Source organism: Vipera berus (assembly GCF_964194415.1).
Source record: "Vipera berus genome assembly, chromosome: 1".
Taxonomy (NCBI): Eukaryota; Metazoa; Chordata; class Lepidosauria; order Squamata; family Viperidae; genus Vipera; species Vipera berus.
In genome coordinates, this window is record NC_138202.1 from 118,741,343 (window position 1) to 118,885,521 (window position 144,179).

At 40.0% G+C, this 144,179-nt stretch overlaps 13 protein-coding genes across 13 annotated transcripts in view; 1 reads left to right on the top strand and 12 right to left on the bottom strand.

Moving 5' to 3' along the window:
• Positions 1-1,633: 1,633 nt before the first annotated feature.
• LOC308671772 (olfactory receptor 5J3-like) lies at positions 1,634-2,572 on the bottom strand (the record flags this gene model as incomplete). Its single annotated transcript, XM_081334207.1, has 1 exon — positions 1,634-2,572. One exon carries the CDS (start codon positions 2,570-2,572, stop codon positions 1,634-1,636), a length of 939 nt encoding a protein of 312 aa, XP_081190333.1.
• A 9,161-nt stretch (positions 2,573-11,733) lies between these two features.
• LOC308671849 (olfactory receptor 5F1-like) lies at positions 11,734-12,672 on the bottom strand (the record flags this gene model as incomplete). Its single annotated transcript, XM_081334332.1, has 1 exon — positions 11,734-12,672. One exon carries the CDS (start codon positions 12,670-12,672, stop codon positions 11,734-11,736), a length of 939 nt encoding a protein of 312 aa, XP_081190458.1.
• Positions 12,673-25,525: 12,853 nt separating this feature from the next.
• Positions 25,526-26,464, bottom strand: LOC308671944 (olfactory receptor 5J3-like; the record flags this gene model as incomplete). The annotated part of the gene is made up of 1 exon (XM_081334449.1): positions 25,526-26,464. The coding sequence occupies one exon, from the start codon at positions 26,462-26,464 to the stop codon at positions 25,526-25,528; it is 939 nt and encodes a 312-aa protein (XP_081190575.1).
• A 14,546-nt stretch (positions 26,465-41,010) lies between these two features.
• Positions 41,011-41,952, bottom strand: LOC308672026 (olfactory receptor 5F1-like; the record flags this gene model as incomplete). The annotated part of the gene is made up of 1 exon (XM_081334560.1): positions 41,011-41,952. One exon carries the CDS (start codon positions 41,950-41,952, stop codon positions 41,011-41,013), a length of 942 nt encoding a protein of 313 aa, XP_081190686.1.
• Positions 41,953-54,039: 12,087 nt separating this feature from the next.
• On the bottom strand, positions 54,040-54,978 carry LOC308672084 (olfactory receptor 5J3-like; the record flags this gene model as incomplete). Its single annotated transcript, XM_081334695.1, has 1 exon — positions 54,040-54,978. The coding sequence occupies one exon, from the start codon at positions 54,976-54,978 to the stop codon at positions 54,040-54,042; it is 939 nt and encodes a 312-aa protein (XP_081190821.1).
• Positions 54,979-60,478: 5,500 nt separating this feature from the next.
• Positions 60,479-61,420, bottom strand: LOC308672146 (olfactory receptor 5J3-like; the record flags this gene model as incomplete). Its single annotated transcript, XM_081334827.1, has 1 exon — positions 60,479-61,420. One exon carries the CDS (start codon positions 61,418-61,420, stop codon positions 60,479-60,481), a length of 942 nt encoding a protein of 313 aa, XP_081190953.1.
• Positions 61,421-68,075: 6,655 nt separating this feature from the next.
• Positions 68,076-69,024, bottom strand: LOC308672221 (olfactory receptor 5J3-like; the record flags this gene model as incomplete). The annotated part of the gene is given in 2 exon segments (XM_081334943.1): positions 68,076-68,939; positions 68,941-69,024. Coding segments are annotated over 2 exon segments (948 nt in total).
• An 8,028-nt stretch (positions 69,025-77,052) lies between these two features.
• Positions 77,053-78,580, bottom strand: LOC308660259 (olfactory receptor 9G19-like). Its single transcript, XM_081314516.1, has one exon. The coding sequence runs from the start codon at positions 78,490-78,492 to the stop codon at positions 77,557-77,559; it is 936 nt and encodes a 311-aa protein (XP_081170642.1). The 5' UTR covers positions 78,493-78,580; the 3' UTR covers positions 77,053-77,556.
• Positions 78,581-85,414: 6,834 nt separating this feature from the next.
• Positions 85,415-86,356, bottom strand: LOC308672288 (olfactory receptor 5AR1-like; the record flags this gene model as incomplete). Its single annotated transcript, XM_081335074.1, has 1 exon — positions 85,415-86,356. One exon carries the CDS (start codon positions 86,354-86,356, stop codon positions 85,415-85,417), a length of 942 nt encoding a protein of 313 aa, XP_081191200.1.
• Positions 86,357-103,383: 17,027 nt separating this feature from the next.
• LOC308660260 (olfactory receptor 9G19-like) lies at positions 103,384-105,142 on the bottom strand (the record flags this gene model as incomplete). The annotated part of the gene is made up of 1 exon (XM_081314517.1): positions 103,384-105,142. One exon carries the CDS (start codon positions 105,140-105,142, stop codon positions 104,207-104,209), a length of 936 nt encoding a protein of 311 aa, XP_081170643.1. The 3' UTR covers positions 103,384-104,206.
• Positions 105,143-112,506: 7,364 nt separating this feature from the next.
• Positions 112,507-113,596, bottom strand: LOC308672355 (olfactory receptor 5AR1; the record flags this gene model as incomplete). Its single annotated transcript, XM_081335195.1, has 1 exon — positions 112,507-113,596. The coding sequence occupies exon 1, from the start codon at positions 113,446-113,448 to the stop codon at positions 112,507-112,509; it is 942 nt and encodes a 313-aa protein (XP_081191321.1). The 5' UTR covers positions 113,449-113,596.
• Positions 113,597-132,389: 18,793 nt separating this feature from the next.
• Positions 132,390-133,334, bottom strand: LOC308672406 (olfactory receptor 8U3-like; the record flags this gene model as incomplete). Its single annotated transcript, XM_081335328.1, has 1 exon — positions 132,390-133,334. One exon carries the CDS (start codon positions 133,332-133,334, stop codon positions 132,390-132,392), a length of 945 nt encoding a protein of 314 aa, XP_081191454.1.
• Positions 133,335-139,193: 5,859 nt separating this feature from the next.
• LOC308672482 (olfactory receptor 5T18-like) overlaps positions 139,194-144,179 on the top strand; it is a gene marked incomplete at both ends in the record, with an annotated part of 6,336 nt that continues 1,350 nt past the window's right edge. Inside the window, 2 exons of the mRNA XM_081335450.1 lie at positions 139,194-140,132; positions 142,422-142,442. Coding sequence (XP_081191576.1) covers positions 139,194-140,132; positions 142,422-142,442 — 960 coding nt within the window. The remainder of the gene's footprint in view (positions 140,133-142,421; positions 142,443-144,179) is intronic.

The window sequence follows — 144,179 nt, forward strand, 5'->3', positions numbered from 1 at the left end:
CAGACAGCTGGTCATTTGCATTCTTTTAGAGGGTTGTTGGGGTCATCTGGAGGTAATGGTGCAGGAATATGAACAGATTTTCAGAAAACATTGTAGACTACAGGAAGAGGGCAAAACACCCTGCAGCCAAAAGGTTCACACACATTTGCACTACTGTAGTCAGGTGACTCTGAGGACACAGATAATCCTCCAGATGACCCCAACAACTCTCTAAAAGAATGCAAATGATGAAAAGCGAAATGTCTTCAAAGAAAAACAAGAAAGTCCAGTTGCCTCCTGAAAAAGCACCCTTGGAATATTTTCTATTTATTGCTAAATATAACATTCTGATAAGGCAATCCTTTAGATCACGGGTGTCAAACTCACTGTGTCATGAGATGTGTCACAAATACTACATGTTCGCATTGCAAGAGCTGGGGTGGGCACAGCCTCTGCATGATGCAACTGGCCTGAGGGCCAGCAGTTTGATACCCCTGCTTTAGATCATCTTCTCCAGTATGTGACAAAGAACTCTGATATCTAGGAGACCATTTTTTTCATGTGAGCTTGTTTCTCACCTCCCCCACAATTATTTTTCCAGCAACCCAGAAAGCTCTGTGAGAAAAATGGCAAGGAATCCTGCTATTGTAGAAACCAGTTTATCTAACATTTGTAAGCTATTGGATCAGGCTATCCTGAAATAATTGCAAGATTTTCAGTTAAAAAAGTTGGAGACAAAACAATGAATGAAGAAGGGAAATATTTCTTATTTTAATTCCATTTCATCCTTTAAATAGAAACATATTAAATTGATTGCTAGAAATTTTGTAAATACTGTTCCTAAATAAGTAAGGAGTAATTGGGATGTTGGGTGATATTTTGATGGACTTTTTGATTTGTAATAATATAAAGGATAATGATGATATTTGAATGGGAGAATACTAGAAAACCTCAAATAGAAATTAGTCTAGGAAGGTGAAAAGCATCCCAGGAAAAAATCAGGGTAAACCAACAATTTCTATATCACAGCTGATGGTGGAAGACTTTACCTGAATCTTCTACTTTATTAAGATTATTGGCTTAATATAATTCATTAAGACAATGAAGAGAAATGTGGTACCAAAGGGCTGTTTTTCAGATAGCTCTCTGGAATTAATCATATTTTTATTATGAAGAATATAGCAAGCTATGGAATATCCTAGATGACACATCACATCCTTTAAATCCATTGTTGCAGCATTTGATAATGATACTAACAAAAAAATAGAACACATATCATTTTGAAACTTATGGAACCATAAGGTAAAATTATAGCTCTCTGCTACCTAAACTTGAAGAAATACAACTATGGACATATGATAGAAAAGAAGTAGTAAAAAGAAAATGGTTAATTCATAAGTATTGCTTTCAAAAACTAACTTGTCAATATAATTTTATGTAAATATTTCCAAGTGGAATGAAATCCAGTTAGAATTCTATATGCACACAACAGAGAAGAAGCCAAAATGAACTCATGGATTTTTTTTTTCTCAGTAGGCATGCAGACTATTGTGTTTCAAGAAAATATACACCTATATAAATATATTCTTTTCCAGTGTGTAGTTTTTGAAAGACAACGATATTTCATGTAAATGTTCTTTGTTAACAGTCTCGTTTAAAAATAAAGGGACACAGCTTTTTTTTGTAGGGCTTTTCTGATGGCAGTTCTGACCTCCTGGTTCCTCAGGCTGTAAATCAAGGGGTTCAGCATGGGGGTCACCACTACATAAAATAGGGAAGCCATTTGGTCTACATGGTGAGACTGTCTAGAGCTTGGTCGTGCATACATAAAGCTAAGACATCCATAGAAAATGACGATGACCATGAGGTGAGATGTACAAGTGGAGAGGGCTTTCCGATGACTCTTGGAAGAGCGGTCCTTTAAAATGGTGACTAGGATGTAAGTGTAAGAGGTAAGAATGGTCAGTATAGTTGTTATTACATTGAACCCAACAAGTATAAACATCAACAGTTCATTAAGGCTAATGTTGGAACAGGCAAGTTCTAATATAGAAGGAACTTCACAATGAAAATTCTTAATGATATTTGAGCCAGAATAGGGTAATAAGGATGCAGCAGCTGTGTGTACTAAAGAATTGATAATCCCAGCAATATAAGAAAATGCTATAAATTGGACACGTTTTTTGAGGGACATGTTGATAAAGTAGAATAGAGGATTGCAGATGGCTACATAGCGATCATAGGCCATCACTGCTAGGAGGTAGCATTCTGTGGTGCCAAATAGACCATAAAAGTAAAGCTGAGTAAAGCAACCTGCAAAAGAAATAGCTTTATTCTCTTTTAAAAGATTGGATAGGAACTTTGGGGTGACAGATGATGAATAGCAGATATCCAAGAATGATAGGTTGATGAGAAAAAAGTACATTGGTGTGTGCAGTGGAGGACTGGTCCAGATTAGAACAATCATGCCCATATTTCCCACCAGGGTGATGGCATAAACAGCAAAAAATATCACAAAGAGGATGAGCTGCAACTGTGGATCATCAGTTAACACAGTGAGTATGAATTCTGTCACCTGTGTGCTGTTCCCCATTACAATAACACTGTGGAAATTGAAAGAATGCAGTAATTAATATTACATGTTGTCTTAAACATTTTGAGTGCACATCAAGTGACAATACTTAAAAAAAGCACTGAATCCTACATATACAATGCCAAGGTCCTGTGTCTGAATATTGGATTATTGGAACTGGAATATTCTTCATTGGCCAAGTGTGATTCGACACACAGGGAATTTGTCTCTGGTGCATAAACTTTTAGTGTACATACAAACAACAAAATTATCTAAATTAAGGGACCCAGAGGGGTGTCTTAACTCGTATCATGAAATATCAATATTATTCCAACCTATTGTCATTCCTTCATTATTATTAGTGAAGGACACAACTAGATATAAAGTACTACAAGGTAGGCAGTGAAAGGGATGAACCCATGTGATGTAAATTAAGGGATCAAGAGGGGTGTCTTAAAGAAAACAGCATCCCATTTATTGTAGAACACAAGATCTGGCATAATTGTTTGTCCACAGCTATTAGAATAATATGCATAAATACAGAATTTACTTACCAAACTATACTAAGCTCAACTACATCTTCCACAGTTTAAAGCATATTCTTCCTGCAGTTTACTTTTGGTTGTGGATGAATAACTTCCATGTGAAACCAACTGCCACATTCAGGAAGCAATTCAGATACATTTCAGCTTCAGCTAGTTTTATATGTTCTTATTAATATGGTAAGCAATTTTTCCCTGCTGTCTTTGGGACTATGCAGGAGGACTTAATTCTACAGAGAAATCCTTGGTATTCCCTAAGTAGTTCAGATCTCAGGCACAATACCGTACATAACATTTATTCTAATACCGTAATTACAAAGGGAACTACATCAAAGCTAAATTATAATGTTTTGACTATATGACAGAACAAATCACTTATAGTCCATTTCAAAGTACAGATTTCTCTGCAAAATGTCACCTTGATCTGACAGGCTGTTTGTCCCACTTCGTTCTGAAATTCCCTGCTGTGTCTTCTTGCCTTATGAACCCATGAATACCACGGAAATGCCAAAAATATTCTTGCAGCAATAAATTTAAACTGACAAACTCCAACTTTCAGTATTCTTTTTTCCCCCAGCTCATCCAGTCCCAATGGAGTGAAATTTAAGGAAAACTGAATATATGGCGTAAGTCCAAGTTATCTATGGGGCTTCCTTTCCTTGAGGACATCTAGCTGTCCTTCCAATTTACATAGTTCCTCATCCCTTTTCTTAAACATTGCCACCTTAAGGAAGCTAAGAAGAGTGCTTTTCTGTGGCAGCCCTTGCCCTATACCACACTGTTCCCCCCAGCTTTCTGAAAGCACTGAAGACCTGATTTTTTTCCCCCCATGTGTTGAGATAAGGATGAGGTGATCACATGTCAGAAGTTTTAACTTGGTCTCGGATTTTTGTTTCTAATGTTTAAGGTTTGAATAGTTTTAATGCAATTTTTATGTTATTTTATTATTACATTGTTTTAATTTTGGGGAGCTGCCCAGAGTTTGATATAAGATGAGTGACCGTATAATGCTTTAAATAAATGCAAGTATAATATTATTTTTTCACTGGAAGAATTATTTTGGAATGTTACCAAGAAAATATCTATAAATAAGTATAACTATTTTTTTCTCATCAGCTTTTTGCTTTTCCTGCCATCTATTTATTTCATTCTTCCTGGAAACCAAATGATTATAGCAAAGCCATCATAGACATCTTTGGTAAACTTCTGATTTCAACTTTGTGAAATTGCTTCCCATGATATACTGCTATTTAAATTTCATAAAGTTCCTTGTGCCATTTTCATCTATATTTTGAAAAGTCTGTAGTTTGGGGGCTACATGAAGACAAACAGCAGTCTTTTTTTCAACAGAATGAGAAATAGTTGCTACTGCAAAGTTGACATCAAGCAGTCTCTTAGTCATTTTGGTTCAAACATTCAGTAGTAGATGAACTTTCATCTTGTCTTTCAAATGTTGCAACATTATGTTTCAAAGGTATGGGAAAAATATCCCAAGAGTAGTCTATTGGTGAAACCATTGATATAAATGATAAACTCCATTTTTTCATTTAGATTCCTGAAAGAGTTGAATAATTGTTGAAAACAAACAAAAAAACAAAGAAAACCCAAGGAAAAAGTAATGGGCAATTAAAAAGCTGAATGGGGAAGTATATTGGAGGACATGAGGATTCTAAGCCAGGGCTTTTCAACCTTTTCACCCATTGTACCACTTTTAGGATATGGCAACATCAGAGTACCAGGTCACCTAGCCAGTTGTAAAAAACCTGATGACACCCCCCCCAAAGGAAAAAAAAGATGAAGTACAGGTAGTCCTCAACTTACAACAGTTCGCTTAGTGACTGTTTGAAGTTAAAAAAAAGTGCCCCCCCAAGCAACAGCCGAGCAAGACACCAAGCAAGGTTTTCATTGTTGTGAGCATTTCTGTTGAGGATTGGCAGCGGGGTGTGGGGTGGGGGAGGTGTTTGATTTTTATTTCCCCCGTCTGCTGGGTGGTTGCAGCAGGTTTTGGTCACTTCACATGACCCTGGGACACTGTGACCGTCATAAACATGAATCAGTTGCCAAGCATCTGAATATAAATCACAAGATCCTGGAGATGCTGCAACATTCCAGCTGATTGGCACTTCTTCTGGGCTCAGCAGAAGCACCAGGATCAGCGCTGAGCTCCAGCTGGAGCCTGGTGCTGATCCTGGCACTTCCACTAAGCCCTGACAGCCCTGCAGCTCCAGCCATCTCTCACTCAGTCTTGTGTGGTGCTGCTATTCCCCTCCCCCGCTACCACTTTTCTAGGATGGTCGCATACCACCTGCCAGGTGCCAATGTACCACAAGTGGTACCCGTACCACTGGTTGAAAATCCCTGTTCTAAGCCATCCTTCATATGATTACACTTTCTTCTGCCAGCATACCTAATCTTGATCACATAAAATTGCAGTTCATCCCACTCTCCATCATAAATACGTTAGGAAAACCTGGTCATTCTTCCAGTCAGACTGAGGCTATCACCAAGTTATTAACATTTGTTACCATACTGTTCTTTGGACTAAATATATTAACTGCCTTGGAAACCTTTATAGATTTGATTTTTTTTAATCCCATTTATATCCCGCCCTTCTCCAAACACTCAGGGCGGCTTACAATCTAAAGCACAAATCAATGTGCTTAGCAATAGCCTTCATTCTATGTATATGCCTGCTTTCACACACACCCCAGCGGCATTATTACAAAGTCAGCTTATTGCCCCCAACAATCTGGGTCCTCATTTTACCTACCTCGGAAGGATGGAAGGCTGAGTCAACCTTGAGCCTGGTGGGACTCGAACCTGCACTAATTGCAGGCAGCTGGTGTTACTTAAGGAGGCATTAGCCCACTGCTCCACCAAGGCTCTTGCCCCAGACAACAGGCTTTTAGAGACTGAACAATCCCATTTTATCCACAATTTAAAAAAAAAAGAAATTTGGAAAAGAGAACTGAATTTTCCTATACCATAAAATCATTGGTCTCAACTTTTAAAAAACATTAACTACATTTATTAAGGATAGCATTTACAAATATAAAACAAGAGCAGCAGGTAAAAAAATATCTTCCTTGGGTTTATTGGACTCAGTGGAAATTTTGCTCTAATCTTACATTGGAGATGTAATACATGCATATGTAAATCAGTAAACATCCTTTGCTCTTATTCTTGAGAGCTCCTTATTGATTAAACAGTCTTCTTGTGGTTCTAATATGAGGAAATTAAAATGCAAATGTCTCATTGTTCTTGTAATTAGGTTGTTGTTTAATATTTTTAAAATATTTTATTATTTTTATTTTTCATTGCTGTTATAGAATTATTGTTATTAAAGATGCACATGGCCTGAATTGTACACTTTTTTGCATAGCTGTATAAATTAGCTAAATAAATAAAATCTGAAATTTGTAACTGTAACTTAACTGTAATAATATGTGGGAATGTCAATGGGAGATGGTGGGGAGAGAGATGCTGCCTAGGGAATGATCAGATAAGAGAGGACATAGCCCTCAGATGCATAATGGGGGGAAAAAAGAAACTCAGAAGGAACCTTGCTTACTTTGCAGTCTATAAAAAAGACAGTGAGAGATTTATACTGTCAAACTTAAAAGATTCTGTTAATGTAGCCTTACAATGAAGTAGAATTATCTCATGAGGTCAAACTTCCTGGCTGGTCTAATTGGGAAGGCTGACATCAATTCTGCAAATTTCATACCAAAGAAGTAAATTCAGGAATAGTCTCTGATGGATGTTTATATGTGCTTCTTCTCCTAAGGGAGGAAGTATTACAGATGTGCCATGACAACAAATAGCAGAGCCCTATGTGAGTTTAGGTAGCTCTATATCTGCATTAAGAATTATGTGTCCTCTTGTCATCTCTTTCGTAGAGCAAAATCAATTTCTGGTAATCCAACTGGATTATTGTAACCACTTAAGATCCTGTTGCAGCCCTGGGATATGCTTTCTCTACATTTCATCACAGATGTTCCTCCAGTGAGAGGGTATATTACACACTGATAGTAGTGGATTTATAAAATTGGTCCATTTTGTTATCCAACAGTCCAAGAAACAGTTCATCTTTTTTGGGGATCACGCCTTAAGATATAATAGATTGGTCAACTATATGATCACAAAATTGAGGAAGTCAGTTTATTTCCAAATTTTCAAACTTCCTCTTGCACTTATTAAATATTAAAATTCATTTCTCTTTGCACCATCCACATGTGAACAGAGAAATTGGGAAGTTATCCAACTACTGCAACAAGATTTAAGGTGCTATATTTCTTACCAGCAAGACAACTGGACTTATGCCATACCTCTTTGCTGAATTTGCTTATGACAATATGCTATACCCCTGTATTGATATGTCCCTGTTCCAGGCAAATTTTGTATTCTAGCTATGGATTCATCAAAAACCAGACAAAAAAAGCAATGTTCCTTGTGCCACAGATTTTCTGCATGAGAGGCAAGGAGGCCAAAGCCACTTAAAGGAACAGTTTAAACTAGCAAAGGCCACATGCAAGAAAGTAGCAGAAGCCAGTAGACAAGGGAGAACAGAGGACTATTTGATGTGTCTTTCTATAAGATTTCTCACTTCTTCAAGGCCTTCCAAGGAGCTAGACTAAAATTTATTGGCCCTTTCCCAGGGAGTAAGCATATCAAATGAAAATGATTGGTGTCTTCAAAGAAGCCTTAATTTTATAAGGTTTCTTTTTAATATACTGTACATATGTACTGTTAGTTATGCATGTATTATATTAATGTGGTCTGTATTTTTAAAATTCTGTGATTTGTTCTTAGATGGTAAATAAGCAAGTCAGTTAAATAAACAAATATATAAATAGAAGCAAGTGCAGATTTAAAACTTCAGTTATTCATTCAGTGATCTAAAGGTCCTGCTCATTCACATACCCATGCATATCTGCCCACTCAAAGCCAGGCTTCCACAAATACTGAGGTGGGGTGCCCAATGTGTACATTACCAGACAGTTTTTCTTTATTGTGATGATTCCAAAGTGTTACTATACATTTTACACTTTCCAACAAGATTTGACCATTCCAATATTGGTGCTTTTCTTACAACCCTGTTTTTTTCTTCCATTTTCCATTTTATGTGCCATATTGACTGGCAGATAATCAAAAAAATAGTATGGTGCAGAATGTCATTGGCCTTATTAAATGTTGATATTAATGGCTTGGCCAGTCCCTAATTTTCTTCCATCAGAATGCCATTGCCCTCCAGCTCACATGGAGTTTTATCCTCTGCACTCAGTTGCAACTTTATATCAGATGGTCATTTTTACAAGTATTGAGAAAATATCCAATGGTGGGATTCGAATATGTGAACAACCGGTTGTCTGTGTGGATGCTGCTTATAGAAGTCCATTCTGGACCTGGGCAACAAAAAATTAGCTTACTGGTTCTGCCGAAGTGGTGCGAACCAGCTGAATCCCACCACTGAAAATGTCCCAATAACAGTCTACTGATGAAACCATTAACATGAATGATAAGCTCCATTTTTTCATGACTCATGACATTAGGAACTATGGTGGTGCAGTGGTGAGAATGCAGTATTGCAGGCTAATTCTGCCGACTACCAGCAATTTGATCCTGACCGGCTCAAGGTTGACTCAGCCTTCCATTCTTCTGAGGTCAGTAAAATTAGAATGCAGATTGTTGGGGGCAATATGCTGATGTTGTAAACCTCTCAGAGAGCGCTGTAAAGCACTAGGGAATGGCATATAAGATTAAGTGATATTGCTATGACTCCTAGCCTAAATAGAGTACTGGATTACCCATCACTATGAATGACCATCAGTCACTGACTATCCTAAGGAGCAGATAGCCTTTGTTGTAGTCAATGGACCATAAAAAATAACTCTGAATAAGACAACTAATGAAAGGAATTATTTATTCTTTCAAATGACACTTTGGGAACACTACTGTGTCAGCAGAGTAATTGTTGTTCAATAAAATAAGGGAAAAGTATGCTGATGTATTATGAGGAAGGTGAGACACAGTTAATGCAGAATCAGGTCCAGAAAGATATTCTTGGATTAAAAAGTATTTTTGCAAGGTTTTTAAATCCCGTGCCAGTTTTGAATGTTTGGCAATCAAACTGAATAATGCAAATAAACAAGCAATGAAATATTTGAGCTTAGTTATAGTTACTATATATTTTATAACAATTAACCAGGACAAATTAGTTACTTCCACATCTTTTAAATCACAGTACCTTTCCAGTAGATTGCTGAATTGACCCATAAATTCTTGAGTTAGTTCAAATGAGGCTTTTATTATATAACCACACTTACTAATAAAATATTATTTTGAATATTATTTTGAATGATAGGTACTCCATGAGTTACTCTCCCATCTTCCTGTTACTTCTGTATTTTATTTTATGTTATATTTTTGAAAACAAAACAAAACAACAGGAGGAGATAATGTTGGGGATCATGCATTAGGAAATACCCTCTGAATGCTAGGATGTTACTGTCACATGCAGTAGTTTTATACCCAAGGAAATTCAATACAAAATGATGTAATAATAGTTATTATATATCATCATCATCATCATCATCATCATCATCATCATCATCATCATCATCATCTGATGTGCCTGACTCCCAGTGGACTCTGATGCATTCTTACACTAGTGTAGATTCTGATCTCCTGAGTGTTGATAGAGTATAATAAAACCTGAAATAGCAATACTATTCTTCTCCATTCTGATATATATGTATATATGTTGTACTTTGACAATAAAGGTTCATTCATTCATTAAACTATTTTATTCTTTTTTAATGGACCACTGCCATTTGAAACTTCTGAGTGTAACAACAGAATTTTGCAAAATATAAAAAAATATGAACACATCTGTTCCTACAGATCCTTGTATCTTGTACTTCGTGATATTTTTATAGAGTAACACAAAACATTCCACTGAATTGGAATCTGAACTGAAATTTGCAACCTGTAATTTGCACCAGAACGCACCAGTTTTTGATGGATTTTCCAGAGTTGCCTTGAACAAAATCCTAGTCTTTTATATACACTAAAATTGAAGGGTTTTTTTTAACTACAAAGGTAAACCTTGTAGGCAAGGCGGATTGTATGATGTGAATTCTGGCACCTTTCTTCTTCTTCTTCAAAAAAAGCATTGAATAAATGTATGGCTACTTTTTATTGGGACTGATTTATTACATAAGGTTTGTGTTATAGCTAGTCTGACAACAGAAATTGATTGCCCAGGATCATAGATAAAATAATTTTGATTACAACTATGACACAAATATTGCTGAAGGTATTATTACCAATAATTTGTCTTTTAAATGCTGGCTTTGTGAAGCTTCTGATAATATCAAATGGTAGATCGATTAAATAGTACATTCTGAAAAACATATAATGGACATCGTGGCCTTATTAGATATAGGAAAAGCCCTTGTTACAGTACAAATTAGATCTGTGGAACATGTTAAAAAATGGATTTAACTTATTTTTGGAGGATGCCTTTCTATTTTTTGTTGTTTTAAAGGGTTATTTTATATTGGTTTAATTACTGTATATTTACTTTTCTAGTGCTATATCAAAATTATAAAAAACCAAAAACCTACACATCCTTCCTTCTAGAAGAGTATATTCTACTGTGAACAGGCAGGACAAGAGACAAAGTCCAGAAGTATTCTTTGGGGGACATGCAAAATCTCAGCTTTGTCCTTTCTCCAATTCACATTAATTGTCTTTCCCTTCCCTTCCCTTGTCCACAAGAATTTGCTAAATGCCTTCATCAGTTTGGAATCCCTAAATTTTGTCATACTTAATAAAATGGGACTCCTTTGTGTTGTCTTGCTTTATTGCTGTTGATCTTAATTCAACAAAGGTTCTTTTGGTAGCAGATGTTGCCTACACAAAAGGCACAAAGATTTGATTTCCCTTCTAATTTTCACATGTTCCCATGGTCAGTTACTTATAAACATATTCATAAATTCCCAGTGCCACTGTTTATCACAGCATGTTTTGATCTGAGTTTACAGATTATTTCCCCTTGGAATAGATAACCTCTCCTTTAAAAGTAGATTTCAGGAAGCTTGTTAAAACAAGCTGAAATAACATATGTACCATCTAATATTTATCCTTACCAAATAGAAGCACATTTGGCTCCAACTGGCATTTGCTGTGGTACTGAGGTAAAAAGAGCAATAGGTGTGTCTGATCTGCTTGAAGACTGCTATCCAGCTATGAACACTGAAAAGGGAAGATGGGCCTGGATTAAGCCAGATATAAATGCCAGCTTTGTTCTAACTTGAAGAACTTATTCTCTCTATTCTTTTTCCTCCTGTTTTCCTCCCGTCTGTGCTGTGTTCCTTGCTTTGTAAACAGCAAAGAGCAGTCTGTTATTTCTGTTATTTATTGATAACAATAAATCAGGCATGATAGCTAACCCAAAGTAGGATATGTTTTCTTTAGATTTCAAATTTCATTTTTTGAACTCAAAAATAAATATACAGTTACTATCAGAGCCCTAAGGAAACTGAACAGCATAGTGGTATATAATTTAATGATAAAACCATTTGCTAATAGAACAGACTTTATGTAAAACTAAATTTTGCCCAAAAGCAATGACTCTTAAAAGTGTTCAACATGAAATTTCTTTTCTAGCATATTTCTGAAAGCACGCCTTACCTCCTGGTTCCTCATGCTGTAAATTAATGGGTTGAGCATGGGGGTCACCACTACATAGAACAGTGAGGCCACTTGGTCTAGGTTATAATTCTGTCTAGAACTTGGCCGTACATACATAAAGCTGAGACATCCGTAGAAAATGGTGATGACCATGAGGTGAGATGTACAAGTAGAGAAGGCTTTCCTACGGCTTGTGGCAGAGTGGATCTTTAAAATGGTGACTAGGATGTAAGTGTAGGAGGTGAGAACAGTCAGGCTTGTTGTTATTAAATTGAAGCCAACAAGTATAAAAACCAACAGATAATTAAGACTGATATCTGAGCAGGAAAGAGCTAAAAGGGGAGGACCCTCACAATAAAAACTCTCAATGATGTTTGGGCCACAGAAGGATAGTCTAGTTACAGCCATTGTGTGAATGGAAGCATTAATGATCCCAGCAATGTAGGCAACCGCTATCAGCTGAACACACTTTCTTTGGGACATTATCATCAAATAGAGTAGTGGATTGCAGATTGCCACATAGCGATCATAGGCCATCATAGCTAGGAGGTAGCACTCTGTGGTGGCAAATAGGGCATAAAAATAAAGCTGAGTAAAGCAACTTGCAAAGGAAATTGACTTCTTCTCTTTTAAAAGATTGGATAGGAACTTTGGGGTCACGGTTGTTGAATAACAGGTATCCAGGAAAGATAAGCTGGTAAGGAAAAAGTACATTGGTGTGTGAAGTTGAGGACTGATTCTGATTAAGACAATCATGCCCACATTTCCCATCAAGGTGATGGCATAAACAGCAAAAAATATCACAAAAAGGATCAGCTGCAAGTGTGGATCCTCTGTCAACCCAGTGAGTATGAATTCTGTCACCCATGTGCTATTTCCCATTAACACTGTGAAAATAAAAGAAATACAGTACTCAATATTACATGTTCTCTAAATATATCACCTACATAAGAATCCATTTTTGTGATCTGAAATAGGATGTTGGAAGGATTAAAAAATAGATTCTAAGAAGATAAAAAAACTGGATATGCTACTGTCAGTATTCTGATAATATATTAAAAATTATGGTTTATTCATGATTATTACTGAAGAACAATCAAATCAAATGCTGTAAATGATAGGAAGCTATTTTGGGTGATCCAAAATAAGCACTTAGAAGGCAGACTTGGAATTATATGTATAAAGAATAACTATTTCATCATTAATACAGAACAATTTTGAGATTCTTACACTATCCTGATAAACCCCAAAGCCCCCAAACATCCTCAACTTACCGAATTACTCTGAACTCAACCACATCTACAATAGTTTAATGCATTCCTTCTTTTCTGGTTGTGGATGGATTGCTTCTGTTAAATAGCGGGTTCTTTGGTGCAGGAATGAAGACGAGGTAGCTGAGTACAGGGAAATTCATATTTTATTTCGTGCAGAATTTGTACTGGCAAATGGCTGCAACTAGCCGCAATATATAGTCTGGATAGGTTTGAAGCAACCATTGCCGCCTAGGGATAGCCAATTATAGCGCTGGAGACTTGTAGTCTGGGTTGCTGGAGAGCTGTTAGCTGCTCCAGCAACCCACGTGGTATTACTCATGAGCCCAGTACATAACACCCCTCCCCTCTTAGATCAGACAATATTAACACAACTAGTCTCAATGCAATTATCAAGACTCATTATCAAAACACACTAAAATAAAAGTAATAGAAAAAAAACAACCCATATAGGTTACAACGTTATTAAATGACGTCTGAATGAATAGGCTTCAAAGATAGCACATTTAGACAGTTATAGCACTAGTTTCTGTAGCATAGTGGCATACAGCAATACAACAATATTATAGCTCTTTATTTTACAATGTAATCAGCGAGATATTTATTTATTTATTATTTATTAATTTAATTTATATACCGCCCTTCTCTCAAGAGACTCAGGGCGGTGAACAGGGCAATACATAAAAATTAGATACAAAAGTTAAAATTAGATTATTAAAACATAATTAAACAATGCCCAGAAATAATACAAATTTAAAATTGAAGTCGTTAATAAAAATCCCACCCCGTCCCATCAGGCCAGGCCAGCTTGTTTAAAGAGATAGGTTTTAAGGTCGCGCCGGAAGGAGCGGAGATCGGGCGCCATCCAGAGCTCAACCGGAAGATGGTTCCATAAATCCGGTGCACCCACAGAGAACGCTCTCCCCCTGGGGGCCACCAGTCGGCATTCTTTGACCGGCGGCACCCTGAGGAGGCCCTCTCTGTGGGAGCATACTGGGCGGAGGGAAGTTGACGCCGGCTGCAGGTGCTCCCCAAGGTATTCTGGACCCATGCCATGGAGGGCTTTGTAGGTCATTACCAACACCTTGAAGGAGGCTTGTGTGCCCTAGTGGAACGTCTCAGAGTTCCACTCACTTTGTGGTCTACCAGCTTACCCAGTGGGCTGGGTAGACTTGTGTCCCTTGGTGCGCCTGAGTCAAGGGGATTAGATGCTCTCTGGCTAGCCTCTCCAGGTTGGCCCACCTCAGAGTCAGACTGATCAGCAGAGTAGGCACAGGGGTTGCTGAAGTTCGGATGGCTTGCTCCTTCAGGGGATCCATGTTGCATTCCAGGACTCCCCGCTTCTCCCTCTGGTTCTACCTCAGATATGATGGAAAAATCTAGAGAGTCCATGTGAGGGCTGGCTTGGCCGCACATTTGAGGACCTTGGGAGGGACTTATGATGCAGTCCTCACTTAGTGGCCATTCTGGAAACCGTTTCCTGAACTGATCAATGTGTCGTCTGACAACTCGCCCTCCCGCCAATTCCACTTCATAAGATACGGGTCCAGATGCCTTGGTAATTTGACCAGGAACCCACAGATTCCCATGCCCATAGTTCCTGGCCCAAACCCAATTGCCCATGTGCAACCCCCTCGGGGGTTTTGATTGAGAGGCTTCTGCTGCCACTCTATCTGGATGCAACCTTTCCAGTTTAGTGATCAATCGCCTCCCCCAACGTAGTTCTGCAGGACTTTTGCCTGTAGCAGTGCAGGGCGTAGAATGCTGGCAGAATAAAAAATCTGCCAATCTGTGATGCCAGTCACTTGTGACAATGCACTTGAGTGATTCCTTCATTGTCCTCACCATGTGTTCAGCTTGACCATTAGAAGATGGATGAAAAGGCACAGGCGTTGCATGTCTGATGAGATTAGCTCTAAGGAAGGCCTGAAATTTAGCAGCAGTGAATTGGGCCCCATTGTCTGAAACTAACACATCTGGCAACCCATGTGTGGCAAAAAGTTTTCTCAGCACCTGGATGGTCCTAGCAGCCATTTGGAGTGGCTATCCACTACTATAAGGAAGAGCTGTCCCTGAAAGGGCCCAGTGTAGTCTATGTGAATCCTAGACCAGGGAGTGTGCATTTCCTCCCACCTGTGAATTGGAGCCTGTGGCATTTCAGGCCTAGATTGCTGGCATGTGTAACAACCATGGACTTGTGCCTCAATGTCCTTATCAAGGCCAAGCCACCAAAGGTAGCTTCTAGCTAAAGCTTTCATTCTGACAATGCCTGGATGGCCTTCATGTAATGAGTGTAAAACCCTGTCTCTTAGGGAAGTGGGAATTATGACTCTGTTTCCCCATAGAATGCACCCCTTGTGGGCAGATAACTCATGCCTTCTGAGAAAATAGTTTTGAAATTCAGAACCTGGGCTTTTATTCAACCAGACCGTGTATACCCATGACAATACTCTACTAAGTATTTTATCGGTGGCAGTTTCAGCAGCAATGTGCCCCGCATGGAGAGGAAATTCAGGTATGTCCTGTATGGACAGTATTTTAGCAGCTGGAGCTGGATCTGGTTCCATTAGTGGCAGTGGTAGCCTGCTGAGGCCATCATCATGGCCCATTTCTTTGCCCAGTTTGTGAATCAATTTAAAAGTGTATGCAGATAGAAAAATAGACCATCTCAGGATTCTTGGTGAAAGTATGTGGGGGGTTTGTTTGTCTGTTGTGAAAAGTCCTAACAGAGGTTTGTGGTCTGTAAAGACCGTGAAGTCCCTGCCATATAAATAGTCATGGAACTTTTTTATTCCAGCAACGATGGCTAGGGCCTCTTTGTCAACCTGAGCATAGTTGTACTCAGCAGAGGACAATGTCCTTGAGTAAAATGCTCTAGGGACCTGTGTTCCATTTTTTTCTACGTGGCTTAAAACTGCCCCTACCCCATATGGAGATGCATCACATGCAAGACATACTGGTTTAGACTCTTTGTAGTTACAGTGGACCTTTCTGACAATAGTGCTTTTAAGTCCTATTGCATTGAGTGCAATAGGGGAGTGGGAATCTGCTTCGGGGATAGGATATAAAAATGTGTCAAACAGCTCTGTAAGGTGTGGCTGAACTCCTGAGTGTGTTTCAGTCCACCAAGCCTTTGCAAATGCTTCTTTTGAAATAAAACTTTGTTGCTGGAATTCCAAGTGAGTTTGCTTGTTTTGGATCTTGAGCCATGTTCCAAACAACTTGGAGGCTTGTCCTGGGATATCTAAAAAGTCCCTGGATCACCGGGAGTGTCCAGCCCTAAGGGGACAGGCACGTCTATTTTGACGGTTTCCTGAAAGGTGACCACCCCCGGCCCAGTACCCGTGAAGAACGGGATGCTAAATAGTGGATTCCAGGAACAAAGGAAGACAGGTAAAAAAATAGTGTTTTTTTTGGATGCCCTGAGGGTTCTGGAAGACTGGCAAGACATACATACAGTAGGTGTGAATGTCCTGATGGTCTGAAGGACTGGCAAGGCAAGGAGGTGGGTCAAGTACCAACTTCCGGGAAACTCTGTGCACAGACCCAGGTAAGAAAATCAGGGCATTTTCACAGTTACCTGGGCGGCTGGGTGGGTAGGCTGGTGTGAATCTGAGACCTGTGAGAGGGTGACTGAGATGCCCTGAGAGCCATAAGGGCTGGCAAGGTGAAGTGAGAGAGGACTCCTGAGTGAAAAGGAGGAAGTGAGGTGGTCTCACTAGGTTGGTAAGGATAAGAGAACCAGACGGTAACCACTGATGGGTAATAGATTTTCCAAGAAGCCACAAAAGGATCAAAGAGGGGACTCCCAAGACCAGGGAGAAGGAACTAAAGATGAGGGAAAGGGAGAGAATGTTTTCATCCCAGTGGTGTAGCGTGGGGGGTGCAGGGGCCCCCGGCCGCACCGGGTGAAACATCTGGGGGGGCGCGCTCGCACTCGCAGCTCTCTGCCCCTGCCTGGCTCACTCACTCTCTCTCACTGCAGTGCTGGCTGTGCGAATCCGAGCCTCCGGGTCGCCGCCCACTGTGGAGGGGGGGGGTGCCAGGCATGCGGTGCGGTGCGGAGAGAGAGCGAGGGACTATCTGGGGGAGGGACAGTGCAGTGGCCGCCCAGCGCAGTGCTGAGCGCGGGAGAGAACCAATCTAGTGGAAGAGACTCGAGTGCTAAAATCCACGGGTTAGGGGGCGCAAATTACTTGCCTTGCCCCGGGTGCTGACAACCCACGCTACGCCACTGTTTCATCCCTCCTCACAGACCCCTGGGGAAGATCCTGGCTGGATGGAATCATCCTTGTTATAGTAGAATGGTAAAAGATTTAGATAAAGACCTGATGATTCAATACTGTTATTTTATTTGGGGACAAAAACAAATAGATGAAGGAACTCAGTGACCACAATTAGGTAGTTTTAATTACTTCATTTGAAGGCAAGGTTGGCAGAATAAACTATATAATTGAGGTAAAAGTAAAAATATTCTGATAAAGTATTGCTGTTTTAAATGTTAGCAGGATGGGATGGAGTTATCTGGAAAATATACCTGGGATAAGAGTAAAGGTACCATGACTCAATATTGTTATTTTAAGTGGCCAAGAAATCCTATTAAAAGTATTTTGCTCAAAATATGGAAGTTTTAAAAATTGGCTATGTCAAGCACTAAATATATAGGTTAAGAAAAGAAGTTTATATGCGTGTTGGATCCCAGGCAATATATAGTCCATTTTTTTTAGAGAAGTGTGGAGGTAGTGAATGTGTTTCTGTGTTGTGTCTAATAATAATTAATAAAAATGCATTATTTACAAATAAAGATTTTTTAAAAAAAACCAAAGGAGCTCATTGGCTTGTGAACAGCTCCTTGTAATTGTAATAATAGTTACTGATTTGTCAGAAGAAAGTATGAAATAAAATATCTGTATTTGAAATTGTTTATGCAAGCAGTTTGAAAGGAAGTGAATGTGTGGATATGCTGATCGTCTGTCTCTGTGTGAGAGAGAGTTTCTCCCCCACCACAGACTATGAAAGAAACAGTAAACTGCAAAAAAAAAAATTGTTTATCGTTGCTGTAAAAGTGAAATGAAAAAGGCAATATAAGCGTTTGCATGAGAAGAGTCCCATGGAGGATGTGTGAGAGAATTCATGGAAATGCATGTGAAGAAGAGAAAACTATTTTGTTAGCGGTGAGATTTTTGTGTAATTCTTCTTTTTCTGTCTCCTCCCACCCTTGCTGGTTGTGTTGCTTTAAGAACGAGAGAGACAGAAAGAAAAAAAGAGGGGGAGGGTGTCTGATCTTTTAAACTATTTTTTTTTCTGTTTAGAATTCTGGTTTGAGGAAGCTGGGGTGGATGTGAAATATAATGTTTTAACCTACTTAATGTAAATTTGTTTCCATCTGAATGGAATCTGATTAAATTGGAATTTGACTAAATTTATATTAAAAGCAGAGTTGATAGTAGAGTTTGATACAAAACTATTTCAGTAACTCAGAATATCTTATTAAGCTTATTTTTTGTGTAGTTGCTTGTTGTTTTATATTTTTAAAAAAGTTTTTATGTCTGTGTGCAGGACACACTGATAGTGTTAGATGTTTAGTGCCAGCCATTGGCAGTTCCCCAAAAGGGTCATCAGATGGAGGCAAAGAGACTTCTTTGCTTCCACTGATGAGCCAAGGGTCCCAGACCCACAGCCCCATTGGCGAGAGAGTTTTATGGTCAAGGAGGGGCCAAGACCCCCCATAAATACCTCTGCACGAGGGGCTGCTCTTTGTTCTCCAGTTCTATCTCTACTCCTAACCTCTATTTTAGTCATGTAATCCTAGCTTGTTTTGTTTTATTTTATTTCTCTCTCACATGCAGGCATGAATGCTTTCATGCCAAGTATTTCTTTCTCTTTGATCTATCTTGAATAAAGCTAACGTGATTGCATCTCTGCGTTCTGCCTTCGCTTGGGAGCTCCTTTAACGATTCATTGTGAGTCCACCTCACAGATAGAAAATAATACCTAAGAGAATTAAAGGAATTGTAATTCAATCCTTGTTTAAAACGAAGGAGTTGACAAAAAATTGGGATTATAAATGAGCTATGTTGTTTTAAGTAAAGATTTGTGTGTAAACAAACTCAAGCAGAGTTTGGTGAGCATTCCTTTGTTTGCTCTTTACTAAGTAATTTGTTTGTAAATACGGACAAAGGAATGGCTACAGGAAGGGCGTTTTACCCAGAAGTGGGGGTGGGGGTGGGGGAAAGGCAGCCAGTGGCATTTTTGTCTAAAATTGACATTTGGGGAAGTGTTAGTAGTTAGCATTTTTTATCAAGTGTGTGTAAACACTTGTTCATAGCAAAGTAGTTGGGGGAATAAAGCAATAACTCGGACACAGAAGCAGCCATTTAAGGAGGGATGGTTGATACTTTTCTATGGTTAATATATGGTTGGTCATATGATAAGTATGATATGTAAACAAATATATAAAATGGTGAGGCTATTTCAGTGCATTCAAGTTGATTTTAAATTACCTCAAGTGGGAAATTCCAGAATATGAAACTAATGACATGTTTATAAAAACTAGATACTGGGGCTGTTTTCTGCTTTGTATTTTCTCAGCAAGCAAGGATTGCTAGCCCAGACACCTCCATTGGAGTTTGCTGTTCACAAGTTCCAGCTTGGTGATTGGGTCCTGACAGAAAGCTGGTGTGAAGAAAAACTTACTTCAGCCTGGGGTGGTCCCTACCAAGTCCTCCTAACAACTGAAACAGCAGTTCGAAAGAAAAGAAAGGGTGGAGCCAAAAGAGTGAAAAATAATTCCTGGAGAAGACCCCCTGTGAATAAAAATTACCGAAACCTGAAGTGGTCATTGTGGGGTGAAGAAATAATAGCCTGGGTTTGCTTGTGGTTTTTGTCATTGCAGGAGTAGCAGCTTTCTCACTTTTTCAATCTGAGTGGTGGCCTATGCTGTACCATCCAAAGGATTCCAGAGGAAGCTGTGGACTTCTACATGTGTTGGTTCTGTGATTGCAATGGTGTCACTGAATGTTCTTATCACTGTTGTGATTGTGGACCAGTCTGTGCCTGTGAAGAACTTTGTGACATAGTAATAGTGGAGGATTGGTTAAAAATATGTAAAGTTCTGACATCAACAGACTCTTTAGCCCACATACCCAATTATAGGAGAAAATGAAATTTAGGCAGCAGAAACACAAGCTAACTTAAATTCAGTTATATTGGGAGATAGTGAGATTCAAATTCCACGGAACATAGAATGGATAGATTTAAGGTGTATACAGGCTAATCAAACATAAGAGGACTGCTACAGAGATTAAGAGAAACTGCCATTACTAAAAGAATTTCTTTAGGAGAAACCCCCTTACACCATATAAAAATGAGGAAATGTGTTTGAGGGATAACAAGGAGGAAGAACAACATCCCAGACCCTTTTATAACTGGGATTATTATACCTTAAGCTTGCTTGCCAACATATGAGTATGTAACGTAGCTCATATATGCAAAGTGTATTTTTTGTTTGTTTATAAATTTCTGAAAGGATAAAGAAAAGAAAGGGTGGATTGAAAGGAATAAAAGTATTATTCAGAAATTTCTAATGAGTCTAAAGGTTGAAGCAGAAGCCAACTGAAGATCAGAAATAATATTTTATCTAAGTATTGACAAGTACAAATGTGAAAAGAAGAAGCTACAAATTGTAAGAGCAAATATCGAAACAACCATAGGAGATGGACTGTGGTAACAAAAAATTAATGGTGAAAGATAGGGTATGGACAAAGGGGCTTCCTGGAATATGGGAAGGACAGTGGTTTTAGGTGGTCCGGAAAGTTTATCGGATGATTAAGGAAGGGGCATTGAGTGCGATAGGGGAGTGAGAATCTGCGTGGGGGATAGGATATAAAAATGTGTCAAACAGCTGTGTAAGGTGTGGCTGAACTCCTGAGTGTGTTTCAGTCCACCAAGGCTTTGCAAACGCTTCTTTTGAAATAAAACTCTTACTGGAATTCCAAGTGAGTTTGTTGTTTTGGATCTTGAGCCATGTTCCAAACACTTGTTATTTATTTAACCTTCCTACTATTGTGATAATTTTATTAATCCTTTTCTTCCCTCTATTTTTTAAAAAGTTTTTGAGCTCCAATTCCTTTTTATTCTTTACTGGGGGGGGGGTCTTCCCTCCCTTCCTGTTGGGAGCTCAATCTTAATTGTTGCCTTCATTTCTGTCGCTCGGTGCTCCGGCCTCTTGTTTTCTCTGTTGGCTCCCTTCTGCCTTTGGTGTTCGTCTCTGCTCTGGTCAGGCCTCCTTTCAGCTGCTCTGTCTGGACTGCTCTTCTCAGCCGGCCACTCAGCTTGAGAAATCAGAGGGGTCTCTGGCTCGAAGCATCTTGTTGCTTTTGCTGCTGCATTTCTCCCCCCCCCTCCAATTCCTCACAGACGACGGTTTGCTGTAGGCCTTTTGTCCTCTCCTAGGCCAGGCTGGCAGGACGCGGGGGAGGGACTGCTGATCTCGCTGGGGAGGGAACGCTGATCCAGTCCTCCACCTGAGGCAAGGCTCCCCTGGGGAGGGCTGCGGGGCTGGAAGGAGGCAGGCAAGAGGGCTGTGGGAGTCGGGCTGTCTGTGCTTTGCTAGGGCCTGGGTCGGGTTGCCTGGCTGCCCCCTCGAGCTGGGCTGCCTAGATTGGGGTGTGGGCCTAGGCCAGGGGTAGGCAACCTCGGCTCTTTTATGACTCATGGACTTCAACTCCCAGAATTCCTGAGCCAGCTTGGCTGGCTCAGGAATTCTGGGAGTTGAAGTCCATGAGTCATAAAAGAGCCGAGGTTGCCTACCCCTGGCCTAGGCAATTGCTGAATAAATGCTGTGACCCATCGGTTCGCTGCTTCCAGCGGTCTCTCTCCTTGTCTGCTGTTCAGATGCCGGTTCGCTGCTCTCCGTTGTCTAAGCGTTGGGCTGCTTAGCTGTGCTCCGGAGATGGCGCTCTCGTTCTCCGTTGCCGGCTGCCTCCGACTCCACTTGCAGCCATTCATTCGCTGTGCTTCTGTTTGCTGGTGTTTGCCTCCTTGCCCCAATTTCTTCTTTTCCTTTATTTTTTTTCCTGTCTTCCTTATCTAACTTCCTGCTTCTTTTTCCCCCCTTCCCCCCCTCCTAGTACCTTCCTACTTAGTTTAGTTACTTTTCTCCCCGTCATCCGATACTGCTTCCTACGCTGCCGCCAGTTTATTCCAAACTTTTCTTCTTGCGTGTCAGTCAGGCCAGAAATCTATTGCAAAAATGGTGGGACAACCACCTTTTTGCCAAACTAGAAAAATGTACATTTGACCTGCATGGCTCCAGCAAAGGTACACGTTATTCTATTGTGGAATACTCCCTCCTTTCCAGTAATGTGAAAGAAGTGTAGCATCTTCTGGGTTTTGCTAACTTCCACACGAAATTCATCCTGAGTTTCGTTGAACTTGTAAAATCACTCTCCCAGCTCCTAAGAAGGGCTTAATAACTCTCCTGGTCAATTGGTGTTTCAAGAGTTAAAACAGCTCTTTGCTTCTCATCTGCCACCCTGACCCCTCCCACCCCTGTGTTGTGCAGACGCCTCAGATGAGGAAATATGAGCAATTTACCCAACAGTGGGGACCACCTACCAGAAGAAGCACCCATTCTAGTTCTTATAGACCAGGGGTCTTCAAACCTGGCCCTTTTAATGCGTTGTGGACTTCAAGTCCCAGAATTCCTCAGTCAGGCATGCATGAAGTCCACAAGGCATAAAATGGCTAGGTTTGAAGACCCCTGGCACAGACCATAAGAATTTAGAGATTCTGCAAATGCTTAATCTTTCATCTTTTGGCAAATCAGGTGGGCACAATGACAGATTAGTCAGTTCCACATATTTGAAATCATAGTATCTTTCACAGCAGATTGCTGTATTAATTGACCCATATATTCTTGAGTTAGTCCAAACCGGACTTGTAGTATACAACCCCAATTACTAATAAACTGTTATATTGAATTATACGGCGCTCCATGAGTTACTCCTCCATTTCCCGGTTGCTTCTGTGTTTTATTTTATTTTATTCTTTTATTTTTGAAAACAAAACAATAGGAGGAGATAGTGTTGGGAATCATCCATTAGCAAGTACCTTCTGAATACTTGGATGCTAATGTCACATGAAATGGTTTTATACTTGAGGCAATTCAATACAAAATATGATAATATGTAATATACAATCATATTTGTAATAAATTAGATGTGCCCGACTGCCAGTGATTCTGGACTCTGATGTGTTCTTACACTAGGGTGGATTCTGATCTCTAAAGTCTTAACACAGGATAATACAGGGGTCTTCAAACTTGGCCCTTTTGTGACTTGTGGACTTCAACTCCCAGAATTCCTCTGCCAGGCACACTGGCTGAGGAATTCTGGGAGTCAAAGTCCACAAGTCATAAAAGGGCCAAGTTTGAAGACCCTTGGGATAATACAACCTGAAACAGCAATGCTATTCTGCTCAGTTTTGATATTTTCCTGTTCATGTTATTCTTTTTTTGCCATTGGAAACTTCTGAGTGTGTAAAAACAGAATTGTGTAAAATAATAAAAAAATAGTATGAACACAGCTGTTCCTACAGATTCTTCTATCTTGTAGTTCGTGATTTTTTGTTTATAAACTGATACAAAACATTATTTTCTTTTACAGATAAGTAGTCCTTGACTTGCAACCACAATTGAGACTGGAATTTTGGTCACTAAGCAATGTGGTTGTTACGTGAGTCATCCCATGACTGGTCCCAATTTCAGAAACATTTTTACCATGGTTATTAAGTGAAATAAATTGTCATTGTTAAGTGAATAACACTTGAGTTCAGTTTCCCCATTAAATTTACTTGTCAGAAGCTGGCTGAGAACATCACAAATTGTGATCACGTAACCACAAGATGCCGCAATCCTTGTAAGTGAGAGCCAATTGTCAAGTGCTGGAATTGCAGTCACAGGGAGGTGGTTCGACAGTCGTTAACTTCGAGCACAAGTTATAAGTCACTTTTTTCAGCATAATCATAAGTTTGCACCATAATTAAATGAAAATTGTAGTCAAGGACACATACTAATTCTTTCATTTAGACTGAGTCAATCACCAACGTTTGTCACTACCAGCAAACATAACGAGTGCTGTTATTTTATTTCTTGCTCCCAGAAAAAAAAACTGATTGCAGAGCAAGAGAAATTCACTTTGTTTTCCCCTGAGTTGTTTCCATAAAACTTCACTATGGTAAGGATTCTAATTTTAATTGGTCTCTAAAATAATCTGGCCTACTTAAGCCGTAGTTAATCATAATCTTCAGACGAGTTTTGAAATATGAATTAAGTCTACCTGATCAGACTCATTGGGAAGCAGGAATCTTTCCAAAGCAGACTGGATCAGAATGTTATTCCAGTAAAAGTTAAGAATAGACATGACAATAAATCTTGACAGTAATTTTATTTAATTTCCTAATGAAGTTCTGTTCCTGCAAATTTTATTCACTTAGCTGAAACATAAAAATAGTATAGCGTTTTCTTCACTTCTGGTATTGGAGAATGGGCAGATTTGGCATTTAAGTCTTAGTCAAATTAAGGAAGTGCTCATCAAATAAATAAGAGATTATGTAGGGTTGTCCCACAAGTCACTGAACTGGATCTGAACTGAAATTTGTGTTTTTTGTAATTAATGAATATATGGCTATTTGTTTTTGGGAATGAGTAATTTCATAAGGTTTCCATTATAGCTGGCCTAAAAACAGAAATGCATTGCCCAGGATCATAGATGAAATCATTTTGATAGCAACTGTGACACAAATATTGCTGAAGGTATTACTGACAATAATTTGTCCTTTAAATTCTGGCTTTCTGAAGCTTCTGATAATACCAAATAATTGGTAGATTAAATAATCTGAAATATATATAATGGGCATTGTGGCCCCATTAGATATAAGAAAAGTCTTCAATACACTACAGATTAAATTTCTGGAACATATTATTAAAATGGATTCTCATCAAACCTAGAATTTTGAAGGATTCAAAAAACTATGTCTAAATAGCAATATATACAGCTAAAGTATTTGACACAGTCTGCTCTGTGAACTGTAATATCAACTGCCTTGGAAATGTCTATGGATTTGAATGTGTCAGATCAAGACTTTTTTACAGAATAAACCAACAATGCCATTTCATACGCAATGAAGAAAAAATATTAGCAAGATAAAAGAAATTTGGAAGATTGAACTAGATTTTCCTATATTATAAAATCATTGGGTCTTAACATTTAAGACCCAATGATTTTATAATTTTTAAAGAAATGTTAAATGTATTTATTAAAAGCAAATATATAATTAATACTAGAGCTCTAGGAAGACTATACAGCCTAGTGATTTATTGTTTAATAAGACACCATGCTAAAAACCATTTATTACTACAACAACTTTTATGTAAAATTAATTTTGGCAAAAGGCAATGACTCTTAAAATAATCGCAAATGACATTTTCTTCCTAGGATATTTCTGAAGGCACCCCTTACCTCCTGGTTCCTCATGCTGTAGATTAATGGGTTGAGCATGGGGGTCACCACTACATAGAACAGTGAGGCCACTTGGTCTAGGTTATAATCCTTCCTAGAGCTTGGCCGTGCATACATAAAGCTACCGCAGCCATAGAAAATGGTGATAACTATAAGATGAGATGTACAAGTGGAGAAAGCTTTTCTACGGCTCGTGGCAGAACGGATCTTTAAAATGGTGATCAGGATATAAGTGTAGGAAGTGAGAACAGTCAGGCTTGTTACTGTTATATTGAGCCCTACAAATACAAATAACAGCAGATCGTTAAGACTGACATCTGAGCAAGAAAGAGCAAGAAGGGGAGGACCCTCACAATAAAAATTCTTAATGAAGTTTGGGCCACAGAATGATAATGTAGACATAGCGGTTACGTGTATAGAAGCATTAATGATCCCAGCAATATAGGAAATCGCTATCAGCCAAACACACTTTCTTTGCGACATTGTAAATAAGTAGAGTAGTGGATTGCAGATTGCCACATAGCGATCATAGGCCATCATAGCTAGGAGGTAGCACTCTGTGGTGGCAAATAGGGCATAAAAATAAAGCTGAATAAAGCAACTTGCAAAGGAAATTGACTTCTTCTCTTTTAAAAAATTGGATAACAACTTTGGGGTCACCGTTGTTGAATAACAGGTATCCAGAAAAGATAAACTGGTAAGGAAAAAGTACATTGGTGTGTGGAGTTGAGGACTGGTTCTGATTAAGACAATCATGCCCACATTTCCCATCAAGGTAATGACATAAACAGCAAAAAATATCACAAAAAGGATCAGCTGCAAGTCAGGGTCCTCTGTCAACCCAGTGAGTATGAATTCTGTCACCCATGTGCTATTTCCCATTAACACTGTGAAAATAAAAGAAATACAGTACTCAATATTACATGTTCTCTAAATATTTCACCACAACTATTTTATGTGATCAGAAATAGGATCTTGGAAGCAGGATTTCAAAATTATATTCTAAGAAGATAAAACAGGGTATCCCACTCTCAGTATTCTGATGATATATTAAGAAACATGGTTTATTCATGATTATTATTGAAGAACAATGAAATTGAATGCCATAAACAATAGGAAGCTAGCATTTGTGATCCAAAATAAGTCCTTAGAAGGAAGACTTGGAATTATATGTATAAAGAATAACTACTCCATCATTAATACAGAACAATTTTGAGATTCTTACACTATCCTGAAAGACCCGAAACATCCTCAACTTACCCAATTATTCTGAACTCAACCACATCTACAATAGTTTAACACATTCCTTCTTTTCTGGTTGTGGGTGGATTGCTTCTATGTGAAATGAAATTCTTTGTGTAGAAATCCAGATATATTCCAGCTTCAGCTGGCTCTAGGTCTTCTTATTAATTTGGTCAGAGCTCTTTCTTGGCTATCTCTGAAAGAATATTTTCTACTGGGAAACCCTGGTATTCCCTAAGTAGTTTTAATCTTAGAGAAATGCTTTCTAGAAATTGCAGCTGCATGGTAACTTTTAGTTCCTCACCTGGAAGCTCCAATTATTAGATGCTGAATTAATATGTTTCCTTGAAACTTTTATTCTACAGTTGAGAAGTTGAAATGCAGTTGAAGTAATTATTTTTTTATTAATTTTTTACAATAAGAATCTAGTGCTTCATGAACAGTGTGTTGTCTTGGTTCATATATTTAAAACAATGATAATTTCTACAATTAATATGTTGGTTGGTAATATATTTCTTGATCCTCTCTTCTTGCAGTAATATTCTTCTTTTGTCTACATTAAACAAATATAATTCTTAATATTTTCAGCATATACCAAGTTGAATATAAGCATTTTTTAGTATTTATGCATATAATAATAACATCATCATATAACATGTTTTTTAATCAGCTTGTGTTTCCATTGTATTTATAAAAGTCATCTTATTAAGTTGTTATATGTATTGTTTTCAAGATTCTTGAATTTTAACGTTTGTTAAAATCAGCTCTTTTGAAGTTGAATTGGTTGAATTATTTTCTGTTGCTTGTGTTTGCCTTATATTGCATTCCAGTATGACGTGTTCACTTTCCCCCAGGGTTCTGGCTACTTCAACTCCCTCTAGGTAAAGGTAAAGTTTCCCCCGCACATGCATGCTAGTCGTTTCCAACTCTAGGGGCCGGTGCTCATCTCCGTTTCAAAGCCGAAGAGCCAGCGCTTGTCCGAGGACGTCTCCGTGGTCATGTGGCCGGCATGACTAGACGCCAAAGGTGCACGGAACGCTGTTACCTTCCCACCGTAGTGGTCCCTATTTTTCTACTTGCATTTTTACGTGCTTTCGAACTGCTAGGTTGGCAGAAGCTGGGACAAATAACAGGTGCTCACTCTGTTACGCGGCAGTCGGGATTCGAGCCGCCAAACTGCCGACCTTCTGATTGACAAGCTCAGCGTCCTAACCCACTGAGCCACCGCATCCCTTCAACTCCCTCTATCACTTCTCTATTAGTAAGAATTAGGTCTAGTATAGCTTTACTTCTAGGTCCCTCCTCTACCTTTTGGATGATAAAGTTTCGGCTAGGTTGGTTAGGAATCTGTTTGATCTCCTGCTCGCTGCAGAGTTTGTCTCCCAGCTGATATCTGGGTGGTTGAAGTCTCCCATTACTACTGTGGTATGCTTCCTACATACATTTGTTAACTGGTTGGCAAAGAGTCCATCTATTTCTTCTGATTGGTTGGGTGGCCTGAGCTCAGACTGGTGTATTTTAATGCCAGATCCGTTGTGAACAAGGCTCCCCTCGTCCGGGAATTGATCGAGGAGGAACAGGCGGATCTGGCATGCATTGCGGAGACCTGGTTGGGCCCAGAGGGCGGTGTCCCCCTGGTTGAACTGCGCCCTCCGGGTTTCTGTGTGCTACACCAGCCTCGGGCTCAGGGCAGGGGCGGTGGGGTGGTGGTGGTTATACGGGAGACCTTATGTCCGCGGGAGACCACTGTTGTCCAGATAAGCAGGAGTGAGTCCCTTCTCATGAGATGTGGCCCTCGGGCTCAGTTGGGCCTCTTGCTAACATACCTGGCACCCAGCTGTGTAGCAATGGCCCTGCCTGAGCTGCTCGACACCCTCTCAGTGTTGACGGTGGAGTTTCCCAGACTTATAGTTCTGGGCGACTTCAACCTGCCTTCCCTGGGAGAGTCGTCAGAGTTAGCTCAGGAGTTCATGGCTTCCATGACGGCCATGGACCTGACCCAAGTAATTCAGGGCCCGACTCATGGGGCGGGTCACACTCTTGACCTGATTTTTCTATCTGGTCAATTGTTGGATGATCTGGGAGGGGGCTTGCCAACTATTGTCCCCCTGTCATGGTCCGATCATTATCTCCTGCGGCTGGTCTTCCGCTATGCCACCCCTCGCCGCTGGGCTGTGGAACCGACCAGGTGGTTCCGTCCCAGGCACCTAATGGACCCAGAACGGTTCCAGATGGTGCTTGGGTCTTTAGCTAGCTCCCTCACTCACAGCCCGGTCGATGCCTTGGTGGATGCCTGGGAAAGGGCAGCCACCAAGGCACTCGAGCGTGTTGTACCCTTGCGACCCCAGACCCGGCACAGATCCCATTGGGCCCCATGGTTTTCTGTGGAGCTCCGGGAGATGAAGCGTCGGAGACGGGGTCTAGAGAGCGGTTGGAGATCCACCCGGTCTGAATCTGACCGATTGCGACTAAGAGCCTTTACAAGGTCTTATCTCGCTGCGATGAGGACGGCGAAGTCTAATTACTTCGCTGCCCTCATCGCGTCTGCAGATAATCGCCCAGCCGCCCTGTTTAGGGTGACTTGCTCTCTCCTTAATCGGGAGATGAGGGAGGATCCCTTACAGGGACGGGCTGAGGAGTTTAGTCATTATCTGGTGGACAAAATCGCTCAGATCCGGACCGGTTTGGACTCTGACTGGGCAGAGTCAGGCATGGAGGAATCAAGTGGTCTTGAGCATGTTATCTGGCCTGAGTTCGATCCTGTTTCCCCCGATGACATGGACAGGATCATGAGAAGGCTGAGCTCCACCACTTGTTTACTGGACCCGTGCCCCTCCTGGCTGGTTTATGCAGCTCGGGAGGAGACATGAGGCTGGTTCCAGGCAGTAATATCTGCTTCCTTGAAGGAGGGTATCTTCCCTGCCGCCTTGAAGGAGGCGGTGGTGAGACCCCTCCTCAAGAAGCCTGCCCTGGACCCGGCTGTTTTAAATAACTACCGTCCGGTCTCCAACCTCTGCTTTCTGGCGAAGGTTGTTGAGAGTGTGGTGGCGCATCAGCTTCCTCTGTTCCTGGAGGAAACTGATTATCTTGACCCGTACCAATTGGGTTTCAGGCCCGGGTACAGCACGGAGACGGCATTGGTCGCACTGGTGAATGATCTCTGGCGGGCTCGGGACGGGATGTTCCTCTGTCCTAGTCCTTTTAGATCTCTCAGCGGCTTTCGATACCATCGACCATGGTATCCTACTGCGGCGTCTCAGGGGGTTGGGAGTGGGAGGCACTGTTTTGCGGTGGTTCTCCTCCTACCTCCTGGGCCGCTCGCAGTCGGTGTTGACGGGAGGGCAGAGGTCCGCCCTGAGATCTCTCATTTGCGGAGTCCCTCAGGGGTCGGTCCTCTCTCCCCTCCTGTTCAACATCTATATGAAACCGCTGGGTGAGCTCATTCGTGGTTTCAGGGTGGGGTATCATCAGTACGCTGATGATACCCAACTTTTTCTTTCCACCCTGAACCAACCCAGTGATGCACTCGACGTGATGTCCCGTTGCCTGGAGGTGGTCCGGGTTTGGATGGGGAGAAACAGGCTTCGTCTCAATCCTGCCAAGACTGAGTGGCTGTACATACCGGCATCTCAGGTTAACCAGGTTGTTCCATCACTAATGATGGTGGGTGAGATGTTACCCCCCCGTCGATAGGGCTCGCAACTTGGGCGTCCTCTTGGATTCACGGCTCAATTTTGAAGACCATATAGGAGCCGTGACCAGGGGGGCTTTTGCCCAGCTTTGTCTGGTGCACCAGTTGCGGCCCTATCTGGACCGAGATGCCCTATGCACAGTCACCCATGTGCTCGTGACCTCCCGGCTAGACTACTGCAACGCTCTCTACATGGGGCTGCCCTTGAGGACCACGCGGAGGCTTCAACTGGTGCAGAATGCAGCCGCACAAGTTGTTATGGGAGTTTCCCGATACTCCCGTGTAACACCTCTTCTCCGTGAGCTGCATTGGCTTCCGGTTGCCCTCCCGTTGAGATTCAAGGTGCTGGTGATGACCTATAAAGCCCTACATGGCATGGGTCCGGATTATCTAAGGGAACACCTGCTGCCGGCATCAACTTCCCATCGTCCTGTGCGCTCCCACAGGGAGGGCCTTCTCAGGGTGCCGGCAGTTAAGGAGTGCCGGCGGGTGATCCCCAGGGGGAGGGCATTCTCTGTGGGTGCGCCTGCCCTTTGGAATGATTTACCGGTGGAACTTTGGACCGCCCCCGATCTGCGTTCATTTCGCCGGGATCTGAAAACCTGGTTTTTTGATCTATCAGGCCTGGACTGAAGGGGTTTTAGCTTTTAATATTGTTTTAATTGTTGGGCTTATGTAATTTAATCTATTTTAATTTATATTATTTTTATATTATATTTTATGCTGCCCTGTAAACCGCCCTGAGTCATTCGGGAATAGGGCGGTATAAAAATTTAATTAAATAAATAAATTAAATAAATAAATACTCCTATAGCAATGTCACTTTTTCCCTTTTATTGACCCATATAGGTTCTGGAGGGCTTTTATCTTTGATCATGTGCATTTCTGTAGATAAGTAGTATTTTCTTATATATATAGTGCAACTCTCCCTCCTCTTTTGTAGTTCTGTTTCTTTGTATTCATCCATCAATCCATTCCAGTCATGGGTTTTATCCCAACAGGTTTCTATAATGCCAACTATGTCATACCCACCTTGTGTACTATTGCTTCTAGTTCACCCTGTTTGTTCCCCAAGCTTTAAGCATTAGTATATAAAAAAAAATAAGACTTTTATGTCTATCCATGGATATGTTTCCTGGATCTCCTGATTGTTGCTTGATTCCCCCCCCCCCCAGCACTGCTTTCCTCTTTGTTTCATTTGTTTTCTTGGGATTTATAATTGGTTTTGAGTTCTAGATTAGGGTTTTTCAACCTTTTCAGAGAATGTACCAGTTTTAGGATATAGTAATATATGAGTACCACCAGTTGTCTAGCAGGTGGTCATGGCCGGCTCAACGCCACTCACTGGACACAACTGACTTGAGACATCTGGGTCGGAACAGAATAAGTTGCACTGGCTAACTCAATGTGGGGACAACTCGGTGCCCCACAAACTCCCTGCCTCCCCAAACTGCTAGCAGCCAAGCACATGTACGCACACACACACACACACACACACACACACACACACCATTCCAGGTTTGGGGACTTTTATTCACAGAGGAAGGAGAGGGCCGTCTGCCAAAGCCCAGGCATGATTGGCAATTTGCTAGCTCAGATATGGATACAAGTCTCCAAGCTTGGAATGTTTGTGTCTGTTTGTTTGTGTGTGTGTGTGTGTGTGTGTGTGTGTATAGCATGCTAAAGAGATGTTCTTTTCCCAATCCCAGACATCATCCAGTGCCCCTTCACGGCAAAGCAGGAGGTGGAGGACGTTTGCAGGAAGCAGTTTCCTCCGAGTCCAACTTCTGTCTTGACAGATCTCTAGAGAGCAAGAGGAGACAGCAGGGGAGCAGTGCTCTTGGGTGCTGCACAAGGGAGGCTGGCACTTCTCAAAAGGGAATTCTCATTTCTAATCGTGTGTGGTAAGGATGCTGGCTTGTTTTGTTGGGGCAGTTTTCCTTCACACAGTTCCCCTGCCACCCCTCCTCCACTCCAGAGATCTGCAGTAGAGACAGAGATCTGGAGGGCAAGGTGCAACCTCCATATTGGCCACTTCTACCTCTCCAAGCCCTCCTTGATTAAACATATATTATGTATAAATTAAAACAGCCAAAAAGAAAACTTAGTTAAATCATTAATTACAGCTCTTCACATATTTTCTGGAAAAAACACCTTTATTGACGTTAGGAAGGAAGAGCAAACTTTATTAAGGAACTCCTAACAGGAAGGGAATTGAAGACTGCTTTGACTAGGAAGCAGGCGAGACAGCGAGTTAACAGTTTAACTCTTTATTCTGAACCAGGCAACAAACATAAGAACATGACATCTATTTATACTGGCAGCTGTCGGAGGTTTGACCAATCAGGGGTGAGTCCGTTCCCGCGCCGTTTGTTTCCGCCAATCGGGGCCGTCAGGTTTTGACAGCTCGGAGCTGTCATCGGTAGCGCGTGTTGAGCTGTCAGTCGGTTGGCGCCTGCGCAGTTCGGCCCGGCAGCTTTTGACAGCTGTCAAAAGCTGCCGCGGTTTTTACCTCAGTCCAATTACTTCTATTATAACACGCTGTGTCAATATATAACAATAAGTAAATACACAACACCCCTTACCCCTCCCTCTGATCGAGTTGATGTTTCCCCGACTGTTTCTTTTTCGGGTTTCCCCATTCGAAGTCTTTTAGGTAGGTGGGAGGTCTTTTTATTCTTCCGGAGCATCGGGGGTTTGTCTCGGTTGGTTGTTCCCTTTCCCCAGGGGCTTCTTGCTGAGGGGGCAGGGGGCATGGCTCCGGAGGTTCCGCGTCACTTGGAGCGGGGTGTTGAAATGGTATATTCCGATCGGGGGAATTTTGGCGTGCAGGACTTTGCGGTGGTGCTTCTGTCAGCATTTCGTCGTTACCCCTTTCCCCCATGTTTTGAGGACTGCGACGCCGAAGTTGGTCGATGTGTCTGCGGATATGGATATTATGCCCAATGTCTATGATGTATGATAGGGGGCCCGTTTGTTCAATGATCACCCCCTGTGTCCATTTGTCGCTCCCCCCCCGTAATTCCTCGCCCAGACAGCTTGCCCTGTGGTGAGAGTTCTATGTTGGAGGGGTGGTTCTGGGTTTGGAGGGGATCTGTCAGGATGTAGACGGTCTAGTCTGGTAGTTAATCTTTTGCCCCAGCGGAGCTCCGCTGGGGACTTTCCAGTAGTTGTGCATGGGGTGGTATGTTGTGATAAAAGGAATTGAGCCAGTCTTCGGTGCCAATTGCCGGAGATAATTTTCCGCAGTGCCTCTTTGGTTGATTTCACCATCACCTCTGCCAAGCCGTTCGCCGATGGGTGAAAAGGAGCCGTGGTGGTGTGTCTAATAGAGTTCGCCGTTGTGAAACTCTGGAATTCGTAGGAGGTAAATTGGGGGCCGTTATCGGAAACTATAACATCTGGAAGCCCATGTGTTGCGAATAACCCTCTTAAAACTTGTATTGTGGCAGTTGAAGTTGTGCTAGTTACTGGTGCCACCTCTAGCCATTTCGAATAGCTATCCACGACTATTAAGAATGATTGTCCCTGGAATGGACCTGCATAATCTATATGGATACGAGACCAGCGTGTCTTTGTAGTTTCCCATCTGTGTATGGGAGCATGTGGCTGGGCGGCTCTAACTAGTTGGCAGGAATAGCAGCCGGCTACATGTGTTTCAATTTGCTTATCTAATCCTGGCCACCAGACATAGCTCCTGGCCAGAGCCTTCATTTTGATGGTCCCAGGGTGCCCTTCGTGGAGGCTCTCTAACACCTTGAGTCTGTGTTTGTCGGGTATGATTACCCTGCTGCCCCATAAAAGACATCCCTGATGGGTGGATAATTCCTTTTGCTTTAAAATATAAGGTTGGAATTCTGGGTCTGGGGGTGTGTATTGCCAACCAGACGTGACATAGCCTAGGACTCTGCCTAATATCCTGTCTGCAGCAGTGGCTGCGGAGATGTCTTTAACAGATAATGGGCATTCTGGCAGGTCTGAGATAGCCAGTATCCTTCCAGCTGGTGCTGGGTCTGGGTCGACTATCGGTTGGGGGAGTCTGCTAAGGCCATCAGCATGGCCCATGGCTTTCCCTGGCTTGTTTTCTAAGTTATATGAATAGGCTGACAGGAAGGTAGACCATCTCAGGATGCGGGGAGATAATATTTGTGGTGTTAGTTTGTTTACTGTAAAAAGTCCTAACAGGGGCTTATGGTCAGTAAAAATGGTAAAGGATCGGCCGTATAGGTAATCATGAAATTTTTTTACGCTGGCTACAATAGCTAAAGCCTCCTTGTCAATCTGAGCGTAATTACGCTCAGGTTTTGACAGCGTTCTGGAATAGAACGCTACAGGTGTCTGTTTTCCATCTTTAGTTAAGTGGCTTAGGACTGCTCCGATGCTGTAGGGGGAGGCATCGCAAGCCAGACATAAGGGCAGCTGTTCGTTATATAGGGCTACTGTTGTGTTGCTGGAGAGTAAGTTTTTTAATAGATTAAAACTTTTATCATGCTCTGATGACCAAGTCCAGGGGTTGCCTTTGTCTAATAGCCTATGTAAAGGTTCAGCAATGGAGGCTTTATGAGGCAGGAAGGTATGATAAAAGTTAACTAACCCTAGGAAGGCTTGAAGTTCTTGTTTATTTTTAGGGGTTGGTGCTGCTTTGATAGCTTTAATTTTTGTTTCAGTGGGGTGAATTCCTTTAGCGTCTATTTTAAAACCTAAGAACTCTGTTGAGGCCACCCCGATGGAGCATTTGTCTCGTTTTAGTTTGAGACCAGCCTCCCTGAACCTAAGGAGCACTTTTGTTAATTTGTCAGCTAGGTCTTTTTCAGATTCCCCTGCAATTAGGACATCGTCGAAATAAGGACAGACCCCGGGGATCCCTTTAAGTGTTTTTTCCATGATTTCCTGGAAGATCCCCGGGGCTGCAGAGATGCCGAATTGAAGGCGGTTGATTTTAAAAGCTCCCTTGTGGGTGACGATTGTCTGAGCTAAAGCAGTGTCAGGGGTGACAGGCAGCTGTAAATACGCCTGCACCAAGTCCAACTTGGCAAATATGGTGCCTGACTTAATGGCCGCGAGGATGTCTTTGACAGCCGGGACCGGGTAGGCATGTGCATTTAGTGCGAGGTTGAGGGTCGCTTTATAATCGGCACATAATCTTATTTGGCCATTTGACTTAACTGGGGTCACTATGGGTGTCTCCCACTCCGCCCCTTCTACCGGTTCTAGGACTCCTAAGGTAGTTAATCGGTCTAACTCAGCTTCTATTTTTTCCCTCAAGGCGAAGGGAACTCTTCTAGCCTTGATTCTGACAGGCATTACATTCAGGTTTAGTTTAAGTGATACGGGCGGTCCAGTGTACTTCCCTAGCGAGCTGTCAAAGACGTCCGCGAATTGAAGGCAGACGGATTCTAAATTTGACAGCTGAATGGCGTTGACACCTGTCAATGCTATCCCTAGTGCCTCAAACCAGTCTAGACCTAGCAGGCTGATTCTGTTTTCTTGGGTTACAAGAATAGGGAGGGATCCTTTAAATTGTTTGAACTCCACGGGGACGGAAGCTTTTCCCCGGAGTTTAATGGGCGTTTTCTGGAAGTCAGCTAGGCGGAGTTTGGTGGGTCGAAGGGCGGGCCGTTTTCTACTTCGGTTACAAATGTCCCTGTAAGTTTGCCACGAAATGAGTGAGACGGAGGACCCAGAGTCCACTTCCATCTCACAGGGAATTCCCTGAATCAGAACGTCCACCTTGACTTTGGGCTTAAGAGTGCTGTGGACTGTATATTTTTCCGCCCTTCCCCTTACGTTAAGCACTAGGTTTCTGGGACTGTGCCTGGCTCTGGGTGTGTGTAGGGTCATACCTGCGGTTGTCACCTCCAGTTCGTGCAGATTTTCTTGGCTCCGGCTGCGGCACACGGCTTTGAGGTGACCTGTCTTTCCGCACCCGTGGCATTTGGCACTGCGGAACCGGCACGTTGCTCTCGGGTGGCTTCCGCCGCAGCTGGCACACTTAGCCCTGTTTGGTTGGAAGTTAGCGCCCCTCTGATTGTTGGCAGGCCCCCCCCTGTAGTTGCGATGCAGCTTGAGCTTTTCGAACCGCCGCTGTACCGCATCGATGTCCATGGAGGCGTCGTCATCTTCGGGACCGCTGAAACCGCCGTCCTCCTGGTGCACGGACCCACTGGGCCCGCTGTCAGGTAGACGTCGGTTGTCACCGTGGCTGTCCTCGTATGCAATGACTTCCCTCACCACATCGGTCATTGTCATTTCTGGCTTGGCGATTAGCTTCTTCCTCAGCCGTTCGTCTTTGAGCCCTATGACGATCTGGTCCCGGATTCGGTCTTCTAAGTCCGGGAACCGACACCGTCGTGCGGCGTGTCTGACCCGGGTTATGAAGTCATTTGCTGGCTCATCAGGAAGCTGTAGTTTCCGGGCGAAATTTACTCTCCAGAAGAGTTCTGACTTGAGGGGCATGAAGTATTTGCTCAGCCCCTCGGTCAGGTCGGCGTAGGAGATAGTGGCGATCGGCTCAGGGGTGAAGATTCCTACAGCGGCATCATATACGGCGGGCCCGCTGAGCCAGAGAAGGGCGGCTGCCTTGGCCCGGTCGTCCGTAATCTTCTTAACCACCAGGTATCCTTCTACCTGGCCCAGATGAGACTCCCAGCCTTCTGGGTGGCGGGTATTGAATTCTCGAATGTGGCCATGGTTCGTCATGCTGCCTATAACTGTGGGTGCCGCTGCTTGCTTTGAAGGGAAGTTCGGCTTCCCAGTGACTTCGGCAAGTGACCAGCTCGGCTAAGGGAAAAAATCTCTTCTCCCCTTAGGTAGTGACTTCAGCTTAGGCAAGCAGGCATCCCACCTTCGTCGCCAGTGCTTTGACTAGGAAGCAGGCGAGACAGCGAGTTAACAGTTTAACTCTTTATTCTGAACCAGGCAACAAACATAAGAACATGACATCTATTTATACTGGCAGCTGTCGGCGGTTTGACCAATCAGGGGTGAGTCCGTTCCCGCGCCGTTTGTTTCCGCCAATCGGGGCCGTCAGGTTTTGATAGCTCGGAGCTGTCATCGGTAGCGAGTGTTGAGCTGTCAGTCGGTTGGCGCCTGCGCAGTTCGGCCCGGCAGCTTTTGACAGCTGTCAAAAGCTGCTGCGGTTTTTACCTCAGTCCAATTACTTCTATTATAACACACTGTGTAAATATATAACAATAAGTAAATACACAACAAAGACCCCAGAAGGTCTCGTTCTTTCTAATCTGCCTTCCCTTTGAGCCTTTAGTTCTCATTATTTTATTATTATGTATTTAAGAAGATCAAAGGCCTGCGTGGCTTAAGATACTCACCTTAAAATTAGAACCCAGAAAAAATTAGTTAATCCACAATACCGCCCTAGGAAGAATGAAGATAATCTTCGGGCCCTGAGAGCATGCAGGTATCCAGTCAGAATATTACTGGCACACTTGTCAGCAGCTGGAAGTGCATAAGTCCATGTACTTCCCTTCCCTGTCTCACAACTCAATCCATACATCCTGTAATTTTCAGATACATCTTTTTCTCATAAGCTCCTTAAAAAACTCACAAAGTATGCTGTAAAATAATTCTAGCACTCCTGAATCCCTTCCCCAAGTGGGAAAGGAAAGTTCACAGCCTGCAGATTGCTAGCAAAGTCATCAAGGGATGTAGTTATTGCTGCTAAAGTCGAGAATAAATAACGAATCAATTTTGCAGCTCTCTCTTATTACTACATCCTCTTACCTCCAGAATGTGGCCTGGGACTGCACAAAGGGCTAGGCTAAAATCTGGTTGAGTAGTATGCAGCCAAGTGTTCAGTACAGATCTTGCCAATGTGATTTTAATAGCCCAGGAAGGGATGGGAAAACCCGAGGAAAACTTTACAGCCAATAAACCATGGTGGATTATGCTTGTTTTGCCCTAGTTTGATTCTCCTCCCCAGCAGCAGCTTATCGATTTTAGAATTGCATGGCCACAAAGACAGAGGCCTTCAGCCTCCCAATTCCTGCTTAGAGAGGGATTTGCATTTCGGCAAGAGTCAGGCCATACGCCCCCAATCAAAGGAAAAACCTGAATCAGTGGGCCAGAAGGCAGCCCAGCCCCTCTGTTTCCTTCTCCCCGCTCCCTGGGCATAGACGCAGTTGCTGCTCCTCGCCATAGCTAGGGCAGGACTTGCAAGTACCTCTATCCGCTTTGTCTTGCCGGCAGCCCTGACTAAAGGCCGAGCGCTCCAGCCTCATACAGCCAAGGAATGGGACAGCAGCCAAGACTTCAGCAGATTTGCAGCTTGTCCGGGGCGCTCAAAGGCTGCCCAACTTTATTCCAGAATTTTGGGGTTGGAAAGCACAGGGCTGCATTTGCAGGCCTGGTGGCACCTACTGAAAGGCCTCCTGCTTCCCTGCCCCAGCTACCTCCTTCAGAGCCTTCCTGATGCCGACGGACCTGCCAACATACGTCCGCTCACTTCATTCTGCAAAGTGCACTCACCCAACACTTCCCATTCTCAAAGAAACATCCCTCCAATATCCTCCCCATTCACACACACACGTTCCTCCAAATCCTTCCCATGCTCACACATACATTCCTCCAAAATCCTTTCCTCTTTCTGTCTCTGTCTCTCTCTCGCTGCTTCTGTGAGAAAAGCCTTTTCTCTTCTGCCTCTTTCTCTGAAGTCTTTTCTTTTCTCCCTCTCTGCCAAAACTGCCTCCTTTTACATCCCTTCCTGTCTCTGCCCCCCCTTCCTTTCTCTTCTGGGTGTGCCGGAAGTGCTGATCCTGGGGCCTTTGTCTTACCCCAGCAGCAATGCAGCTCCCGAGGACTCTCTCAGGGCAAGTCCTGCTCTACGCCACTTTGGCTCATTCCCTCCCCAGCTACACTTGGCTGGGCTGGGCAGGGCTGGGTACCACCTGCCACATGCCAATGTTGAAAAGCCCTGTTCTAGAGAGTCTAACGGTTGGTCACCTTTCCCCCTCAATTTTAATTTAAAGCCCTCCCAATGAGTTGGGCCAGTCTTTTTCCGAGTACATTTCCCCCTGTTTTCGTGAGGTGCAGCCCATCCCTTGCCAAGAGTCCTTTGCGTAGGAAATGCAGTCCATGGTCCAGGAAACCAAAGTATTCTTGGCAACACCAACCGTTTAGCCAGTGGTTTATTTCAAAATTCTTTTTCCCCTCAATGGGCATTGGCCTTTTGTTGGGAGTACTGATGAGAACACTACTTGTGCTCCTAGCTGCTTAACTTTATTGCCTAGTTGCTTATAGTCTCTCAGTATTGTGCTCAGGTTCTTCATTGTGTCATTCGTCCCAATGTGAAGGAGTAGGAGAGGGTAGTACTCTGTGGGCCTAATTGTTTTGGTTAGGTTCTCAGACACATCTTTGATTATAGAACAGTACTACCACTTTTTTATTAATTGATCGTTGAAACTTGATCTATGATCATTGATCATTTATTAAGAATAGTAATTACAAACATAAAACAAGCAACAGGTAAGAGATAGGTGCTTAAGAAGTATGTACAATGAATGAATGAATATATAAAACAAGCAAGCAAGCAAACAAACAAACGAACATTCTTTGGGTTTATTGGACTCAGTGGAAATGTTGATCTTACATTGGAGATGTAATATATGCAAAGCTAAATCAGTAAACATGCTTTTCTTTTATTCTTGATACTGTATCTCCTTATTGGTTAAACAATCTTATAAGGTTTCTGATAACAATAGCATTTTATTAGGGTTCTAATATAAGAAGATGAAAATGTAAATATCTCATTGTTTTTGTAATTATACTCCCAAAAGATTGGCCTTTTAAAGTGAAGAAATGCTGACTTTGTTCTAACTCTGAAGAACTGATTTTCTGTTTCCCCCCCCTTCTGAGCTCTGTCCTTAGTTATTTATGAAAAGCATCGAAATAGGACTATTCACCACAGCCAACTTGCCAGGGGACAACTCAACACATACAAAAGTTAAATAAATTTAGATGGAACTGTGGTCAGTAATGCTAAAATAAAGTAAGTCAATCCAGAAATACAAGAGTTACAATAAGTTTGATGAAAACGCTGTCACTAATAATAAAAATAAGTGAATGAAATGATTAATACAGGGTTGAATTGTCCTGCGGCAAGTTGTCCTGTAGCAAGTGGGCAGTGGCAACGTGTCCTGTGGTAAGTTGACTCTGGTGAGTTGGCTGCAGCAAGTTGGCATTGGCGATTTGCCCTAGACCCAAAAAGCAAAGCCTGTCATTCCTTTCTAATTGATGGAAATCACTAGGGCATGATAGCTACACCCAAAAAGGGACAACTCTTCTTTAGAATTCAAATTTCATTTTTTGAACTCAAAAGGAAATATATAATTAATACCAGAGCCCTAGGAGAATTACACAGCATAATGGTTTATGATAATAAAATAACAATAACAACAATAATAATATAAAAACCATTTGCTACTAGAACAGCCTTTATCTAAAGCTGAATTTTGGCAACAAGAAAGGACTCTGAAAGGTATTATCGTATCTGTTGAAGATGCAATTTTCTTCCTAGGATATTTCTGAAGGCACCCCTTACCTCCTGGTTCCTCATGCTGTAAATTAATGGGTTGAGCATGGGGGTCACCACTACATAGAACAGTGAGGCCACTTGGTCTAGGTTATAATTCTTCCTAGAGCTTGGTTGTGAATACATAAAGCTAAGACATCCATAGAAAATGATGATGACCATGAGGTGAGATGTACAAGTAGAGAAGACTTTCCTACGGCTTGCGGCAGAGTGGATCTTTAAAATGGTAATCAGGATATACGTGTAGGAAGTTAGTACGGTCAGGCTTGTTGTTATTAAATTGAAGCCAACAAGTACAAAAACCAACAGATAATTAAGACTGATATCTGAGCAGGAAAGGGCAAAAAGGGGAGGACCCTCACAATAAAAACTCTTAATGATGTTTGCGCCACAGAAGGACAGTCTAGTTGCAGCTATTGTGTGAATGGAAGCATTAATGATCCCAGCAATGTAGGCAACTGCTATCAGCTGAACACACCTTCTTTGGGGCATTGTGATCAAGTAGAGTAGTGGATTGCAGATCGCCACATAGCGATCATAGGCCATCACAGCTAGGAGGTAGCACTCTGTGGTGGCCAATAGAATATAAAAGTAAAGCTGAGTAAAGCAACCTCCATAGGAAATAATCTTCTTCTCTTTTAAAAGATTGGATAGGAATTTTGGGGTAACACAGGATGAATAACAAATATCCAAAAAAGATAAACTGGTAAGAAAAAAGTACATTGGAGTGTGGAGGGAAGGACTGATTCTGATCAAGATCATCATGCTTAGGTTTCCAAACAGGGTGATGGTATAAACAGCAAAAAATGTCCCAAAGAGGATCAGCTGCATTTGGGAGTCCTCTGTTAATCCCATCAGTATGAATTCTGTCACCGGTGTGCTGTTTCCCATGTAATCACAATAACACTTAGTCAATTTTCCTTTGTTTTTCAAATATTTGTAATGTAGCCTGTGATCAGAATCAATTTTTAAGTTCCTACCAAAGGAAATAAAGTTGGAACATTATTGATGAAGAACTCAAGTAATAAAATAATATTCAGTTTAAAGGGAACAATATTCAGTCTGCATAGATATTTCCTTTCAAACTGCAACCTGATCATCATACTTTGAGAATTAGATGCTTTGCGAGACTTCCGGTAGCGCTGCCGTGCCGAATGGTGGCATTCTGAAGTCGCCCGATCTTGGGATGTGTTAGAGCACCCGGAGGCAGCGAAAATCAGCTGTCCCGTGGCGCCAAAGTCTCTCCCTCAGGAGAAGAGGGAGAGGCGAGCTTGTTTGGGTAGAGGTAGAGCTCCTCTGTGATTCCCCCAATGAGTTTGGGGGCTAATGGAGTGAGTTCCCTCGGAGCCCAGGCTTTCTCCGCTCCCAGGACGCTTTCACTCCATAAAGGAGTGGAACTAGACGCAACAACTACATCTGCTGCTTAGATGGGACTGTGAGTATTTTTTTTTCTTTGAGAAGCAGGCAGAGCGAAGCAGGAGGATTTGAATTTTCAAGTTGGATTTTAACTTTAACTCAGACTCATTATCTTCTTCAAGTTTTAAGCTGATGGAAATGGAGTAAAAATGGCGCTGGAATGTTGCTTTTTTGTGTGAATTGACTGTTTTGGAAAATTGTTATATTTTGCAACATAGCAAGAGATACAATTTGCAACTGATTCTACCCAGTACCGGATTTTGTGTATTTGAAAGCTTGTCCTTTTTTTTATTGAAGGATAAGGAACTTTGGGAGAAAAACTTTTATTTTTTCTCCCTTCTGCTTTCTTTTTTTTCCTTTTTGAACTTTGATTCTGCTGGGAGAAAGAGGAAACCGAAACCTAAGAGATGGCTGCAAGGCGTGGGGGAGGCCCTACAATCTCTAAAAGTTTTATTTCTTCACCTTTACCACAAGCTGCAGGGCAAACTACAATGAAACCTACAGTACAACCACCTTCCCCACCACCACCTGCATTTACATTGGCAGACATTCAGCAAGTTGTGATGCAGTCAACACAAGTATTAACACAAGTATTACAGCAAGAAATAAAGGAAACAAAGGAAGAATTTGTTAATCAAAATAAACAGATGAGGGAGGATATAGTGCTTGCACTTCAGGGCTTGGCTGCACATATTGAACGCCTGGATGTTCGTGTGGATTCAGTTATGGAGTATGTGGAGAATCTGGAAAATAAAATCATCAGTGCTGAACAGAAAATAGACAGAACAGAGGTTAAACTTGATAGAACAGAAGATGAAGTCATCATCTCACAATATAAAGACATGGAGTTTGCATTGTGCATCAGAGGCCTTAAAGAGAATCCTAAAGAAGATTTGGAATGGGAAGTGGCACAAGCAGTGGCTCCTGTCTTGAAATGTAAACCTGAAGAATTACTTAAAGAAATGGATAAGACATTTAGGGTTAATTCCTGGATTGCTAGACAGAAAAATTTACCTAGAGATGTAGTGATTTACTTTTCCAGGAGATCAACTAGAAATTCTATTATCCAGGCTTTTTATCGGGAAATATTTCAAATTGCAGGCCAAGATATTATAATTTTAAAGGAGATACCTTCAAAAATTCTTACAAAAAGGAAAGATTTCGCTTTTCTGTCCGATGAGCTTAAGAAGCGACAAATTCAGTTTAGATGGGAAATACCCAATGGAATTGTGGTGAATTATGCAGGGACGAGGTACAGGTTGAATACAATTTTAAAAGCAAAAGATTTTTATACTAAGGTCCTTAAAGCAGGCTCACCACCGTCTCCTCGAGTTAAAAGAACAGAAGTAAGACAAGAAGATAAACAATTGAGTGAAGGGGCAATGTCATTGCCTCTTGAGGAGATGCGGCAGGCTGAGATTATGGAGCAGAGTTTGGCATTAAAGGAGGACCCGAAAGAACAGAGGATGACTAGGGCTGCATACAAGCGTATGGAAAAAGAGCAAAAACAGAAGCTTGTATCTGGTCTAACTACGCAAGATGCGGCTGTTTCAGAGCCTGTGGGAGGAGCACATCCGAAGAGAGCAACAGGTGATCTTCAGGCTATGTTCCAAAGGCTCATGGTCACCAGAGATGGTGAAGTTCCTGACATGGAATGTTAATGGCTTAAATTCACCACAGAAAAGAAAGAAAGTATTTTATTATTTTAAGTAACATAAAAATGACATTGTTTGTTTACAAGAGACACATATTGCATTAAAAGACCAAAAGTATCTGGCTAATTCCCGATTGGGAACACATTTTGCATCATTTGCTCTGGACAAGAAGGCTGGAGTGGTCATTTATTTAAGAAAAGATTTTTCGGCTACATTAATTGAATCGGACAAACAAGGGAGATATGTTAGTATTGAATTAATGCTACAAGGAAAGAAAGTTCTTCTTATTGGATTATATGCTCCAAATCAACAACAGCAAAAGTTTTTCAAACTTTTACATCAGAGACTCATTGAATTGGATTACAAATCTGTTATTAAGATGGGGGACTGGAATGGAGTTTTGGACCCATCTGAAGACAAGAAGGGATCCTTCAAAAACTTTTCTAATTCGAAATTGCCCAAAGCTTTTTTTGATTTGAAGGAGGATCTGGAATTAAGAGATGTATGGCGGGAAAGGAATATGAAAGACAGAGATTTTACTTTTTTTTCGGATAGACATAAATCTTTCTCCAGGATTGACTTTATTTTAATTACTACTGATCTTTTCTCTAGGGTTAAGAACGTTAAGATTTTTCCTAGGACATTGTCGGATCATAGTCCTGTTTGGTTGGAGTTTTTTTTGCTGAAGATGGTAGTAGAAGATCCTGGTGACCGAATGAAAATTTATTTACAAAGGAGGTGTTCTTGCAGAAATGTAGAGAACATGTGAAAGAATTTTTTGTTATAAATATGCATAAAGGTACATCAATGGGAATGGTTTGGGACGCCAGTAAAGCTTATATGAGAGGGGTCTTGATTTATATGAACAATGCTTATAGGCGTAAGCAAATGCAAAAACGTATAGATCTTGAGGAAGAAATTAAATCTAAGGAGAAAAACTTTATTTTGAATCCATTGGATAATAATTTAAGGATTTCGATACATTTATTGAAAGAACAATTTAGTATGTTATTGGCTGACCAAGTAGCAACTAATTTGCGTTATGCTAGACATAATACTTTTTGTAACGCTAATAAGCCTGGTAGGTGGTTGGCTTACCAATTAAGGAAGAAACAGAAATTACTTACTATAGATAAAATAGAATATAAAGGAAAAGAAGTCTATCAACAAAAGCTGATTAAGAGGAGTTTTTTAGATTTCTATTCAAAATTATATTCTAGAGAAAACATACAAGCTTTAGATATAGATAAGTATTTACAGGAAGCTCATTTTCCGAGACTTTCAAAAGAACAACAACTTGAGATGAATCTCTTAATAACATCAGAGGAAATCTCTTTAGCTATTAAACAGTTGAAAGTGGGCAAGGCCCTGGGAACAGATGGATTAACAGCAATTTATTATAAAATGTTGTTGGTTGAAATGATTGAAACTTTAAAGATCTTGTTTAATGAAATTCAGACTGGAGGAGCAGTTCCTCCATCTTGGAGGACAGCTTTTGTATCATTGATTCCAAAGGAGGATCAAGACCTTACTCAACCTAAAAATTATAGACCTATATCACTTTTGAATACAGATTATAAGATTTTTGCTAAAGTATTGGCTAATAGATTAATGCAAGTTTTAAAACAAATGATTCATAGTGATCAATCGGGATTTATATCTGGAAGGTATATGAAATATAATGTAAGACAAATTGTAAATTTGCTTGAATATTTGGATAAGAACAACCAAGTCCCTGCAGCATTGATATTTTTGGATGCAGAGAAAGCTTTTGATCAATTGAATTGGCAATTCTTATTGAGAGTTGTTGAGGAAATGAATTTTGGAGAAGGATTCCTACATTCTATTAAAGCTATATATCAACAACAAACTGCACAAATTATAATTAATGGGGGGCTAACAGAGACGTTTAAAATTGAAAAAGGTACAAGACAGGGATGCCCCCTATCACCATTATTGTTTGTTTTAACGTTAGAGATTTTATTAATTAAAATTCGAGAGTCCTCTATGATGAAGGGAATTAAAATAAAACAGAATGATTATAGATTGAGAGCTTTTGCTGATGACTTGGTTTTGACAGTATCTCAACCGATACAATCGGTTATAGATTTGATGGAAATTATAACTCAGTATGGTAAGGTTTCTGGGTTTAAGGTGAATAGTAATAAGACTAAGATATTATCTAAGAATATATCTATGAGTGAAATGGAAATGTTAATTAAATTAACAGATTTTGAAATAGTAAAAAAGGTTAAGTATTTGGGAGTGTATATTGCAGCTTCAAATGTAAAATTATATAAGAATAATTATGAAACATTATGGTTGAAGATACAAAGGGATTTAAATAATTGGAAAAAATTACAATTATCTTTATTGGGAAGAATCGCAGTTGTTAAAATGAATGTTCTGCCAAAGTTTCTCTTTTTGTTTCAAATGATACCTATATTGAAAAAGGATGCCAACCTTGATGAATGGCAGAAGGGTATTAATAAATTTATTTGGGCAGGGAAAAAACCAAGAGTTAAATTTAAGATTTTACAAGATGCTAGGGAAAGAGGGGGACTCAAGGCGTCGAATTTGAAACTGTATTATGATGCGGTGGTTTTGACATGGGTTAGCAATTGGCTTAATTTAACTAATAAGAGAATACTTCGCCTTGAGGGTTGGGATTTGGTATATGGATGGCATGCATATTTGCTTTATGATAAAAAGGTGGATAGGGCTTTTAAATCTCATATTCTTAGAAGTGCCTTGTTACGTGTCTGGAAAAAGTATTATTATAAGTTAAATTATAAAATACCGATTTGGGGAATTCCTGGACACGCGATAGAAAGTGTATCTATGGGAGCGAGTTTGGATATGTTTTCCTATAAGGAATTACTTAGATTGGAAGGGAATGATTGGCAACTTAAATCATTAGATGAGTTAAGACAAGAAAACATAAGTTACTCTTGGTTTCAATATACCCAATTGAAAGCTAGGTGGAAGTTGGATCAGAAGGTTGGCATCACAATTACAGATGAAAATTTAGTAACACAAATTAGAGATTTAAATTGTGCACATATAAAGAGGATATATAATGTTTTAATTGAATTGGATTCGGAAACGGAATTAGTTAAAGATTGTATGATAAAGTGGGCACAAAATATCCAGGAACCAATTCCGTTGGATACTTGGGAGGTAATTTGGGTTAGAAATGTTAAATTTACTCAGGCTCAAAATTTAAGAGAAAATTTTTATAAAATGTTTTATAGATGGCATCTGGATCCCAAAAAGTTGTCTAACATGTATCCTAACTTACAGTCTAAATGCTGGAGATGTGGTAGTTTAGAAGCCACCTATTTTCATATGTGGTGGACTTGCAGAAATATAAAAGCTTTTTGGGTTAAAATTTGGTGGAACATTCAAAAGATTTTTAAGAGAAAGATAAAGTTCTCTCCACAATTGTTTTTATTGGGCATTGTTGTAGATTGTGATGTTAAAGAAACCAATTTGATGTTGAATTTGATAACAGCAGCACGGTTACTGGTGGGACAATACTGGAAGAAGGATAGTTTGCCTACCATAGAAGAATGGGTGTTTAAAGTATCGAATCTTGCAGAAATGTCTAAGATTTCTGCTTATTTGAAGGATCATTCACAAGAAAGATATATTTCAGTTTGGAGGAGATGGATAGATTATATTCAGAATAAATATGGGACTAAAAAGTTCCATTTAGCTTATGAGTAGATTTTAGAGGGATATTGTTATTAATTTTAGTGTTAGTACTTTATATGTATCTATGTTAAAGGGGAATTAAAGCACATTATGAATTTGGTTAATTTTATATTATGGATAAATTTTAGTTAGAATATGATTATCATATCTATAACCCTGTATTTAGCTCTGGGAAGCGGGGGGGGGAGAAGGGGGGTGGTTTGGGGTGGGTGGGTTTTGGGGATATGTATTGTAAAAAGTTTTTTTTGTAAAACTCTTTAATAAAAAAAGAGAATTAGATGCTTTGCAATGAAATAGCCATGGTTATTAGGATGGATTAAATATATCCTACTATATGTGATAAAAATAGTTCCAGCCCATGAATAAAGTTCTCCACAGAAATATTGAAAACAATTAATGATATGAGAGTGCTACTGAAATCTTTGAGCAGATAAACTCTCCTTTAAACATGAGAAGACATTAAACAAATATCAGGGGAAATATGAGCTGCATTTACATTTCTGTTCACAGGATATTTTAACAAGCTGCAGTAAAGAATTAGCAAGCTAACTGAAGAAAGGTTCTTACTGCTTTCAACTGTGTATATTATTGGTTCATTGCTGGATCTACATATTGTATAACTCGTAGAAGCTGATCTTTGGATTACAAGAGCTTCTCATTTCTTCTAGTGATTAAATGAACTATGAATAGCAAACCCACATTGAGTGTCATGTCACAAATGATTGACCACTGTCAACATATTCTTGTATATCTTTCAAGTTGGCTTTTAATATAATCAACTCTACAAAGAAGTTGTTGTCTTATTCTACAAACTAGTTGTTCTGTTGGCTACATTCTAAGAACTATTTCTATGAAAATATTTGAAGATTTACTTGTAAGTACACTTCTCTTTTTTATCTTGTTTTTGTCTTACCAGTGCCAGGTATATCTTACTTATGCCTTTTTTGTACCACCCATTATTAAAATCACAGTTAAAAAACACAGTTTTTTAAAACAAAACAAAACAAAAACAAAAAAACCTGCAAATCTTCAGGTCTTTTTAGATTCCAAAGTACCCCTTCGGAATGCAATCTGAGCTTTGCAAAAAACCATATTTAAATAATTACTTGGCCTTGTGCACCAATTTGCATGCTTACCATGCAGGCTTGATCTGGCCCTTCTCTGAAATATTCAATCAATTGTCTTTGAAGTAGGTTGTCATCCCATGAACTACTCAATCAAACTCTCAAAATCAATAAAATGCAATAGTTGTATAGTTGTCTTTTTGATCATCAAACTTACTTTTTTTTTTCTTCCAGATCAACAGCATCTTTCACATTTTAAAATATCTGTATTTTTTCCAAGAGTCCAAGTGCAGGTTTTTAAAACCTATACTAATATCCTTTTGCTGCTCTGAAAAAAATCAGATATTTTCCTTCAGTCTTGAGTAACTCAACAGCTTTATACAATTCTGCAGGCAATACTATTTCCCTCAGGAGAAAAGAACTCTACGGAGAAAAACATTGGTTTGGGGAATGTGTCCCCAAAGTGCTTCAAATTGGTCCTTCTACTGATTTGTGTTAATTACACAGTGAAGATTCAGTAAACTGAATTGCAATTGTTTGAAGTATTTACCAATGGAACATGTAGTATTCAATAGAGATCACATTCTGTCTTCTTTATTTATTAATAGTATAGTATCATACCCCTTTCTCACACAATGATGTTCCATTAACAATGTCTTCATGAGTTTTGACTAGCTCCAATTCTTTTTTCCTTAGGCATTGGATTCAGAAGCGGTTTGATGTTTTTTTTCTGGTGGTTTATGTCTTTGTAGGTTGTTTTTTTAAAAAATATTTCCTTTATTATTTTTAATTGATTCATTGTTGCTATTGAATTATTATTAAAGAAGCACGCTGCCTGAGTTGGGCACTTATTTGAATGGCTGTATAAATTAGTTACATAAATTAAATCTGAAATCAGTAATTGTAACTGTAATACCGTAGTATGTGGGAATGATCCTGGGAAATGTGTCTGTGTGTGTGTGTGTGTGTGTGTGTGTGTGTGCATTTGTGTGTGCTGCCTAGGGAATACGATTAGAGGGGACACAGCCTGCAGATGTATAAAAGGCAAAGAAAGGAACTCAGAAGAGAAAATCTCTAATTTTCAGGCTGTAAAAAAAGACATTGGGAGATTTTTACTATTTTTACTATTTAATCACTCTTACAAGTTTCTGTTAATGTTGCATTACAATAAAGTAGAACTAGCTTATCTGGTCATGCTTCCTGTCTGGTTTTCCTGGCAATGCTGAGTTAAGTTTTGCAAATTTCATAGTCTTTTCCAAAGGAAGGAAGGAATTTTAGGAATGGCCTCTGATTCTCAAATAACCCCACTATCCATTGAGTATCTGGCAGCAGACTTGTTGAAACACCAGCAGCAAGTAGATGCACAGACGATCAATTTGCAGAATGCCATGATAATACTAATGTCAATGCTGCAAACATTGACATGTTTTTGTACTAACAATATAAGAGGCAGCCTTTTGCTTTAACTGTTTGAGTTTGAATCACTAAAGCGCGGGAGAAATGCAACCTGGCTGTTTTGACAAGATAAGGGATAGCCGCTTCAGAAGGGAAGTGAAACTTTTTGTGTTAAATTAACTGGTAAATGTGATTCATGACATGTAAATAAGGGAGGGAAATTCTGTATGATGTGGTTGGTCAAGGAGAGGAGAATTCAGATTCTGGCATCCATCCATGAGTGCCGATGCTTCGTTTCATTATTATAGACCTTTTAGATAAAACAATGCCTGAATGTTGTTTGAACTGTCTCATTAATCGGATCCATGACAACTAACACAAAAACTGGAATGGAGTTTGTCTCAACCTGCAGCAGCATAATAGATGGCAGCCTAGCCAATGCTCCTGCTTCCCATGACAGCCTGCCAGAGAAGTTCTGAGGCCAGCAACATCACTTACAAACAGTGAGAGTTTATCCCCCCACTCTAATGTGTACCATTCATGACTACAAAGACCTAAACAGGGTAATAATTAAAGACCATTATCCACTTCCAAGCATATCAGATCTAGAGTGGCTACAAAAGGTGCACATCTTTTTGAAAGCTAGATTTGAGCAGTGTTTACAACCTAATTAGAATGAAAGAAAGATATGAGTATTTAATAGCCTTCTATACAAGATACAAGTTTGAATATACACTTACACCTAGGTAGGTAGCCGTGGACCTTTTTTTATAGGGATATGAATGAAAACTTTTCAGAAATTCCAGACAAGTATGTTATAATGAATTTGGATGACATTAGTTTATTCCAAAGTTCTCTTCTTCAGTGTCACTCATGCCAGAAATGTATTGCAAAAACTGTGGAACAACAACCTTTTTGCCAATCTAAAAAAATGTACATTTGACCTGCATGGCTCCAGCAAAGGTACACGTTATTCTATTGTGGAATACTCCCTCCTTTCCAGTAATGTGAAAGAAGTGTAGCATCTTCTGGGTTTTGCTAACTTATACATGAAATTCATCCTGAATTTTGCTGAACTTGTAAAATCACTCTCCCAGCTCCTAAGAAGGGCTCAACAACTCTCCTGGTCAATTGGTGTTTCAAGAGTTAAAACAGCTCTTTGCTTCTCATCTGCTACCCTGACCCCTCCCACCCCTGTGTTGTGCAGACTCCTCAGATGAGGAAATATGAGCAATTTACCCACACATTTTAAATCATAGTATCTTTCACAGCAGATTGCTGAATTAATTGACTCATAAATTCTTGAGTTAGTCCAAACAAGACTTGTAGTATACAACCCCAATTACTAATAAAATATTATATTGCATTATATGGCACTCCATGAGTTACTCTTCCATTACACTGTTACTTCTGTGTTTTATTTTATTTTATTCTTCTATTTTTGAAAACAAAACAATGGGAGGAGATAGTGTTGGGGATCATCCATTAGCAAGTACCTTCTGAATACTTGGATGCTAATGTCACATGAAATGGTTTTATACTTGAGGCAATTCAATACAAAATATGATAATATGTAATATACAATCATAATTATAATAAATTAGATGTGCCCGACTGCCAGTGATTCTGGGCTCTGATGCATTCTTATACTAGGGTGGATTCTGATCTCTTTAAGACTTAACAGAGGATAATACAACCTGAAACAGCAGTGCTATTCTGCTCAGTTTTGATATTTTCCTGTTCATGTTATTCTTTTTTTGCCATTGGAAACTTCTGAGTGTGTAAAAACAGAATTGTGTAAAATAATTAAAAAAATAGTATGAACATAGCTGTTCCTACAGATTCTTCTATCTTGATTTTTTGTTTATAGACTGATACAAAACACTATTAATTTTCTTCTACAGATAGGTAGTCCTTGACTTGCAACCACAATTGAGACTGGAATTTTGGTCACTAAGCAATGTGGTTGTTACGTGAGTCATCCCATGACTGGTCCCAATTTCAGAAAGATTTTTACCATGGTTATTAAGTGAAATAAATTGTCGTTGTTAAGTGAATAACACAATCGTTAAATGAGTGCAGTTTCCCCATTGAATTTACTTGTCAGAAGCTGGCTGAGAACATCACAAATTGTGATCACATAACCACAAGATGCCGCAATCCTTGTAAGTGAGAGCCAATTGCCAGGTGCTGGAATTATAGTCACATGGAGGTGCGGGGTGGTTCGATGGTCGTTAACTTCGAGCACAAGTTGTAAGTCACTTTTTTTCAGCATAATCATAACTTTGCACCATAATTAAATGAAAATTGTAGTCAAGGACTACAGTACCCATACTAATTCTTTTATTTAGACTGAGCCAATCACCAAGATATTAACATTTGTCACTACCAGCAAACATAACGAGTGCTGTTATTTTATTTCTTGCTCCCATAAAAAAAACCTGATTGCAGAGCAAGAGAAATTCACTTTGTTCTGCCCTGAGTTGTTTCCATAAAACTGCACTATAGTAAGGAATCTAATTTTAATTGGTCTCTAAAATATTTAGGCCACAGTTAATCATAAACTTCAGATGAGTTTTGAAATATGAATTAAGTCTACCTGATCAGACTCATTGGGAAGCAGGAATCTTTCCAAAGCAGACTGGATCAGAATGTTATTCCAGTAAAAGTTAAGAATAGACATGACAATAAATCTTGACAGTAATTTTATTTAATTTCCTAATGAAGTTCTGTTCCTGCAAATTTTATTCAGTTAGCTGAAACATAAAAATAATATAGCATTTTCTTCACTTCTGGTGTTGGAGAATGAGGAGATTTGGGATTTAAGTCTTAGTCAAATTAAGGAAGGGCTCATGAGATGAATAAGAGATTATGTAGGGTTGTCCCACAAGTCATTGAACTGGATCTGAACTGAAATTTGTGTTTTTTCCAATAAATGAATATATGGCTATTTGTTTTTGGGAATGAGTAATTTCATAAGGTTTCCGTTCTAAAAACAGAAATGGATTGCCCAGGATGAAATCATTTTGATAGCAACTGTGACACAAATATTGCTGAAGGTATTGCTGACAATAATTTGTCCTTTAAATGCTGGCTTTCTGAAGCTTTTGATAATACCAAATCATTGGTAGATAGATTAAATAATATATTCTGAAAAATATATAATGGGCATTGTGGACCCATTAGATATAAGAAAAGTCTTCAATACACTACAGATTAAATTTCTGGAACGTATTAAAAATGGATTCTCATCAAACCTAGAATTTTGAAGGATTCAAAAAACTATGTCTAAATAGCAATATATACAGCTAAAGTATTTGATACAGTCAGCTCTGTGAACTGTAATATCAACTGCCTTGGAAATGTTTATGGATTTGAATGTGTCAGATCAAGACTTTTTTTACAGAATAAACCAACAATGCCATTTCATATGCAATGATGAAAAAATATTAGCAAGATAAAAGAAATTTGGAAGATTGAACTAGATTTTCCTATATTATAAAATCATTGGGTCTTAACATTTAAGACCCAATGATTTTATAATTTTTAAAGAAATGTTAAATGTACAGTATTTATTACATTACTTTAAAAGCAAATGTATAATGAGTACTAGAGCTCTAGGAAGACTATACAGCCTAGTGATTTATTGTTTAATAAGACACCATGTTAAAAACCATTTATTACTACAACAACCTTTATGTAAAATTAATTTTGGCAAAAGGCAATGACTCTTAAAAGTATTGTAAATGACATTTTCTTCCTAGGATATTTCTGAAGGCACCTCTTACCTCCTGGTTCCTCATGCTGTAGATTAATGGGTTGAGCATGGGGGTCACCACTACATAGAACACTGAGGCCACTTGGTCTAGGTTATAATCCTTCCTAGAGCTTGGCCGAGCGTACATAAAGCTACTGCAGCCATAGAAAATGGTGATAACTATAAGATGAGATGTACAAGTGGAGAAAGCTTTTCTACGGCTCGTGGCAGAACGGATCTTTAAAATGGTGATCAGGATATAAGTGTAGGAAGTGAGAACAGTCAGGCTTGTTATTGTTATATTGAGCCCTACAAATACAAATAACAGCAGATTGTTAAGACTGACATCTGAGCAGGAAAGAGCAAGAAGGGGAGGAGCCTCACAATAAAAATTCTTAATGAAGTTTGGGCCACAGAATGATAGTCTAGACATAGCGATTATGTGTATAGAAGCATTAATGATCCCAGCAATATAGGAAATCGCTATCAGCCAAACACACTTTCTTTGCGACATTGTAAATAAGTAGAGTAGTGGATTGCAGATTGCCACATAGCGATCATACGCCATCATAGCTAGGAGGTAGCACTCTGTGGTGGCAAATAGACCATAAAAGTAAAGCTGTGTAAAGCAACTTGCAAAGGAAATTGACTTCTTCTCTTTTAAAAAATTGGATAACAACTTTGGGGTCACCGTTGTTGAATAACAGGTATCCAGAAAAGATAAACTGGTAAGGAAAAAGTACATTGGTGTGTGGAGTTGAGGACTGGTTCTGATTAAGACAATCATGGCCACATTTCCCATCAAGGTGATGACATAAACAGTAAAAAATATCACAAAAAGGATCAGCTGCAAGTCAGGGTCCTCTGTCAACCCAGTGAGTATGAATTCTGTCACCCATGTGCTATTTCCCATTAACACTGTGAAAATAAAAGAAATACAGTACTCAATATTACATGTTCTCTAAATATTTCACCACATCTATTTTATGTGATCTGAAATAGGATCTTGGAAGGAGGATTAAAAATTATATTCTAAGAAGATAAAACCGGGTATCCCACTGTCAGTATTCTGATGATATATTAAGAAATATGGTTTATTCGTGATTATTATTGAAGAACAATGAAATTGAATGCCATAAACAATAGGAAGCTAGTATTTGTGATCCAAAATAAGTCCTTAGAAGGAAGACTTGGAATTATATGTATAAAGAATAACTACTCCATCATTAATACAGAACAATTTTGAGAATCTTATACTATCCTGATAGTATAAAGACCCCAAACATCCTCAACTTACCCAATTATTCTGAACTCAACCCCATCTAATAACACATTCCTTCTTTTCTGGTTGTGGGTGGATTGCTTCTATATGAAATGAGTTAGGAAATTCTTTGTGTGTGGGTAGAAATCCAGATATATTCCAGCTCCAGCTGGCTCTATGTCTTCTTATTAGTTTGGTCAGAGCACTTTCTTGGCTGTCTCTGAAAGAGAATATTTTCTACTGGGAAACCTTGGTATTCCCTAAGTAGTTCTAATCTTAGACAAATGCTTTCTAGAAATGGTGGCTGCATGGTAACTGTTAGTTCCTCACCTGGAAGCTCCAATTATTAGATGCTGAATTAATATGTTTCCTTGAAACTTTTATTCTACAGTTGAGAAGTTGAAATGCAGCTGAAGTAATTAATATGATGAGGTTGGTGTGCAAATAGACATACTACTAAAATTCTCGTGTTTATCTGTTTGTACCCTCAAATGCATTATAGCACAACTGTGCATTATAGCACAGTTTTACAAACAAGGTACCTAAAATTCATTACCTTAAAGAATGTAAACAATCTGGGACCCATTACATCAGGATGTTCAGACCAGTTTTATTCACAATGGCTGCTGCAGTATCCCTGCGGTCATGCAAACATGTTTTCCATGTTCCTTGCCAGCTTCCCACAAGCAAAGTCAATGGGGAAATCAGCTGAAACATGGAAGTTATTCCTGCTTTTTCCCTACACACAGGCATTCTATTTATTTGTTTAGGTAATTAAATATTGACTTATTACTGAAGTTCATTTGCCACTACAATTATTTTTCTATTTATGATATATACCGGTAGTCATTTTACATGACCATCTGGCAGTGGGATATAAAAAATATGGTCAACCTAATTTTGCCTTGTGGAAAGATGGGGGTATCTTGTTCAAGAGATGACACCAAATGTCATTGAGGACCAAACAGATCACAGGTTATCTAGTATATTCTATACTTTCCACAATATAACATAGGTATTTCATCTATGGATTTGTTCCCTGTTCACAGTATTACAGATAGTCCCTGACCTATGATGACAGTTGAGCCCAAAGGTTACATTGCTAAGTAAGACAATTTTTAAATGATTTTCCGCCTTTTTAAAACTTTTTCTGCCACAGTTGTAAGAGAATCGCTGCAGTTGTTAAGTTAGTAACATAGTTGTTAAGTGAATCTGACTTTGCTTGTCATACGGTCATAATAGGTGATCACATGACTCCAGGACACTGCAACTGTCATAAATATGAGTCAGTTACCAAGCGTCTGAATTTTGATCACATGACCATGGGGGGGTGCTGTAACAGTCATAAGTGTTAAATACATTCATAAGTCATTTTTTCAGTGCCAGTGTAACTTTGAACAGTCACTAAATGAACTGTTGTAAGTTGAGGACTATATTTATGAATGATTGCATATATATTGATTTGTATCTAGAATCATAAGGCTGGAAGGGACATTGGAGGTCTTCTAGTCCAACTTCCTGGCCAAAGCAGGAGACTTTATTGAATCCCAGACAAATGGTTGTTCAATCTTTTCTTGAAGACTTCAACAATGGAGCACCCACAACTCCAGGAAGCGAGTTGTTCCATTGATTAAGTGTTCTTACTGTCAGGAATCTTTAATGAGGTTCCACCATTGTTTCTTGTATTGACTCAGTATGACCTCACCAGCGCAGTATAGGGCAGTATTATCACTTCTTGTGATCTTGATGCTATCCCTTTGTTCATGCAGCCTAGAACTGCATTGACTTTTTTGTCAGCTGCAGCACACTGCTGGCTCATATTTAAGTGACTGTCCATTTGGACATCAAGATCCCACTCACAGTTGCTACAGTTGAGCCATGGATCACTATAGCTGTGCATTTGGTTTTTCCTGCCTAAGTGTAGGGCCTTGCTTTTCTCACCAATAAACTACTGGATATCGTACTGGATAGGTCCTAAGGCTCATGTCTATCAAGATTCTTCTGAACCATGAGTCTATCTTCCAAGGTGTTGGCAATTCCCCTGAGCTTGGTGTTGCCTGTAAATCAGATGAATTCCCATTCTGTACCATGATCTGGATCATTTATGAATAAAAGAGCACTAGGCCCAAAATTGAATGCCACTGCATGCTTCCATCCATATAGATGTAGTTCCATTAAGGACTTTATGTTGAGTGTGGTTGTTCAGCCCACTGCAAATCCATCTGTGGTGGTACCACATTGTTCCATTGTAGCAAGAAGTAGGCTGTGATCTACTTTGTCAAATACCTTACTTACATACTTGTCTAAAGTGGATAGGTATTTTTTAAACATATTTTGATCTGCATTCCTGTTCTGTCTCCCACTGTACTGCTTTTTATGAGTTGGGCTATTTTTTTCCTTTTGTGTAAAGACAGATGCAATGAATAAATTAAGCAGCACTACTTTCTCCCTGCTGCCTGTCACCTTCTTGCCATCTTCTCCCATTAGTGAACTAATAATTTTGTTGATTTTTTTTGTTCTTTACATATTGAAAGAAACTTTTTTGTTATTTTTTGGTATTTGTTGCAAGTCTTTGGTCTTTCCTAGCCTCAGCCATCCTGACTTCAACCATGCAAATTTGGGCTATTTGCTGGCATTCCTTTTCATTATATATCCCTCTTCCCACATTTGTGCTTGTCCTTTTTGTCCCACAGTTTGTCAGAAAGCTCTCAGTTCAACCATTCTGGTCTCGTCTGGTGTCCTTTGTTTTTCTTTCTCTGTGATATTGTTTTTGTTTGGCCCTTTAATATTTCATTTTTTTCAGAGTTTGCCATGTATCTTGAACAATTTTTTTCCTTGTAGTATTTCCACCCATTGAATCCTTCCTATTCTTGCTCATAGTTTGCTGAAGTAAGGACTCTTAAAGTCTAGATCAGACATGTCAAACACAAGGCCCGGGGGCCAGATCCGGCCCGCGAAGTGGTTTCATGTGGCCCGCAAAGCCATCCTGAAAACAGTGAGGGAACGGCCCCCACTGCCTTGGCCCTGGCCCAGAGACCCTCCTTCTGCCAGAGACCCTCAGATCTGCCCCACTCCTGCCCAGGCCCCCATAGGCACCCTTGATGCGAACGATGTAGAGCTGGCCACGTCCACCCAGTAGGCCATACGCACTCTAGTCACGCCCACCCAGTAGGCCACGCCCACCCTGGCCACACCCACCTGGCCCCCTGAGGGCAACTGCAATGCTGATGCGGCCCTCAATGAAATTGAGTTTGACACCCCTGGTCTAGATTAACATCAGTTTGACTTTGTTCAATTACCTGTACCTGCAATTATGGCAAATTCTAGTACAACATGGTCACTTTCCCCCAGAGTTCCTACAAGATCCATTTCCTCAATCATTTCATCCCTATTATTTAGGATTAAATCCAGTGTAGCCGATCCTCTAGTACCCACCTTTACATTTTACGTGACAAAGTTGTCAGATAGGCATGTCAGAAATCTGTTCAATCTCTCACTTGTTGCAGAAGTTTTTTTTTTAGTTAATATAAGTGTAGTTAAAGTCCACCATTACTACAGGGGTATGCGCTGGCTCTTCGACTTTGAAACGGAGATGAGCACCGGCCCCTAGAGTCGGAAACAACTAGCACACATGTGCGGGGGAACCTTTACCTTTACCTTATTTATGCACACCTTGGCTAACCGATTAGCAAAGAGTTCATCTGTATCCTCCTCTTGGTTTGATTTTCTCAATTGATTATATTTGTTTGATTCCTTTATTTATCATGTATTTTCTGTCATTATTATATTTGAGCAATAAATGGTCCAGTATTAATACTGAGTCAAAACAGTTTATTAATGCAGAAAGAGTTTTGGGATGGTGGTGCTAATGGCGATTGATTTTTATTTCTTCAGCATATAGAAAAAATCCAGAATATCTGCTTCTAGGAAAAAACCACAAAGATGGTAGCTCACTGAAGTGAGGAGCACAGCAGAATTGTACAGAGGAAAATCAATAGAAGTCCAAGTTGGACCTGTCCAGTCCAGTAATGGTAATCGTTATAATTTATCAAACTTGATAAATTGAGGTTTTGCCTGATGCCATCATAAAATTCCATTGTCTTCATAGAACCAACACCAGACAAGGCAGCAGTTTCCCCCAAATTGGTAAGCAGGATTTTTAAGGTGTGTTTTCCTAGAATAATAGCTATAGATCCCTTCCTTTTTACAACAAATTCTCCCTGGGTAGAATTTTGTTCTGAATCTGCCTGTTATGCAACATCATTTTGCTGAAGAAGAAAAAAAAAGGACATCATCTTTCTTATCATTGTTGCTTGTTTAAAATGATACATCACTACTGGTTATTAAAAATTATATAGGTGTCATTGAATTTATATCCCTACCCTGGTGCAACAATCCATTAGCTGAAATAAAAGCAATTAATTGTATAGGTAAAATTCTCGAAGAATTAAATTCTGCTTTACTAACCAAAATGAACAAAACATATCCTTCATCATATTAAAGAAAACCTATGGTTATTGGCCAAACAGTCATATATGAAATGGGTAAGAAGTAATTTGCAATTCTGTCTTGGTGGTCCATAGCCATATGGTGACCCTTGTGTACAAATCTGAGTGATCAGAATGGGGAACTTCAATCCAGAGACACAGAGCACAATCATAGTGTCCACACTGCCGTGTTTGTTTTCATTTAGTGTTCTACTGTATTTGAATGCACCCCCGTTACACAAACATCTGTGGACACTAAGTCATTGAGATTACTTGGGTGAGAAGTTTGCAATTGAGGGTTTTGCATGAAGCAGCCACTGAGTGATCTTTGAAAGAAAATCCAGAACTAGTCACAAGACATAATATAGACCAGCTGGGCATATATTTTATTACAAAAAGCAACAAAATGTTTATGACACATAAATTGAAGCAGCAATAATTGAGACAGAATGTTAAAGAAGACAGACCAGACCAAACTTTGATTGAAATGATTTGTTTTTAACATGAAGATTTAAAACACAGTCTTCCTCTTTATGAGCATATTAGAATTCCAGTTGGGAATTTATGTCTCATCATTCTTATTATATCTAAGATATTTAAAATAGAACACACAGAAACACAAACTATTAATATACATATATATTCCTCTATATTTCTATAGGTATTCAGTGTTTGGTATAAAAAAGGAATGCAATTCGTTTTTCCAGAATTTTTCTGAAGGCAACCTTTACCTCCTGGTTCCTGAGGCTGTAGATCAAGGGATTGATCATCGGAGTCACTACTACATACAACACAGAAGCTATTTGATTAGTGTAATGAGACTTGCCAGGTTGTGCATAAACAAAGGCAAGACCTCCGTAGAAAATGGTGATGACCATGAGGTGCGATGTACATGTGGAGAAGGCTTTCCTCCGAGCCTTGGCAGAGCGCATCTTTAAAATGGTGATCAGGACATAAGAGTAGGATGTGAGAATAGCCAGGATTGTTGCCATTAAAGTGAAGCCAATAAATACTAATTTCAGCAGATTATTTAAACTGATATCTGAACAGGCGAGTTGTAATAGTGCAGGACCTTCACAGAAAAAATTCTTAATGATGTTTGATCCACAGAAAAACAAGCGAGATGCAGGAATGATATGCACTAAAGAATGTAGGAGCCCAGTAATGTAGGAAACAATCACTAGTTGAACACATTTTATTTGGGACATGGTTGCCAGATAAAGTAGAGGGTGACAAATGGCCACATAGCGGTCATAGGCCATGATAGCTAGGAGGAAACACTCTGCAGTGGAAAATGCACCATAAAAGTAAATTTGAGTAAAACAACCAGCAAAAGAAATACTTTTCTTCTCTTTTAAAAGGTGGCATAGGAATTTTGGAGTGATAGCTGATGTACAGCAGATATCCACAAATGATAAGTGAGTGAGGAAAAAGTACATTGGTGTGTGGAGATGAGGACTGAGCCTGATTAAAACAATCATGCCCACATTCCCCAACAAGGTGATAGCATAAAGAATAAAAAATATCACAAAGAGGATGAGTTGCAACTGTGGATCATCAGTCAACCCTCTGAGTATGAATTCTGTTACATGTGAGCTGTTTCCCATTGAACCGTAGAAACACTGTGGAAACTGAAAGAATGCAGTAATCAGAATCATTTAGTATCTGACCAATGGAAAGATGCAAACAAGAACTAGATATTCAGGATGATCAAAATAAAATTGAACCTCATTAAAATTAATCTTAAGAATCATCACTCAGTATGGATGCAGGAGAAAGTTGAGAGTATAGTATAGATAGAATAAAACATCCACATGGGGTAGAGTTTTTCATTGTATAACTGTCCAAAGATACAAATAATTGAAACTGACATGGTGAAAGAGCACATGGATCCAGAATGAAAAGTCACCTTCATATGGTGTGACAATAACATTATTGTCTTTCTTTCTTATTATTACTGAAGGACAAAAAACGTCAGGTACTAAAAGATGGGAAACTAGTTTGTGATCTTATATTAGTGAAGAAAAACTAAAAAATTGGTTCTGGGAAAAGCAAATCAAATGGATAAAGTTTGGAAAGAGAAATCTGCATGTAATTATATTTCTTTTCTTCAGATAGCTGAAAAAATAATGAGAAAGAAAAAAAACCCACTTTCTAATCATCCCTGAATGTAGGATATAGCACAATGGTTTATCAGTAATTTATATTAGAATTATGTTTATAAAGAAACTTTCTCCATCTTTAATACAGAACTGTTTTAAAATTCTCACCCTATTTTGATAAAACCCCAAAGACCCCAGACAGCCTGAACTTACCTATTTATTCTGATCTTAAAGGTATTACAATAGGGTAAAACATTCCTTCTTTTCTGGTTATAAGTGGGTTTCTTCTATATGAAATGAGTTAGGAAATTCTTAGCACCTGGGAAGAAATGCAGACGTCTTCCAGCTCCAGGCTCCAGGTTCCAGGTCTGCTTAATTTGATCACAGCCTTTCATCAGCTGCCTTTTGGTCTGTGCAAGAAATCTTATTTCTAGTGGGACACCTTGCTAATCCCCAAGTAGGTCTGAACTTAGACAAATGCTTTCTATTAATTCTCATTAACAGAATTTTGAGCTGCTCTGCAATTTTTCAGTGTTTAATTAATAAATCCCCTTGAAAATTTTAGCTTACTTTTGGGAAGTTGAAATACATTTGAAATAATATTAGTTAATTTACCATGCAAATGGATATCTATAATTTTCCTTATATGATAGAGCTATTTCAACCATGGATTTGTTCCCAGTGTTATTTATTATTTGTTTGTATTTGTTTCTTATTATCTGTCATAATGAATGTATGAATAGTTGTATATTAATCATGACACTGACTCAAGGCAGTTTATTGATGAAGAACCAATTCTGTGGGAGATGATAGATTTTTGTTTTTAAAGCATTGGTATTGATTGATTGATTGATTGAATCAATCAATCAATCAATCAGTGAATGAAAATGAATCAATGAATGAATTTGGAAAATAAATACAATCAGAAAAAAATCTTGATTAGCTGCCTCTAAGTCAGGGTTTTTCAACCAGTGGTACAGGTACCACCTGTGGTACATTGGCACCTGGCAGGTGGTACGCAACCATCCTGGAAAAGTGGTAGCCGGGGAGGGGAATGAGCTGAACCAGTGGCAGCACTGCACAAGCCTGAGCGAGAGATGGCTGGAGCTGCAGGGCAGTCAGGGCTCAGCGGAAGCACCAGGATCAGCACTTCTTCGTGGCTGTCAGGGCTCAGCGGAAGCGCCAGGATCGGCACCAGGCTCCAGCTGGAAGACGTGCCGATCAGCTGGAATGTTGCAGCATCCCCAGGGTTTTGTGATTTACATTCAGATGCTTGGCAACTGATTCATATTTATGACAGTCACAGTGTCCCAGTGTCATGTGAAGTGACCAACCACCCAGCAGACGGGGAATAAAAACCAAACACTCCCCCATCCCACCCCCACTGCCAATCCTCAACAGAAATGCTCACAACAATGAAAACCTCGGACAGGAGGAAAAGTATCACCGGGTGGGCGGGCAGGTGTCTTGCTCGGCTGTGGCTTGGGGGGCACTTTTTTCAGTGCCATTGTAACTTCGAACAGTCACTAAGCGAACAGTTGTAAGTCGAGGACTACCTGTACTTCATCAGTTTTTTCCTTTTTTTTGGTCATCAAGTTTTTGACACCTTGCTAGGCGACTGGTGGTACTCGGATGCTGCGATATCCTAAAAGTGGTACAATGGGTGAAAAGGTTGAAAAGCCCTGCTCTAAGTAAAGCTGATAAGATAGGGCAACTTCACAAAACTGAAAAGGAAAGCAAAAATGTGCTGAAGGAATGAATGGGGGACAAAGCTGGATGTAACCAGTCTTTATTGAAAGCTCACAAAATATGTGGGATTTTCATTACTTTAGAAACATCACTCAGAATGATAATAATAATAATAATAATAATAATAATAATAATAATAATAATAATAATAATAATAATAATAATAATAATAATAATAATAATAATAATAATAATAATAATATGGAAGGGACCTTGGAGGTCATCTAGTCCAACCCCCTGCTCAGGCAGGAAACCTTATACCATTTCAGGCAAATGGCTGTCCAGTCTCTTCTTAAAAACCTCCAGTGTTGGAGCATTCACCACCTCTGGAGGCAGGTTGTTCCACTGGTTAATTGTCCTAACTGTCAGGAAGTTTCTCCTTAGTTCTAGGTTGCTTCTCTCCTTGACTAGTTTCCATCCGTTGCTTCTTGTCCTGCTTTCAGGTGCTTTGGAGAATAGCTTGACTCCTTCTTTGTGGCAGCCCCTGAGATATTGGAACACTGCTATCATGTCACCCCTCACCCTTCTCTTCATTAAACTACACATACCCAATTCCAGCAACCGTTCCCTATATGTTTTAGCCTCCAGCCCCCTAATCATCTTTGTTGCTCTTCTCTGTACCCTTTCTAGAGTCTCGACATCTTTTTGACATCGTGGTGACCAAAACTGGATGCAGTATTCCAGGTGTGGCCTTACCAAAGCATTGTAAAGTGGTATTAGTACTTCACTTGATCTTGATTCTATCCCTCTGTTAATGCAGCCTAGCACTGTGTTGGCTTTTTTGGCAGCTGCAGCACACTGCTGGCTCATATTGAAGTGATTGTCTACTAAGACTCCGAGATCCCTCTCACAGTTACTACTATTGAGCAAGGTACCACATATACTATACCTATGCATTTGATTTTTCCTGCCTAAATGTAGAACCTTACTTTTTTCACCATTGAATTTCATTCTGTTAGATAGTGCCCAGTATTCGAGTCTGTCCAGATCCTTCTGTATCTTAAGCCTATCTTCTGGAGTATTGGCTATTCCTGCCAGCTTGGTGTCGTCTGCAAATTTGATGAGTTCCCCATCTATCCCCTCATCCAAATCGTTAATGAAGATATTGAAGAGCACTGGGCCCAGAACAGAGCCCTGGGGCACCCCACTACACACTTCCTTCCATGTAGATGCGGTTCCATTGAGGACCACACGCTGAGTACGCCCTGTCAGCCAGCTACGAATCCATCTGGTGGTAATGCTATCTAACCCACATTTTTCTATCTTATCAAGTAGTAGGTTGTGATCTACTTTATCAAATGCCTTACTGATGCCCAAGTAAATTATATCTACAGCATTCCTCTGGTCCACTAGTTTTGTCACTTGGTCAAAGAATGTAATAAGATTTGTCTGGCATGATCTGTTTTTGACAAACCCATGTTGACTTTTAGTGATGACTTTGTTTGCATCAAGGTGTTCGCTGATTTGTTGTTTGATTATTTTCTCCAGAATCTTCCCAGGTATTGAGGTCAGGCTGCTAGGTCTGTAGTTTCCTGGATCTATTTTTTTCCCTTTTTTGAAGATGGGAACTACATCAGCTCTCTTCCAGTCCTCTGGTAGTTCCCCAGTGCTCCAGGATCTTTGAAAAATATAGTTCAGTGGTTCTGAGATCACATCTGCCGGTTCCTTGAGAACCTTGGGGTGTAATCCATCTGGTCCTGGTGATTTGAACTCGTCTAGCCTGGACAGGTGCTCACTTACCATTTTCTTGCCTATCTTAACTTGCGTTTCTATTCTGTTTTTTATGGCACTGGTTTGGGTAGGTTGGACTGTTTTTTCCCTTTGTGTAAAGACAGATGCAAAAAACGAATTAAATAGTTCTGCTTTCTCCCTATTGCTTGTCACCTTCTTGCCACTTTCCCCCACTAATGGACCAATCATTTCCTTAACTTTTTTCTTGTTTTTTATATGTTGAAAGAAGCATTTTTTGTTATTTTTGACTTTGGTCGCAAGCCTTAGTTCATTTTGAGCCTTAGCTTTCCTCACTTCATCTTTGCAGGCATGGGTATTTGCTGATATTCTGACTTAATTATGTGCCCCTCTTTCCAATTCTTATACTTGTCCTTTTTATCTTTCAATTTATCAGAGAGTTCTTTATGCAGCCATGCTGGTTTCTTTTGAGAGCTGTTATTTTTCTTCTTTGTTGGTATTGTACTAGACTGGGCCTTTATTATCTCACTTTTCAAAATTTCCCAAGCTTCTTGAGTTGTTTTCCCTTTTAGGATTCTCACCCATGTAATTCTTCCCATGGTCTCTCTAAGTTTATTGAAATTAGCTCTTTTAAAGACCAAGACTCTAGTTTGGCTGTGTTCTATTGCGTGTGCCTCCAGAATGTTGAATTCCAATATTGCATGATCACTTCCCCCCAAGGTTCCTGTGGCTTCAACACCTTCTATCATTTCATCTCTGTTTGTGAAAATTAAATCCAATATGGCTAATCCCCTAGTTCCCTTCTCTACTTTTTGGGAGAGAAAGTTGTCTGCTAGGATTGACAGGAATCTGTTTGATCTTCCACTTGGTGCAGAGTTTGTCTCCCAGTTGATATCAGGGTAATTAAAGTCCCCCATTACTATCGTGATGTGCTTCCCACATACCTCAGTTAGCTGACTAGCAAAAAGTTCATCTATTTCCTCTGCTTGGTTGGGCGGCCTATAGTATACACCTATGGCAATGTCATTTTTCCCCCTTTTATATTGACCCAAATGAAGTACATATTGTGGAATTCTAAACTTAACTCTCCTGGAATACACACCAAGCCTGGGCAAGCAAGGCAATGTGATAATGAATTATTGGTGAAAGAGCTAGAGATGTAAAGCTTTTAGTGTAGAATATTAATCTGGGTAAAGCTGTATTTATCGCTATACAACTTACATAAGAATAACGGCTGAATATCTCCGTAAAGTTTGCTTGTCTTTTTGTTTATTAAGGTCCCCCCTATAAGGTGACTGTGGGCTTAAATATCTTATTTCTTACCTTCTGATAGACATGACGAAGTGCAATTAAAGCACCAAGGCCTGAGACTGCAGTAGTAAACCCCGCCTTTGCAAGATCTTATGATTGCACAGGTCTGAGAGATGAATGGCAGATGCTTTTGCCTACCATCCCTTAAGCCTGAAATATAACATGGAATCCATATTCAACTGTCCTGTTGTTCTATGTTTCAGAAGCAACTTTTCCAAACTGCACGAAATGCAGAATGGGGAGGGAATGTTCTTGAAGACTTTCACTGAAGTGCACCAGGGAATGTTTGATTCATATTCTCCTTGCATGGTAATGTTAGCTATGGGAACATTGAGATCTTGAGAACTTGAGAAGAAAAGTGCAGACAGTGTCCCTGAAGCTCTAAGCATTGCCAATTACAATTGCTTAAGCTAGTTACTTCCCCAGTTTCATACTCGCCATGCTTGTTTTATTAGCCACAGTGTAAAGTTTGATGGAAAAGACTGAGTCTTTGCACAGTATTTGCATACAGGGATGGTGTCTTGTGACAAATCTTGTTCCTCTGCAGAATCTGAATGTGTGTAACATTCTCATTAACTTTTCAACATGATTCTTATTCACTTCTCACCACAAGATAATAATAGTAATAATTTATTGAATTTGATTCTGGTAACAGTTGAATGAGCCTTTGCCTGTTGACATAATGAAATTCCCTAATGTACTCATGTTCTAAGATAATCCAAAGAACACTTTCCTGGAAGGTGGGATTTTTAAGAAGCTTTTTCCTGGAATAATAGCTATAGATCCCTTCTTTTTACAACAAATAAAAAGAGTCTTACAATCTATATATTTTTTTCTGCCTGGAAATCTATTTCTTGGGCTTATCCTTCCATTTCTACCCTTCCACCCTTCCACCCATCATCATTTTATGCATATACTCCTTCACTGTATTTTCACACCTTCCTGACCTTTGACATCTTCCTGACTATTGAAGGTTGGAATGGCCACAGGAAAAAAACTTACTTTTCTGGGTCATTTTCCAGAGCAGCTGGTGGGGAGGAATCTGCTACTTTCCTTCCTGGTTTTATTACAGAAAGCGATAGGAGATTTGTGCCATATAAATTGTAGCAGCATTTATTGAGTCAAAATATCAGAGAGGACAGACCAGATCAGATTTTGGTTGAATGATTTCTCTTTAACATGGATGTTTAAAATCACAGTCTTTCTTTTTATGATTACAAAAGAATCCCAGTTTGGTTTTAAATATGTATTATACAAAATATCCCTGGGCTAAAATGCAATAGTCCCTGAAATGATAGCAAAACTAATTCAGTCAAGTAGTTTTCCAAGAAGAAATGTATCAGATAACCACACTGTTAATACACACCTATTTGCTTCTATAGTTCTATATTTTACTTGAGTTTTCAAGGTATTAAGTTTTTGGTATAAAAAAGAATGCAACTTTTTTTTCTAGAATTTTTCTGAAGGCAACCTTTACATCTTGGTTCCTCAGGCTGTAGATCAAGGGATTGATCATCGGAGTCACTACCATATTCAACACAGAAGCTATTTGATTGATGTAGATAGACTTGCTAGGTTGTGATTGTGCATACACAAAGCCAGCAGATCCGTAGAAAATACTAATAACCATGAGGTGAGATGTACATGTGGAGAAGGCTTTCCTCTGAGATTTGGCACAACACATCTTTAAAATGGTAATGAGGATATAAATGTAGGATGTGAGAACAATGACCATTGTTGTTATTAAAGTGAAGCCAATAAATATAAATTTCAACAGATTATTTAAACTGATATCTGAACAGGCAAGCTGTAATAGTGCAGGACCCTCACAGACAAAATTCTTAATGATGTTTGGTCCACAGAAAAACAACTGAGATGCAGGAATGATATGAACTAACCCGTGTACAATCCCCGTAATGTAGGAAATGACTATTAGTTGTACACATTTTACTTGGGACATGGTGACCAAATAGAGTAGAGGGTGACAGATGGCCACATAGCGGTCATAGGCCATGATGGCTAGGAGGAAACACTCTGCAGTGGAAAATAGGGCATAAAAGTAAAGTTGAGTAAAACAACCAGCAAAAGAAATAACTTTTTTCTCTTTTAAAAGATGGCATAGGAACTTTGGGGTGATAGTTGATGAAAAGCAGATATCCACAAATGATAAATGAGTGAGGAAAAAGTACATTGGTGTGTGGAGTTGAGGACTGATCCTGATTAAAACAATCATGCCCACATTCCCCAACAAGGTGATAGCATAAAGAGTAAAAAAATGTCACAAAGAGAATGAATTGCAACTGTGGATCATCAGTCAGTCCAGTGAGTATGAATTCTGTCACCTGTGAGCTGTTTTCCATTGAATCATAGAAACACTTTGGAAACTGAAGCAATGAAGTAGTCAGGATTATATGCTATTTGACCAATGGAAAGATGCAAACAAGAATAAGATATTCATTATGAGAAATGCATTATGATTTCAATCAAAATAAAATTGTACCTGATTAAAATATAGCCTAGGACACATCACCCAAGGTGGATGCATCAGAAGGATGAGAGTATATGACATAACATCCATGTTTTTCATCTTATGCTTGACCAAATATACAAATCATTGAAACTGACATGCTGAAAAAACAAATGGACCAAGAATGAAAAGTCACCTTCAGATGATGTGACAATAACAATATTTTTTAATTAATATAATTAAAGAATAATCAAATGGAATGTAGTAAAAGATAGGAAGATTGTGATCTAAAATAAAATCTTCAAAGGATGAGAGAAGACAGTTTTGTCTTTGAGAGAAGGGAAAACTGGAAATATTTAAAATCTGGGAAGGTAAATCTACATGTTGTTATTGCTGTATTCCTCAAATACCTGAAAAAGTAATAATAATAAAAAAAAGAAAAAATCTTCTTCTCTGTTGCTTCAGAATGTTGGACATGGTACAATCATTTATCAGTAGTTTCTACCAGAATTAGGTGTAAAAGAGCCTTGGTGGAGCAGTGGGCTAATGCCTCCTTAAGTAACACCAGCTGCCTGCAATTAGTGCAGGTTCGAGTCCCACCAGGCTCAAGGTTGACTCAGCCTTCCATCCTTCCGAGGTAGGTAAAATGAGGACCCAGATTGTTGGGGGCAATTAAGCTGACTTTGTAATAATGCCACTTGGGTGTGTGTGTGAAAGCCCTAATAAGCAGGCATATACATAGAATGAAGGCTACTGCTAAGCTTGTAAGCCGCCCTGAGTCTTCGGAGAAGGGCGGGATATAAATGGAATTAAAATAAAATAAAAATAAAATAAATAAAAATAAAAACCATGATTTCTGTGTCTTTAATACACAACAGTTTTAAAATTCTTGCCCTATTCCGATAAAGCCCCAAAGCCCATAAACAGCCTAAACTTACCCATTTACTCAGTGATATCTACAATAGTTTAAAGCATTCCTTCTTTTCTGAATGTAGATGAATTGCTTCTACCAGTATATGAAATGAGTTAGGAAGTTCTTTGCATCTGGGAAGAAATGCAAATATCTTCCAGCTCCAGTCTCCAGGTCTTCTTAATTTGGTCACAGCATTTCCTTAGCTGTCTTTTAGTCTATGCAGGAGATCTTGTTTCTAGTGGGAAAACGTGCCAGTCCTTAAATAGTTCCAGACTTAGACAAATGCTTTCTATTAATTCCCATGATCAGAAATGGAACTGCACTGTAATTTTTCAATGTTTAATTAATAAGCTCCCTTGAAAATTTTAATTTACTTTTGAGAAGTTGAACTACATTTGAAATAGTTAATATGACTCAGTTGAGTGTGGAAATGAATATCTAGAACTTTCCTTATATGACACAACCATGGTGTTTTCCCACTGTTGTACACTATTGTATATATTTTTATTTGTTTCTTATTATCTGTCAAGTATTAAAATATAAATATGAATGGTGATACAGTATATTAATGATGAAGTACTTCAGTACCCTATTGATAAAGAAGTTTGCTTTTGGAGGGAGAGGGAGGAAGGAAGGAAGGAAGGAAGGAAGGAAGGAAGGAAGGAAGGAAGGAAGGAAGGAAGGAAGGAAGGAAGGAAAGTTATATAAATAAATTTATATAAATAAATTTATATTTAAATAAATATAAATAAATTTTGAATAAACCTCAGTAACTACCTGTAACTAAACCTACATAATATGGAAACCTCACCAATCTGGGAAGGACAGTAGAAATATACTGAAGAAAATGAATAGGGGCCAAAGCTGGACCTATCCTATCTTTATAAAGTATGTGGGAACTTCATTATTTTAGAAACATATGAACATATGAACCAGAATGATGAACTACATATTGTGGAGTTCGTGACTTAACTCTACTGGAATATACATCCAGCAAGGCAATATGATAATGAACATCAGTGAGACAACTAGATAGGAATGTAAGCCATAAGTGTAGAATATCAAACTGTGTAAGGATCTATATGTGTCTATGTGAATAAAAAGAATAGGTATTGCTGGAGATCACCGCAAAATCTTCTCTCTTGCCCTCTGAGAAAAAATGCAATAAAAGATCCAAGGCCCAAGAAGACATCAGTTAACCCACCTTTGCAGGATCTTATAATTGTACAGGATAGATACCTCTGCCTACTATAGTATCCCTGTGAGACTTGGATATAACCAAGAAATTCCATTCAACTGTCCTTTTGTTTTGTTTTGTTTCAGAAGCAACTTTTCCCACATTGCCTGGAAAGTAGAATGGAGAAGGAATATTCTTAAAATTTTTACTGCCAGGGAATGTTTAACACACATGTCTTTCTATGCTATTGTTTCCTATTGGAATATTGGGATCCTATGTAGGAATGAAGTACTTGGGGAAAACAGCAGGCAGTCTCTGTGAAGCTTTAAGCATTTCCAACTACAATTGCTTAATCTAATCACTTCCCCAGCTTCATACTCATCAAGTTTGTTTTCACTAGGCAGCAATGTAAGGTCTGTTGGAGAAGACTGAGTGTTGGTACAATGTTTGCATGCAGGAGTGGTGAGATGGTGACAATGCTTGCTCCTGTGCAGATACCTGACTCTTAAAGTTATTCTCATTAAGTTGTCATCTCCACTTCTTACCACAAGATAATAGTAATAGTAAAGGTAATAATTTATTAAAGTTGATTCTTGTAATAGTTGAATGAGGCTTTGCCTGCTGACATCATGAAATTCCCTAATGTCCTCATGTTCTAAGACAGGGGTGTCAAACTCAATTTCATTGAAGGCCGCATCAGCATTGTGGTTGCCCTCAGGGGGCTGGGTGGGTATGGCCAGGGTGGGCATGGCCTACTGGGTGGGCATGGCTAGAGTGCGTATGGCCTACTGGGCGGGCATGGCCAGCTCTACATCGTTCGCATCAAGGGTGCCTATGGGAGCCTGGGCAGGAGTGGGACAGATCTGAGGGTCTCTGGCAGAAGCAGGGTCTTTAGGCCAAGGCAGTGGGGGCCGTTCCCTCACTGTTTCCAGGATGGCTTCGCGGGCCACATGAAACCATTTCACGGGCCGGATCCAGCCCCCGGGCCTTGTGTTTGACATGTCTGTTCTAAGATGATCCAAAGAACACTTTCCTGGAATACCTTTTCCTGGAATAATAGCAATGGATCCCTCCTTTTTACAACAGATAAAAAAAGAAATTATTCTACAATTTCTATCCTTCCATTCTTCCATCCATCATCCTTTTATTCATGTACTCCTTCACCGCAGTTTCACACATGCCTGACCATTGATGCTGGGTGGCTCTCAGCCTAAGGTGGATGGTCTTAACATGAAGGGGGAGATAATCTCCTTTAGGCTGGGATGGCCACAGAATAGGCTTTCTTATCTGGGTCATACTCCAGAACAGCTGGAGTGGAGGAATCCACAACTTTCCTTCCTGGTTCGAATATCTACTGCAGGGGAACTCTGCATTTCTGGAGCTAACAAAGATTTGAAATCTATTGGTGGCCAATGTTGTTTCTATGATATCGTTTTTCTAAAGCTAAGCCAATTCCGGATGATTAGCAAATAAGCCCTTGCACTGTTAATCATATTGAATTTCTAAATAATCTTCAGGGGTAATCTTAAGTAAAGCATATTGTGGTAATCTAGTTACAAAATAATGAGAGTTTGATGTTTTAGGAATGGTTGCACCAGATGCAGCAACCAAATCAACCCAAAGATGTTCCCAGCCATGTCCTTAATATTGGAGCAAGATCCTTGAGTTATCTAGTCTTGTAAGGAAACAACTGTAAGCAAGAACCAAGCTGAGAGAGCACCAAGGATTCCACAGTCCAAAACTCAGTCCTATTGAAGTTTTCTGACATTGGAAGCCCACCCCATTTTTATCTGATTAAGCCTTGATAAAAATAGAGACCAGCTCTTTTCTCCACCAGTCATGGTGCTGTATGTTCTTATTTTAGATTCAGAAGTTTAATTTCACTGGCAAGAACCTTCCTGGGTAGAATTTTGAATTGTTTGTGGGAAGGGGAGACAGGAAGGAGGGTGGGATGAGAGGAAGGAAGAGAAAAAGCTTTGCAAATCCTTAAAAATTAAACATGCATACATATAAATGTAAACTTGAGAGATATACAAAAAATAAACATGATATATGAGGCATAAAAAAACTGAGAGATATAAGAGGTAAACATGCGTCCATATAGGACATAAAAACCTGAGATATATAAAATAAACATGCATACATATTGCAATAATAAAACTGCCATTTCAGGCTGAGGTTTTGCTTGTTGCATTCAAGACCTGAAAGATATAAAAGAACATACATATATATTGCAACAATAACAATTGCCTTTTCAGGCTTCAATGGATCAGGTTGAAGGCACTTTTCTTCTGGAAGGCAGGATTCAACAGTGAAAGCAACGAGTTCAATGTTCAAGCGGCAAAAGCAGGAGAAGTTCTGTGATGGTCTGGTGAAGGTTTTGGTGTCTTTCGAGTCTTGAACTCGTTGGACGTTGAACAGAACAAGGTCTCTAACTTGAAGATCGGAGTTAAGATGAGATGTTTAGGTAACAGCGTTCCGTGTGCCTTTGGCGTCCAGTCATGCCGGCCACATGACCACGGAGACGTCTTTGGACAAGCGCTGGCTCTTCAGCTTTGAAACGGAGATGAGCATCGGCCCCTAGAGTCGGAAACGACTAGCACACATGTGCAGGGGAACCTTTACCTTTTACCTTTAGTATAGGTAAAATTCTGGAAGAATATTTAAATTCCGCTATTGTAACCAAAATGACCAAAATAATATTTCAGCATATTAATGATGGTATCTGCATAAACATGAAATGGGTAAGAAGTACTTTTCAGTTCTTTGAGATTGGCCTATGACATTGACATTTCCCATAGGGTGACACTTGTGTGCCCATCTAAGTGACCAGCATGGGGAATTTCAGTCGCGAAACACAGTACACCATGACACAATAGCAGTTTCCATGTTGTCATATTTTATTTAGTGTGATAATTGAATGCACTCTTGTTGCACCAATGTCTGTAGGCACTAAGTCTCTGGATAAGAAGACTTAAAAATTTAGACCACCTGTGTATATATTTTATTAGAAAAAGCAATAAGAAATTTATGCTACATAAATTATTGAGTCAGAATATCACAAGAGACAGAGCAGATACGATTTTGGTTGAAACGATTTCTTTAAAATCACAATCATTCTCTTTATGATTCAAAAGAATCCCAGTTTGGTTTTGTGGTTTATTTGTGTTTTACAATTCATACCATAGCTCAGGTTTTTAAATAATACACCAAAATACAATAACTTGGTGATTTTTTTAAATGTGAAAGTGGTTGGTCTTCCGCTATGCCCCCCCCACAGCTGGGCTGCGGAACCGACCAGGTGGTTCTGCCCCAGGTGCCTAATGGACCCAGAATGGTTCCAGATGGCGCTTGGGTCTATACCTATCCCCCTCACTCACAGCCCGGTCGATGCCTTGGTGGATGCCTGGGAAAGGGCTGCCACCGAGGCGCTCGACCGTGTTGTACCCTTGCGACCCCTGACCTGGCGCAGATCCCGATGGGCTCCATGGTTTTCTGTGGAGCTCTGGGAGATGAAGCGTAGGAGACGGGGTCTAGAGAGCTGTTGGAGATCCAGCCGATCCGAATCTGACCGATTGCAGTTAAGAATCTTTATAAGGTCTTATCTTGCAGCAATGAGGACGGCAAAGGCTAATTACTTTGCTGACCTCATCGCGTCCACAGATAATCACCTGGCCACCCTGTTTAGGGTGACTCGCTCCCTTCTCAACCGGGAGGTGAGGGAGGATCCCTTACAGGGGCAGGCCAAGGAGTTTAGTCATCATCTGACGGACAAAATCGCTCAGATCCGGACCGTTTTGGACTCTGACTGGGCAGAGTCTGACGTGGAGGAATCGGACGGTCTTGAGCGTGTTATCTGGACTGAGTTCGATCCTGTTTCCCCTGATGATGTGGACAGGATGATGAGGAGGCTGAGCTCCACCACCTGTTTGTTGGACCCGTGGCTCTCCTGGCTGGTTTATGCTGGGCAGGCTGGCCTACCAGACCTCAGACAGCCAGAAAGAACAAATTAACCTGGTGTCTGAGGCATCAGAGGTCTGGTAGACTGAGCAGGGACCAGTCTACCAGACCTCTGATGCCTGACTTGGAGAGACTGGTCTACCATTTCTCAGTTACCTTAGACACCTACTGAACTTTGAACAGCCTTGACTGGGGCCAGGCTTCTGCACTTCCAGTGTTCAGAGCTGAGACTGTTCTGCCCATCTTCTGAAGCATGTTGCCAGTCTTCTTGGCTCTCCAAGGAGTTGAGTAACTGATGCCAATATAGCCTGCTCTTGGAATGATTTCCTGTGATGCAGCAGCCAAATCAAGCCAAAGATGCTCCTGGCCATGGCCTCCATTTTGGAGCAGGATCCTTGAAAACCCAAGAGTAGAACCTGCTCCTCTTTCAGTAGTATAATCCAATTCAGAAGTCTTTTGAACCCTCTTGGAAGACTTCATCTCCCTGCTCTTGGAGCCCCAGATTCTGCAACACTCAAGATGCACCCAAGATGCTGCCTGGTCTCATAATGAAGCAGCTCCAAGCAAGAATGCACAGAGCAATCCAAAACACAAACCACTAGATTTCTGACATAGGAATCTCACCCCCATTTTTTATCTGATTAGGTCTTGATAACAGAGGCCAATCCCTGTTGCCCTTTCTCCAATTAACCATGGTGATATATGGTCTTATTGTGGGTTCATAAATTTAATTCCATTGGCAAGAATCTCCCTGGATAGAATTTTGTTCTGAATCCTCCTGCTGGGTGTAGGGAGGGGAGGCAGGAGGGAGGGAGGGAGGAAAGGGGAGAAAAAGAAAGCCACAAAACATTGTTTTGTTCAAGAAAGAAAAGAGCAAAGCCTTTGTTTTCATTTTTATCATTTTATTATTGTTTTAGCCCCTTTACAATGATTCATATTTACTGGGTATTAAAAAGAACATAGGCATCATTGAATTTATATTCCTATCCTGTTGCAAAAGTATATTAGCTGAAATAAAAGACAAGTATGGATAAATTAATATAATAATAATTAAATTCTACTCTGGTAACCAAAGTGAACATATAACATATTAATGTTATAAGCAAAAATATGAAATGGGTAAGAAATAATCTGTGATTGGTCCATGACTTTGCTACTAACCATTTAGTGACCCTTGTGTGCAAATCTGAGCGACCAGAGTGGAATTTCAACGAAGAGATACAGAGCACACAGACCCAAAGAGAGGACTGACAGAGCCTGCCTATTTATGGTTGGAAATATCAGCTCCACTTTTCACACAGCTGACATCAATTCACCTGCTTTTTAACTAAATCTGTTCAGAATCATTTAATGTAGCCTTCATTTTTAAATTGTTTTAATTTCAAGCATACAAACGTCTTGTGTTTTTCTGGTCCCCAAAACTGAATTAAAAGATCAGTGAACTATACAACTACAGAAGGGGAAAGGATTATAATAATGTGTGTGTCTGTGTCCTGAGTTTGAAAATAGAATGATGGACAGGAAATTAGATACTGTCTCTTAAGAGCTTCTGAGTCTGTTGATTCCCTTTTCAGAAAATAATAAAAAGAGGCAAGTTGGGAATGGGGAAGGGAATTGATGCAGGAGAAGATATACTGTAAATCCAATGTGTCCCTGCCCCCTTAATCTACTGTTGAAGTACCATGTTGTGTTAACATTGGTGCTGAAAAATAGTTGGGGTTGTAGTTAGAAGATGATGGAAACAATTCTTTTGCCAGACTTGGACTATGCAGTAAGACTTTAGATAATTCAGAGCTCTCGGACTAATGCCAAGATTATCCAGACTAGCTAAAGGATAAGAAATGTATAGGATTGTTCTATGCAAGAACAGCTTATTTGAAAATAAAATAAAATAAAATAAATAATAAAATAAAATAAAATAAAATAAAATAAAATAAAATAAAATAAAATAAAATAAATAAAATAAAATAATAAAATAAAATAAAATAAAATAAAATAAAATAAAATAAAATAATAAAATAAAATAAAATAAAATAAAATAATAAAATAAAATAAAATAAAATAAAATAAAATATAATAAAATAAATAATAAAATAAAATAAAATAAAATAAAATAAAATAATAAAATAAAATAAAATAAAATAAAATAAAATAAAATAAAATAATAAAATAATAAAATAAAAACAGAAAAAGTAAAAGAAAAGAAAAGAAAAAACAAAAGAAAAGAAAAGGCAATTAATGTAGAAGGAATAAATCCTACAGGAAAATTTTGTAATTTTTTTTTCTGAGTATAAATCTGTATGTTAATGCAACATAAACTACATTAATATTTTCAGGGCAATAAAGTAAAAGCACATGTTTTCATTCATATTTACTTAGGATATCTTCCACTTCATTGCTTTCTTTTTCAGAGCTTTCTTTACCTCCTCATTCCTGAGACTATAGATGAGAGGATTTATCATAGGGATCACAACTGTATAGAAGACAGATACAACTTTGTCTCTCTTCAAAGCATAGCTGGAACTTGGGCGTGAGTAGATGAAGAGGATGCAGCCATAATACAAAGTGACAGCTGTTAAGTGAGAGGCACAAGTTGAGAAGGCCTTCAGTCTCCCTTCAGTGGAACGTATCTTCAAGATGGCTGCCAGGATGAGGACATATGAGGCAAGAATAAGTGCCAGGGGTGTAATTACATTAGAAACAAGAATGAACAACAGCACTGATTGGTAGCTCCCAGGCACATTACAAGAAAGTTTGACTAATGGAGGTAGGTCACAGAAGAAGTCATCAATTATGTTTCCATTACAGAAGCTCAAAGTGAAGGTTTTGATAGTCATTATTGTAGCATTGATGAAACCAATGAGATACGAGAGTGTCACCAATCCTGTGCATAACTTTCTGGACATATGAGTGGCATACAGAAGTGGGTTTGTAATGGCCGTGTATCGGTCATAGGCCATGGCTGCAAGAAGATAGCATTCACTGCTGGCAAGGCCAGCAGAGAAGAAGAATTGAGCAGCACAACCTCCAAAGGAAATGCTCTTGTCTTCAGAGATGCTATTTCCCAGGATCTTAGGGGAATAGACAGAGGAATACCAGAGATCCAGGAAAGATAAGTTTCCAATGAAAAAATACATAGGCGTATGGAGGTTGGGGCTGCCACAGATAAGTGCCATTAGTGTGATGTTCCCTGTGAGGCTGGCTATATATATTAATAGAAATACTATAAATAGAATCAGCTGCAGGTTTGGATTGGCTGTGAATCCCAAAAGGATAAAATTCTTCACTGTAGTGTGATTTTCTTTCTCCATGAAATATTAGGATTAACTGTTAAAAAAAATGCTGCTGTTATTTCATCAGGTTTGCTTACATTCTCGATAATTTAACACGCAAATGGCAAAAAAATAAATAAACATTTCCCTTAAAAACTCACACAACAATTTTGGAAACAAATACACCTATGTTTGATTATGTCCTAACAATACAATATTTGGATAAGGAAACAGAAAACTTCAGTTTCTTCTGTTTCTTCTTAGTGGAACTTACTGTCTTCTCAACAACTAGCACATTTTTTTTTCTTTTCAGGATTTCTGGTGTTTGGACATTTCAGTAGTAAGAACTTTGGGGTTGAGTGAACATGTCGTACTAGAATTCACCATAATGCAGAGAATTCACCATAATGCAGAGAATTCACCATAATGCAGAGAATTCACCATAATGCAGAGAATTCACTATAATGCAGAGAATTCACTATAATGCAGAGAATTCACTATAATGCAGAGAATTCACCATAATGCAGAGAATTTACCATAATGCAGAGAATTCACCATAATGCAGGCACAGGCAACTGAACAAAGTCAAATTACAGTTTTAGATTTTAAGAGAACTGACTTCCACAAACAAAAACAATACATCAGAGAGAAAGGGAGGGGGGAGGGAGAGAGAGAGCCCAGAGGAGATCAGCATGCTTACACAAAATGCTCTCTGACAAACTGAGGGACAAAAAGGATGAGTATAAAAATGAGAAGAAGGGCATTACCCCGGATCTGCAAGAATGGAGTCAGGAAAGCTAAGGCATAGAAGTAAGGCAACAAATGCCAAAAATAACAAAAGATTTTTTTCAGTAAGTAAAGAAAAAGAAGATAGTAAAAAAAATGTTCAGTCTATTAAGGAAAGAAGATAGCAAGAAGGTAATGGGTAGTAGGGAGAAAGCAGAATTGCTTAATTCCTTCTTTGCACCTGTCTTACAAAAATAGTCCAACCTATCAAAAGCAGCACTGTGGAAAACAGAACAGGAATGCAGGTCAAAATAGGCAAGGGATTGGTTAAAGAACACCTATCTCCTTAAATGAGTTCAAACTCCTGGACCAGATGGTTTACATCCCTGGACAGTAACGGAGCTAACAGATGGGAGACACCACCAAACATAATCTTTCAGAGCTCCTGGAACATGGAACTGCTAGAGAGCTGAAAAAGAGCTGATGTGGTTCCAATATTTAAAAAGGGATAAAAGTGGATCCAGGCTAATCAATTTGACATCATTCCTTGGGACAACCCTGAAACAATAAGCAGCGGATTTGCCAAGATTACTAGAAGTCACATAGGTTTGTTAAAAACAAATCATGCCAGACAAATCTTATTGCCTTTTTTGATAAAGTGAATAAATGAGTGGACCAAGGAAATGCTATGGATATAGTATACTTAGACTTCAGTAAGGCATTAGTCAAAGCAGACCACAGCCTAAATTTGAGTAAAATTGAAGAATGTGTGATAGACAGTATTACTACCAGATGATTTTGCAGATGGCTGATCAACTGCACTCAATATGCAGCCCTCATTGGAACTACATCTACACAGAGGGAAGCATACACTGGAGTACCTCAAGTTTCTGTCTTGGGTTCAGTGTTCTTCAACATCTTCATAAATGACCTAGATGAGGGAATTAAAGGGGTGCTCATCCCATTTGGGAATGACATAAAGCTGGGGGGAAATGCTAATATTTTGGAAGATAGTCTCGAGATTCAGAAGGAATCTTATATTTGGCCCGTCCCCAAAAATCAAGCTAGGGTTTATTTTCGGGGTAGGTCTTATTTTGGGGAAAACACAGTATTAGTAGCTATGATACCTTCACAGCTTGAATCAATTAATTTAGAAAAAAAATTTCTTCTTTACTCCCAAATAAGCAATAGAAGTTGATTCAACCAAACAGGTAGAAGAAGATCACTAGACGTTTGGCTCCTAGAGACCAGCTCAACCTTTAGTTTCCAAACTGACCTGACACAGGGCTGGCTGAGACAAAACTGGTGTACATGACAATCTCCTCTCTAGGTTTCAGTTAGCCTCATTCTGATCTTATGTGTGTCAAACTTTCCTGATACATGATCCTGTCTAGAAAGGAAACAATGGTCTGAAAAATATACAGAAAATGATTATTATTTTTTTTTAAAAAAATATGTATTTTTGTGAAGTCTGATTGGTTTTGGAGGAATTTTAAAAAGTCAAGCAACCATCTCTTTTTAAATCTTATTTTGTAATGGATTAAATGTATTACTTACATACAAAACCAAAGTGTTTAACCATTTATTAAAGTGCTATCAAGTCATCTCCTGATCCCCTCATCAATATTATAAGCAGCCCCCTAACCTATCTATCAGACATCAAGAAAAAATATTCAAGCTTTGATTGCCTTACGTTGTATGCATTAGGCAGATCACTACATTAATTTTAATATCCATATTCTTTGTTATATCATACCATAATCATAAAAATTTGCTGAAAATCATGGGAGTCCACAGGCAATAACATGTACAGAAAACTAAATACACATTCTTATCCCCAAGTAATATCTCTAATACCACCCATATATCTGTCTATTGATTAGCTAATCAACCTGGGGATATAAATAATATTTGTCTTACTATTGGCTTTCAGAATTTGTGGTATGTATGTGTGGGGGTGGGGAGTGCCTTCAGGTCAGTTTTGATATCTGGTGACTGCCTGAACAAATTCCTGCAATTTTCAGAAGTAGTTTTTGCCCCTGCCTCGTCCCTAGGACTGAGAGAAAGGGACTGGTCCAAAATCACCCAGTTGGCTTCATCTAAGACAGGACTAGAAGCCATGGTCTCCCAATTTCTAGCCCAACCACTGTATCGAACTGGCTCTGTACTCTGTACTCTCTGCTTAGTTTGAACTATTTGCTAAACAGTCCATTAATTCTCATGCATGCTTCCCTTTCCTTCTATCATATACTGCTCTTATTGAGCAATTAATTTTCTAACTCCATATTAACTTAAAATATTTCTTAATCAAGGTCTATTCACTTTATCCTATGGTTTCCTTAAATCAACAAACCTACATTATACTACCTTTTTTAATATTCATACACTTCTCATTGACTTAGTTTAAACACTCTTCCTCTGACCTAAAACTGCCCTATTCTTCCCAAAATTGCTCATGGTCCAAATTTGCTCATGGCCACCTTTTGCACCCATACAGTCAGAACCCTGAAAAATGAACACATTAATTTCCAAATAGTGTTTGCTTTCACTTGTGCAACTTTGCTCTTTGTATAGGGGAGAAATGATAGTGTTCTTCCTGTTATCTGGAACAGATGCAGTCTTCACATACACAATAAATAAGTCATTCAGCCACTCCATAAATAACTGGATATTCTCCAGTTACACCATCCTTACAGCATTTATGACCTTTTTTTTTAATCTATAGTTCTTAGACAGTAATGTTTATATAAAGTGTTTCAGTCCCATTCAGTCCCAATGTATGAAAATCATTGTATTTTATATTCTTTTGATTGTAGGTAGAGTCATCGTTTACTCTTCTTTAACCTCTCCTCCACTTAAATGTTGTGAAATTAATTCTGCATTTTCTCTGTCTTTTTGATCTTAGCTATTACTTGCTCACTTTAAATACATTCTTTGCAATTATCTTTTTGTAAAAAAAAAGAATACTTTTCTTTTATGCCCATTTCTTGAGGCAAGCATTCTGATTTGTTCCTAGGTCTCGGATGGTCCACTTTTTCTTCATTCTCTTCATTTACTGTACATCCATTCATGTCACCCCGCAGAATAATTTTTCCCTGGACTACATTTATTAAGAAGATTGTACAGCTTCCACAAATCTATCATTGGTTTTCCAATTACTAACATTTATTGGAGCAAAATATGTAACTGGTGTCAACCTGTGGATTTCCATACTCTTACACGCTAGATGACACAAATTCATATATTCTGACGTAAATTTGAGTTCTTTCATTTATACTTAAATGCACAATTTCACTTCTATCCATGTGAATTTCAATTCTATTCCACAATATAAGTTCTACTCTCCCTCAGATGCATTGCATCCTTTCTCTTTCTCTTAATTTCATAGACTTATAAAATATCCATTTTCTTTTTTTAATTTTATTTGTTAACTCATAGCATTTAATGTTCGCTCCTCTTACAAACCTGTAGTCATATAAGGAAGTGTAAAGATAGGTTGTTTCTCCTTCTTTCTTCGCTGTTTAGACTCAAGCTGGATCTATTTGGAGACTAGTCTCTTCATCAAAACCAGTTTTGACTTTCGATGGTACCTCTGATATATTGCAACAATTTGCTTGTGTGTTCTGGAATTATATACATTGAGAACAACAAATTCTCATGCTTCCTGAACTAATTTATCAAATGAAGGCCAGGAAAAAAAATCTACATGGACCCAATTATATTAAAAATGCTGTTTGGAAAGTGTTGAGGGATATTTATTTAGAAGTTCATATTGTCTCACAAGGATACCATCCAAGGGACCTCTTTAATTGGAGATAACTTCAAAGCTATGCTGTGATTAAAGTTAACTATTATATGAACAGACAAATCAATAAAAAATAACTGTTTTTATTGATGGGAAACGAGACTTGAGAATCCATTCCCTAAACTCATTCTCTACTAGATATTTCTTTTTATATATGTATATATGTAGTTTTATGTACAGTATGTATAACTACATATAGCAGGGACGCGGTGGCTCAGTGGGTTGGGACGCTGAGCTTGTCGATCAGAAGGTCGGCAGTTTGGGTCGAATCCCGAGTGCCGTGTAGCAGAGTGAGCGCCTGTTACTTGTCCCAGCTTCTGCCAACCTAGCAGTTCGAAAGCACATAAAAATGCAAGTAGAAAAATAGGGACCACTACGGTGGGAAGGTAACAGTGTTCTGTGTGCCTTTGGCATCTAGTCATGCCGGCCACATGAACACGGAGACGTCCTCGGACAAGCGCTGACTCTTCGGCTTTGAAACGGAGATAAGCACCGGCCTCTAGAGTTGGAAACAACTAGCACACATGTGCGAGGGAACCTTTACCTTTACCTTTTAACTACATATATGTAGTTATATATGTATATGTAGTTTTATATATTTTTTCCATTTGTAATTTTATCTCTTCTCTTTATAAATTGCATTAAATGTTCTAATTTCTTGCCATTTTCCCCTCCTAAACACTTACTCATTTGATGTAAGATATTTGAACATTCCTAAGTATAGTAACATTTTCTCTGATGTTTCTAAATTCTAATGTGATGGTCTCGTTTGGAATGTCTATTGGCTAACAGAGCTTTACTTTTGGTAGACTTTGATTCATCAACACACATACTCCCACAATTTATGTACGCTTTATAAATTTATCTTGGTAAAATAATCTAAAAAGAAAATCAGAATAACTAGGGTAAATCTTACAACTATGGCATCCTTTTCATGTCCATAAATGTATATGTAATGCAGTCATTGATTATGGCATAAGATTTCATATTTATAAAATATACATTCAAAAATGTCATGCTATTCCTCAGACATCTATTTTATTTATTTATTATTTATTTGATTTTTATTCCACCTTTATTATTATTTACAAATAACTCAAAGCAGTAAACATATCTAATAACCTGTGATCATTAACTGCTTTGGTGAGGTTCCCATGAAAGGAGTAATTAGAGATGTGTGAATCAGCCTTAATCTAAGTCAAATTTCTAAATGGATCCAATCTGGACTTTGTGTTCAGAAAAAGCATGTAAGTGCAAAAGCTTTTAGTATCTAAAACATGTGTTACTCTACAATGAGATGCAGAACAGCTGGTAATAACATGTCCTGTAAAAATGACTAGTGGGGTGTCCTCATGCCACAGCAAATAGAACATGAGGATCAACCCCAATACATGATCTTCTTTCATTCTGAGAGTCAACTGAACACCAGAATAACACATCTTATGAGATAGGATATGCCTGGAGTTGAACCTGGATCAACCATTGATTAGTAACTTCTATTTCCTTACTATCAGCATCTTGTTGTCAAGGGCTGATGATGTTCTGTTATCAGTAACAGTACTGCCCTAGTTTGAAAGCTATTTCCCTCCAGCTCCGGAATATCACCTTCTATAAGGGAAATGCTGGCTGGAGGACTTTGCATTTCCATAAATGAATGAATGAATGAATGAATGAATGAATGAATGAATGAATAAATAAATAAATAAATAAATAAATAAATAAATAAATAAATAAATAAATAAATAAATAAATAAATAAATAAAGTAAGTTTTCCTTTTCTTGTAGGCACACTCTGCCACCAAGACCTGGATCTTTTTTCAGACTTTTTAAAATAGGGTTTCTGAATTTATGGAAGTGTAGATTGTTATGAATAAACTCTTTGAGGAATAAATATGCTACAGTGAAAAAGTGTCATCATACAGTTATTCTGTATATAATTGTAATTAACTACATATTAATTTCAGTGGGAGATAAGCATGACTAACTTTTCCTTAATATTGTACTTGGGTGCCAAGTGATAATGTTATTCATTACTATTTACTAGCCTTGAAACAATTGTTTTTATACATCCCCTTCCCCATTTAACATTAAAATGAAAGTAGAATAAATTTGTTGTCTTTCAAAGCTAAAGCATTTGGAAATCAGTTGCTATTAATTGTTATTTGGAGGTTGTTGTTTTGACTGGAGTGAAATAAACATATATTTACCAGCAAAAATGACAGGAGATAGGTTTATTGTTTGAAGTCTAATATTACTTTTAGAAACCACATCAGGAAGCCAAATTTTCTTACATCAAAATCTTGATTATCATGGTGAAAAAACCCCTATCATTTGCTTTTCAACAATAAAACTGTAGATTCCTAATATGGAATCTTACATACAACAAGCACCATGACATTTTTAATTTAGCATGTTATAACTGAACGATGGTTATTTATGGGATAAAACTTTCTTGCTGATAACTTTTCTAAATGCTTCCTTCACATCTCTGTTTCTTAGGCTATAAATCAAGGGATTCAGCATAGGGATGACAACAGTGTAGAACACAGAGGCCCACTTATCCTGATCTAATGAGTAGCTGGATGGTGGCCGCAGATACATAAACATCACTGTCCCATAAAAGAGGGTGACCCCAGTGAGGTGAGAAGCACAGGTAGAGAAGGCTTTGAGCCTGCCTTCAGCTGAGCGGATTCTCAAGATGGCAGCAAAGATGAAGACATAAGAAATTAGGATGATGAGGATGGTGCTAAACTTGATGAATCCACAAAGGCTGAAGAGGAGGATCTCACTGACATAAGTGTCAGAGCAAGACAATGCCAGGAGTGGAGGAATCTCACAGAAGAAATGATTGATGACATTGGAACCACAGTAATCTAAGCTGAAAGTCAGACTAGTGTGGGATGCCAAGCTTATGAGACCTATTATGTAGGAACCAACCACCAACACCAAACAGACTTGTTTTGACATGATTGTGCTATAATGGAGAGGACGACAAATGGCCACATAGCGGTCGTAAGCCATGGCTGCCAAGACATAACACTCAGCATCCACAAAGCCCACAAAAAAGGCAAACTGTGTGGCACAGCTGGAGAAGGAGATGACTTTATGTTGTCTCAAGAAGTCTGCCAGCATACGTGGGGCAATGGCTGTCGAATAACCAAGGTCCACCAAAGAAAGGTGGCAAAGGAAAAAATACATGGGGCTGTGAAGCTGTTCATCAAGCAGAATCAGGAGAATCATGCCCACATTTCCTATCACATTTGCCAAATAAATGGTCAGGAACACCACAAAGAGGACAATTTCTAGGTAAGGATTATCTGTGAACCCCAAGAAAATGAACTCTGTCACCTGCGTGTGGTTGTCTCCAGCCATCTTCACGGAGGGACAGGAAGAGGTGATGAGATGAGATTCTGAGGTGAAATAAAAAACCCAGCTCAGGAAAAGAAAAAACTGTTCTCGACTCAAGAAAATGAAAATAGAGCAAGAAGCTTTTGCGATGCTGGGCAGAGATGCCAATACCCTTCATTTCAGTCCCCCTTCACTTCCTTCTGTTGATGGCATCTTCAGAAGCAGCACAACTTGACTCATTCTATGCTACTGTATCAAGAAAAGAAAGCAGTTCATTATTCCATAAAAATGGCAGAATTATTTAAAATTAAAAAAGAATTTAACAATTAAGCATTTGCAAAATTTAGCTTTCTTGTTATGGAAATGAAATGTTCAGTGAAAGCAAAAATAAATAATTATTTGGTACAGTTTAGACTAGACCTTTCGAATCTAGAGACTCTGTGCATATGGGAGTACAATTATTAGCATTCTCAGGCCCTGTGATCAGACAGAAAGGCTATATCCTATGTAGCAATAGCAACAGAACGTAGAGTTACATACCACTTCACAGTGCCTATACTGCATGGAGATTCTGTATGGACAGAAATTTCTCTAATGTATAAAGCTGCTAAATTACTAATTTGCTCTTAGCTTAGCTTAACTTGACTTATCTTACAAGTCTTTTCTGCAATGTCTCAAATTCCATGGTTTTCTTTTGCTTTTGAAAAACCTAAGCAGAATTTATCAGCAGAGTTGTAAACTTTTTGAAGGCTGGCAGCTGGTGTAAGGTTAGACTTACTTTTTAAAACTGAGTGAAGGGCAGTAAGTTTCTTGGCTTTCTCTTCTTTTAGCAGCAAAATTGCCTTAGGGCTCACAACATCACGAATCTCTCTCCTTTGCAGCACTTTCTAGGGGTGACCAAGTAGTATTTTTGGCAGTGTGCAAGTTATGTTTCCTGTTTAAAGAAAGCTAAAGCCAAATAATCCTTGGTCACTTGTATATATATTTTTTAATAAATCCAAAGGTAACTCTTCAGACTATCAAAGATAACATCTGTCTTTCAAAGAAGGCAGTAAAATTATTGGATTTCTATTCACTAGTTCTGAACTAGCCAAAGTAAAGGACTGAAGGAAATTCAGTAGCAATCTCATCTAGTCCTCAGTGATAGAATGTGGTACCAAAAAGAAGTTTTGACCTAGAGCAGGGATGTCAAACTACTGGCCCACGGGTTGGTTGCATCATGTAGAGGCCGCCCCCCGCCCCCGCTCTGACACATCATGTGATGCGGCGAGTTTGACACCCATGACTTAGAGTATTGTGGGAATATACAGGCTAGGACAGGGGTAGGCAACCTTGGCTCTTTTATGACTCGTGGACTTCAACTCCCAGAATTTCTGAGCCAGCATAACATATGAGATGTTCCTTTTCCACATAACATATGAGATGAATCATGGCAGTGTGCTTCTAACTAAATAACTGTGAATGACATTTCCTTCTCCTTTCTTTTCCTAGGCTAGAAGTATTCTGTGTTGTGAATGTGTCACTTAAAGGTCTACAAATATAACCAGTGTTGGGGAAGGGAGAGAGCAAGAGAGAACTCTCTATCAACCCTTTTCTACTGGTTGCCTTCCCGATGTGCTGGGGGTCACAGTTATCATCCAAATCTGAGAGATGTAGGTCTGACTCCAATATTTCTGGAAGATATCAGACAGGAACATCTGGTCCATATTGTCCAAATGGCATTCATTTCTTCCTCTTCTGAGCTAATCTTATTTTTGTCTTCCTTGTGAGATCTACAAGAATGGAACAGACCATTGGATTTTTTCCCCCCTGTTATAACCTGGACCATTGTAATCATTCAGATATTCTAGTACTACTTCCAGGCTGGCATTTCTGCTGAAGCAAATATTCTGCGTTAAAACAAAACACTGAAATATTAGCTTTCCATGGAAAAAAAGGATGCAAGGACTGTGTGAATGCCCTAATGACAAGCACACGAAACACTGAGACATTTCAATTACACTACTTTGGGCATTTTAGAAATTGTTCATATAGCTGCTGCTTATCCATCTTAGCAACAGTTATTATTCCGGGGATGTTTGATTATCATTCAAGACTAGTTTGACATCTCAGCATATCTATCCATCTCATTTCTTGGCTTTCATCAAGAAGAGCCTTCTCACTGCATCATTTCCTATATTGTCTCAAAATTTAGATTTTCCAAATTCTAGTTTTGCAATGCCCAGCCTCACTTTCTCTAAAAATTATGCCCTACCTGGAAATTATGATAGGAATCTTCATGGTTTACTGTGGATTAGTCAGAGGATGCTCAGAGAAGATGGTGAGAAGATGGTGAGAAGATGATTAGCCCATCCTTTGTTGTTTTCATGTGCTTCAATTATTCAGACACAGGTATTTATTTGTCTGTCTCAGAGCCCCAGACATCTGATGTAAGTATTGCTCACAGGAAGCCATTAAAAAACTCATTACTCAAAGGACTTCTACTTTTGCCAAGTTAATTAAAGAGATCCACTTTCTCTTGAAATTTTGCCCCAGTAAAAATATTACTAGGTAGGCATAAAAAAGTCATTTGCAACTGACACTATCTCACCAAATTATCCAAATCAATACCCAATACAATGCACAATCTTTCATAGAAGATGCGGTCAGGACTATTTATATGCCTACATATATAATACATCTATATAACAACTTACCGTAAATCAATTTCTTATGGAGACAATTAAATTTAACCAAACAAGAACAAATGTTTTTATCAATACCATATGAAAGGTGTTTTATTAAGGGCATTCGTGTTTAGATTATTTTCTTGATGTCTTGATCCAGGACTGATTTATTTAAAAAATATTATATTGAATTAACCATAATTGCTGATCATGTTCCAATAACAATATCATAGCTTTGAGACATGGACATTAATTTTAGAAAGAAATGGTTTTTGTAGACATAATTGTTAATGATGTTTGATTATCAATCAAGAAAATGGTACTGATTTTTTTAAAAAACAAACAGAGAACTGACCAATTGTAAGAGCAAAGACACTATTGTAAGACAGAACTCTTCAAGGAAACTGGGAATCTCAAGCAAGGTCACTGGGAAAGATGGAAGCTTTTCTCTTCTCACCCTGAACCTGCTGATGAGTGAAATGTGTTTTGCTGCAAAGGAGCAATCCTTTGTGCTCTACTATCCACTGAAAAACTGATCAGTTAGGACATGGAGGAAAAATGGGTGGGTTTTCTGTTGATTTCCTCAGAATTCACCCGTCCTTAAACCTCTGTTTAAGTTGTGAAGCTTTTGATTGCTATCTGTTATTTAAAGCCAAGGCTAGAATATTGGACAGAAAGTCTCACTTCAGAGAAAAGAATTATCTTTGTCTGGAGAAGATCACGAATTTGGATTATTTTGTGATGGTTCACTTATAGCATTATAGCATGAAATATCTTATAGCATTATAGCATGAAATATCTACATTCAGAAGGTTGTGGGAATCTTCCCTTTTTAAAATGCTCCGTTTCAAAGATGTTGAAAGAGAGAGAAGTTCATCATGTTTTTCTCATCTTTCCTCTAGGGAAGATTTGAAGCCAAAGTACAAACATATTTTGGTTTACACAAAGGGTTTACATGACTGATAATCCTAACTGTGTCTGAAAATATAATTCCAGAAAAGCCTTCATACATATATTTGTACTTCTTTTAGGTATATATGGGTATTCTTTACTTAAGAGGTAGTGTAGTAGATTAGACATTGTTATGTATTGGGCTTAAGTGTAACACCACGTGGTAAGCTGGAGCTAGCTAACGGCTCCCAGCAACTCAGACACCCTGTCTCCAGGGCTGCTATTGGCTGCCACTAGGGGGCAATAGGTTACTTCAAACCTATTGGCTGCCGCCTAGGGGCCAGGCTATAAATTGCTGCAGGCTGCAGCTCAGTTCCTCAGTTCAGATCCTGCAAGCAAATAAACATGACCATTGCTGAACTCACTCTCTGCATTTTCATTCCTGCACAATGAACCCACTACACAACAGACATGCTGTTATATTTCTTGAATGAATAACTATAATTTTTGCCAACTGACTGGTGGTGTTTTTGTGTTCCTTTTCAGAGATTATGAACTAATGAAAGAGCTTTTGTAAACAAGCAGGTTAGACCTGGCCCAAGGGACTGACTGCTTTTAGCTAATGTGTGGTCTAAGGTCTGGTTCTGAGTTTTTGCCAAACGGCATATGACCTCTGAGATTATTTCCTACTTCCTTTATTTGGTGTTTTATTCTAGACCTGAATTTGACACTCATCAAATCAATTATAATTTCCTTTCATAAATCATTTTGCACTCTATCATAATCCATCAGCATTTACCCACAAAAAATCATAAGCAGCCACATTTGGGGGGGATTATAAATAGTACTGTATGGATTTTTATCAAGGGAAGGTGGTTAGAATTAATTGAAATATTTAGTTAACTAATATCAACACCAATGAAAGAGATTTATTGGTAGCAATTGGGAAGGAGAAAAGGCCTTTCATGCTGGGGGCCTTCCCACTGACTGCTGGTTGCCATCCTTGTTTTTGGATTGATAAAAGTAGGGCTTTTTTACTGTTCTGAAAGTAATTCAGGGCATAATCAATATTCATTCATTCATTCATTTATTGGATTTCTATACCGCCCTTCTCCCTAGGGACTCAGGGCGGTTCACAGGGCATATATAAATAGGTATACAAAAATTAAAAGAGAATTAAACCATGCCCAATTAAAATACAGCAATAATAAAATAGTAAAACCAATTTAAAAACCCATATTCACCTTCAGGCCAGACCAGCTAACTCGAACAAGTGGGTCTTCAACCCGCGACGGAAGGATCGGAGGTCCGATGCCATCCGGAGCTCAACCGGCAGTTGGTTCCATAGTGCCGGGGCACCCACAGAGAAGGCCCTCCCCCTGGGGGCCACCAGTCGACATTCCCTGACTGGAGGCACTCTGAGGAGGCCCTCTCTGTGGGCACGCTAGGGCAGAGGGGAGTTGACTCAGTATGTTGACTTACCTCCAGTGTCATGGACTGCCTGTTGCGAATGTGTTGGTTTGTATATATTTAGAGATAGCTGAAAGCCCTTTATGAAGCAGCCACATGTCCCCAGAAAAAGCAATAGCTGCATTAACAATTCAAAAAGAGGTACTTAATATATACTTTCAGATACTGTGAAGCCGTTGTTTGAAGGATTTGCCCTATGGTCATGGTGAGTATTCATTCATGACTAAAAAGAGGCTACCGGAGCAGAATGGCATTCTTGGTTATTTCCTTTCCCTAAGTATGGTAGGTCTGATGCAATGTTCTCTACTATTCAAAAAAATCCCTTGAGGAGGAAAGAATAGAATATTTTTTATACCAACTTCCTTCTGTAAGCATTCACCCACCCCTTTATTCCCGTACTTCATTTCTGCACCATTAGCTCCAACTGTCAGGGACAAGGAAATACATTATATGAAGAGGTTGATGTAGATGTTCATGGGGACATCCAGTTTCTCTAACATCCAGTTCTTCTCTGCAATTGGGCACATGTAGCCATAATGCAGTTTAGTTGGTTTGTACTTAATAAATTAAAAAAAATCAACATTTATTTATTTAGCAAATTTATATAGTCCCACAACTTGGGGCAGTATACAACATTAAAAAGTTTGTTTTCACTAGGCAGCAATGTAAGGTCTGTTGGAGAAGACTGAGTGTTGGTACAATGTTTGCATGCAGGGGTGGTGAGATGGTGACAATGCTTGTTCCTGTGCTGATACCTGACTCTTAAAGTTATTCTCATTAAGTTGTCATCTCCACTTCTTACCACAAGATAACAGTAATAGTAAAGGTAATAATTTATTAAAGTTGATTCTTGTAATAGTTGAATGAGGCTTTGCCTGCTGACATCATGAAATTCCCTAATGTCCTCATGTTCTAAGATGGTCCAAAGAACACTTTCCTGGAAAGCGGTATTTTTAAGATGCCTTTTCCTGGAATAATAGCGATGGATCCCTCCTTTTTACAACAGATAAAAAAATAAATTATTCTACGATTTCTATCCTTCCATTCTTCCATCCATCATCCTTTTATTCATGTACCCCTTCACCACAGTTTCACACATGCCTGACCATTGATGCTGGGTGGCTCTCAACCTAACATGAAGGGGGAGATAATCTCCTTTAGGCTGGGATGGCCACAGAATAGGCTTTCTTATCTGGGTCATACTCCAGAACAGCTGGAGTGGAGGAATCCACAACTTTCCTTCCTGGTTCGAATATCTACTGCAGGGGAACTCTGCATTTCTGGAGCTAACAAAGATTTGAAATCTATTGGTGGCCAATGTTGTTTCTATGATATCGTTTTTCTAAAGCTAAGCCAATCCTGGATGATTAGCAAATAAGCTCTTGTACTGTTAATCATATTGAATTTCTTAATAATCTTCAGGGGTAATCTTAAGTAAAGCATATTGTGGTAATCTAGTTACAAAATAATGAGAGTTTGATGTTTTAGGAATGGTTGCACCAGATGCAGCAACCAAATCAACCCAAAGATGTTCCCAGCCATGTCCTTAATATTGGAGCAAGATCCTTGAGTTATCTAGTCTTGTAAGGAAACAACTGTAAGCAAGAACCAAGCTGAGAGAGCACCAAGGATTCCACAATCCAAAACTCAGTCCTATTGAAGTTTTCTGACATTGGAAGCCCACCCCATTTTTATCTGATTAAGCCTTGATAATAATAGAGACCAGCTCTTTTCTCCACCAGTCATGGTGCTGTATGTTCTTATTTTAGATTCAGAAGTTTAATTTCACTGGCAAGAACCTTCCTGGGTAGAATTTGGTTTTGAATTGTTTGTGGGAAGGGGAGACAGGAAGGAGGGTGGGATGAGAGGAAGGAAGAGAAAAAGAAAGCTTTGCAAATCCTTATATTGGAGATAGAAAAGACAAACTCCTTTATTTGCATTGTGACCTTTTTGTTATCATTTTAGCTTTTTTTTTACAATGAAACATATTTATTGGGTATTAAAAAGTATATATGTGTCACTGAATTTATACTCCTACCCTGTTGCAACAGTCCATTAGCTGAGGTAAAAGGCATGTGGTAGTATAGGTAAAATTCTGGAAGAATAATTAAATTCCGCTATTGTAACCAAAATGAACAAAATAATATTTCAGCATATTAATGATGGTATCTGCATAAACATGAAATGGGTAAGAAGTACTTTTCAGTTCTTTGAGATTGGCCTATGACATTGACATTTCCCATAGGGTGACACTTGTGTGCCCATCTAAGTGACCAGCATGGGGAATTTCAGTCGAGAAACACATTACACCATGACACAATAGCAGTTTCCATGTTGTCATATTTTATTTAGTGTGATAATTGAATGCACTCTTGTTGCACCAATGTCTGTAGGCACTAAGTCTCTGGATAAGAAAACTTAAAAATTTAGACCACCTGTGTATATATTTTATTAGAAAAAGCAATAAGAAATTTATGCTACATAAATTATTGAGTCAGAATATCACAAGAGACAGAGCAGATACGATTTTGGTTGAAACGATTTCTTTAAAATCACAACCATTCTCTTTATGATTCAAAAGAATCCCAGTTTGGTTTTGTGGTTTATTTGTGTTTTACAATTCATACCATAGCTCAGGTTTTTAAATAACACACCAAAATACAATAACTTGGTGATTTTTTTAAAAATGTGAAAGTGGATTTTGCTCTCACAATATTTCTGAATCCCAATGCTCCCTTATAAATGAAAGCAAAACATAATTCAGTCAAGTAGCCTTCCAAGTAGAAATGTGTCAGATAAAGCACCCTGTTAATATAAACCTATTTGTTCCTCTATTTCTAGATTTTAGTGGAGTTTTAAGGATATTCAGATTTTGGTATAAAAAGGAATGCCAATTTTTTCCCCAGAATTTTTCTGAACGCAACCTTTACTTCCGGGTTCCTGAGGCTGTAGATCAAGGGATTGATCATCGGAGTCACTAGTAGATATCATACACAAGCTTGCTAGTTTGTGGTTGTTCGTATGCAAAAGCACCATATCTGTAGAAAATGGTGATGACCATGAGGTGAGATGTACACATGGAGAAGGCTTTACTCCAAGCCTTGGCAGAGCGCATCTTTAAAATGGTAATCAGGATGTGAGAATAGCCACATTGGTTGTTATTAATGTGAAGCCAATAAATATAAATTTCAACAGATTATTTAAACTGATATCTGAACAGGCATGTCTTAATAGTACAGGACCCTCACAGAATTTTTTTTAAAAATGATGTTTGATCCACAGAAAAACAACCAAGATGCAGGAATGGTATGCACTAAAGAATGTAGGAGCCCAGTACTGTAAAAAAAAACGATCACTAGTTGAACACATTTTATTTGGGACATGGTCCCCAGATAAAGTAAAGTAAAGGTAAAGGTAAAGGTTCCCCCGCACATGCGTGCTAGTCGTTTCCGACTCTAGGGGCCGGTGCTCATCTCCGTTTCATAGCTGAAGAGCCAGCGCTTGTCCGAGGATGTCTCCGTGGTCATGTGGCCGGCATGACTAGCACGGAACGCTGTTACCTTCCCACCGTAGTGGTCCCTATTTGTCTACTTGCATTTTTACGTGCTTTCGAACTGCTAGGTTGGCAGAAGCTGGGACGAGTAACAGGCGCTCATTCTGCTACGCGGCACTCGGGATTCCGATCGACAAGTTCAGCGTCCTAACCCACTGAGCCACCGCGTCCCTTCCAGATAAAGTAGAGGGTGACAAATGGCTGCATAGCGGTCATAGGCCATGATAGCTAGGAGGAAACACTCTGCAGTGGAAAATAGGGCAGAAAAATAAAGTTGAGTAAAACAACCTGTAAGAAAAATAACTTTCTCCTCTTCTAAAAGATGGCATAGGAACTTTGGGGTGATAGAAGATGAACAGCAGATATCCAAGAATGATAAGTGAGTGAGGAAAAAAATACATTTGTGTGTGGAGTTGAGGACTGATCCTGATCAAGAAAATCATGCTGACATTCCCCAACAGGGTGATGGCATAAGCAGTAAAAAATGTCACAAAGAGAATGAGTTGCAATTGTGGATCACCAGTCATCCCTGTGAGTATGAATTCTGTCACCCATGTGGTGTTTTCCACTGAATCATAGAAACACTGTGGAAACTGCAAGAATGCAGTAATCAGAATTATATATTATCTGACTAGTGGGAAGATGCAAAGAAAAATAAAAGATATTCATGATAAGAATTGAGTTATGATTTCAATGAAAATAAAATCGAACCAGATTAAAATGTAACTGAAAACTCATCACCACAAAGGTGGATTTATATGATAAAACCCCAAAGCTCCAAATAGGCTAAACTTACCCATTTACTTTGATCTCAGTGACATCTACAATAGTTTAAAGCATTCTTTCTTTTCTGGTTATAAGTAGGTTCCTTCTACATGAAATAAGTTAGGAAATTCTTTTCATCTGGAAAGAAATGCAGACATTTTCCAGCTCTAGGCTCCAGGTCTGCTTAATTTGGTCACGGCATTTCTTCAGCTGCCTTTGGTTCTGCGCAAGAGATCTTATTTCTATTGGGAAAAATTTGCTATTTGCTAAGTAGTTTTGATTTTAAACAAATGGTTTCTATTAATTTCCATTAAAAGAAATGGGAACTGCATTACAACTTTACAGTCTTTAATTACTAAGTCTCCTTTAAAATTTTGACTTAATTTTTGAGAAGTTGAAATACATTTGAAATAATAAGTATGACTCTCAAGGGTGTGTAAATGATGAGCTACGATTTCCTTATGTGACACGACTATTTCATCCAAGATGTTATTAGTAATTATATATTCAGTATTTATTTGTATTTGTGTCTTAAATTTACCATGTATTAATTGTGAACTGTTATATGAAAGTATGAATGGTCATATATTAATGATGGAGTGACCTGAGACTGACTCAAGGCAGTCCATTAATGAAGAAGATTTTGGGGAGAGCTGCAGTTCTGACAGATATCATTTCCTATAGCCTATGGCAGTGATGGCGAACCTTTTAGAGACCGAGTGCCCAAACTGCAACCAAAAACCCACTTATGTGGGTGCTGGGTGGGGTGGCCCATTGGGTGGGTGTGGTCTACTGGGTGGGCATGGCTGCAGTGATAACAGTGTTCAATCAATCAATTCTGTTGTGTATTGACACGTTAATTGTTATACACACAAGTTATGGATATACAAGTTCAACGGGGCTGAGGTAAAAGCCGCGGCAGCTTTTGACAGCTGTCAAAAGCTGCCGGAGAACAACTACACAAGCGTGAGCCGGCTGACAGCTCTCGGCTGTCAAAGTCTGCCGGCTACCGCGCAAGCGCAACCAGTTTGACAGCTCCGAGCTTTCAAACCAGCAAGACACCGATTGGCTCTAACTAAACGAGCGGGAAACCGGCACAGCCCCGATTGGTTAATTGTCAGACAGCTGTAGTATAAATAGAAGCGCTGTTAACTTGTTCCTTGCCTGGTTCCTGAATAAAAGTTGGTTCTGTTAGCCTGCTGTCCTGCCTGCTTCTTACGCTAGAGCACTGGCGACGAAGGTGGGATTCTCTGCTTCGCGTGGCTGAAGTCACTACCCAAGGGAAAGAAGAGATTTTTTTCCCTTGGTTCCGAGCTAAGTCACAGCTGAAGTCACTGACTGGAAGCACAGCTTCCTCTGTAACACGAGCAGTACCCACGACCGGACAGTATGGCGAACCACGGCCACATCCGCGAATTTAACATTCGCCACCCAGAGTGCTGGGAGTCACACTTGGGCCAGGTGGAAGGGTACCTGGTGGTGAAAAAGATAACAGACGACCGGGCCAAAGCAGCAGCGCTTCTTTGGCTCAGCGGACCCGCCGTATATGATGTGGCCGTAGGTCTATTCAGCCCGGAACCCATTGCAACCATCTCGTATGCAGAACTCACCGAGGGACTGAGCAAACATTTTATGCCGACCAAGTCTGAGCTGTTTTGGTGAGTGAACTTCGCCCGGCACGTACAACTCCCCGATGAACCTGCCAACGACTTCATAACACGAGTCAGGCATGCTGCATGCCGATGCCGGTTCCTTGACCTGGAGGACTGGATCCGTGACCAGATAGTCATCGGGCTGAAGGACGAGCGCCTCCGAAAAAAGCTAATCGCCAAACCCACTCTAACGTTGGCAGAAGTATCCATGGAAGTCGTGGCTTATGAAGACAGTCACAGCGACAACCCTCGACCTCCTGATAGTGGACCCAGCAGGTCCGTGCACCAGGAGGACAGTGCCTATAGTGTCCCAGAGGAGGACGACGTCTCCACCGACATCGATGCCGTTCAACGCAGATTTGAGAAACTCAAGTTCCAGCGCAACAACCGAGGGAGTTCCTTCTACAACAAAAGCCCTAGCCTTCAGCCCAGCAGAGCCAAATGCACCAGCTGCGGAGGGAACCACCCGAGAGCATCGTGCCGCTTCCGCAGTGCCAAATGCCACGGCTGTGGCAAAACAGGTCACCTCAGAGCCGTATGCCGTAGCCAGAACCGAGAAAACCTGCATGAATTGGAAGTGACATCCGCAGGTACGAACCTACCTACGCCCAGGGGGAAAAAAACTTCCAGGTCCTTAGTACTAAATGTCAGGAAAAAGACGAGGAAGAATACGGTCCACCTAATCCTTAAGCCCAAAGTTAAGGTGGACGTCCTGCTCCACGGGGTTCCCTGTGAGATGGAGGTTGACTCGGGGTCCTCCGTCTCCCTCATCTCATGGCAAACTTATAAAAACATTTGCAGCCGAAGTCGGCAGCAACCTGTTTTGCGACCCACTAACCTCCGCCTGGCTGATTTTCAAAAAAACCCCATCAGGCTCAAGGGAAAAGCCACAATTCCGACGGAATTTAGGCAATTTAAGGGACCCCTCACAATATTAGTCACACAAGAAAACAGAACCAGCCTGCTGGGGCTTGACTGGTTCGAAGCATTAGGAATAGCACTGACAGGCGTCAACGCCACCCAGCTGATAAACCTAGACACCGTTTGCCGTCAGTTTGCGGACGTTTTCGATGGCTCGTTAGGGAAGTATACAGGACCCCCGGTGTCACTAAAACTGAATCCTAACGTAATGCCCATAAGAATTAAGGCTAGAAGGGTCCCATTCGCACTAAGAAGCAAAATTGAAAACGAACTAGACAGACTAGTCAAACTGGGAGTATTAGAACCAGTCGAGAGGGCCGAATGGGAAACACCTATAGTAACCCCAATTAAGCCCAATGGCCAAATCAGACTCTGCGCTGATTATAAGGCCACCCTGAACCGCGCATTAAATGCCCACGCTTACCCCGTCCCAGCTGTCAAAGACATCCTCGCAGCCATTAAGTCAGGCGCCATTTTCGCTAAATTAGATTTGGCACAGGCTTACTTACAACTGCCTGTCACCCCTGACACCGCCCTAGCACAGACAATTGTCACACACCGGGGAGCCTTCAAAATTAACCGCCTACAATTCGGCATATTTGCAGCCCCAGGGATTTTTCAAGAAATTATGGAAAAGACACTCAAAGGAATCCCTGGGGTCTGCCCATATTTTGACGACGTTCTTATCGCAGGGGAATCCGAAAGGGACTTAGCGACCAAGCTAGAAAAAGTTCTCCATAGATTCAGAGCAGCAGGGCTTAAATTAAGAAGGGACAAATGCTCCATAGGGGTGCCATCTGCAGAATTTCTTGGCTACAAGATCGATGCAAAGGGAATACACCCCACCGAGTCAAAAATCAATGCCATCAAAACAGCCCCTATCCCAAAAAACAAACAGGAACTTCAAGCCTTCCTGGGGCTACTTAATTTTTACCACGCCTTCCTGCCGCATAAGGCTACCATAGCTGAGCCTCTACACAGGCTCCTGGACAAGGGTACCCCTTGGTCCTGGTCCCCTCAGCACGATTCAAGTTTCAGGCTCCTTAAAAACTTACTTTCCAGCAACGCCACCATAGCACTGTTCAATGAACAGTTACCCCTTTGTCTAGCATGCGATGCTTCCCCCTACGCCACTTAACGTCCTAAGTCACTTAACGGAGGAAGGGACCCAAACCCCGATAGCATTCTATTCCAGAACGCTGTCAAAACCAGAGCGCAATTACGCTCAAATTGACAAAGAGGCTTTAGCCATAGTGGCCAGTGTGAAGAAGTTTCACGACTACCTCTATGGACGCCATTTCACCATTTTTACAGATCACAAGCCTCTGTTAGGAATTTTTACATGCGATAAGCAGACGCCCCAAATTTTGTCTCCCCGCATTCTCAAATGGTCTACCTTTTTATCTCCTTATTCCTTCAGACTAGTACACAAGCCAGGGAAGGACATGGGTCACGCGGACGGGCTAAGCAGGCTTCCCCTGCCCGAAATAGACCCCGACCCCGCCCCCGCTGGCAATATTCTGGCCATATCTGAATTACCAGAATGCCCCTTATCAGTCAAAGACATATCTTCCGCCACAGCTGCAGACAAAATCCTGGGCAGAGTCCTTGGCTACATCACTTCAGGGTGGCAAGCCACATCTCCGGGGTCTGACTTCCAACCTTACTTTTCAAGACAAAAAGAATTATCCTCCCACCAAGGGTGCATATTATGGGGAAGCAGAGTAATAATCCCTGAAAAACATAGGACCAAAGTCCTAGCAACCTTGCACGAGGGCCACCCAGGCACCGTTAAGATGAAAGCTTTAGCCAGAAGCTACGTTTGGTGGCCTGGCCTCGACAAGCAAATAGAAGCACATGTGGCTGGTTGTTACCCATGCCAATTTGTCAGAGCCGCCCAGCCCCAGGCTCCCGTACACAGGTGGGAAACAACGAAAAAACCCTGGTCCCGCATCCACTTAGATTTTGCAGGTCCCTTCCAGGGACAGATGTTTTTAATCGTGGTAGATAGTTATTCTAAGTGGTTGGAGGTGGCTCCTGTCACAAGCACGACCTCTGCAGCCACAATACAAGTATTAAGGGTTTTTTTGCCACACATGGACTTCCAGATGTTCTAGTCTCCGATAACGGGCCCCAATTTACTTCCCACGAATTCCAGAGTTTCCCAACGGCGAACTCTATTAGACACACCACTACGGCTCCGTTCCATCCCTCATCGAACGGCTTTGTTGAGGTCATGGTAAAGTCAACCAAAGAGGCACTGCGGAAAATCATCACCAGCAATTGGCACCGCAGACTGGCACAATTCTTGCTGGCGCAACATACGACCCCCTGCACGACCACCGGGAAGTCGCCAGCTGAACTCCGCTGGGGCAAGCGACTCACGACCAGACTTGATCGATTACACCCAGATAGAACCCCCGCAGAACCAGACATACCCATCCTGCACAGAACTCTCAATGCTGGCCAAGCTGTCTGGGCCAGGAACTACGGGGGTGGGAATAAATGGATTCAGGGGGTTATACTAGAACAAACAGGACCCTTGTCATACATCATCGATGCAGGAAACAACAACCACCTCCGCAGACACATCGATCAGTTGCGACAACGCAGCCCGCAAAACATGGGGGGAAGGGGTAGCAATGAAATGCCATCACGCCAAAACCCCCCCGAGCATAGCGACTTTTCCCCACGGCATGAGTCCAACGAAAAGGACCCAGAACCTGAGGAACCAAACATATTGCTCCCCGAGCCAGACTCTAACATTGACACAGCACCGTCCGAACCAAGGGAAGCAGAACGGACAGAAGAAACACCCCCCCGATGTTCAGTAAGAGCGAGGAAACCCCCCGCCTACTTAAAAGACTTCGAATGGGGAACATCTCGAAGAAACAACCGAGGGAATCTTCAAACCAGTCAGAGGGAGGGGTAAGGGGTGTTGTGTATTCACACGTTAATTGTTATACACACAAGTTATGGATATACAAGTTCAACGGGGCTGAGGTAAAAGCCGCGGCAGCTTTTGACAGCTGTCAAAAGCTGCCGGAGAACAACTACGCAAGCGCGAGCCGGCTGACAGCTCTCGGCTGTCAAAGTCTGCCGGCTACCGCGCAAGCGCAACCAGTTTGACAGCTCCGAGCTGTCAAACCAGCAAGACACCGATTGGCTCTAACTAAACGAGCGGGAAACCGGCACAGCCCCGATTGGTTAATTGTCAGACAGCTGTAGTATAAATAGAAGCGCTGTTAACTTGTTCCTTGCCTGGTTCCTGAATAAAAGTTGGTTCTGTTAGCCTGCTGTCCTGCCTGCTTCTTACGCTAGAGCAAATTCCAACTTTGCGAGATCTTTTTTTTCCCCTGCAAGAAGTTAAAATTGATTGATTGAACCTTTTTTTTTTGCACACAGCAGTGGAGGCCTAAAGCAAAAAGGTTTTATAAAATCCAGTTGAAGGTCTGGGACTGCAGCGATGGCGCATGTGCCCACAGAGACAGTTCTGTGTGCCACCTATGGCACCCATGCCATAGGTACGCCACCATGGGCCGGCCTATGGAATTAGTTGCCTCTAACCAAACCCACAAAATATGGAAATTTCACTGATCTGGGAAGTTCACTGCACCCTCGATGCCCGAGTAGAGTCTGGTCTACTAGGCTCACAGAGACGCTGGGCAGGCTGGCCTACCAGACCTCAGACAGCCAGAAAGAACAAATTAACCTGGTGTCTGATAGACTGAGCAGGGACCAGTCTACCGGACCTCTGATGCCTGACTTGGAGAGACTGGTCTACCATTTCTCAGTTACCTTAGACACCTACTGAACTTTGAACAGCTTTGACTGGGGCCAGGCTTCTGCACTTCCAGTGTTCAGAGCTGAGACTGTTCTGCCCATCTTCTGAAGCATGTTGCCAGTCTTCTTGGCTCTCCAAGGAGTTGAGTAACTGATGCCAATACAGCCTGCTCTTGGAATGATTTCCTGTGATGCAGCAGCCAAATCAAGCCAAAGATGCTCCTGGCCATGGCCTCCATTTTGGAGCAGGATCCTTGAAAACCCAAGAGTGGAACCTGCTCCTCTTTCAGTAGTATAATCCAATTCAGAAGTCTTTTGAACCCTCTTGGAAGACTTCATCTCCCTGCTCTTGGAGCCCCAGATTCTGCAACACTCAAGATGCACCCAAGATGCTGCCTGGTCTCATAATGAAGCAGCTCCAAGCAAGAATGCACAGAGCATTGCACAATCCAAAACACAAACCACTAGATTTCTGACATAGGAATCTCACCCCCATTTTTTATCTGATTAGGTCTTGATAACAGAGGCCAATCCCTGTTGCCGTTTCTCCAATTAACCATGGTGATATATGGTCTTATTGTGGGTTCATAAATTTAATTCCATTGGCAAGAATCTCCCTGGATAGAATTTTGTTCTGAATCCTCCTGCTGGGGGTAGGGAGGGGAGGCAGGAGGGAGGGAGGGAGGAAAGGGGAGAAAAAGAAAGCCACAAAACATTGTTTTGTTCAAGAAAGAAAAGAGCAAAGCCTTTGTTTTCATTTTTATCATTTTATTATTGTTTTAGCCTCTTTACAATGATTCATATTTACTGGGTATTAAAAAGTACATAGGCATCACTGAATTTATATTCCTATCCTGTTGCAAAAGTATATTAGCTGAAATAAAAGACAAATATGGATGAATTTCTATAATAATAATTAAATTCTACTCTGGTAACCAAAGTGAACATATTAATGTTATAAGCAAAAATATGAAATGGGTAAGAAATAATCTGTGATTGGTCCATGACTTTGCTATTAACCATATAGTGACCCTTGTGTGCAAATCTGAGCCACCAGAGTGGAATTTCAATGAAGAGACACAGAGCACACAGACCCAAAGAGAGGACTGACAGAGCCTGCCTATTTATGGCCGGAAATATCAGCTCCACTTTTCACACAGCTGACATCAATTCACCTGCTTTTTAACTAAATCTGTTCAAAATCATTTAATGTAGCCTTCATTTTTAAATTGTTTTAATTTCAAGCATACAAACGTCTTGTGTTTTTCCGGTCCCCAAAACTGAATTAAAAGATCAGTGAACTATAAAACTGCAGAAGGGGAAAGGATTATAATAATGTGTCTGTGTGTCTGTGTCCTGAGTTTGAAAATAGAATGATGGACAGGAAATAGATACTCTCTCTTAAGAGCTTCTGAGTCTGTTGATTCCCTTTTCAGAAAATAATAAAAAGAGGCAAGCTGGGAATGGGGAAGAGAATTGATGCAGGAGAAGATATAAATCCAATGTGTCCCTGCCCCCTTAATCTACTGTTGAAGTACCATGTTGTGTTAACATTGGTGCTGAAAAATAGTTGGGGTTGTAGTTAGAAGATGATGGAAACAATTCTTTTGCCAGACTTGGACTATGCAGTAAAACTTTAGATAATTCAGAGCTCTCTGACTAATGCCAAGATTATCCAGACTAGCTAAAGGATAAGAAATGTATAGGATTGTTCTATGCAAGAACAGCTTATTTGAAAATAAAATAATAAAATAAAATAAAATAAAATAAAATAAAATAAAATAAAATAAAATAAAATAAAATAAAATAATAAAATAAAATAATAAAATAAAATAAAATAATAAAATAATAAAATAAAATAAAATAATAAAATAATAAATAAAATAAAATAAAATAAAATAATAAAATAAAATAATAAAATAATAAAATAAATAAAATAAAATAAAATAAAATAAAATAAAATAATAAAATAAAATAAAATAATAAAATAAAAACAGAAAAAGAAAAAGAAAAGAAAAGAAAAGAAAAGGCAATTAATGTAGAAGGAATAAATCCTACAGGAAAGTTTTGTAATTTTTTTTTCTGAGTATAAATCTGTATGTTAATGCAACATAAACTATATTAATATTTTCAGGGCAATAAAGTAAAAGTACATGTTTTCATTCATATTTACTTAGGATATCTTCCACTTCATTGCTTTCTTTTTCAGAGCTTTCTTTACCTCCTCATTCCTGAGACTATAGATGAGAGGATTTATCATAGGGATCACAACTGTATAGAAGACAGATACAACTTTGTCTCTCTTCAAAGCATAGCTGGAACTTGGGCGTGAGTAGATGAAGAGGATGGAGCCATAATACAAAGTGACAGCTGTTAAGTGAGAGGCACAAGTTGAGAAGGCCTTCAGTCTCCCTTCAGTGGAACGTATCTTCAAGATGGCTGCCAGGATGAGGACATATGAGGCAAGAATAAGTGCCAGGGGTGTAATTACATTAGAAACAAGAATGAACAACAGCACTGATTGGTAGCTCCCAGGCACATTACAAGAAAGTTTGACTAATGGAGGTAGGTCACAGAAGAAGTCATCAATTATGTTTCCATTACAGAAGCTCAAAGTGAAGGTTTTGATAGTTATTATTGTAGCATTGATGAAACCACTGAGATACGAGAGTGTCACCAATCCTGTGCATAACTTTCTGGACATATGAGTGGCATACAGCAGTGGGTTTGTAATGGCCATGTATCGGTCATAGGCCATGGCTGCAAGAAGATAGCATTCACTGTAGGCAAGGCCAGCAGAGAAGAAGAATTGAGCAGCACAACCTCCAAAGGAAATGCTCTTGTCTTCAGAGATGCTATTTCCCAGGATCTTAGGGGAATAGACAGAGGAATACCAGAGATCCAGGAAAGATAAGTTTCCAATGAAAAAATACATAGGCGTATGGAGGTTGGGGCTGCCACAGATAAGTGCCATTAGTGTGATGTTCCCTGTGAGGCTGGCTACATATATTAATAGAAATACTATAAATAGAATCAGTTGCAGGTTTGGATTGGCTGTGAATCCCAAAAGGATAAAATTCTTCACTGTAGTGTGATTTTCTTTCTCCATGAAATATTAGGATTAACTGTTAAAAAAATGCTGCTGTTATTTCATCAGGTTTGCTTACATTCTTGATAATTTAACACGCAAATGGCCAAAAACAAACAAACATTTCCCTTAAAAACTCACACAACAATTTTGGAAACAAATACACCTATGTTTGATTATGTCCTAACAATACAATGAATATTTGGATAAGGAAACAGAAAACTTCAGTTTCTTCTGTTTCTCCTTAGTGGAATTTACTGTCTTCTCAACAACTAGTACATTTTTTTTCTTTTCAGGATTTCTGGTGTTTGGACATTTCAGTAGTAAGAACCTTGGGGGTGAGTGAACATGTCGTACTTGAATTCACCATAATGCAGAGAATTCACTATAATGCAGGCACAGGCAACTGAACAAAGTCAAATTACAGTTTTAGACTAAGAGAACTGACTTCCACAAACAAAAACAATACATCAGAGAGAAAGGGAGGGGGGAGGGAGAGAGAGAGCCCAGAGGAGATCAGCATGGTTACACAAAATGCTCTCTGACAAACTGAGGGACAAAAAGGATGAGTATATAAATGAGAAGAAAGGCATTACCCCGGATCTGCAAGAATGGAGTCAGGAAAGCTAAGGCATAGAAGTAAGGCAATAAATGCCAAAAATAACAAAAGATTTTTTTCAGTAAGTAAAGAAAAAGAAGAAAGACAAAAAAATGTTTAGTCCATTAAGGAAAGAAGATAGCTGTTCTGTACCAGCCTGCTACCGGCCCTGCAGAAAAGGCAGGGACAACCCCTTTACAAACGGCAAGAGGCTGGAATTACGCCTGCCAAATTTATAGCTACAAAAAAAAACAAGACATGAACCAAGAAACAGGAGCTTTAAGAAACAGGAACTATCCAAGCGGTTGCCTTCAGCAAACCAGCCCTCCCCACACATTCCCCTTATATAGAGTTCAGGGCGTGGCTTCTCTCTGCCTCCTTCCGAGAAGCCCCATTGCCTTCCTCTGTTTACTCCTAATTGACTGCCTCCTGCGTCGGGCGTCCTTGAACAGGGCCAGCTGTGGGTCATCTTCATCCACGCTGTCAGGCTCACACAGCTGGGTCTCCATGGTGACCAAGTGGGAGGGGCCTGGCTGAGGGCTCTCATCAGCAAGATCTTCAACCCCCTCAGCTAGGTCTTCAACACCCCCCTCTTCCTCCTCTGAGTCATCCGACCCAACTGCCGAACCCACAGGCTGACCCTGAATCACAACAATAGCAAGAAGGTAATGGGCAGTAGGGAGAAAGCAGAATTGCTTAATTCCTTCTTTGCACCTGTCTTACAAAAATAGTCCAACCTATCAAAAGCAGCACTGTGGAAGACAGAACAGGAATGCAGGTTAAAGAACACCTATCTCCTTTTTTTATTGAGAAGTTTTACAGTACATTTTATTTTTAACAAAACAAAACAAAACCCCTCCCACCCCCCTCTCCTCTTCTCAACCCTCCCCAACACCTCCCTCCCTCCCCCTCCCCCCTCCCCGACTTCCCAGAGCTAAATACAAGGTATAAAAGTAAGAACAATCATAATCTACCATATGCAAACAAACACCTATCTCCTTAAATGAGTTCAAACTACTGGACCGGATGGTTTACATCCCTGGACACTGAGGGAGCTAACAGATAGGAGGCACCACCAAACATAATCTTTTAGAGCTCCTGGAACATGGAACTGCTAGATAGCTGGAAAAGAGCTGATGTGGTTCCAATATTTAAAAAGGGATAAAAGTGGATCCAGGCTAATCAATTTGACATCATTCCTTGGGACAACCCCGAAACAATAAGCAGCGGATTTGTCAAGATTACTAGAAGTCACATAGGTTTGTTAAAAACAAATCATGCCAGACAAATCTTATTGCCTTTTTTGATAAAGTGAATAAATGAGTGGACCAAGGAAATGCTATGGATATAGTATACTTAGACTTCAGTAAGGCATTAGTCAAAGCAGACCACAGCCTAAATTTGAGTAAAATTGAACAATGTGTGATAGACCAGATGGCTGATCAACTGCACTCAATATGCAGCCCTCATTGGAACTCCATCTACACAGAGGGAAGCATACACTGGAGTAACTCAAGTTTCTGTCTTGGGTTCAGTGTCCTTCAACATCTTCATAAATGACCTAGATGAGGGAATTAAAGGGGTGCTCATCCCATTTGGGAATGACATAAAGCTGGGGGGAAATGCTAATATTTTGGAAGATAGTCTCAAGATTCAGAAGGAATCTTATATTTGGTCCACCCCCAAAAATCAAGCTAGGGTTTATTTTTGGGGTAGGTCTTATTTTCGGGAAAACACAGTATTAGTAGCTATGATACCTTCATAGCTTGAATCAATTAATTTAGAAAATTTTTTTCTTCTTTACTCCCAAATAAGCAATAGAAGTTGATTCAACCAAACAGGTAGAAGAAGATCACCAGACGTTTGGCTCCTAGAGACCAGCTCAACCTTTAGTTTCCAAACTGACCTGACACAGGGCTGGCTGAGACAAAACTGGTGTACATGACAATCTCCTCTCTAGGTTTCAGTTAGCCTCATTCTGATCTTATGTGTGTCAAACTTTCCTGATACATGATCTTGTCTAGAAAGGAAACAATGGTCTGAAAAATATACAGAAAATGATTAATTGTTTTTTTAAAAATATGTATTTTTGTGAAGTCTGATTGGTTTTGGAGGAATTTTAAAAAGTCAAGCAACCATCTCTTTTTAAATCTTATTTTGTAATGGATTAAATGTATTACTTACATACAAAACCAAAGTGTTTAACCATTTATTAAAGTGCTATCAAGTCATCTCCTGATCCCCTCATCAATATTATAAGCAGCCCCCTAACCTATCTATCAGACATCAAGAAAAAATCTTCAAGCTTTGATTGCCTTACGTTGTATGCATTGGGCAGATCACTACATTAATTTTAATATCCATATTGCTTGTTATATCATACCATAATCATAAAAATTTGCTGAAAATCATGGGAGTCCTCAGGCAATAACATGTACAGAAAACTAAATACACATTCTTATCCCCAAGTAATATCTCTAATACCACCCATATATCTGTCTATTGATTAGCTAATCAACCTGGGGATATAAATAATATTTGTCTTACTATTGGCTTTCAGAATTTGTGGTATGTATGTGTGGGGGTGGGGAGTGCCTTCAGGTCAGTTTTGATTTCTGGTGACTGCCTGAACAAGTTCCTGCAATTTTCAGAAGTAGTTTTTGCCCCTGTCTCATTCCTAGGACTGAGAGAAAGGGACTGGTCCAAAATCACCGAGTTGGCTTCATCTAAGACAGGACTAGAAGCCATGGTCTCCCAATTTCTAGCCCAACCACTATATCAAACTGGCTCTGTACTCTGTACTCTCTGCTTAGTTTGAACAATTTGCTAAACAGTCCATTAATTCTCATGCAAGCTTCCCTTCCCTTCTATCATATACTGCTCTTATTGAGCAATCACTTTTTAACTCCATATTAAATTAAAATATTTCTTAATCAAGGTCTATAAACTTTATCCTATGGTTTCCTTAAATCAACAAACCTACATTATACTACCTTTTTAATATTCATACACTTCTCATTTTTTAAAAAAATTCCATTTATATCCCGCCCTTCTCCAAAGACTCAGGGCAGCTTACAAACTTAGCAGTTTAAACACTCTTCCTCTGACCTAAAACTGCCCTATTCTTCCCAAAATTGCTCATGGTCCAAATTTGCTCATGGCCACCTTTTGCACCCATACAGTCAGAACCCTGAAAAATGAACACATTAATTTCCAAATAGTGTTTGCTTTCACTTGTGCAACTTTGCTCTTTGTATAGGGGAGAAATGATAGTGTTCTTCCTGTTATCTGGAACAGATGCAGTCTTCACATACACAATAAATAAGTCATTCAGCCACTCCATAAATAACTGGATATTCTCCAGTTACACCATCCTTACAGCATTTATGACCTTTTTTTAATCTATAGTTCTTAGACAGTAATGTTTATATAAAGTGTTTCAGTCCCATTCTTTAATTATTATTATCTTTCCTACACAAATGTCTAAAGTACTCCTTCCAGTCTTCACTCACTTCTATTTCCCCAAAATCATTGTATAACTTTGTATGCAAATTGTATGACTGTATGAAAATTATTGTATTTTATATTCTTTTGATTGTAGGTAGACTCATCGTTTACTCTTCTTTAACCTCTCCTCCACTTAAATGTTGTGAAATTAATTCTGCATTTTCTCTGTCTTTTTGATCTTAGCTATTACTTGCTCACTTTAAATACATTCTTTGCAATTATCTTTTTGTAAAAAAAAAGAATACTTTTCTTTTATGCCCATTTCTTGAGGCAAGCATTCTGATTTGTTCCTAGGTCTCAGATGGTCCACTTTTTCTTCATTCTCTTCATTTACTGTACATCCATTCATGTCACCCTGCAGAATAATTTTTCCCTGGACTACATTTATTAAGAACATTGTACAGCTTCCACAAATCTCATCTTTGGTTTTCCAATTACTAACATTTATTGGAGCAAAATATGTAACTGGTGTCAACCTGTGGATTTCCATACTCTTACACGCTAGATGACACAAATTCATATATTCTGACGTAAATTTTAGTTCTTTCATTTATACTTAAATGCACAATTTCACTTCTATCCATGTGAATTTCAATTCTATTCCACAATATAAGTTCTACTCTCCCTCAGATGCATTACATCCTTTTTCTTTCTCTTAATTTCATAGACTTATAAAATATCTATTTTCTTTTTTTAATTTTATTTGTTAACTCATAGCATTTAATGTTCGCTCCTCTTACAAACCTGTAGTCATATAAGGAAGTGTAAAGATAGGTTGTTTCTCCTTCTTTCTTCGCTGTTTAGACTCAAGCTGGATCTATTTGGAGACTGGTCTCTTCATCAAAACTAGTTTTGACTTTCGATGGTACTTCTGATATATTGCAACAATTTGCTTGTGCGTTCTGGAATTATATACATTGAGAACAACAAATTCTCATGCTTCCTGAACTAATTTATCAAATGAAGGCCAGGAAAAAAAATTCTACATGGACCCAATTATATTAAAAATGCTGTTTGGAAAATGTTGAGGGATATTTATTTAGAAGTTCATATTGTCTCACAAGGATACCATCCAAGGGACCTCTTTAATTGGAGATAACCTCAAAGCTATGCTGTGATTAAAGTTAACTATTATATGAACAGACAAATCAATAAAAAATAACTGTTTTATTGATGGGAAAATAGACTTGAGAATCCATTCCCTAAACTCATTCTCTACTAGATATTTCTTTTTATATATGTATATATGTAGTTTTATATATGTATAACTACATGTATGTAGTTATATATGTATATGTAGTTTTATATATTTTTCCATTTGTAATTTTATCTCTTCTCTATATAAATTGCATTAAATGTTTAATTTCTTGCCATTTTTCCCCCCTAAACACTTACTCATTTGATGTAAGACATTTGAACATTCCTAAGTATAGTAACATTTTCTCTGATGTTTCTAAATTCTAATGTGATGGTCTCCTTTAGAATGTCTATTGGCTAACAGAGCTTTACTTTTGGTAGACTTTGATTCATCAACACACATACTCCCACAATTTATGTATGCTTTATAAATTTATCTTGGTAAAATAATCTAAAAAGAAAATCAGAATAACTAGGGTAAATCTTACAACTATGGCATCCTTTTCATGTCCATAAACGTATATGTAATGCAGTCATTGATTATTGATTTCATATTTATAAAATATACATTCAAAAATGTCATGCTATTCCTCAGACATCGATTTTATTTATTTATTATTTATTTGATTTTTATTCCACCTTTATTATTATTTACAAATAACTCAAAGCAGTAAACATATCTAATAACCTGTGATCATTAACTGCTTTGGTGAGGTTCCCATGAAAGGAGTAATTAGAGATGTGTGAATCAGCCTTAATCTAAGTCAAATTTCTAAATGGATCCAATCTGGACTTTGTGTTCAGAAAAAGCATGTAAGTGCAAAAGCTTTTAGTATCTAAAACATGTGTTACTCTACAATGAGATGCAGAACAGCTGGTAATAACATGTCCTGTAAAAATGGCTAGTGGGGTGTCCTCATGCCACAGCAAATAGAACATGAGGATCAACCCCAATACATGATCTTCTTTCATTCTGAGAGTCAACTGAACACCAGGATAACACATCTTATGAGATAGGATATGCCTGGAGTTGAACCTGGATCAACCATTGATTAGTAACTTCTATTTCCTTACTATCAGCATCTTGTTGTCAAGGGCTGATGATGTTCTGTTATCAGTAAGAGTACTGCCCTAGTTTGAAAGCAGATGTAGGCTGGTGTCCCCACAGTATAAGCAGGGTTGGAAAGCTGATCTGATCTGTTTCATACTCAGCTGTGGTTTAGTTGAAGCCATGGCAAAGTTAATTTTTATTCTTTCTTTATTTCTCTATTTTCCTCCAGCTCCTGAATATCACCTTCTATAAGGGAAATGCTGGCTGGAGGACTTTGCATTTCCATAAATAAATGAATGAATGAATGAATGAATGAATGAATGAATGAATAAATAAATAAATAAATAAATAAATAAATAAATAAATAAATAAATAAATAAATAAATAAATAAATAAATAAATAAATAAATAAATAAATAAATTTAGTAAGTTTTCCTTTTCTTGTAGGCACACTCTGCCACCAAGACCTGGATCTTTTTTCAGACTTTTTAAAATGGGGTTTCTGAATTTATGGAACTGTAGATTGTTATGAATAAACTCTTTGGGGAATAAATATGCTGCAATGAAGAAGTGTCATCATACAGTCATTCTGTATATAATTGTAATTAACTACATATTAATTTCAGTGGGAGATAAGCATGACTAACTTTTCCTTAATATTGTACTTGGGTGCCAAGTGATAATGTTATTCATTACTATTTACTAGCCTTGAAACAATTGTTTTTATACATCCCCCTCCCCATTTAACATTAAAATGAAAGTAGAATAAATTTGTTGTCTTTCAAAGCTAAAGCATTTGGAAATCAGTTGCTATTAATTGTTATTTGGAGGTTGTTGTTTTGACTGGAGTGAAATAAACATATATTTACCAGCAAAAATGACAGGAGATAGGTTTATTGTTTTAAGTCTAATATTACTTTTAGAAACCACATCAGGAAGTCAAATTTTCTTACATCAAAATCTTGATTATCATGGTGAAAAACCCCCTATCATTTGCTTTTCAACAATAAAACTGTAGATTCCTAATATGGAATCTTACATACAACAAGCACCATGACATTTTTAATTTAGCATGTTATAACTGAACAATGGTTATTTATGGGATAAAACTTTCTTGCTGATAACTTTTCTAAATGCTTCCTTCACATCTCTGTTTCTTAGGCTATAAATCAAGGGATTCAGCATAGGGATGACAACAGTGTAGAACACAGAGGCCCACTTATCCTGATCTAATGAGTAGCTGGATGGTGGCCGCAGATACATAAACATCACTGTCCCATAAAAGAGGGTGACCCCAGTGAGGTGAGAAGCACAGGTAGAGAAGGCTTTGAGCCTGCCTTCAGCTGAGCGGATTCTCAAGATGGCAGCAAAGATGAAGACATAAGAAATGAGGATGATGAGGATGGTGCTAAACTCGATGAATCCACAAAGGCTGAAAAGGAGGATCTCACTGACATAAGTGTCAGAGCAAGACAATGCCAGGAGTGGAGGAATCTCACAGAAGAAATGATTGATGATATTGGAACCACAGTAATCTAAGCTGAAAGTCAGACTAGTGTGGGATGCCAAGCTTATGAGACCTATTATGTAGGAACCAACCACCAACACCAAACAGACTTGTTTTGACATGATTGTGCTATAATGAAGAGGACGACAAATGGCCACATAGCGGTCGTAAGCCATGGCTGCCAAGACATAACACTCAGCATCCACAAAGCCCACAAAAAAGGCAAACTGTGTGGCACAGCTGGAGAAGGAGATGACTTTATGTTGTCTCAAGAAGTCTGCCAGCATACGTGGGGCAATGGCTGTCGAATAACCAAGGTCCACCAAAGAAAGGTGGCAAAGGAAAAAATACATGGGGCTGTGAAGCTGTTCATCAAGCAGAATCAGGAGAATCATGCCCACATTTCCTATCACATTTGCCAAATAAATGGTCAGGAACACCACAAAGAGGACAATTTCTAGGTAAGGATTATCTGTGAACCCCAAGAAAATGAACTCTGTCACCTGCGTGTGGTTGTCTCCAGCCATCTTCACGGAGGGACAGGAAGAGGTGATGAGATGAGATTCTGAGGTGAAATAAAAAACCCAGCTCAGGAAAAGAAAAAAAACTGTTCTAGACTCAAGAAAATAAAAATAGAGCAAGAAGCTTTTGCGATGCTGGGCAGAGATGCCAATACCCTTCATTTCAGTCCCCCTTCACTTCCTTCTGTTGATGGCATCTTCAGAAGCAGCACAACTTGACTCATTCTATGCTACTGTATCAAGAAAAGAAAGCAGTTCTTTATTCCATAAAAATGGCAGAATTATTTAAAATTAAAAAAGAATTTAACAATTAAGCATTTGCAAAATTTAGCTTTCTTGTTATGGAAATGAAATGTTCAGTGAAAGCAAAAATAAATAATTATTTTGTACAGTTTAGACTAGACCTTTCGAATCTAGAGACTCTGTGCATATGGGAGTACAATTATTAGCATTCTCAGGCCCTGTGATCAGACAGAAAGGCTATATCCTACGTAGCAATAGCAACAGAACGTAGACTTACATACCACTTCACAGTGCCTATAGTGCATGGAGATTCTGTATGGACAGAAATTTCTCTAATGTATAAAGCTGTTAAATTACTAATTTGCTCTTAGCTTAGCTTAACTTGACTTATCTTACAAGTCTTTTCTGCAATGTCCCAAATTCCATGGTTTTCTTTTGCTTTTGAAAAACCTAAGCAGAATTTATCAGCAGAGTTGTAAACTTTTTGAAGGCTGGCAGCTGGTGTAAGGTTAATCTTAATTTTTAAAACTGAGTGAAGGGCAGTAAGTTTCTTGGCTTTCTCTTCTTTTAGCAGCAAAGTTGCCTTAGGGCTCACAACATCACGAATCTCTCTCCTTTGCAGCACTTTCTAGGGGTGACCAAGTAGTATTTTTGGCAGTGTGCAAGTTATGTTTCCTGTTTAAAGAAAGCTAAAGCCAAACAATCCTTGGTCACTTTTATTTATATTTTTTAATAAATCCAAAGGTAACTCTTCAGACTATCAAAGATAACATCTGTCTTTCAAAGAAGGCAGTAAAATTATTGGATTTCTATTCACTAGTTCTGAACTAGCCAAAGTAAAGGACTGAAGGAAATTCAGTAGCAATCTCATCTAGTCCTCAGTGATAGAATGTGGTACCAAAAAGAAGTTTTGACCTAGAGCAGGGATGTCAAACTACTGGCCCACGGGTTGGTTGCATCATGTAGAGGCCACCCACGCCCCCGCTCTGACACATCATGTGATGCGGCGAGTTTGACACCCATGACTTAGAGTATTGTGGGAATATACAGGCTAGGTCAGGGGTATTCAACCTTGGCTCTTTTATGACTCGTGGACTTCAACTCCCAGAATTCCTGAGCCAGCATAACATATGAGATGTTCCTTTTCCTCATAACATATGAGATGAATCATGGCAGTGTGCTTCTAACTAAATAACTGTGAATGACATTTCCTTCTCCTTTCTTTTCCTAGGCTAGAAGTATTCTGTGTTGTGAATGTGTCACTTAAAGGTCTACAAATATAACCAGTGTTGGGGAAGGGAGAGAGCAAGAGAGAACTCTCTATCAACCCTTTTCTACTGGTTGCCTTCCCGATGTGCTGGGGGTCACAGTTATCATCCAAATCTGAGAGATGTAGGTCTGACTCCAATATTTCTGGAAGATATCAGACAGGAACATCTGCTCCATATTGTCCAAATGGCATTCATTTCTTCCTCTTCTGAGCTAATCTTATTTTGGAGAATCTTTTTGTCTTCCTTGTGAGATCTACAAGAATGGAACAGACCATTAGATTTTTTTTCCCCTGTTATAACCTGGACCATTGTAATCATTCAGATATTCTAGTATTACTTCCAGGCTGGCATTTCTGCTGAAGCAAATATTCTGTGTTAAAACAAAACACTGAAATATTAGCTTTGCATGGAAAAAAAGGATACGAAACACTGAGACATTTCAATTACACTACTTTTGCTACTTTGTGGCATTTTAGAAATTGTTCATATAGCTGCTGCTTATCCTTCTTAGCAACAGTTATTATTCCGTGGATGTTTGATTATCATTCAAGACTAGTTTGACATCTCAGCATATCTATCTGTCTCATTTCTTGGCTTTCATCAAGAAGAGCCTTCTCACTGCATCATTTCCTATATTGTCTCAAAATTTAGATTTCCCAAATTCTAGTTTTGCAATGCCCAGCCTCACTTTCTCTAAAAATTATGCCCTACCTGGAAATTATGATAGGAATCTTCATGCTTTACTGTGGATTAGTCAGAGGATGCTCAGAGAAGATGGTGAGAAGATGGTGAGAAGATGATTAGCCCATCCTTTGTTGTTTTCATGTGCTTCAATTATTCAGACACAGGTATTTATTTGTCTGTCTCAGAGCCCCAGACATCTGATGTAAGTATTGCTCACAGGAAGCCATTAAAAAACTCATTACTCAAAGGACTTCTACTTTTGCCAAGTTAATTAAAGAGATCCACTTTCTCTTGAAATTTTGCCCCAGTAAAAATATTATTAGGTAGGCATAAAAAAGTCATTTGCAACTGACACTATCCCACCAAATTATCCAAATCAATACCCAATACAATGCACAATCTTTCATAGAAGATGCGGCCAGGACTATTTATATGCCTACATATATACTACATCTATATAACAACTTAAATCAATTTCTTATGGAGACAATTAAATTTAACCAAACAAAAACAACAAATGTTTTTATCAATACCATATGAAAGGTATTTTATTAAGGGCATTCGTGTTTAGATTATTTTTTATTTTTTTATTTTTTATTTTTATTTTAATTCCATTTATATCCCGCCCTTCTCCGAAGACTCAGGGCGGCTTACAAGCTTAGCAGTAGCCTTCATTCTATGTATATGCCTGCTTATTAGGGCTTTCACACACACCCCAAGCGGCATTATTACAAAGTCAGCTTAATTGCCCCCAACAATCTGGGTCCTCATTTTACCTACCTCGGAAGGATGGAAGGCTGAGTCAACCGTGAGCCTGGTGGGACTCGAACCTGCACTAATTGCAGGCAGCTGGTGTAACTTAAGGAGGCATTAGCCCACTGCTCCACCAAGGCTTGATGTCTTGATCCAGGACTGATTTATTTAAAAAATATTATATTGAATTAACCATAATTGCTGATCATGTTCCAATAATAATATCATAGCTTTGAGACATGGACATTAATTTTAGAAAGAAATGGTTTTTGTAGACATAATTGTTAATGATGCTTGATTATCAATCAAGAAAATGGTACTGATTTTTTTAAAAAACAAACAGAGAACTGACCAATTGTAAGAGCAAAGACACTACTGTAAGACAGAACTCTTCAAGGAAACTGGGAATCTCAAGCAAGGTCACTGGGAAAGATGGAAGCTTTTCTCTTCTCACCCTGAACCTGCTGATGAGTGAAATGTGTTTTGCTGCAAAGGAGCAATCCTTTGTGCTCTACTATCCACTGAAAAACTGATCAATTAGGCCACGGGGGGGGGGGGAATGGGTGGGTTTTCTGTTGAGTTCCTCAGAATTCACCAGTCCTCAAACCTCTGTTTAAGTTGTGAAGCTTTTGATTGCTATCTGTTATTTAAAGCCAAGGTTAGAATATTGGACAGAAAGTCTCACTTCAGAGAAAAGAATTATCTTTGTCTGGAGAAGATCACGAATTTGGATTATTTTGTGATGGTTCACTTGTTATAGCATGAAATATCTACATCCAGAAGGTTGTGGGAATCTTCCCTTTTTAAAATGCTCTCTTTCAAAGATGTTGAAAGAGAGAGAAGTTCATCCATGTTTTTCTCATCTTTCCTCTAGGGAAGATTTGAAGCCAAAGTACAAACATATTTTGGTTTACACAAAGGGTTTACATGACTGATAATCCTAACTGTGTCTGAAAATATAATTCCAGAAAAGCCTTCATACATATATTTGTACTTCTTTTAGGTATATATGGGTATTCTTTACTTAAGAGGTAGTGTAGTAGGATAGACATTGTTATGTATTGGGCTTAAGTGTAACACCACGTGGTAAGCTGGAGCTAGCTAACGCTCCCAGCAACTCAGACACCCCGTCTCCAGGGCTGCTATTGGCTGCCCCTAGGTGGCAATAGGTTACTTCAAACCTATTGGCTGCCACCTAGGGGCCAGGCTATAAATTGCTGCAGGCTGCAACTCAGTTCTTCAGTTCAGATCCTGCAAGCAAATAAACATGACCATTGCTGAACTCACTCTCTGCATTTTCATTCCTGCACAAGAACCCACTACACAATAGACATGCTGTTATATTTCTTGAATGAATAACTATAATTTTTGCCAACTGACTGGTGGTGATTTTGTGTTCAGAGATGATGAACTGATGAAAGAGCTTTTGTAAACAAGCAGGTTAGACCTGGCCCAAGGCACTGACTGCTTTTAGCTAATGTGTGGTCTAAGGTCAGCTATGATTATGTAAATAGACACTATTAATACTTACTCTGGTTCTGAGTTTTTGCCAAATGGCATATTTTATTTATTTTTATTTTATTTTAATCCCATTTATATCCCGCCCTTTTCCGAAGACTCAGGGCGGCTTACAATTTAAGCACAAACCAATGTGCTTAGCAATAGCCTTCATTCTATGTATATGCCTGCTTATTAGGGCTTTCACCCCACCCCAAAGCGGCATTATTACAAAGTCAGCTTATTGCCCCCAACAATCTGGGTCCTCATTTTACCTACCTCGGAAGGATGGAAGGCTGAGTCAACCTTGAGCCTGGTGGGATGCGAACCTGCACTAATTGCAGGCAGCTGGTGTTACTTAAGGAGGCATTAGCCCACTGCTCCACCAAGGCTCCTACATGACCTCTGAGATTATTTCTACTTCCTTTATTTGGTGTTTCATTCTAGACCTGAATTTGACACTCATCAAATCAATTATAATTTCCTCTCATAATCCATTTTGCACTCTTATCATAATCCATCAGCATTTACCCACAAAACATCATAAGCAGCCACATTTTGGAGGGGGGGGATTATAAATAGTACTGTATGGATTTTTATCAAGGGAAGGTGGTTAGAATTAATTGAAATATTTAGGTAACTAATATCAACACCAATGAAAGAGATTTATTGGTAGCAATTGGAAAGGAGAAAAGGCCTTTCATGCTGGGGGCCTTCCCACTGACTGCTGGTTGCCATCCTGGTTTTTGGATTGATAAAAGTAGGGCTTTTTTTTACTGTTCTTAAAGTAATTCAGGGCATAATCAATATCAGTATGTTGACTCACCCCCAATGTCATGGACTGCCTGTTGCGAATGTATTGGTTTGCTTAATTCTCATAGTGGTGTACAGTGCTTTTTTTGTAAAAGAAAAAGGTGCCAGAACTCACACATGTCATACAACCCGCCTTGCCTACCCTACAAGGTTCCATCCAAAAAAGGTACCAGAACTCCGTTCTGAGCTTTCTATGAGAAAAAAAAAGCCCTGGTGGTGTATATATTTAGAGATAGCTGAAAGCCCTTTATGAAGCAGCCACATGTCCCCAGAAAAAGCAATAGCTGCATTAACAATTCAAAAAGAGGTACTTAATATATACTTTCAGATACTGTGAAGCCGTTGTTTGAAGGATTTGCCCTATGGTCATGGTGAGTATTCATTCATGACTAAAAAGAGGCTATCGGAGCAGAATGGCATTCTTGGTTATTTCCTTTCCCTAAGTATGGTACCGTATATACTTGAGTATAAGCCGACTCGAGTATAAGCCGAGACCCCCAATTTCACCCCCAAAAACTGGGAAAAGTTGTTGACTCGAGTATAAGCCGATCCGCCGTTCTGCATGCCTCGGAGGCTGGATCCGCGCTCTGCAAGCCTCTGGGATCCTGGGAGGCCTAATGCAAGCACCAGCCCGCCTGCCTCAGGTCTCCCCCACCCCCAGATACTGGGCTTCAGCACAGCTGGCTGTCTTGCCAAAGAGAAACATCTGGGAAGGAAAACCCTGTCTTACCTCTTTCCCAATTCTGCCTCTGCCCTTCCTCCTACCAAGGTGTTCTGGGACTAGTTCCCTAGCCTTTTGGAGCTTTTGGTGTTCGCCCATCAGCTGTCTACGGGGAGGCAACAAAGCTGCCTCTCTAGGCTTTGAGAAAAGGCCCCTTGCACAAAAGGCAGCTTCAGGACGAGCTTCCAAAAACCCTTTCCTTCCTTAACGTCCTCCCCACCTTCCCCCAGAAAGCCATATTTCTTTTTTTTTTATTGAAAATTTTTATTGAAGTTACAATATTATCCCCTCCCCAACCCACCCCAGAACCCCTCCCCCTCCCCCATATTTCTTCAATAACAAAAACATAAAAAGCTGGTTGGGATGTACTCGCTGATTTCCCCCCCCCTTTTTTTAGATGCTAAAACTAAACTCTCCCTCTGCCTTCCAACCAATATCCCTTTTTAAAATCTTACCTTGGCTCCAGATGGAAGAGTAGAGGAACTAAGCTAGTAAGGAGAGAATTTTTTTCTGCAACTTTTTACTCCTGAAGTAGTAGTAGTAGTAATAGTAGTAGTAGGAATAATAATAATAAATCCCTAAAAGTTGTGCCAGAAAATGGAGGACGCTGGGTCTTTGCAAGTTTTAGCTGTCTGTCAGACTGCCTGAAAAGGGCGGCCTTCAGGCAGCCAGGCGGACAGCTAAAGCTTGCAAAGACCCAGCGTCCTCCATTTTCTGGCATAACCTTCGGAGATTACTTTAAAAAAAAAAAAAACTTCAGAGGAAAAACAGCTGCAGAAACATTTTGTCTCCTTGCTGGCTTGGTTCATCTACTCTTCAGCCAGGAGGGAGTCCAAGGCCTAGAGAAGGAGAGCTTTGCAGCATCCCTATGGACAGCTGATGGGCAGACAGCTGAAAGAAGCAGGCAGGCAGGGCGCGGAGGAACGGAGACCTGCAGGTCTCGGACTGCGGTGGCTTGGGAGAGGTGCGCGCGATCCCGGAAGCACCAAAGCCTCGGCCGCGCACAAGTCCTCGGTAAGTTTTTTTGTTGACTGGAGTATAAGCCGAAGTGGAATTTTTCAGCCCAAAAAGTGGGCTGAAAAATTCGGCTTATACTCAAGTATATACGGTAGGTCTGATGCAATGTTCTCTACTATTCAAAAAAATCCCTTGAGGAGGAAAGAATAGAATATTTTTATACCAACTTCCTTCTGTAAGCATTCACCCACCCCTTTATTCCCTTACTTCATTTCTGCACCATTAGCTCCAACTGTCAGGGACAAGGAAATACATTATATGAAGAGGTTGATGTAGATGTTCATGGGAACATCCAGTTTCTCTAACATCCAGTTCTTCTCAGCAATTGGGCACATGTAGCCATAATGCAGTTTAGTTGGTTTGTACTTAATAAATTAAAAAAATCAACATTTATTTATTTAGCAAATTTATATAGTCCCACAACTTGGGGCAGTATACAACATTAAAAATCCAAGGTTAAAAACCCACAATTTATCCTCACTGCTGCCCTCACACCACATGGTGATGCCAACAAAAACAAGCTATTTCATTGGCTTTGAATGGGATCCCCAAGTCCAGTGATAAAACCATGGCTTCAAGGCCTTGTGAAAAAGCTTTATGACCTAGTGCAGGGGTCAGCAACCTGAAACAGTGAAAGAGCCACTTAGAACTGTTCCCTCACAAAAGGTAAAACTGGGAGCCGCAAAAAAATGTGTGCACATGGGCATACATGCGCGCATGCGCAGAACAGGGTTTGACTGAAGAGTGGAGCCAAGGAGAGATATGCATCTACCCTGCATATTTGAATTGATTGGTTGAACTTTTTTAGTCCCACTTTTTTTTTTTGGACTGCACATGGCAGAGGACTGGGAGCCGCAGGAGATGGCTGAAAGAGCCGCGGGTTGCAGACCTGTGACCTAGTGTAATAATTGAACTTAGTTAATATGTTGAAAGCTTATTATTTTAATAATGCAGTGATGAAAATTTGTATAAAGGATATTTGCCTTCTTAATAATATTATAATATCTTGATAGTATTTTATTTCTATTTTAGCCACCGTCTTATTGCTTCTCTTGCATTAAAAGTTGAAACACTACTTGGAATATGTCAGAGAGGAGATTCATATTTGATCCAAGCTCTCATGAGAAGCTAACATTATGGGACAATTTAACCCTGAAGATTGTTGGCAAATCATTTTTGTGGAGTTCACGGGAAGCAATGTATTACAGGTAGTCCTCAACTTATAACAGTTCATTTAATGACCGAAGTTACAACAGCACTGAAAAAAGTGACTTATGACCATTTTTCACACTTATGACTGCTACAGTATCCCAATGATCACATGATTTGCATTCAGATGCTTGACAACTGGTTCACATTTATGACGGTTGCAATGTCCTGGGGGCATGTGGTCATCTTTTGCGACCTTCTGATAAGTAGCAAAGTCATTGGGGAAGCCAGATTCACTTAACAACCGTGTTACTAATTTAACAACTGCAGCCATTCACTTAAAAATGTGACAAGAAAGATCATAAAATGGGGCAAAACTCACTTAGCAAATGTCTCACTTAGAAACATAAATTTTGAGCTCAATTGTGGGCATAAATCGAGGACTACCTATACTGTAATAAGTTGTAAATTTTGTTTCTTTAGATATTCATCTATTTCCTCTAGTCCCACCCTTTCTCTGCTCCTTCAGGGAGATCTAGTTTTCCATGAATCCTTATCAGAAGTTAAGATTGATTTTTCAACAGAAGATTCGTTTCCTGAGCTTGTCCTCAAAAGATGTACAGCAATGATTATGTTTCAATTTTTGTATACTGGAGATCACTAAATGGGAAGGGACTGTGATTTGTATGTTATGGACCTGTTTTGTGTTCGCTTAATAAGGTAGCCAATTGGATAGGGAAATGACATAAAAATCAAGTATGTGAATGACTTGTTAAATTATATTTTGAAAATTTGGAGTTGATGAAAGCATGAAGAACTTTGGATATATAGGCATAGGCAGCAGCTAAGAAGGTTATTTTACTCCAGTAGAAAGTCCACACTGTACCTGAGCTAAAATCTTGGATGGAAAACATGTCTACAAATTTTACATATTTTGACTTTATAGCAATATTATGAGCTGTCTGATCAATATGATTCCAAGACTTAACTTGGTATTATAGATATTATCAAATTGTTATTATTAAAGAATTCTATAATATTTAATGATTATTTGAAATTAATTCCCTTTAATGCTTCTTCAAGTTTATTTTGTTTCGCCTTTTACCTTAACATTATTACTAAGTTTGATTGTTGCTTTTTATCATTATACATTACTGAGCAATTTTACAAAAGAGTCAAAATGAAACTAATGACATTTAGTTATAAAAGCTTAAAAGGAACTTTGGATGTCTATTGGGCAAGTCAATGTATCTGGGTGATAATGATATACTTTTGTATGAAGATATTTATCTGCATATATTTCTTTATACTAATGAATGCAGAAGCCATTAGTGCCAAGTTTACAGCATTCATCCAAGCTCTTTAAACACATTTTACATAATTTCTTTTCTAAGTGTGGAGTATACACTAAGGACTATTTTGCTACAGGGGAAAAAAGTAAAGCTCACAGGGAATAATTAAGAAGTATGCCACAGAGTTTTCTATGTTGCAATTAAAAATAATGACTGTATAAACAAAAAAACCCCAATCCTTATTTTCTACCAGTGATATTATCTATACAAAATTATACTTTCATCTGTTTGCCTTCCCTGGAGTAAACGCATAGTTTCATGCTGTCATAAGCTTATCTTAATGAAGTCTCATAGGGTTGCCACAAGCAACTGAACAAGTTGCTAGTTAGAAACAGAGCTGTTGCCTGAACATCATCCTTCCTTATTAGCAAAGAAAGGCCATAACTATAACTATCCTGCCTACAGAAAATACTGCAAGTTCATTCCTAACATCCTTATCCAGTGCATCTAATTTGCCAGCTCTCTAATCTTATTCAGAGATGAAGTCTCCACAGATGATTAATACTCTGCCCAGGGATAGATGGAATAATCATTGGTTCAGCTTCTTTTTCAATTCACTAATTTACAAACATTTAACTGCAAATTTACCATTTCCACAGAATTGTCACATTTGTCCCATCTAGGTCCTATAATGACCCGGATATATTTTATTTATTTATTTATTTATTTATTTTATTATATTTGTATACCGCCCTTCTCCTGAAGGACTCAGGGCGGTGAACAGGGCATATATAAAAATACAAAATACAAAAATTAAAAAGAGAATTAAATATGAGCCCGCACTAAAAACAGTAGAAAAATGTAAAAAATCCCCAATAAAAAACCCCAACGCATCCCCCATCAGGCCAGGCCGGCTTGTTCAAATAGGTAGGTCTTCAAATCGCGTCGGAAGGAGCGAAGGTCAGGTGCCATCCGGAGCTCAACCGGCAGCTGATTCCATAAAGCCGGGGCGCCCACAGAGAAGGCCCTCCCCCTGGGGGCCACCAGCCGACATTCTCTGACCGGTGGCACCCTGAGGAGGCCCTCTCTGTGGGAACGCACAGGGCGGAGGGAAGTTGACGCCGGCAGCAGGTGATCCCCGAGGTACTCCGGACCCATGCCATGTAGGGCTTTAAAAACCATTACCAAAACCTTGAACCTCACCCGGAAGACAACTGGCAGCCAATGCAGCTCGCGGAGCAAAGGTGTAACATGGGAGTACCGGGAGACTCCCAAGACAACTCTCACGGCTGCATTCTGTACCAGCTGGAGCCTCCGAGTGGTCTTCAAGGGAAGCCCCATGTAGAGAGCATTGCAGTAGTCCAGATGAGAGGTCACGAGCGCATGAGTGACTGTACACAGGGCATCCCGGTCTAGATAGGGCCGCAACTGGCACACCAGGCGAACCTGGGCGAAAGCCCCCCTAGTCACAGCCACTATATGATCTTCCAAAGTAAGCCGCGAATCTAGGAGGACTCCCAAGTTGCGAGCCCTATCTACGGGGGGTAAAAACTCACCCCCATGGAAAGAAGTGGAATATTCTGAATATCCCGGGATGCTGGTATGCACAGCCACTCAGTCTTGTCGGGGTTGAGTTGAAGTCTGTTCCTCCCCATCCAGACCCGAACCACCTCCAGGCAACGGGACATCACGTCGAGGGCATCACTGGGGTGGTTTGGGGTCGAAATGAAAAGCTGGGTATCATCAGCATACAGATGATACCCAACTCCAAAACCACGAATGATCTCACCCAGCGGTTTCATATAGATGTTGAACAGGAGAGGCGAGAGGACCGACCCCTGAGGAACTCCACAAACGAGAGACCTCGGGGTCGACCTCTGCCCCCCTGCCAACACCGACTGCGAGCGTCCCAGGAGATAGGAGGAGAACCACTGAAAAACCGTGCCTCCCACTCCCAATCCCCTGAGACGCCGCAGCAGGATACCATGGTCGATGGTATCGAAAGCCGCTGAGAGGTCTAATAGGACTAGGACAGAGGAATGTCCCCTGTCCCAGGCCCTCCAGAGATCATTCACCAGAGCGACCAATGCCGTCTCTGTGCTGTACCCGGGCCTGAAACCCGATTGGCACGGGTCAAGATAATCAGTTTCCTCCAGGAACAGAGGAAGCTGATGCGCCACCACACTCTCAACAACCTTCGCAAGAAAGCGAAGGTTGGAGACTGGACGAAAGTTATTTAACACAGCTGGGTCCAAGGCAGGCTTCTTGAGGAGAGGTCTCACCACCGCCTCCTTCAAGACGGCAGGGAAATTACCCTCACTCAAAGAGGCAGATATGACCACCTGGAACCAGCCTCGTGTCCCCTCCCAAGCTGCATACACCAGCCAGGAAGGGCACGGGTCCAATAAACATGTGGTGGAGCTCAATCTCCCCATGATCCTGTCCACTTCCTCAGGGGTCACAGAATCAAACTCCTCCCAGATAACATCAACAAGACTGCCCGTGTCCTGATCATCAGACTCCGCCCAGCTGGAGTCCAGACCAGTCCAAATCCGAGCGATTTTATCCGACAGATATTGACCAAACTCCTCGGCCCAACCCTGCAAGGGTTCCTCCCTCACCTCCTGATTAAGGAGTGAGCGGGTCACCCTAAACAGGGCGGCCAGGCGGTTATCTGTGGACGCGATAAGGGCGGAGAAGTAATTAGACCTTGCCGCCCTTATCGCTGCGAGATAAGACGTAATGTGGGTTCTTAGTCACAATCGGTCGGATTCGGATCGGCTGGACCTCTAGCAACTCTCTAGGCCCCGTCTCCGATGCTTCATCTCCTGAAGCTCTGCGGAGAACCATGGAGCTCGCTGGGATCTGCACCGGGTCAGGGGCCGCAAGGGTACAACTCGGTCAAGTGCCTCCGTGGCTGCCCTTTCCCAGGCTTCCACTAAGGCATCTGCCGAGTTGTGAGCAACGGAAGCAGGTGGGGACCCCAGTGCTGCCTGGAACCTATCAGGGTCCATTAAGCGCCTGGGGCGGTACCATCTAGTTGGCTCCATACACCCACAGTAGGGGGTGTCAAAACGGAAGACCAGCCACAGGAGATGATGATCGGTCCATGACAGGGGTATATTAGTTGGGGAACCCCCACCAAGATCATCAAACCACCGTCCAGATAAGAAAACCAAGTCAAGGCTGTGGCCTCCCACATGAGTCGGTCCAAGAATTACTTGCGTCAGGTCCATGGCCGTCATGGAAGCCATGAACTCCCGAGCTAACTCAGATGATCCTCCTAGGGATGGTAGATTGAAGTCACCCAAAACTATAAGTTTGGGGAACTCAATCACCAACCCCGAGAGGATATTGAGTAGCTCAGGCAGGGCTGCTGCTGCACGACTAGGCGAAAGGTACACCAGCAGCAAGCCCAACTGCATCCCAGGACCACATCTCAAAAAGAGAGACTCACACCCGACTATCTGGGGAACGGTGGTCTCCCGCGGACACAAGGTCTCCCTAATAACTACCGCCACTCCCCTGCCCCTACCTTGAGCCCGAGGCCGGTGTAGCACCCGGAAACCTGGTGGTCAAAGATCAACCAAGGGAACACCACCCTCCGGGCCCAACCAAGTCTCCGTGATGCAAGCCAAGTCCGCATGCTCACCCTCAACTAAATCCCGAACAAGGGGAGCCTTATTAACAATGGACCTGGCATTCAGGTACACCAGCCGGAGCTCAGGTGGCTGCACATCCTCGCTCCCGGGACCTTGGGGAAGAAACAGAGGGTCGGAGCGCCTCACCGCTTGTAAGTAGCGGAGATGCCCTCCCCGATATCGATGTGGCCCTCTGATCATACACCTGCTACCATTCCCCAACGTCGTGGGAATCGGTAGTCCCACGACCCGCTCCCGAGCCCCGGAGGCAACCGAACCCCGCTCTCCCCCCACGCGACCAATCCTGGACCTGGCCTGAGCAATGGTTGATGGACCACCCCCCGTTGCCAAACAACCAGAACCCACTCCCACCCCCCTCCCTAACCCCACAAAAATTTTTACTAAAAAATTAACCAGGGGCCTCTTATTAGATTTATACTGGAGGCCCCTGCCCCTGCCCAGCCATCTCTCAGGGTCCCAATAATCGGGCCCTTCATCGAGGTTAGAGATGGTAAGAGAGGCGGGTCGCACCCAGGAGAGGGGGGCACCCCTGAGGGCGAACAAGTCCGTGCTGGTGTAACGAAAGTGCATGAGTGTCCGAAAGAGTCCAGGAGAGGCAGTCCCATAATTAATAGTTCAATAGGAGGATCGAAACAGAGGGTAAGTGGGTATCTGGACCAACACCCAGCTTCACTGCCACTCAAGCTGGGTGAACCCCCAGAACAGGCCACCCCCCATCCTCTCACGACGGGTCGCAACTCTGTTCCTGGGGGTGGTCCAGAATATGCACTCTGGGTAGGGCATACCCCATAGAGCTCTCACCTCTATGGGGCTGCAGATGTAAATCCAAGCCACTCTCCCACCGTGGCTTGTACCCAGGCCATCTGAGTCCTATGGGGAGAGGGAGGCAGGCAAGAGAGTTTATCATGCAGGCTGATATAGGTCCGGGGCAAAAGGCTGGATAGGCCATAGGAGGCAAACTCCTGCCTGACAGTGACTGGCCATTCCCGTTGCCACCACAGTTCCTTCGCCGCACCGCCATTCTAGGGGTTGTTCCCGGCCGCAACTCCATAGGCCCCCAGTCCACTGGTTGGGGCTGTCCAGAGCGCGGCCTCCCAAAGTGCGGCAGCTCTTTATCAGTTGTCCCCAAAGTTATTTAGAGCAAATCTATGCAGAAGAATGAATATCTATCTCCAATTAAATATTTTTGTTCTTGAAAATCAGAAAGAAAATCAGGTTTCCCACAGTTCCAATGCATGTTTTTCATAACTTGCTTTAAAAAAATGCTCTAATAGAATTATAAAATGGATGGCCTATAGTAGAGTTTAAATCTTTCCTCCGTATTTTTTGTATTCATGAATAGCAAGCTGATTCGAGCATTCACTACTTTAAACCACAGGAAACATGCTAGCTAAAAATATGCAATACAGTTGAGGAATGGCAAAAAGTACAGTAGATACAAACTTGGGGGTGGGGTGGGGTCACATTTTTTAGAATTCTTCAACTATCAAAAGTAGTTTTCTCTTAAAGACCCCACTTATAACAAGGTGTAATATCTGCTTTTCTAGAACTACTATTAAAGTGCATTTCTCCCAATATATAACTGAATGAACTTGGCCCATTTTTAACATGCTGATCTTAGTAACTTCTTTTCTAATAAAATTAATCTGGATAGTACCCAGCCTACAGTTTGTTTGCTAACCTTTTAAAAAGTAAAACTAGACATAGAAATGAGAGGTTATAATTGCATTCCTGCACACATGGAAGGAAGCCCAACTGAAAGACTCTCTTACTTCTAGCTAAGGGCATTTATATGTATACTGTAGCTGAATATGTGGTGGTTGAAGATAATCATAAAGTTTGAAGCCAAGGAATGATGATCTTGAGGAGCAGTGATACATTACATGTACAGATTGGGAAAGTAAGACACCAAATTAGGGGCATCAGTGTGTGGAAGAAAAGTCAAGATGGCAGCCATGATTGTCTGATCTAAATTCAGTCCCTTGATAACATATGTTGCAATGAAAATAAAATGAGTCAGATAGCTGTTCAACTCTCTACTGTGGATGCCCTTTTAGGTTATGGAACCAAATCTCTTCTTTTACAAGTTGACAAGGTCTGTTAGCTTTCCCCAGCATAACTGCTGGAGGAATTATAGAAGGTGGAGATAAAAGGATTGTGGAGGATTTGAGTTTTCTGGTCCTAGAATCTGAAGCCCCACCTGCTAGTTGTTTGATATGAAGCTTATGCTAATAATAGTCATGATTGCAACTTTATATTAATGAATGAATTTATTAAAACTAGGATATGCAGCAATACTTACTTTGGACTAAGAAATTAAAGATGGAAGAAAGTCAAAAGGATACTACTATAAAAGAACTACACCTAACATGTATTAATTTCATAATTAGTTGGTCCGTGAATAGGCACAGTTATTAGTTTTGTGAAAATATGGGTTGGGAGAATAGACCATGGAAAAACATGGAACAAAACACTGTGTTTACACTTTGTAAAAACAATCTTTTTATATTGTTGAAATGTAAGAGGGATAAGCACATGGAAAGTGCTTTGCCATCAATGTGAAACCATAAGAGTGAAAATAATCAGCCTTGTTTTTTAAATTTCTTCCCAATTCACCATCTTCAGGGATCTCTGTTTTTTTCTTTCTGGTTTTGAATGTCTTCCATTATTAATATTCTGTGTTGTAATTTTAACCCATAACTTTTGGTGCTAACAAAAGTTTAGCTCAGAGGAGAAGAATGCAGGAATCTAGAAGTTGCATCTCTCAATTCACATATTCCCGGATCTCCTAGATCAGGGATTTTCAACCTTTTCACTCATTGCACCACTTTTAGGATATGGCAACATCCGAGTACCAACAGATGCCTAGCAAGGTGTCAAAAACTTGATGACCAAAAAAAAAGGAAAAAAGTGATGAAGTACAGGTAGTCCTTGACTTACAACAGTTCACTTAGTAACTGTTCAAAATTACAATGGCAATGAAAAAAGTGCCCCCCAAGCCACAGCCGAGCAAGACACTTGCCTGCCTGGCTGGTGGCACTCTTCCTCCTCTCCAAGGTTTTAATTGTTCTGAGCATTTTTGTTGAGGATTGGCAGTGGGAGTGGGGTGGGGAGTGTTTGGTTTTTATTCCCCCCCATCTGCTGGGTGGATGCAGCAGGTTTTGGTCACTTCACATGACCCTGGGACACTGTGACCCTCATAAATATGAATCAGTTGCCAAGCATCTGAATGTAAATCACAAGACCCTGGAGATGCTGCAACATTCCAGCTGATTGGTGCTTCTTCTGGGCTCAGCAGAAGCACCAGGATCAGCACCAAGCTCCAGCTGGAGTCTGGCCCTGATCCTGGTGCTTCCACTGAGCCCCAACAGCCCCAAAAAGTGCTGATCCTGGCAATTTTGCTGAGCCCTGACAGCCCTGCTGAATAAAACACAGTATTCAATTTAGAACCTCACCCTGACTGAATGGTATGCAGGAGCTGCTGCAAATGAGAGTCTGCTGAGATCTTGTCTTTAAGATTTTTTAAAAATATTTAACTTACACCTATGATAATAAGTTTACAATATGGAGATAGAGTTTATAGAATGAAGCCAGATGATTGATAGGTATCTATCTATCTATCTATCTATCTATCTATCTATCTATCTATCTATCTATCTATCTATCTATCTATCTATCTATCTATCTATCTATCTATCTATCTATCTATCTATCTATCTAGATACAGGCAGAGAGAGATCAAGGCACCACTTTAATCTTAATAGAAGTCAATTTTTGCAACTACTTGGAGCTACAGAAACATTGCTAAAAGCATCATCAATACCAGACTGGAAATCTGTTTTCCCAGACCACACCTTTTAGATCAGGATTTGAACTACCTTGTCTGCTGATTTGTAAAACCTCTGTCTTGCCAGAGGAATGCTTCATTTGCTAATCCCCATGCAGGACATCTGTGCACTTACCCAACAATTCAGAGCTTCCACAACCTTCTTGGCATTAGTTGAAATAGAAAGACAAAACTGACTACCAACATATTGAAGAGAGCATTTTTCAATATAAAATTGTTACAAATAGAGAAGCTCCCGATTGCTTTATGTCTGGATGAATGATTTACCTGCTAATACAGTGACAGATGATCAGACCAAAACAAAGCTGATTCCAATTTCAATTTTATCACTAAAAATAGGTTGACATTGTTAAGAAACATGGCCACCTCAGTGCTTATACCTAGCTGTTAATCACTTATAAACATCTTCAAAGCATTTATTCCAATACCAAACTCTGGAGCATCCATCTTACTAGTATGAAAATGATCCATGTATTCCTCCTATATGGTTTTCATAAATTCCTCCTATATGATTATTATAAATTCATCTCTCACTTGACAGTTTGTCCATGATGTCTGTCCTATTCCTCAACCATGAAGATAGAAGCAAAGAGTGCATTCGGTTCCTCTGCTATTTTCTTAATCTCTTTTAGCACACCTTGAATACCTCCATCATAACCGTTTAGGGTATCTAGATATGAATAATTTACCTCTATAAATTATAAATATTTATAATTGAACTCTTTACTTTGCAAAATTCTTTTTTCTCCACCAGTTTTCATCAACCTTCTACAGGAAAACCACACCACCACTCTATTATATAAAATCATGCTAATTTAATGGTCAAATTGTGCGCTGTTGTTAGTGCCCAGGCAACTGTGAGGTATGATCACTTTCGCAATTTATTTTTATGGTAATGCAGAATACAAATAAATTTATGTGCTCATGTTGAAGCTTGGAATAGAGAGGCAAGAACTGACCAGTTTAATATCCTATCTAAGAACCTACATACAGAGCTAATTGTACAGGCTATTCAAGTCACCCTGGAAGCTTAATCCAAAGCGGTGTGATTACAGACAGGTGACTCTAATGAGAGAAATTGAGGCAGAAATATGGAGTGAAGAGGTCTTAAAACAGTAGGTAGCATGAGAAACATATCAAATAGAAGACAGCAGCTTTTGCCTTTGTAATATAATCATATACATATACACCTACTGCCAGCGTCAACACCCCTCCGTCCTGTGCGCTCCCACAGAGAGGGCCTCCTCAGGGTGCCACCGGTCAGAGAATGCCGGCTGGTGACCCCCAGGGGGAGAGCATTCTCGGTGGGTGCCCCAATCCTTTGGAACTGCTTGCCATCCGAAATCCGAATGGCCCCCGACCTTCGCACCTTCCGGCGTGACTTAAAAACCTATCTATTCCAGCAAGCCGGCCTGGCCTGATAGATTTGGGGTTTTATTTGTTTTATTATTGCTTTATTGTATACTTACTTTGCTCTGTCCACCACCCTGAGTCCTCCGGGAGAAGGGCGGTATATAAAACAAATAAATAAATAAAATAAATAAATAGAGGTAATTTTTTTTTGAAAGCTAAAACCCAGTTGGAAGACATTTATCATGTACCATATGGTTAGGTGTGGCTGTTTATATATTCCTAGCTGAGGAATGGGTAGAGACAGAATAGCATTCAAAGGAAAAGGATGAGGGAATTAATAAGATGGATCAACATGAACATCTCAGCTAGCATGTGTTTCCCTGGTATGCTCTCTTTGAAATTGTCTGTCTTCCTAGAATCAGAGCCTGGGCAATGGGCTGCTGCAAATCAACAACTAATGTTTATTTCATACTTAGAATGGAATGGATGAGGGCAGTGGTGGGATTCAAATATGTGGATGTTCTCTGTGTGGATGCCGCTTCTGGAAGTCCATTCTGGGCCTGGGCAACAAAAAATTAGCTACCGGTTCTGCCAAAGTGGTGTGAACTGGCCAGATCCCACTACTAATGGAGAGGTAACCATTCTTTAATGAAGAACCAGAATTCTCCCTCTTCTTCTCTTCAGGGCCTCTTTAACCTCCTTGTTTCTCAGGCTGTAGATCATAGGATTCAACATGGGAATCACAAGTGTGTAGAAAACTGAAGCTATTTTATCGGTACCTAGGGAGAGATTTGTGCTTGGCTGCAAATACATAAAGATCAAAGTTCCATAGAAGATGGTGACAGTTGTCAAGTGAGAAACACAGGTAGAGAAAGCTTTGTGTCGTCCTTGAGCAGAGCTGATTCTTAGGATGGCTGACAGAATAAACGCATAAGAGATAAGAACAATAAGAAGGGAGAATATCATATTAAAGCCAGCAAAAGCATAGATCAGTATTTGTTTGGTGCTGGTATCAGAACAGGAGAGGGCCAAGAGTGGGAGATCATCACAATAGAAATGGTTAATCACATTTGAAGAACAGAATGACAGTCGGAATGTAACTATGGTGTGGAGCAGGGCAACAGAAAAGCTATATATGTAAGGTGCAGCTACTAACTGGATGCAGACTCTCTGGGACATGATGGATTGATAAAGCAGTGGGTTACAGATGGCAACGTAGCGGTCATATGCCATCACTGCCAGCAAGAAGCACTCTGTGATCATGAAAGTCAAGAAACAGCCCAGCTGGGCTGCACAAGCATGGAATGAAATGGTTTTCTTAACTGCTAACAGGTTTGTCAGCATTTTGGGGGCAATAACAGAGGAATAGCAGAGATCAACAAATGCCAAGTGGGTGAGAAAGAAATACATAGGGGTATGTAGCTGTCTGTCAGTCTGAATCAAAATGATTATGCCCAGATTTCCCATTAGAGTGATGCTGTAATTCAAGAGGAAAATGGCGAAGAGGGGCATCTGCAGGTCAGGACGATCGGTGATTCCAAATAAAACAAATTCCTCCACTGTACTCACAGTTGAATTGCTATCTGCCATTTATGTTCAGTCCGTTCAGATGACTCGTACTCAGTGATGACAAATTCTTTTGGTTCTGCCTCATTCATTCTACTGATGTAGATATCCTAATATCATTTTATCTGCACCATCTGAAATGATTTTAGAGTGATACCATGAATATTTGTTCCCGTTATAAAAAAACGCATTATAGTTCATAAAGCACTTGGATCCCGCAGAAACACTGGGAAGACAGCTTATGTGTAATAAAACATCTCAGCCCTGTTTGAATAGCTGGAAAAGAAATAGCTGGAAAAAATAGTCATCAATCCATGATGAACATTGGCACTTTATCTTAGCAAGCAAGCATCAACACATACATGATAAGATGGACCAGGAAAGCTGAACCACACTTATATCAGATGTACTGAAAAATCCAGAATTGGGCTCAAGACTCAACTAGCTGCCTGATAAAAGTTTCACATACACATTGTAGAATCTTGATTGCTTCTCTCAAGTTGCTTGTTTCTGTACAGAAAAAAGGCACATATTTAGAAAAGTTATAAACCACATGCAAGAGTTCTCATAGTACTGATTTTTATTTCATCATGTGGCTTTTCAGAAGATCTTCTAAGAAAGCAAGGCCACACAAACAATTGATACCTATGAGATTTTCACCTTCAATTTGCACCTCAGCCACTTAACATCTCACTGAAATTTGCTTTGTCAGCAGAATTTGATATAGAACTTAGCTATATGTAATGAAGGCTGCTCAGGGTATTTCATCTTGATATTATGAACTGTCCTGGCTTGTGTTTTGAAAATGAAATACACATTGGGATGTAACTGATTTTGGATGATTTCTCCACATTTTGCATCATACCTTTTTTGAAATTTTGATGCAGCAAAGGAGATTTAGAAAATTGTATTTCAAGAAAAAGGGCATTGAGAAATGGATTTTTTTTCTGAGGAAAAATAAATATTCAGAAATGCATATTAAAACAGTTTCAGTACTATTTTTTTTAAAAAAATCCATTTCAATATATAGTGAACATTTTCTTGATTTTTTTTTAAAAAAAAGAAACCTGGAAAAAAATTTATTTCCCAGAAGGCAGGTCTTGGAGAATTTGTGAGCTATTCCAGTTTGAGACGGATGTCTAAAAAACCCCAAACCAATGAATTACTAGGTTATTCCCAGAGAAATGCACCTTATTTACTCTGAGATTCTCCCCAACTAAATGTGACTGCAAAGGACTAAGAGGCACTTTTTAGCTTGGTGTTTTTCCCAACCTACCTGTGTCTGCATATTCTATTCCATCTATTGTTTGCAGATGCTTGTCCTCATCAGGTATCTGCCTAGGTATGAATGCCTTTGCCTCTCTAATAATCTGCTTTCAGAGTTTTCTCAAGGTCTTCTGCTCCTCAGAGATTTTCCTTGTGAGACTTGACTCCTCTCGGAGAGGAGCTGAGCTTGTAAATAACAGATTTATAATTTATTTATTTATTTATTTATTTTATTACATTTATATACCGCCCTTTCCCGGAGGACTCAGGGCGGTTTACAGGGAATTAAAAAACCAAAAATACAAAAGTTAAAACCAGTTTAAAAAAAATTAAATTTATCCCTGTACAAATAAAACCCCAATTAAAATAAATTAATCCTCAGCCTGGGCCAGAGAGCTCGAAGAGCCAGGTCTTCAGGCCCCGGCGGAATGAACGGAGGTCGGGGGCAGTCCTCAGCTCCACTGGCAGCTGGTTCCAGAGGGCAGGCGCCCCCACTGAGAAGGCCCTATCCCTGGGTGTTACCCGCCGGCAATCTCTTACCGGTGGGACCCTGAGAAGACCCTCCCTGTGGGAGTGCACTGGACGAAGGGAACTTGATGCTGGCAGCAGGTGTTCCCTCAAATACCCTGGACCCAAGCCATGTAGGGCTTTATAGGTAATGACCAGCACCTTGAATTTCACCCGGAGGGCAACCGGAAGCCAATGCAGCTCGCGGAGTAGAGGTGTTACATGGGAGTATCGGGAGACCCCCATTACAACTCGCGCAGCCGCATTCTGCACCAGTTGAAGCCTCCGAGTGGTCCTCAAGGGCACTGATGGTGAGATGAAGAAAATATAAATTCAAAATGCACATTCTACATTCTCAAGTGTCAGCAAATTTCTGTAAGCAATTTCTCAACTATCCAAGTGATTATCTACCATATTATTCTAGGTTAATGGTACAAGTATTGATGCCTTAATGTCCCATGCAAAGCTGAGATGAAGACAAACAGAAAGCAAGGCAACTGAGCTTCATGAGCTACAACTGTTCTGTCATATTATAAATCTTTCAACAAATGCCAAGGAAGAGAGAGTGGTAGGGTAATGAAATAGGAACCGGCAAAGTCTTGAAACAATAAAAGAGAGAGTTTTTGCCATGCAAATTATTCCAGTGGTGCAAGGCTACTTACTCAGAGAGTGTTTCTCAACTTTGGCTACTTTACAATGTGTGGACTTCAACTCTCAGAATTCCCCAAGCTAACTGGTCTAAGACAGGGCTTTTCAACCAGTGGTATGGGTACCACCTGTGGTACATTGGCACCTGGTAGGTGGCACGTGACCATCCTAGAAAAGTGGTAGCGAGGGAGGGGAATGAGCTGAACCGGTGGCAGCACCGCACAAGCCTGAGCGAGAGACGGCTGGAGCTGCAGGGCTGTCACGGCTCAGTGAAATCACCAGGATCAGAGCCAGGCTCCAGCTGGAGTCAGCGCTGAACCTGGCACTTCGAAGCCCAGAAGAAGCGCCGATCAGCTGGAATGTTGCAGCATCTCCAGGGTCTTGTGATTTACATTCAGATGCTTGGCAACTGATTCATATTTATGACGGTCACAGTGTCCCAGGGTCATGTGAAGTGACCAACCACCCAGCAGACAGGGGGAATAAAAACCAAACACCCCCACCCCACCCCCTCTGCCAATCCTCAACAGAAATGCTCACAACAATGAAAACCTCGGAGAGGAGGAAGAGTGCTGCCGGGGGGGGGGCAGGCAGGTGTCTTGCTCAGCTGTGGTTTGGGGGGCACTTTTTCAGTGCCATTGTAACTTCAAACAGTCACTAAGCAAACTGTTGTAAGTTGAGGACTACCTGTACTTCATCAGTTTTTTCCCTTTTTTTTTGGTCATCAAGTTTTTGACACCTTGCTAGGCGACTGGTGGTACTCGGATGTTGCCATATCCTAAAAGTGGTACAATGGGTGGAAAGGTTGAAAAGCCCTGGTCTAAGATACTGAAAACTAATTACTATTTTACTATTGAAATTATGCTATGCTATCCTATATTAATAAAAAGGCCATAGTTCTGACTTTTCAACCAAAACTCCTTGTGTCAATCAAGACCAAGCAGGGCCTTTTAGAAGTAGTAGCTAGACAACTCCCCATCAGATATTTTATAATGGACAGAGACATGGCATTCTTGGTGGGAGATTGTTGCACAGTGCCAGTGCACATTGGGGCTGTACAACACAGAAGCATAGAATGATGCCATCATTTGGCAGCAGTAGTCGGGGAGAAGTTGTCCTGGAATACTAGGCAGTATTACGTGACCTCTTCAATATTGAATGTAAATGTCATAACTTGATAAGCAGTTTGAGATAAAATAAATAAGACCTCTTATTTTAAAATGAGGTGGATAACTCAAAATCACATTGCTTCATGCCCTTTAGATGCTTCAAAAGAGTTCAGTAAGGATTGGTTGCAATTGCCTTGCTGGGAGAGATGTAATTTCAGAGTCAAAACATAAACTCATGCTCAGATTTGTCCTATTAATAGCCACATTTTGGACTAACTCACAGAGTTGTTAATATAACTTGTAGACTGTATACTAAAAATGCATAGGTTCTTCACGTCTAAATCTTGTCTACATCAATGAAGACCTCAAGAACTGTAGAGTTTTTGAGAATGTAGACAAAGTAAAATTTATTATAAAGGTAAATGTAAAGGTTCCCCCACACATGCGTGCTAGTCATTTCCGACTCTAGGGACCGGTGCTCATCTCTGTTTCAAAGCCGAAGAGCCAGCGCTTGTCCGAGGATGTCTCCGTGGTCATGTGGCCAGCATGACTAGATGCCAAAGGCGCATGGAACGCTATTACCTTCCCACCGTAGTGGTTCCTATTTTTCTACTTGCATTTTTACGTGCTTTCAAACTGCTAGGTTGGCAGAAGCTGGGACAAGTAACAGGTGCTCACTCTGCTACGCGGCACTCGGGATTTGACCCGCCAAACTGCTGACCTTCTGATTGACAAGCTCAGTGTCCTAACCCACTGAGCCACCGTGTCCCTTAAAATTTATTATACAACACTAGAAAAGGAAAACAGCATTGAATTTGTAATATTGGTTTGTTGATTTTTTTTGTTTTTAACAAAGGAACAAAAAATATGACTTTCAAACAGCATCAACAATGTTTCAAAGTTGTCCTACTTTGTAATATATAAACCTTTAGGACAAAAGTGTCTCTAATTGGGTTCAACAGACAGAAAGGTGACATAAATTACTCACAGACCCCCTCTATTTTCATTATCCTGCTCTGCATCAACAAGCACAAAAACAAATGTCACAAGAGAATGAGAACCTTTAGGGAAATTTTAAATCAGAGTTTAAATAAATGGAGCCCTCATCCACTCACAATCTCTGCAATGCTACCACTATTTCATTCCCAGGTAAGCTGTATATTCTGAGAACAGCGTTAACAGAAAGATGTCTTGGAAATTTTGGCTAGAAGCTCTAGCTAATAGCAGTCCCACAAGATTACCTGTGTGGGTCCCTCAGAAGACAGAAATGGATGCATTGAAATTATAGTTATTTCTTCTCCCACTGGAAGGAATAGAAGAAATTCAGGGGGAAAAAATCCTATTACTGTAAGGATAAGTATTGGGAAAAGTAACTTCCTATTCTTTCTGGTAAGATTTAGGAAGTGTTGGTTCCTGTCAAAGAGTCAATATATTTGGAAAAACCATCATACCCAAAGTTCTGGTATTCTTTCAAAAATAGGGGGTAAGTACATATTTGTCTCCTTCTGTTTATTTACAGAGAATAGATCCTGCTCTATCATTGGCTAGCCTCAGAATAAATGAAGATAAAAGGTTTTTCCAACTATCAGCTGATTATTAACCATGGTGTCCATGTCCTGATAAACAGCATGTCTGAATTAACTTGCCAGAGCACCAAGACAATGTTATCAACCAATGGTAATTGTGTACTTAAACTGATCCCCCGCAAGTCACCTTCCAAATGGCAACTAAATGTGATAGAATGCTTTCAGGGACAAATGCGATGTGAGACTCAAGAAGGAGACAGAAAACCATGGTTTCCTAGCCATCTGCTTGGGGCATAGCTAAGTGTTACACATCAAGGATTATGACAATCTGTATTTATAGTGAGCAAGAAAAGGTAGAGAATGGAAGTAAATCATAGTAGAACAGTAAGGAAAACATATAGCATGTAGTATCTCATCCTGATGATATTTATGAGATCTCAAGCTGGATATTGTGCTCTAATTTAGTGTTATTAAAAGGAGCAATGTTTCTTCTTAATTTGGAAGAAGGGCATAGCCTTAGGGATTGAGTTAAACTGTCTCTTATACATTTTTCTTTGTCTTAACACATCTTTACACCACCACAGGTTTAAGGGATGGCACTGAATCCATGGCTAGAAGATATATAAACTTGCATTAGGTTACATTGAAATTTGAAGGAAAAAATTCATACACCCTACAGATTTCAAAGTTATGTAGTCTCATTTAAATAATGCACAGACTCTATGGGAAAAGCAGAAATTTTATCAGCCCCAGTGTTTTAGTTACCATACAAAACAAGTAGTAAATTCCAATCTTTGTCTAATTGCATTTTTTTCTCCCAACAATTAATGTACAAAGAAGAAATTTCTATGTGGAATCACACACGGGTCTCCAACTTTATTCTCCTGGGCATCACAGATCAAAAGCAGCTACAATTGCCTCTCTTTGTGTTGTTTCTACTGATATACATTATTACCCTGATGGGAAATCTAGGAATGATCTTGCTAATCAAGGCAGATTCTCGACTCCACATTCCCATGTATTTTTTTCTCAGTAATTTGGCATTTGTAGATGTCAACTATTCTTCAAGCATTACACCCAATATGTTGGTGTCTCTCTTAACAGAAAGGAAAAATATTGGATTCTTTGCATGCGCTACTCAAATGTTTGTGTTTGTTATATGTGGAAGCATTGAATGTCTTCTTCTGGCTGTGATGGCCTTTGATCGGTATGTGGCTATTTGTCACCCTCTGCGTTATTCAGTGATGATGTCAAGAAAAACCTGTGTCTGGTTGGCAGCTATTTCATATTTCCTTGGCATTTTCTATGCAATTTCACACACCACTCTCAGTTTTTCTTTATCCTTTTGTGGATCAAACATGATCAATCATTACTTCTGTGATATCCCCCCACTCTTAAAGCTTTCTTGCTCTGATACTCACACCAATGAGACCGTAATATTTGTACAAGTGAGTATAAACTGTGTAGGCACTACAGTAACTATCTTGTTCTCCTATGCCTCTATTTTAATCACCATTTTAAAGATCCGTTCTACACAGAGCAGACACAAGGCCTTTTCTACCTGTTCTTCTCATCTGATTGTTGTCAGCTTATTCTATGGGACGATCTTTTTTATGTATTTACGGCCCAGCTCCACATATTCCTTGGAACAAGGCAAAGTGGCATCTTTGTTCTACACAGTAGTAATTCCCATGCTGAATCCTCTCATCTACAGCCTGAGGAACAAAGAAGTGAAGGAGGCATTTTGGAGAATGTTTAGGAAGACAGTCTAATGGTGGAGAACAGTTGTGGAATATGGTCCCTATATATTCATATATAGTAATTTATATATGTATTCATATATAATACCTCTATGTATTCATGTATAGTACTTCCAAGTACAATTTTTTACTCAAGATTATTATAGTTGTATTTATTTATGATTGTTCCAAGGGGGGGGGGAATTATGTCACTCTATTTCAGAAACATAATACAGACTTTTGCACACCTAAAAGGCATGTATGATAACAAAATATTTGTGGATCATATTTTTCTCCATTAAAGGTTGTCTACAAAATCTTATTCATTTTCAAAGGTAAGACATCTATACATCACATGTTTCCAGCAAAGGCAGCCTGTTTTGTTCTAAGTTCAGCAAATAGCAATAACCCCAAATATATTAAATATCATAAATATTACTATTAGGTCCTTTTAAAGATGAGTGCCTGGATAAAGCCCTACAGCATTTTTGGCAGCATTTTCAGAAAGTGGCTTGACGTTGCCTCATCCCTAGGGTTGAGAGAAAGTGACCAGCCTCGAAGTAACTCAGATGGCTTCATGCCTAAAACAGACTAGGATTCATGCTCTCAGTTTCTAGCTTTGTGTCTTTAACCGTTATACCAAACTGTCCATATAATAGCAAATAGTCACAAAATGCTTTTGGATGTACTGTAATTGAAGATAATGTTGTTACTTATGGAGCCCTACATAGCAGAAGACCTGATCACTTGAGGGAGTGTCTATTTCCCATCAATCTTATAGGGTAGGTATCCTCTGGATTCCTTCAATTAAAAAGATCTGCAAATCAGAATCCCGTCTCTCTCTCTCTCTCTCTCTCTCTCTCTCTCTCTCTCTCTCTCTCTCTCTCTCTCTCTGTGTGTGTGTGTGCGTGTGTGTGTGTGTGTACAGTACCTGCCCACTAGAATAAGTGTTCCAGGTGGGTACCCTCTTATTGGTGTTTTGGAGGACATGGCTGTTTGCACAAGGCCTTGGGCTGAACAGTTCAAGCCTCTCTGGGGTAGTGTGGGTATGTTGTCCAGCTTTTGCCATCTTTGGTCTCTGTCTTATTGTTGTACTGCTTTCGTGCTATTTTTTCCTGTGATTGTACTTTGTGAACCACCCAGAGTTGCTAGGAGTCAAGTAGTATTTAATAAATAAAAAAATAAAAATGAATCAAATAAAACAGCATTTAGAAGCGTAAAAACAGCACAAAACATGGGATTAACACAGAAAATAGCAGACAGTAGAATAAATGGAGGCTCTATGGAACAAAGGTGACTGCATACCGTATTTTCCGGCGTATAAGACGACCCGGCGTATAAGACGACCCCCGACTTTTAAGAAGATTTTCAAGGTTTTTCATCTTATACACTGGAAAATACTTACATGCCCTGCCCTCCCTGTCCATCGCAGAGGAGGCGAAGGCCCGACTGGCCCCGCCAGCCCTCCCGCTGCTCCCGTGCTTCTGCCGGCCCCCGAGGCGCAGCGTTTCCCGGGCGGCAGGCAGCGCCAGAGGGCAGCCACCACCCCGCCACGGCCGGCGCCCCTCCTGCTTCCCCCCCAGGCCTTGAACTTCTCCCATTGGGCGCAGGGCGGGGCAGCTCCGCCCGCAGCCTCTTTTTTAGAACTCATGTGCCGCTTCCCTCTCACTGTTGGCCGAGGCCCGCTCAGCCCAGGCTCCTGGTCCCTCTTCCCAGCCGGCTTCCCACCCTGCCCCTCATGGAGCTGGACTGGGCGTGCAGCCTCTCGATGTGGCTGCTTTTCCTGGGCAGCCTGGCGGTGCAATTCCTGCGCTCGGACCTGTTGCTGAGCCGGCGGCTGCTGCTGTGCGTGGGGCTGCTGGTCATCCTGCAGGCACTGGGCCAGGCCGTCCTGCTGCTACCCCTCAATGCTGCACTCACGGCGGCTGCCTGCTGGCTCGTCTCGGCCAGCACCACCCGGCGGAAGCGCATCCCCGCGGGGGGGAGAGCGGTGCTGGTGACAGGTGAGTCCGGCGGGCGCGAGGCCCTCCCCTCGGGCCAAGAGCCGATGGGCAGCGCTGCCTTCACGTGGGGAGAGCCGCCCAACGCTCCTGCCCAGCCGTGTCCCGGAGCCGCGCCGGAGATAGCTCGGTTGCGCGGGGCGGCCCGGCTTTGCAAGAACGGGGACGCTCGACAGATTTGTTTTTTTTCCAGCATATAAGATGACCCGGCGTATAAGACGACCCCCCAACTTTTGATAAGATTTTCATGGGTTAAAAAGTCGTCTTATACGCCGGAAAATACGGTAAATGTAAATTTTATTTTATTTTCTTAAAGCATGGCATGGAAAGAAAGCTGGTAAGCTGAGTCTTGAAGTTAGTTTCCAAAATTCTTAATGTCCTTTTGGTGACAGCTGATGATGCCATGAATCAAATATGTGAACAACCAGTTCTCTGTGTGGATGCCGCTTCCAGAGCACCTGAAAGCAGGACAAGAAGCAACAGATGGAAACTAGTCAAGGAGAGAAGCAACCTAGAACTAAGGAGAAACTTCCTGACAGTTAGAACAATTAACCAGTGGAACAACCAGCCTCCAGAAGCTGTGAATGCTCCAACACTGGAAGTTTTTAAGAAGAGAGTGGACAGCCATTTGTCTGAAATGGTATAGGGTTTCCTGCCTGAGCAGGAGGTTGGACTAGACGACCTCCAAGGTCCCTTCAACTTCTTCTTCTTCTTCTTCTTCTTCTTCTTCTTCTTCTTCTTCTTCTTCTTCTTCTTCTTCTTCTTCTTCTTCTTCTTCTTCTTCTTCTTCTTCTTCTTCTTCTTCTTCTTCTTCTTCTTCTTCTTCTTCTTCTTCTTCTTCTTCTTATTCTTATTCTTATTATTATTATTATTATTATTATTATTATTATTATTATTATTATTATTATTATTATTATTATTATTATTATAGAAATCCATTCAGGGCCTGGGCAACAAAAAATTAGCTATCGGTTTTGCCGAAGTGGTGCGAACTGGCTGAATCCCACCACTGTTTTTGGGCTAATCCAACAATAATTTAGACTGCATGTTTACCAACAAAGTTTTATAGTTTTGATTTATCATAGGGAATCATTAAATATTGCTTGAATATACTATACTTATACAATTGCAGTTGGAGCAATATTCATTAATTATGACAACATGGTGCATGTTCACTGTTGAGTTTGTTTTGAACAAACAGCATAACATTGAATTAAATCTTTAGCATTCAGAAGGTCTTACTTCTGAAAGAAAGTACAAACTCAAGAAGTAGAGATATTATGAAGGAAAATTTTTATGCCACAATCTCAGAAGGCTTGTACTGTAAACAAGCTTTGGGTAAGCAGATGTTAGGAGTCATGCTGTCTTTCTTGATATTAAAGGAGTTTTGTCCCCTTTTGCTAAATGCATAGATTAATTAGAAGATCAGAATAAAGGCATATTCCACTGAATTTTTTAACAAAATTTAGCCAGAGAATTGGAGTGTCCACTTTTTACAAAGCAACATAGTTTACGTGATATGATTGTTGGTATGTTGATCCAAAAAATATAATTTGACCAAGCAGAAGTAATTAATATATATAGTTTGTGAAGAAACATGAGATCTCATTCACCTGGCATCTTATGTCTGTATCCCACCATATATGTTAACCAAATATGTTTTGCTCTGATGGTTCCGTTCCTTGTGATTAGTCTTCTGAGAAATGCACATCAAACATTTTCCCAAATGAAGGGGGCAAAAGTTAAAAGTGGACAATTCCACATGCAAACACTTCTACTTTCTCTATCTACACCCATATATGAATCCTCCTGAGCCACAATAAATCTCATTTATTCCCAGAGTAAGAAATTTCCCAATGCAGCAATTAAACTTGCAAAGAATCCTCTCTCTACTTTGGATGGATCTTCTGGGATGCTTTCTTCAAGGGTAATTGCCATGCAGTGGAGCATCACACAGGGATCACAGTTGGTAGATAGGGCAAGTATTTCCCTCTGCAGCTTCATCACTTGCATACTCATAAAGAACTCCTTGCTTTCATGCTGCAATTAGATTTGGTAAGCAAACAAACCTCTG

Coding starts and splice junctions, on each gene's coding strand:
- LOC308660259 (XM_081314516.1), bottom strand. CDS start 78,492: ATGGAGAAAGAAAATCACACTACAGTGAAGAATTTTATCCTTTTGGGA.